The sequence below is a fragment of the Salarias fasciatus genome, chromosome 6 (assembly GCF_902148845.1).
Source record: "Salarias fasciatus chromosome 6, fSalaFa1.1, whole genome shotgun sequence".
In the NCBI taxonomy this organism is placed as follows: Eukaryota; Metazoa; Chordata; class Actinopteri; order Blenniiformes; family Blenniidae; genus Salarias; species Salarias fasciatus.
The window spans coordinates 10,527,232-10,649,127 of record NC_043750.1 but is presented as its reverse complement, the minus strand read 5'-3'; the positions used below and the strand labels follow the sequence as shown (position 1 = coordinate 10,649,127).

The following is a 121,896-nucleotide window of genomic DNA, read 5'->3' as shown; positions in this document are numbered from 1 at the left end:
GGGGGGGGGGGGGGGGGGGGGGGGTGAGAAACGCTCTTATGCTTCAGTCTACAGCGGTTTGAATAGAGTACAACAGCTGGCAAAAATAATTGCCTGAAGAGCATGAAGTCGACAAAGCACAAAGATCATGTTCCTCAAAATATTTGGTACGGATTGCGTTTTCTTGCTCACCAGATCCATGATTTTAAAAACCTTCCCTCACATTCATTTGACGGCCCCTGGTGGTGGCTTTCCATACAACTGAACCTCTTAAAAAGAAACACTGGAGAAACTTAAAGAAAAAAAAGGTTTATTTTTTTTCCCCAAAAAAGTCACAATATTCAGAATCCTTTTAACTCAACATTTGTTAATGTTTCATGCTTATAAAAGGTGGATATTGACCAGTACACAGCAGCACCAGCATACCATTCTGCAGGTCTTCGGGAGAAGGGAGCCAGACGGCAGCACTTGTCAGACTAACAGTAAAATAGAAGATTACAAATATATATCCATCTATTTCAAGGAAACAATAAGATTGTTGTACAAGATTCACACTCTCAAACTGCTGGAGTTAGCTTTAGGAACAGTACAAATGCACGAAGCGAGGACGTGACGGCCGCTCGTCAAAACCAGCATGCAGAGGTCCCCTCCGAAAAATAGATCCTTATTTCAGCCCGATGTAGGAAACTGTAAGCAGCCCTGGCGAAGCATGCTGCTCATTCAGATTTACAAAAGACAGAATCACTCCAGACAACCGCATTTTGGTTTACATCTTACATATGATACAGGCTCTTTCGTAATTAGTCTCAAATGCATAAATGTGCATATGTGCAATGTGGATAAATATCTTTGAGAACAGCGTATCTTCAAGCAGATTTTGACTTTCTGGTGTAAAATGGTGTTTTATTTAAAAACAAAAAAAAAAAAAAAAAAACAGCTACCATTCTGTGTTTTTGAACACGTTGTAGAAGCTCTTCCAGGAGTGGGCGTGTTTGTGTTTGGTCCATTGTCTTTCATTAAAAGTCAGCCCTGAAGTAACGGTCGTGAGAACACCTGCATTCAAACATGGAGAGCGGGCAGCTCGGCGGGGAAGAGGAGGAGGAAATTCCTAAAAATCAAGGCACATGTCATTCAGATAAGGCTGGTCCTTCATTTTTTTTTTTTTTTTAATCGACACATTCAAGTCTCTAAATGTAGACAAAGCAGGGCGAATGCGATGCTTTAAAAAAAAAAAAATCTGTGGGACATGTTGATCTCAGGTAGCATCTTTTCAGAAAGGAGTGTTTCAAATATGCGGGAAATACTTTGGTTTTGCAGAAGCTAGCGGACACGTCTGAAGTTTGAACTAAAAGCTTGTTAAAATAGAAAATAAAACATGAAAGTCAGTCTGCCCACCTAAAAACCCACAACTTGATTTCATACGCTTTGGCTTCTGTGTTAGTAAGCTTCAGAGGTGCTGGTAGGCAGATGTGTGTTTCATTTATTGTTTTGTTTTTTTTTTAACTCGAGGACTTGGTGGAAACAATCCCAGTTTCTGCAATAAGCCAACAGTAACTAGACGGTGTGGCAGATTTCTCTTAAATCTCTCTGGAGTAACGGTGAATACAATGTATTCCCAAAGTTTGCTGGTGAAAGTATCCAAGGTGCATGACCCTTAATCCCCCGTTGTCGGAAAGCATTGTGAAAATTCATTGTTAAAAAAAAAAAAAAAAAAAAACAGAAGAAGAAAAGAACTAATTGGTTAGAACTTCACACCCCAGTGTCGGTGAATTCAATGTGAAAATTGCGATAAAACGGCAGTTATTTTGATTCCCACAGCTGCCGGAACAAAAGCAACACGTCCAGTGTGCCGGGACGCAGCATTCACGTGCTCCAATACAAAAAGGCATCTGAAGTTTCCAGGTGTGTTTTGCTGCAGCAACTCCCGGTCAACCGCTCTGCCCAACGCCATGAAAGTGCTTTAACGATGATTCGGAGGAACTACATGGATGAAAACTGGCCTCATATCGAGGTAAACGGAGTGGGGAATGTTTTCTGAGCATTTGCTTTTTTTTTTTTCTCTAAAGAAAGGAAGAAACAACAAGAGTTTAAGTGGGAAGAAGGTTCCTGTAGTGACATCTGCTGTAAAACTGAGCCAATAAGACCTCAGGAGGAAGGAGTGATTAGTGCTCTTCCAGGAAAGACGGATTGTCTCCTCCGGGCATTTTCAACTTGATGTGGAACTGCTTGAGTGTCTCTTCCAGCTGCTGCTGGTTTCCAGCGTAGTACGCAGCGATGGCGTTGTGGAACAGGATGAGCTGGTTATGCAATACCTTCACCTGAGAGAGAGAGAGAGAGAGAGAGAGAGAGAGAGAGAGAGAGAGAGAGAGAGAGAGAGAGAGAGAGAGAGGTGAGGACACTGTGGGGGGAAGTGTGTGCGGGAGACAGCGTCTCAGAACCTGGCTCACCTTGTTCTCCTCCAGGAACTTGAGCTTGACCGACACGTCGTTCCGCATCCTCTCGTACTTCTCGCGGTGGATCTGGAACTGCTGCTGGGACAGCTCGATCTTCGGCATGGTGTTGGCGTCGCGCGGCCCCAGATTCAGCTCCTCCAAGTCCGTGCGGTACGCATCGTATTCGACCCTGAAACGGTTGGACGAGACGTACATGAGAAACACGATGGCTACTGTGACGACTCTGTAATGTCCTCAAGTGTATCGTAGAATTGACCTGCAGATTCTCAGACAGAATAAAGAGGCATCAGAGTTCGTACCTGGCTATTTCATACTGTTTGATGTTAATCATGGTGTCCTCGATTGTTTTGTCCACGAGCGTGTTCACGCTCGCGATGAAGAAGTTGATGGCTCCCAGCAGCGTCTCGCCGTTTTTGGACAGCAGCTTTTGGGTGTCAGCGTTGTAGCCGAACTCCTCCTAGAGAAAAGAGAGAAACAGCTGCCGGTGAAGTCTTGGCTCTTCCTGACCGACTTCAGTGCGTTTGAAACTCCGGACTCACGTGGAGCTCCGGTGACTTGAGGCTGAGGTCGGCGAAGGCGTCGCCGAGCTGCCTCTGCGTCTGCATGATCTGAGACAGCTGGCTGGCCAGCGTCTGCGCCAGCTTGATCACGTTCTGGTACTTCTTCTTGTTGTCGCGCAGCACGTCGATCTGGGCCTCCAGCTCCAGATCCACCGTCCTGGAGCCCCGACCCAGCTTCTCCGACAGGATCTGCCTGGTGCACTGAGAGGACCGCAGATTTATTAGAGCAGTGAAGTCTGTGAGAGTCCACTGGCTCAGTCAGATATCGTTAAAGAAACAAGCTGATGAACAAAGCAGAGCCAAAATAAAAAGTGCGACTGTGTAAGTGATCACAAATCATTTGCTTTTGTCAGCGTTCTGCCCACATCCTTATTAATTCAAGAAGATGAAGAATCGCACTGGAGGAGAGACGAACGAATCAATCGAGCACGGTGAGGATTACTTTGTAAGTGTTGATGCTCCACTTTCTCACGAGCTCCAGTTTCTCCATGGCCGGGTTCTTCAGGTCGTCGGACAGGACCACCGCTCCGCTCTGCGGCTGAGATTTCATCGAGCCTGGACAATTCAAAGTCATTCACTCAGTGACTGATCGAGCCGTTAGAATTGTGGGAAAAGAAGCTGTGATGAAAAGTTAAAGGGGTTCATTAAAAATTGATGTGATACGCTGATTTGGTGAATTAGATTGTCATTGCCAACACCAGAGACATCAAAAAAGACGAGTTCAATCAGAAAAATATTCACAGTAGAGGAGAGACGAGGGGCTCCACTTTGCGTGGATGTTGTGGGAAAACGGACAAACGTGAAGGTTTGAAACTGACAGAATGTAGAAAAACGTCATCAGACAAGTACGGCTGAATCAAGTGATGGTTACAGTTACTGAGATTTGTCCTAAATTAACCCTTTTATTTATTAATCCAAGACTGCAACTTTCTCTTATTACCACCGTCGTGAGGCAGTGAAGCCCCAGAACAGACGGTAATAACATGTGTTTGGTCAAAGTTCTTACAAATGTGGCACCATTAAAGGCAAATGATTAAAACTTTCATTTCTATTAACCAATAAGCAATGTTGCAGCAAATGAACTGAAATGTCTCTATTCTCTGTACTAAGGTCGACTTGATCTTTCAGCATGAGCAGAAGTGATTTGTGAGAACATGGAGGATATTTGAACTTTTTCATGTTTTGATCCATCAGCTGGAGGGAATCCGCTGTCAGCCATTTCTGATGTCCACATGGACTTTTTTGACAGATTTCTACCAACAACACTCAGACCCCCTATGGAAGGTATCTGTCAATCATCCTAATTCATTGACAGATTGTCCCTCTTGTCTGACCTCCACATCGTGTCAGTTTTCAGGCTCCAGGAAGAGTCTGCAGCTGCTAATTTGTGCACGGACAAAGGTTACAAGCAGGACAACCCACTGCCAAGCCAAGCAAATGTTTACTCTTCCAGGAGGTGCATTAGATCTACAAACCATAAAATCTAGATCTTTAAAAACGCTCCTAAATCTCCACCGCGAAGCAGAAAAACGCCTCGGCAAAAGTCGGGAGAGCCGACAGAGGAAAGGGGGAAAGAGGTTTGATCGTGAGCAGAGCGCAGCCTGTGGGGACGAGGCGCAGGAGAAGAAACTCCACAAAACACCAAGGATGTTAAAGAGGATTTCTGTTAATGCGGGACACAGAAGGTGATGGTTCGGCGCTGCTGGGCTCGGACGCCGCCGCCGCCGCCGCTCTGGGGTACCTTGCTCTGCCTGGCTACAGCTGGAAGAGCGCGCCAGGCGGCTAGCGACAGCCGAGCTGGGAGCTACAGGCGTCACGGGAGAGGCGGGCAGGCTTGCTGACCCTGGGAGATATTCAGAGTTATCATTCATTAGTACGTTACTGTCCTGCCGTACAAAGCAAAAAAAAAAAAAGGGGAATTTCTCATTAATGCCAACATGATATGTTCCCTTTTTTAAACATTTTTTATGACTGTGGGTCTTTGTGTGTTCAGACAACATGGAAAACAGCCATGGCAACACGGCAGCGGACTGGCTCCGACGGCTTCCTGTTCTGTGGGGCAGATTTTCATTTGCATTCTAACAAGAACACGGCGATGAAAAGGAAAAGAAGAGCAATGACCAGGAGATCAGAGCACTCATTACATTCAATGGGATTTCCACCTTTACAAATTCAAATGTCTCGCTTTTGAATATCGCATTGAAGATCTGCAGCGAAGCGCCGGGGAGGCGTGGAGTGACGGGCCATTTGTAAACACACACACACACACACAGCTGAGAACAAATTCATATAACAAGATGACAAAGACTGAAGAGTCTGACGAGCTGCTTATGAACGAAACTGAAAAGACAACGAGGAAACAATAAAAGGCGGTGAAGAGCGCTCACCTTTGTACGGTCCCGATTCAATGATGCCCTCTGTGGTTGAAGCAAAGTTGTTGGAAGTGATGCGAGGGTCCGACAGGTTCAGGGCCCCGGGGCCGGCTGGGTAAGCATCCTATGAAAAGGATGATTTTTTTTCTATTTCAAACTAAATTTATTAAACATATTCAGCATTAAATTACTCCCACGAGTGAGCGTCAGATTATCCTCCAGTTATTACAATCTACTGGATATGAACGGCCAAATTACAATCAGATAATTGAGGAAGAGACCACCTGAGGTCAGGCACTGCACCACATGACTGAAATCATCACCGTTTGATGAAGCTGAAACGACGATCCAGTCAGTAAATAGAATCATTTTACAGCGTCAACGCTTTTCTTCACGACATTTCATATGAAGCCAGTTCACTGGAAGATGCTGTACTGAGAAATGAAGGGTGCAAGCTAGATGTGTGCCATATTTTAACCAGACCCTTACCCTCTGGAACACTGACTCGGGGTTCTGATCCAGGTCTCCGTTACTGGTGACTGAGATCTCAGCAGCTGAGCTTCTAAGACCCTCCTCAGCCATGGTGCTTTCCTGCAATGAGGAGTGTGGAGTGACGTTAGGTGAGAGAAGTCTCGAGGCTCCCCTCTTGGGAGGTAACAGTAGTGGACTGCCATCTTGTGGACACTGTTGAAGTGTAAAGCTAAAGTCTGGACACTGAGATAAAAGACCAGATGAGATCTGAAACATGAGCAGGATATGAAAATGGGACAACTTTGCTTCTCACTAAACCCTGATTGAGGCCAGATTCAGTCACTTCTGCATTTCCTGTCCAGTGTAAGCGTCAGTTTTTCAGCTTTCATGCATCCAGGAAGTCATTTTCATCAGAATGTTTTGTCCGAGATAAAATCAGACAATACTCACTTTCCTCCAAACTTCTTTCATCTGACAGTGTGAAACATTTCATCAGTTTAATGACAGCTTTTTTTTTTTTTAATTTCAACCTTTACTAGGATGTTACTATGCAACAAACCCTGACGTTTGTTTCAAACACTCCCACTTTTACAACATCCTATGTCGTCTCATGTGAGTGATAAAGGTTCAGATATGCCTGAGTGTTGTATGAATACAGGGAGGGGGAGTTATCTCCTGCATGGACTGATCTCCACACAGATGCTTTCCATAGGAATTTATGGCCAAGCCAATGTCGGTGCAAAGAAGAAGAAAAAAAAAAACAAGTCTGTGCTTCACAGCGCCGTCATGCAGTCATTCCCACCATGTCAGACCCTGCAAGTCACCGTTTCTAAAGGGTTGTTTCAGAAAATGTGAACATGCATGGAAGAAACTTGAACAAACTTCAATGGGATTAAAAGCCCAGAGTGAAGAGGGACACACATGAATCGCTGCTCACTCGTGATACGTCGGCCTGTTTGGCTGAATGTTTATATGTTGGCTCGACAGCGAGCCACAGGGTGGAGACAGCAGCCCGTGGCCACGTCGGACTTACACACAGCGAGGCTGGCCCGTGCTGGAGAATGAAGGTACAGCTGTGCTCGTTCTAGTGCATTTTTCTGGCCTGATCACAGTGGACTCAGAAACTGGGACACTTAGCTAATAGCCATAGCGTCCTCAATGTGAGCCACTCCGGGAGCTACGACTGAATGCTGCTGCAGAAAAGACCAATGATGAGCCTACTTAACATCTATAAATTTAAACTTTGCATGTCTCAGCAAGATCCTCGGTATCTTATGGACCTTATCCAGTCTAAATAATGCAAATAGCTGCATGATCACCAGGTAATTCGATCTGAGAGTAGTTTAAACTGAGTGGTTTCACACAGTCAGCAAAGCAGTGAGTTCAATTTGTGGATTTATATGAGAAATGCACGTAAGATCCTGGAGCAGGCGTGCTTCCTTTGTGGGACAGATGTCCAATATGAACAGTTATGTCCATATAATGTTGATGTGCTTGGATGTGAGACCACGGTCTTATTTTTTTCCATGTGTGACAACTAAAAAGCAACGATAAAATAATCGCATAATCAAACTCAAGAAACAAATAGACTGTGACAGATTTCCTCATGGGATGTGTGACAAAGTCCAACTGTTGCATCATGTGACACACATAAATACTTAAAGGCAACAGGACACCAGCATGCAGGCAGCACAGATACACGCACTTGTCTAACCACATCGAGCTGATAAGAGCAGCTCCAGTGCGGCAGTCCGCCTCGACATCAGGTTTGTCTGGAAAAAGTATAGCTCTGATTACAACCATTTTTCATGTGCAAATATTGACCGAGTGTAACGTTCGACGACCAGCACTACTGTCAGAGCTCAGGAGTATATTAAAAAAAAAACAAATAAATCAACATATTGTGGATGACAATGTGTTTTGTTGTAAGATCTAATGGGAGAAAGACTAAATTCAGGCACAAAAAGATTATGAGATGCCTCTGAAGCGAAGTGGTCACACCCACCAGCTGCAGACACTGTAGAAGAGCTGGCTAACAGTCTCAAGCTAGTCTCAGCCCACAGTGCCTGCAAATGAACCAGGCATATAACCAGGCAAGGTATGGCAGGTCACAGTTTGCCATTCCCTATGGCTCAGTATCCTGGATACCAGCTGGCAGAACGTGGGAAGGAGGGACAGATAATGTCAACAAGCTCAGCACCCAATTAGCTGTGCGAGCTTGAGAGGAAAGAATCAGGTCTCGTCTTTCTGCTGAACAACAGGACAATAAACTGCACAGCAGTGGGTTCAAACTTCACAGCGGCTTTATGATAACTGTGCTGCTAGGTTAGGGCGTGCTGCATGAAGACGCCTGAAAAGAAGATTCTCTTACAGATGACGCTTTGACTGATGCTGGCACCGAGCCCGCTGCGGAACGTGAATCAACAGTCTGCAAAGTCGCACATTCCAGCGGCACAAGAAATGTGTGGCGGAGCGAGAATGTGCAGCCAAGAATCCAAATCTGTCTCACTTAACCAGCCATGTGACTGACACATGTAGGATTCATGTGCTGTGTGCAGCCCACACTTCCAAACAAGCGGAAACTGTAACATTGTGACATCATGCAACACTCCGACGGTGGTAGTGTCAACAATGGCAAACCTGCAGATACTAACAGGGATAAGAAGAGCAATTGTCCACTTTGTTTTATGACAGTAAACACATAACACATGCAATGAACAGCAAGGACAAATGCCTCTGTGTAATCATTCTGCAATCAGACAGAGAATAAAATAAAGCCATCACACAGCAACAAGTAACCCATGAGGAAAGCACCATCAAGAGAGCAAAAGGTCTGCCGGATAGTTTCCGAAAACTTCAGCAAAGCACCATGAAGCTACCTGCTAAGGCAAGGAAAGATGAAAGAAGAAAACCCAAACACAGTAAAACAAGATTAATTCAACTGATCATTTCAGAAGAAACTCCACAACAAAAACAACCTGATATGAAAACGATCACAGAGACAGGAAACCTTCACCATCAGCATCGAAGCAAGTCAGGCTCAAACCAGCAACAGGAGCAAGATTGCAGCGAGGAAAAACCAGAGGAGGCCGATTATTCAAAACGAAGATAAACATCACCTTTGTTTCAGGCTGAGAATCTCCGCTTTCGTCTGGTGTCTCAACACGGTGGTTTGTCTCATGTTCCCCTTTGTCTACACTGTCAGTTAGCACACTTTCCTGCTGAATATCCTTCCCATTGTCCTCCGGATCACCGGTTCTATCACTGCTTTCTGCTTTTTCCTCATCACTCTCGATATTGACGTCGTACAGCACGCCAGGCGTGTCATCTATTCCCCGGTCGTCGTCTACATTCTCCTGATTCAAGTCCTCACTCAAACTATTATCTGATTTGCCATCATCCTGACCATCCATCTGAAGGTCCTCGGCTGAGGTCTTCCCCGACTCGGCCTCAAGACTAACTTCAGACATACCTGTAAACAGACAGATGAGAGAGCATGAAAAGGTCCGACGGAGCTGGCTGGCTGCTGACAGCGCACCACTGCAGAACAACGCTATGAGAGTGAGTTAAAAACATACCAGAACCAATATCACTTCCCTTTGATCAGGGAAGAAACAGCCCAGTTTTGTTTTTTTTTTTTCTGTTTCATAAGCATTCAGGATAATTAAAATACAAATCTTCGCTGATTCTTTGAAAGGTAAGATGTGGATGTGCTTCTGAGCACATCAACACTGGCACATGTGGCAGTACAGGACACACAACCAGACACACCTACGCAAAACATTTTGTGTACAGCGCATGGTTAGAAAAAGACACAGGCATTTTGTATATTATTGGTGCAGTCATCTACATCAAGCAGTATTAGACATGAACTCTATTTACTCATTAAATTTTTCTGCAATTGTTCAAATTCGTTGAGAAACCAGCACTTGTACGTAAAAGATCTGAGCTGCTTCCCTTTTAACCTAGTCTAAAGCAAGTCAAAGGTGGTCAAACAATTCAGTACTGGTAGACTGTACAGCAGCGGTGTCAAACATAAGGCCTGTGGGCCAGAATTGGCCCGTCGCACTACGAGGCAAATTCTGAGACCTGAACTGAGACATCGGTGACGCTGCAAAGAAAGACAGCAAACTAGCACTAGCCTCAAAGCCATGCTGTCACAGTGAGTTTGAGGGAAACAAAACAAAACAAGGATAATGCAGCAGCTACAGAATAGGTTTTAGATATTTCACTGCAGTTTGCACCAGAAAGTCTCATTTAAACTGACTCCAAGTTGAGACTACAGTCATTTTCAGTAATAATTGTTTGGTTTTGTAAAAATATAGACATTTTCATCTCATATACTTTGAGCCACGACAAACAAAAACTTTAAAGTTTTAAGTTGAAGATTAATAGGGAACTACTGTACCGGCTTGACCCACTATAGATGATATTTGGCTGTGTGTGACCCCTGTTAGTAAAATGAGTTTGACACGCCTGGTGCAGAGCAAATGTCTGCTTAAAAATCACAAATGTGATGATAAAGAAATGATAGAAGGCTGATGTTGCTGACAGAGCACAACTTCATGAGCGTGTAAAGCAGGCTGGATTCTTCCTACAATCTATAAATAAACTGGAAAGGTATGTTACTTTGCAAGCACTCACTGAGCGAGTACCGACATTGAATAATTTGGCATAACATCCAATCAGGACATCAAAAGTCACTTGATTAGATAAACTGGTGAGAAAGCATCTCTCTGCAAATAAGAAGCATTCACGCGGTCATTTTTGTACCGCTTGTACTTTTAGGAATTGTATTCAAGAATTTTATCAAGGTGTCCCATTTTTAACCCAGCAGAGACACCAGATGAGCCGAAAAACATTCAGCGGGGGGCATTACCTGTTGCAGCTTTGTCACGTGACCAGCGACTGCGTCCGGATGGGATAAAATGAGCTTTTAGTGCGGGCCACAATGTGAAAATACACTTAGTGAATTCAAAATGTGTTCACATATTGACATCTGAACGCCTGTTAGCATGAAGCTGTTGACGTGCTAATGTAGCTCAACAACGTCGACAGCGAAAGTCGTGGAAAACTTTAATAAAAGTAACTTTTGAATGGGCCAGCTTACGCTTTCACTCGACAAACAACCAAATTAGCAGAAGGAAATGACGATAAAGAAAACTTTAGTGAGCATTACCTGTCCGTGGCAGAGGCTGGGGCTAACTATGTAGCTGTAAAAGGGCTAGCAGCTGGAGAGATTCAACGCTGAAGTCCCGAACGCGGCGTCGCAATGGAGCTTTTCTTTAAGGCCGCTGTACTCGATTTCAATGCAAACCCCGCATAGATAAAGTACGAATTTGTCCACGGTGGAGCTTCACCATCCACACGCAGGCTTGAATCCCGGAAAGACTGATTCAGTGCACCCAGCGGGCCATCCACTGTCATCCGGAGCCTCATGTGCTGGACGAGGGCTCCCCCTGCTGGTCAAACCTGCTTCTCGCAGCTTCACTCCAAACGTCCAATAATAATAATAATAATAATAATAATAATAATAATAATAATAATAATAATAATAATAATAATGATGATGATGATAATAATAATAATGTTACAAAAATAATTTGCATTACTATTCGTTTCTAGTTTGTCCTCAAAACAAATTCCTGAAAAGGCAAAATGGACAAAATCTGCTGGATTTTTCATACCTAGAATATTTAAAATGACAGACACGGGCAAAAATGGCTAAATAAAATGAACGCATTATGAAAAAGCCTTAAAAACGAACATTTTTTTCAGTTTATTGTTTTTTTCATTCTGCGGCTTTGACAGAATAAACTACATTTCCCATCAGCCCCCTCGCGGGGACGCAGGCTGAATCCTGGTTGAGGCCACCCAGCCAGAGGCCATATTGGAACCTGTGAAGTCGGCTTTCACTCTGATGGAACTGTGTCTCTGTCGTTTTGGGACTCTCTAAATCGCTATCCCGGATTTCTACCCGAGTGCTTCACACTAGGCATTCTGTTCGAGACTCTGCCACGTCTGGACGGCAAGTTGTCTCGCCTCTTCAGTGGGAGAAATGAGTCCAACCGATGCTAAACGGGGGGCTAAACGCAGGAAGAACAAGCGGGGCGGTGGCAGTAGCTGCAGTGCTGTCTGCAACACCAGCGGCGGCAAGGCCGGGGTCGCTTCGGCCCTGGGCTGTACGGGAGCAGCGACACCTGCCTCCGTGGTCAACTTTTTAACACCTGGCAGTGGGAATGTGGGCTCCATGGCGGGTCTGAACGGAGAGGTGAGGCTGTCAGACGGGCTCGATCTGTGTTATCAACGACACATCTGAGCTGGGCCCGATGCTGATGCGATGAAGGCTCCTAGCTAACTCAGAAACGAAACGTAGCTGGCAATTAACCGGCTTAATTACAGCTAATGGTGGCCGCTGGGCAATGAGAAGTGCCATGTCGGATTGGCGGCTGTGTAGTTTGGTGAGGAAGTGGCACTGCTGTGGTGAAACAAATGGCCGTAAACAGCAGGCTAACTTACAGAGGCTTTGAGACTACCACCCTTAGCTGGACTTAAAAGATTGTGCTTGAATCCGTCTAAACTTAGACACAGCGAAACATTATTTTGCCCCAATAAAGCCCATGGGATTACTTTCATCAAGCTGAGATTATCCGCTACTACCTATAGGTGTAGCTCTGTACGTCCCCAGATAAACATTACAGCTAGCTCATGCTAACAGGGCGCTCAACTTTAGCCTCCCGTGTGTGTGTGTGTGTGTGTGTGTCTGTGTGTATTTCTAAAACTTGACCTTCTACCGTTTCAGTTACTATTAATTAGAGCATACATCTGCCGTGTTTAGTAGAAAAACAGACAAACCAGCCGGCTGCCTTTTGGCGATCAGCGTTACCTCACTTAACCTGGTGACAGCGCTTCAAAGCTGTCCTACACCGACACCACAAGATGTTAGCTGGTTTATTTGTAGCAGGCTTATGTTTCACAGCTTAGTTGTGCATTTTGGACTTGTTAAGATAACTGGCGATTTTTGCTGTGTGTGTATATGTGTGTGTATAATGCAGGCACACGCCAACAGTCAGGTTGTTTTGCTAACAGTGCTAATTACAGATCTGTGGTGTTTGTGTGTGTAGATGATGATTTACTGTGTGCAATGTGAAGACGATCACTCTGCTTTCACATCTACTTAGATGGTTTTGAAAAGATATTGATGTCACTTATATTAATTACAGTCTAATCTATATACAGATTATTACATATGTGTACATGTTGGATTTCCGTCATATAAGTTGTACTTATTTACATTGGACATGTAATCAACAAAGCTAAACAAAAGAGGGAATTTTGACAGCTGCTTGTCCCCCCCCCCCATATCTACCTGCTTGTATTAAATAGGCCACATAAGGTGCCTCTGGTCAGGTTTTCCATGTGAAAACTGGGTTGCTTGTTTTCCACAGGTCAAAGCAAACACGACTAACAGTGTGATGCCGCAGTTTACGGAAGGACCAGTGAATGCTGACTTCTCCGGCGTCCTTCAGGTAGCTCCATGTCAGGTGTTTCACAGCTTCATTGAGCACCACGTGAAGATTTTTATCTTTAGAGCCACATCTAATTTTCCAGTGTAAATCACACTCCTGTGCCTGATGTTTGGATAGGATAAGCATAGTGATAGTTTGTGCTTTGAGGTTTATCCATGACATGGCCTTTCAGTTTGTTTGGGATTTGATCCAAATGTAGTTTCACTTTAGGCAGCTTCTCAAGACGTTTTAACAGCAGCTTGTTCTTGGCCCATATTTACAGTGATGATCATTTATCCGTGTTCATAAAACAAAAGATATTTTCTTGTAATTTTTTTTTTTTTTTTTATGGGGAACTGTTCTTAAATTGTGTTCATATCCATATGTATGTGACTCAAGTACTGTAAAATTGATATGTGGATAGATATGTCCATGATGCACATACTATAAGGTATATTCACAGTTTTGTTTGCAGATTGATCAATCAGGGACCTATTTACCTGGTGAGCAATAAAGTTTAGTCCAGACTCGCTTAAATTATGTCATTTTATCACCAAAACTCTTTGTTCAATTTACAAACAGAGGACTTTTTTTCATTGTGGTCATACATCAACATATTGATCAGTCAATTCACTGCTCTGTGGTTCAATCACTGTCAGAGTATTATGAGAAGGTTCCTATGCTTCAATGGAGAGCACTGAGCTTGTTTAAACAGCTGCTCGACCTGGAATATAATGTGTCACTAATGGTAAAACCTGGGTTGATTTATAGCAAAACACGTTCGATCGAAAAATCAGTGTTGACGATGTTAACGTATTTATCGGGCACGTTATATTTGGTTTGATCATCTTTACTGACAGTTTTCTAAATATCTTTATATTAATCTGAGAGATAACTGAAATGCACGCTGCATTTCTCGTTGTAGCAGTGATTTGATGCTAATGCTAACGTGTGTTTTGTCTTTTCCTCCTTCAACTAGACCCCGTTCACGTTCGGCCTGAACCAGCGGGCGCCCTACACAGCTGGCGATCGCTGCCTCCTGTGCCGATGTGAGCGCAAGGACATTGTTGTGCCTTCTGAGGCAAGCATTTCAGGCCAGAACGGTACGGCGCAGCCCGCCAAGACGCCCAGCGCTCTGCAGCTGCCTCTCTGGGTGTGCTCTGACTGTCGGCGCACGGTGGAGAAGGAGGACCGGCATACTACGCTGGAGCAGTCGTTAGGGGTGAGTCACCAGGATACCCGGAGGATTAAAGCTGTCCTTGACGGCCGTATTGACACTGTTGTATTTTCTCGCACTTTGTTTTTCTGTGCTGAGGCCACGTATCTGCGGCTTCGCTCGGGCAGCTGTGGTCAGTCTCTCTGTGACTGATGTGTTCACATGGCACCTCTGGTTCTTTGCCAGAACGGCCCAAACAGATGCAGCCAACATGAACAGCTGCTGTTGCTATTAAAACAATATCACCATGGAATTAAAATAAATCAATTTTACGACTCGAGTTAACTAGATAACATCTTTTAGCACCTCAGGTTCAAAGGCCCAGTTTCTGTCATGTTCCTTATCTGGAGAATGTACTGCAGACAATTTCATAATTGGACCTCAGCCACTGCTGTGAAATTATATATAGGCATTGTTTTATGAAGAAAAATAATGAGGTATTTAAATTTGAAATGATGGACTTACCCCAGCTCTAACATCTGTCTTTTAGAACTTTTGTAGTTGTTGCATTTTGCACCTCACCACAGTGAAGCATTAAATGTGAGGGTAGTGCCTTAGAGTAGCCATGCTGTGTGTGAGAGCTAACACTGTTTACATAATGAAGCTTTTCATGTCGGACAGCCCGTGAGGTCGTCTCTGTCAGGACAGTGATCATTTAGCTGTGAAAAAAACCTTGTTATCCCACACATATTTTTGAGCATAATCTATAAAAACTGTTGACTGACTCCAGACGAAATGTAATCCTGGCAGGATTTGGCATGCAGGAGTTTATTGTTAAAAACACATATAATATTGAAGATCTGACAAGTTATCTTGGGAAAGTGGACATGCGCACTCTCCTCAATTCTTAAAATTAAGATAAGTGGAGCTGTCTGGGTCTTGAAGGGGTTATTAAGTGGTGCAGAATGAAAGAAAAACCTGTTGAACTGAAGCACTAGCTGGTCAAAATGACTCTCACCTTGTGCATTTAGCCACTTTGTGAGTTTTTAATAGGTTGACGTTGTCAGGATGAATCTGCTGCACGTGGCTCATCTTTCTCTTCAATTTTAAATATCCTGAACAATTTAGAAATGGGAAAAATAAGATGATCGTATTTGAGCAGTGTAACTTGAGGTGTCGTTTCATTTCCTTTCTTTGATGCGAGCGTTGGTGTGTCTTGGCTTTGGTTGTGTTATAAATCAGTTGCATGCAGCCTGGAGGGTAAAGGCAGCTGCACTCTGTGATTTTGGCCATCTCGGGTCAAAATAAGCCATTGTGATGATATCATTCATGCTGGCTTAAAGTCTGCCGTCTGATGTTTGAGAGCTAGATGGGTGGGTGAAACGCTGAGGCCAGCGCAGCTCATATCTGGAGGATCATATCCACGTTCATGTTATCACACCAAGCTTTTTGAATACTAGCAGAGCAACTGCTCCATTATTCTAGCTTCATATATTTATTCACTCCAGGCAAACGTAGATGACGTACTGTATAACATTGCTTGGCGTATTGAAGAACATCGCAGCGCTTGAAAGTTTACATCTCGTCACATTCTTCACTCCTGTTTTTGTGCATCGTTGAGGTCAAAGCAGGTTGCTGTTAAAAGCAACTGAAACTTTCACACAGAGCATCTGGTCGTTTTTATTTATGGACATGTTTTTTTAAATTGCAAGAGAGGGATATCAGGATTGGATTTATTGTTGATCTTATTGTTGAGCTGCGAGCCAATAAAAATAAATAATGGTACAAAAAAAATTTATGGAGACCTTGAATAAAAGTCATTTGGCGTCTTGGAAAGTAGAATCTGTTTTTCAGTCAATTTGTTGTTGTTTTGAAGAGGCTACATGTGTGTGGTCAGAAAGAAGGTGATGTCCGGGGTGGGGTCCTTCATGAGACAGCTGCTCTTCTTTTGTAGTCAGTGTAAATGATTCAAGAGAGAAAGCAGTGGTCCATTTATGTAAATGAGGCGTGTCTGCTGCATTTCGTTTCTTCAGTATGGATACAGGATTAGTAAAGTGCTCATACATTATTCTGCTGGGCTGACTGCTTCCTTCTCCCGAGCTGTCATGAAATGGCTTTTTTTCTCATTATTTTCTTTTTGGATTTAGTAAAACTGTCAGGTGACCATCATAGATGATTTGCACAGGCTGCGCCCTGTTTTCTGTTATCCCAGTGTGTTCACGATTCCTTTTTTTTTTAAATGGTTGCAACGTTATTGTTGCTGATGTGTAACAGTGTCCAGACGTCCGTGACAAGCACATCTACAGAAATATTCCTCCGGGGCAACCGAAGCAAAGAATCACTTAAAATAACACGAAACGCTTCAGATAGTTCTTAAAGAAACATTGCACAGTTTGTCTGACGGAACACTCGAGACAGGCTTTATGGTTTATTACTCCAGAGATGTGTTGAAGGGCCTTGACTTGAAAGTGAAATCTCTACAAGCATAATAAACAATGTGAGGGAAAGATGCTGTGTTTGACTTCTCCTTGTGTAGCTTTTACACAAGATTTTCCTCCAGCTGGTATTCAAACCCGGCTCCTCATACACACGCGCGCGCACACACACTCAAGGTCAAAGTGTGGATTATAGGCATAATAAAAATGATGATTCAGAATTAGAATAATTTCTTGCTGAAGGCGGTATCAGGATTGCTCTGTTTTAATAACAGTTTTCTGTGTTTCTTCCAGAGTCAGGACTTTCTTTTGCACATGCCTGTGGGCAATGGAAACCTGGGCCAGGAGGCAGCCACGGGGGACAGACTCGCCACCACTGCGCCGACATTACCCATGCTCCCCGCCCCGGACCTCACTGCGCCCATGCCCGCCGACACAGTGTGCAGCTGTGAAGCCTGCAACGAGAGACGGTCAGTCCCCCGGCGTCCATCGCCTCCGCCGCCCAGTTCAGTATGTTCAGTTTTTTCCCCCCCTCCCGTGCGTTTCAATCCAATCTGCACGGATTCCCGGGAATTACAGGGCGATCTCCGCCGAGTCCGAGAGGGAGTCGCAGCAGCTGCAGAACCACTGGTCTGAGGTCCGGTATCTGGTGCGCTGCATCTACCGTCAGACGGGGACGCCGCTCGCCGACGACCACGACCAGCCTCTGGAGAGAGACAAGGAGGGCATGAAGGAGCTGGTAGACAGGTATGAAAGCAGCAGCGCCGTTTGTGAAGGATTTGCGTCCACTAGAGGTCTCTAGAGAGTTGTAAAAGCCTCTGCAGGAAGCTGAAGCAGGAAATCAGCCTGTCTAGATTCAGCGGGGAGGTATGAGGGCTTTTAAAACCAATGACGTCAACAACCGGGAACTCTAGTTGTTCCTGGTGTAAACAAACAGGTTCCAGTGTTGAAATGAAAGTTGCAGCTCTGCTTCCTTGACGTGATGTCATTTCTGTAGAAACTAAATGCTGAGTCACCGATGGAGAGATGAATTAAATGTTCTGTTTTGTGCTTTCAGGCTATGCGAGAAAGATCCCTATCAGCTCTACCAGCGACTGGAGCAGCAGGCTCGAGAGTACGTCTTAGAGATGAAGGTGCGGCTACTAAAGCACCTTTCTGCAGGTTCCAAGACCCCCGGGCCGCCGGGGTCTGTGGCCGCAGCTCAGGGTCCCCCTCAGGCCCACCAGTTCGTCTCGCTGCTGCTAGAGGAATACAGTGCCCTCTGCCAAGCTGCACGCACCATCAGCAGCTTCCTGCTCACCCTGGTGGGTCCAAGTGTGTTTCGACGCATTCATGGCGTCTTGGCTTTTGTCTCCGTTTGATTTTAAGATCTAATGGAAACATTTTTTGTACTTGCTTCAGGAGAATGAGCACCTCCAGAAGTTTCAGGTGACGTGGGAGCTACACAACAAGCACCTTTTTGAGAATCTGGTTTTCTCTGAACCAATCTTACACAGCAGTTTACCGGCACTAATTGCACAACTGAAGTAAGACCTTTTTTTGTGCTTTTTTTTGTATTTCTCAGTAGTACAGTTTATCTTATGTTTTCACCCTCGCATCATTCAACAGCTGTCCACTGTGCAGAGCCAGCAGGACTGACTCATCATCCTTTTCTCTCTCCAGACATGGCACGGCATCCCATGATTCCTACAATGAAGACATGTACAGGACCTTGTTGGAGAGCTATCAGCAGCTGCAGCAGGAAATGACCTCCGTGGCTTCTGAATGGCAGGAGTGTGAGAAGAGGATTGACGACTACGTAGATGAACAGGTACGCGGTGGAACGGAGGAAATGCTTTTTTTTTCTCTCACGTTTGAAGAGACGGCGCTTGTGCTATCGGTAAGGTGTGAATGTGAACGCCTGCTTCTCTCGCAGCTGCTTTTTAAGGTGGACGGTCAGAGTGTCACCAACCAAAGAACAGAGCCACACAAGTCCTTGATTAGCAAAAATGTAAGCATTTTAAATTCTGCCTGAAGACTTAATCACCTGATAAACCATACAGGCATGTCAGTGAGTATGCTTATATGGCTTTGCTCTTTCGAAGACTTTAAAGACCAAGCAGCGGATGCTGAAGGAGGACTGGGAGTTCTTTAAGCAGAGGAGATTCATAGAAGAACAGGTACACCTTGTTCACATCATGCCGTCGTCGCTTTAAAGTCACATTTTTATGACGATGTGTCTTGGCTTTATAGATACCGAACAATAAGAAGTCCTCAACGGGAGATAACAACTTCACGCACACGATGAGGATGCTCTCCTCTCGTCTGAGCATTCCAGACTGTCCGAACTGCAACTACAGAAGGAGGTAAATTGATATGAAGCCGTTTTACAAGATTGTGTTCTTCAAGTTTAAACTGCCAGGCATTGAGTAACATCGACGTTTTGAAACTTCTGTTATTGAAATGCATCCAGAGGATTTTAATATTGCCTCATGAAGTCAGTTTTATTGTTTTCTGCTGACTCTGACAGCATCTCTCCCGATCCTCCTCCATCAGGTGCACATGCGATGACTGCAGTCTCTCCCACATCCTCACATGTGGCATCATGGACTCTCCCATCGCGGAGGACCTCCACATCAAGCTGCCCTCCCAGGGGGAGCCGCCCCGGGACTACCTGGCCGAGGTGCACCCTCCCAGCCTCTCCTCTGGCAGTTCGGCGTCCGGCTCCAACTCCAGTTCTCCCATCACCATTCAGCAGCATCCGAGGCTCATTCTGCCCGAAGGCGATACCAACACCTTGTAAGTGTTCAGCTTCTCGACTGCTTTGTGGACTTTTTCTCCAAAGAGACACACCTGGAAGTTCAAATAAATGATGCATTGTAATGCATCTGACTACTTAACCGGCCTGAAGAATTTTTGAGCCAAAACCAGATTGTCAAAATAAATTCGAAGCAGTTCAGAGGATTAGAACCAAGAATCCGTACTTAGCTTAACACAAAAGCATCACGTCAGGGAAGATGGCGCCGTGAGGATTCCAGTAAAATCCAGACGGCGTTCAGCGTATTTTCCTTCGTCATCACCGTAACTACAGAAAATTTGAACAAAACCAGGATAAATAGGCAGCCCATTGTTTCTGGCTTTAAGGCGGGGCTGCTTTACGCAATCACAGCTGTTTGTGGAAGAACTGAGTCTTTAAAACATGGATTCCACTGCAGACGACATCAGATTTTCTCCCTGAGATATTTGATCAGTCACCGTTTTACAGTAACAATAATTGTCTTTGTCTATTGTCCCACGAAGTTTAAAGAACAGAAAAAATCCCCTTCTTTTGTTTTGTTTTCCTGTAACTGGACCGCTCATGTCTGTCCCGTCTTCAGCATCAGTGACGATGACGAAGTGCCTCCGCTGTCCAGTAAGTTCGGGGACCTCTACCCCATGAGCGGCTACGAGGACAATGGCGTCGTGACCGCGGCCGTCAACGGCCTCCATAACGACATCAACGGCGACGGCGAAGACGTGACTCTGAAGGTGGGGGTGAGTGCTCCGCCCGGAAACAAGAAGTGGCCTGAGATTACTACATCTCCGGGCTGAATTTCCCACAGCGGTTTCTGGATGATGAAACCTCGCCTCACTATGAGTGAGCCGCTGTGTGAGTGTGTGAAATATTTTGAGTAACGCTGCTCTCCCGTTTCCCGATTCCGTCTCCTTCGTTCTGCGCATTTCTGCCACAGTCCCCTCGCATTACCAGCAGCAGCAGTTCATCGGAGGGCGACGAGGAGGAAGCCAACGGCGAGGTCGGCGCCGAGCCCCCGGGGCAGCGGGAAGACCTTTCCTCAGGAAGTGCCATCAGCCCTCCGCCCTCGTACACCCACCAACAGGTACTGCCGCCCCGGCGCCCAGCCTCCTCCGCCGTTCCTTTTGAAAATCCACTGAAGCCTGACGCCGCGTGCGTACCTCCAGACAGAGCAGGTCCAGCATGCCTGCGAGTGCCACGTGTGCAACCAGGACCCCGGCTCCTCCGCCCTGGGCCCGGCCACGTGCCTGCCCCCGAGCCGGCTGCACGCCGCGCCCCCGCCCGCTGTCGGCCACCAGTTCTTCACAGACAGCAAGACCCCCCCCGCACACCCCGCCCTCCACCTCTACCCGCACATCCACGGCCACCTGCCCCTGCACAACTTCTCCCGGCCCCTGCTGCACCCCACACTCTACCCCCCCAGCCCTCCGCTCACACACAAGGTGAGGATCGTGCTTCAGCCCAGACCTCGGGAAAGCTGGAAGTTTTTAAAATAATCTGTGCTCATGTCCTCACCAGTGGGGATTTTTATTTATTTATTTATTTTTATGAGCTTCCAGGAACTGTAGTTTCACTTAGTCACTGTAATGTTTCAGTCTGCCACAAGGGGACACACTGAGCATATCAAAAGAAAACCCACAATTGACTCTGTACAAGCCCAAACTTCTACATCTGAAAATGTTGTTGTTTTCCCTTCAAGCCTATTCCCCCGAGCCCCACATCCAACCACTCGGCGGCCAAGCAGCCGGCCTTCAGCGCGTCGCTACCGGAACACGTTTACCAGAACTGCTTCGGCGGCGGCGGCGCGGGCAGCTCGGGGGACTGGAACAGCTCGCTGCAGTGTCTCTCGCTCAAGTTTGAGAATTTGTGGGACGCCGCCGTGATGAAGAGCTGGAATCCGTCTATGCTGCTGCCCGAATCCCTGCCAGGTGAGGCGGCGGGAGACAGAACTGAGAACAGACGCCACGTAACAAAAAAACAACCCAGATCTGTTATAATGATGGTTCTCTCACAGGCGACATGCTTGGACCCCCCCTCGCAGATGTCCCCCTCCCTCCAACATCATCCATCGGCCTCCAGGGGGAGTACCCCTCCCTGCCCACCCCCGTCCCCCCGTCCTCCTCGTCGTCGCTGTCCTCCTCCCTGTCGTCCTCCTCGTCGTCCTCGTGCTCCTCCTCCGAAGCCAAAGAGCAGAAGAAGACCGGCGCCAAGAAGAAGTGTCTCTACAATTTCCAGGATGCCTTCATGGAGACCAACCGGGTGGTGATGGCCACCTCGGCCTCCACGTCCTCTGTGTCCTGCACTGCCACCACTGTCCAGTCAAGTAATAACCCGCCCATCCATCTAGCATCTAAAAGACCCAACTCCTTAGGTAATCTAGGAAGTAGTGGCAACGGTTAGGTTTGTACTGATCGTGTGATGACGAACGAGAACTACAATTTAAGAGGGCCGATGTGTGATGCTCTCTGCTCTCTTTATCCCATACAGGGTCTAATTCTGTGCGTCGTTTTCTCCTCCAGACGATGTATTTCACAGTCTAGGTAAAGAGGACCACAGGCAACCCACTCCAGCGGCCCCGAGGAGCGGCTCGGCGGGACTGACGTCCCTGCCGCCGCTCTCGGGCCCCGCCCTGCCCCCGGCGTCCCCCGCACACCTCTCCACACTCGGAACGCAGCCCTTTCCAAAGATGGCCGCTCCGGCCCCCGACTTCGCCGAGTCCCACCCAGGCCTGTGCCTCCCGCCCGCGGAGCCTCCGGCCTCCTCGATGGACGGCCCCGTCAGCGCTCCGCCCAGCGTCTGCAGGTGAGTCCCGTCGCTTTGCCGGCGTTCCCCAAAATTCCAGGCGCGCGCTGATCCGGGCCGTTCCCCCCCCCTTGTCCCAGTGATCCCGACTGCGAAGGCCACCGCTGCGAAGGCAACGGAGCCTACGAGCACCAGACGTACGACGGAGAGGAGAGTCAGGACGAAGACAGCTGCTCGGAGCACAGCTCCTCCACCTCCACCTCCACCAACCAGAAAGAAGGAAAATACTGTGACTGCTGCTACTGCGAGTTCTTCGGTCACGGCGGGGTAAGACCTGAGCATCGATTCCTCCCTGATGAGTTCGTTTCAATTGGGATTTTGGATTTCGGTTGCTGATCGCAGCACTGTGGTTTCCTCTCAGCCCCCAGCTGCTCCCACCAGTCGGAACTATGCAGAGATGCGGGAGAAGCTGCGTTTACGTCTCACGAAGCGCAAAGAGGAGCAGCCGAAGCGGGAGGAGCAGCAGCCGGTGATCGAAAGGGACGGCGGGGTGGAGGACCACCGGCGGGTCGAGGACCTGCTGCAGTTCATCAACAGTGCCGACAGTAAACCCGTGTCGAGTTCCAAGGCAGCCAAGAGAGCCAGGCACAAACAAAAGAAGGTATTTGTCTCTTCTTGTCAGTTTTCAGTGCTTCTGATACCTCATCTAAATCTCTTTTCATAGTAGCTCTGCGAGTAGATCACGGAGTGTGTTTGTGTCTCAGATGGAGGAGAAGGCCCGTCTGGAGGCGGAGGCCCGGGAAAGGGAGGAGCAGCAGCTGCTGGAGGAGCAGCTGCGGCGGCAGCGGCAGGAAGAGGAGGAGGCGGCGCTTCAGAAAGAGCTGCTCCGGCTGCAGGAGCTGCAGCAGCACCGCGCCGCCAAGAAGAAAAGGAAAGAGAAAGCAAAGGAGAACGCGGCTCCTCCCCAGAACAACCCACAGCCGCTCAAACAGGCGGCTCAGAATTTCCTAGATAATCTTCACAATGGGAAGTCGCAGCTGCTTCAGTCGCTCATTCGCCTCCCCGACCAGGACGCCGCGGCCCCGCCCCGCTCTCAGCACAGCCCCCAGCCCGAGACCACCGCCCCCAGCCCCGCAGCCCCCCTACACAACGGCACTTCCGCGTCCCCAGTCGACGTCAGTAAAGTTAAGGCCGCGCCGCCTGCGAAGGCCTGCGAGGCCGCCGCGAAGAGAGCCCCGGAGCTGCCCAAGAGCTCCGAGGCGGCTCCGAAGCTGGCCAACGGCACCGCGGCCCCCGCCGCGCCGGACACCAAATCGCTGCGGGTCAGGCCTGCCGAGCCTCTGGCCGCGGTCCCGACCCCCGAGGCGCAGCAGGAGGAGCGCAGCAACAACAGGAGCGCCAGCGGCAAGAGGCAGCAGCCGCCGCCGCTGTCCCACACCAAGGAGGACAGGAGGAGTCCCCCCGTGTCCAACCCCTCCCCGTCTCCCCCGCCCGCCTCGCAGGTCGAGCAGAGCCAGCAGAACGGCACACCCCCCAGCGCAGAGTCGCCGCAGCCCAAAGGCAAGAACAAGAAGAGCAAGAAGAAGAAGGGAGACAAGATGAACAGCTCGATAGGTTGGTGTTCTCAGGATTTACAGCCTACAGTCGACCCAGGAGGTCCGGCCCCACTGTGCACGCATGAGCACCGCGCACGTTAACGTGTTCTCCCATGTTCACATGTGCTGCGTTCTGCCCCGTTTCAGATGACGTGTTCTTGCCCAAAGACATCGACCTGGACAGCACTGAGATGGATGAGACCGAGAGGGAGGTGGAGTATTTCAAAAGGTATGAATCAAATTTTGGTGAACATTTTCCGAAGCCGATTGATTCTCGCAGTGGTAATTTTCCATGCTTTTCCATTTCCGTCCCCCCCAGGTTCTGCCTGGACTCGGCCCGGCAGACCCGCCAGCGGCTCTCCATCAACTGGTCCAACTTTAGCTTGAAGAAAGCCACGTTCGCCGCGCACTGAGCGAGCGTCAGTGAGCGGCCGTCAGAACACAATCGGTACCTTAAACAGCTATACAAACCCCGTCCCTTTACCTCCAGCCCCGCTGTCCTCCCAGAACTGATGTCCCGCTGTGCCCAAATCACACCCACGCTGCCTTGCTTTGTTCTCGTCGCTGTGTGGTTCCAACACGGACCCATCTGGACCGATCCACCCGCAGATCTTAAAAAGGAAAAAAAAAAAAAAAAAAAGGAAACGACACAAAAAAGAATCACGAAATGCTACCTTACATCTGATTATTTTCCTCGCGTGCTTGTGTGCTTTTTAGTCTGAGTCGGAGCGTCTCTCCCCACCCAGGAAGCCATGGTCTGAAGATATTTTCTTATATTGGCTGATCTGGAGTCGGAGGACGCTCACCTTGTCTGGACGGTTTCCTTCTGAAAATAATGAGATAAAAAAATAAGAGGAGGGAAAGAGACAATGGAAACTATTTAAAAAAAAAAAAAAAAAAAAGAGACAAATGTAAAGAATTAAAAGCTGTATTTGAGATATTGTGGCTTACTATCCCATTGTTTCCCGATCCCAGCACGGCATTTCACCCACACGATTGACGAGGGAACGGGCTCCGTTAGCTGGTTTCCCATCACCACCCTCCCCTCCCCTCCCCTCCCCCTCCCCCCCTCCCTCTCCACCACCTCCACCCGATTTCACTGAAAGGAGGAAGGCGTAATACTTGACAATATTATTTTTTTTTGTTTTTTTTTTTTGTTTGTTTTTCAGTTCTGTTTAACAAACTGTTGAGTAAACGTGTACCAGTTACAGTTTTTTTTTGTTTTCCTTATTTTCGACCTGTAGCCAGCTTGTATCGGAATACTTTCAGAATGAAATTGAAAAAAAAGAAAAAAAGGAACAATACTCACACTATCAAATCTGTTATAGAGTGTATATTGTATTAACACTGAAGCCAAAACTGGCTACTTTTAACATATTGTTAAGTAATATTAAATCTTGTCTTTCTTTTTTGAAAGATGGAATACAGTAGTATGGCAGGATTTCGTGTCTTGTGTCAAATCTTGTTTCTTGAAAACACTTGCGCGAACCATGGAAGGAGCCAAGCGCTGTTCGATGGGGAGTGACGAAAAATCCACACTCTCATCCGTTTATGTAAGTATTTCCCAAAAAAAACAAAAAAACAATCTTTTTCCTCCTCGAACATGCAAGCATCAGTTTTCTCCACCAAGAGAATTCTTAAAATCTGCCTCCCGTCATTTGGAGCCACAGTTGAATAACAAGATACTGAAATGAGTGATTTTAATAGCTTGAGTTTTACCCCCAACATCCTCTGCTGAACTCTTCTCTCATTGTTTCTTGGTGGATCACAGTAACTTAACTGGAGCAGATTAAATCCTCCCAGCGACTGGTGGAAGGATGTTCCCTCGACCGAAACGCCTCGACGTGATGCTGTTCTTCTCGCGCTGTGGCAGGTTTTTTTTTCTTTTCTTTTCTTTTCTTTTCTTTTCTACCTTTTCGCTGTGGAGGAACAGTCATCGCGTGAGTCACCGCCTCATCTGCAAGTTCCTGATGGGAAATCCACTAATCGACAGTCATAGTCGGGGCCCCGAAGAGCTTTTCAACTGACTCAAGTAGATCCTGAAGTTAAGTTTCAATAGTGAGGTACTTTTCAAATGTATCTGCCATCTTCAGGTGTTTTACATTTCACGTACGCTCAGCCAGGGGATGTGGGAAGAAGTCTGAGGGAGTTGTGAAATCAAGTACATTCCCTGAAGGTGAAGCGAGCGCAGATTGAGGTCACTCACTCTCTGGCTTATCTGCATGCAGATGACTTCATGCATAACCATTTGTCGAGCGCTCGTGTGTTTGGTGCTTTTCCAGGAGTTTAGTTCGAATTCGGACTTCTTCTAAAAGCATGTTTTGTTTTTTCTTTGGCTTTGACAGCATTGGGGAACAAGTCAGGAGGCAGGACTTTCACTTCAGCTCGGTTAATTTCACATCTGTCAACACACCAGTGGAGAATGACGCAGGACACAGAGGAATCGGCCCTTTCAGTCAGTTCAGTGGATTCAGCGCTCCTTTAAAACATCAAACCGGAATTTTTGAAGCCGTTTTGTTAAGGGATCCAAAGTGCGCAGGAACTGAAGCTCGATGGATAAAGAGAGGAAGTGAACGACTTCATCTTGACTTTTCTCAACACTTGACTTCATTAATGGGACTTCTCGGTGAATTTCTTGAATGAGAGCGTTGTTGAGAACGTCGGCTTCAAACACGGAGTCGCAAAAAGTTCTGGTTAATGCGAGGTGCCAGATATGACTCAAAAGTGATTTCAGTTATGAATGACTGTCTGGCTGCTCTGGAGATGTGTGAGTGTGTGTGTGTGTGATCACACTCTTTCGCTGGTGATGTAAGATGGGATCTACCACACTGAGGCAAATGCCGCACAGAAGTACGCAAATGCAGATGGATCAAAATCACCTTGTTGAAAAACAGATCTGCAGATGTAGGCCGCGATCGAAACGAAAACAAAACCGTTGCAGGGCGCGTCGTGATTGAAGGCGATGAACTTCAAGATTACGTCTAAATTGTTTTTGTTGTTGTTGATGAATGACGCAGAGGCCCCGAGCAGCAGGCGGCGACGGGGTCGAGCAGCGTTGGGTTTGAAGCCTCCCGGCAGCTTGTAATCAGAACGCTGGTCTTTTCTTCGCTCGGCGCCTCGAGCGCTTCAGGATCACACACATTTCCAAGGAGGGGGAGATTCCCTCCTGGCTGGCAGCAGTCTGCAGCAGCGCCGCTTTCAGCGGCCAAAAACAACTTAACTCAGAGTGACACACACACACACACTGCAGGCAGCATTAAAGCCAATTACCCCCACACCAATAAACGGCAAATTAAGATGATCAACCCAAATCTGCAGCACTCCACTGCAAATAAACTTGTCTGCTTTTATTTTATTTATTTTTTTTCCTTTTTTTGGGAATTCCCGCACAATGACGGGAAATTCCCGTTCTTTTGGGATACGCAGAAGATTAAAGGTTGTATCTATCCAGTTTGTTTGCCTGGATGAGTGTCAGGCTGATGGCCCCCCCCTACACACACACACACACACACACACACACACACACCTCCAGTCTGGTAAAGTATACGACATCCTGTCGCTTTGATACCTGTTTCCAACAGGAAACTGCCAGACCACCATAACCTTTTTTTGAGCCTTTCTTTCTTAGAAAAAGTTCCCAGATACTCAGGTGGGGTCTTGTGACCTATTTTTTTTTTCCACTCTCAAGATTTGTGGGTAGAGCGCGTGTGGGTGTGTGGAAGTTCTGTCACATATAGACCCTGCAATGAACGCGTAAGGGTGTGTGTGTGTGTGTGTGTGTGTGTGCTGGCGGCGGGGGGGGACAATCCCCAGCAGACGGCTTGCGGCTTGCATTTGTACCAGGCCGCATGTGGCGTGCGCACGCTCAAGTTGCCCTTTTAAAGCCAGAAATTGGAAGTCGTGAGGCTTTGGGTTAATGAATTAAGAGTCGATCCACGTTATGCAAATGAAATGAATGTGTTGGAAACCGTCTCGGCAAGATATCTTCCCCGACGAGTGAATTAGCATGAGGCCGACTGAAATCCAGAGACGGGTGAACTCATCAAAATCCTCCCTGTCAGGAGGTTTTTAAGAGCTTTTTGGAAACAATACAAACAGCTGTAGACATTTAAGTTTGCTTAAAAGTGAATGCAAGAGTTCAAAAAAGTAGCGTTTGGGAGGAGTAGATTCACAGAATAATGACTTGCTGTGAAAAAATAAATAGATTGAAATGGGAAGACATGAGAAAGTTTGGAGCGTTGTTACCAAAGAAGTAGGCCTGCTCAAAAGAAGAGCAAAAAGAGAATCGACCATGATGTTTAAACTTCATGCTGAAATGGTTCTTTGAGGTAAATCGCACCAAAAGCCATAAAAAAGTCAAGATTTTGCACAGAAAAAACAAAAAACTTCTGGATTATAAATACATATTCTTGTCATTTCCAGATTCATTCTTTGCTTGAACTTCTTGAAGCTATTTCTGACATTTCAGTCACTCTTTGCTCTTTTAATTTAAATATTTTCCATATTATCAACATTTTTGTGTAAATATGATCCACCAGCATGATGAATTTCCCCAAACACGAGGCCCGAGACGCCCGTGGTTCAGATCGATTGAGGATGTGAAGCCTTCAAAAAATACCCTTCAACTTCTGCCATTTAACGTTTTTATATTTAAAATGAAGACTTCTAGTTCACTTTTTTTTTTTTTCTCCTGCTTTAATGCTCTTAACAGGTACGACCTTTGTTCACACAGAAATACCACACTGGCTGAAGTCTTCTCTGTGTTCTGCAACTGCCTACTTCCTTTTTAGAAGAGGGGATGTCCAGCTTCCTGTGCTTACTGCACCAAACCCATGACAAGTGATTCACCCAGCGCCGCTCTCCGTCCGCCTGCGTCAAACCGATACCCTGCAGCGGCTGGCTGAGCCGTCGAGGGTTCGGCCGTAACCCAAGACGCCGTCTCCGCCGGTCCTCCCCGTGTGCCCCTGCGAAGTGTTTTGCTTCGGCCGTGCAACAACAGCTGGGAATCTGGCTGTCACCGTTACAGCGTGCCCATTCAGGCACCGCTGGGAAGGGGTTTTCCACCACACGCACACGTGATGTGCGCAGGGCTTATTTAGCTCCAACATTTTTCGTGGTTAGGCTGTGATCTGTGGTTTCAGCTTGAGGCTGCAGTTTAAGAAAAAAAAAAAAAAAAAAAAAAAAACCAAAAAAACAATCATATTTGAAGAAATGCAAATCAGCATGCGATCAGAGGTGAAGTGGGTAATCAAGTCTTTTATTACAAAAATAACGTGCCGCCTCCAGGAAAACGGTACAGCTCCAAAAATAAGCACATTGTCAGTTGAGAGGTTGTTCGACGTTGTTCCTGAAGAGGACTTCAGATGTTGTCTCCTGGTTGTAATATGTGCAACATATTTGATCCCAATTTAACATATAAAACGTGTAAAAACAGTGGCTTCGCTAAAATAAGGGACGAGACATTGCACAGTTATTACAAATATTAGCCTTTTCCAGTTAGATATATAGAGAATAAATATAACAATATAGTTATATATATTTTAAATCTTATGAATATATATATATATATATACATATACATACATACAAGATAGAAAAATGAACAATAGCACCACATCAACACGATGCCTCCATCCAAAATAAGCTTATGCATCATGAGTCTCTCCTATACGATTGCTTTTTGGCTTAATGTCCACAAAGTGCAACAGGTTTAGTAATCTGACTCAATGAGGTATATGATATCTGATATATTGCATTAACATCCTCTTCCTGACGCCACAACGATCTCCCACAGTGCCACGGGAGGGCACTCACAATCTCACGCTGGAATTTTTCGTTTTTGTGTCAGTGGATCCCCGGTGAGATCACTCCTGTCGTAACATGGGAACTTTGGGTTGTACGGTTTTGCCTCACTGTGCTGGGGGAACCAAAACAAAAAAAAAAAACCCAAAGTGGTCTTAAGTCAGTTGTTTGGTTTGCAGTCACGCGTGTCCGAACTGGAATGTCCGCTCAGGTGATGCTCTGCAGTGTAGTGCCGGTCTTCAGAGTGTCGTATCCGTTCACAACCGGGCACACTCCTCGCAGTGGTTCAGGTATTCAGCGGCGTCCGTGTCGTTGAACCTGGCGAGGCACTGCGGGCACTGCAGCTCCGACAGGCCCGGGGAGTCGTTCCAGGCCGAGTTCGACATGTTGGCGGCGGACGCTGCGGGCGGCGGTGGCGGCGGCGGCTGCTGCTGCTGCTGCTTCCTCTCGGCGGCGCTCCTCAGCAGCGGCTGGGAAGTGTCTTTGCTTCGCCTTGAGGTGATCCGGTGTCCGATGTGCACGCGACACATGGGTACCAGCTCTCTGTTGTCTCTGCTCGCGCCCTGCTGAGGAGACGGACACGGTCAGGGTCGGCGGTCCCACAGACCTGGAAAACGTCCACTTTGGGAGAAGCTCCCAGCCTCACCTGTTTGCACAGCTGCTGCTTTAACTGAGAGACCTGCTCCTTCAGGTCTTCAATCTGGCTCTGTGCTCGCTCCCTGTCGGCTCGCTCCGACTTAAAGTCATCAGTATAGATGAGAACCTTGTCAAAGGAAAAAAAAAAAATCCAAAGTCAGTGTTTTTCCTCAGAGAGTCGAAGCGGAGGGCAGATGGAGAGGAAGCACCAACCTGCTGCTCCAGAGTCTGGATTCGCTCCTTGTCTTGCCTCCGGATCCCGTCCGCCTCTCTGTTCAGCCGGGCACACTCGCTTATTTTCTCGTCCAGCAAGACGTTGAGCCTGGAGATCTCCTGGCTGAGCAGCCCCGTGCTGACCGACCCGGCCAGGGGCGTCAGACCCGGCCCCGCGCTCTCCTTCAGCCTCTGGCACAGGCCTCGGATGTAGTCCTCCCTGCTGGAGTCGTACTTCTGCCACTGAGAGTTCAGACCCTGGACCTAAGAGGCAGAACGGGGACAGAAAGTTCACACCTGTTAGTAAGGAATGACTCCTGCCGGGGGTCTGAAAGTCTCAGGATTGTCGCTGCCTTGCAGGAAGACACTCACATAGGCCACACGCTGCTTCAGCTGCCGGTTCTCCTCCTCCAGCTGTCGGATCTGAGCATTCGCCGCGCTCACGTCAGCAGACTCTGATGTCTGTGGGAAATGATGGGAACCAAGTCAGAACAAATCTCTCACTGACAGTAAACACCAAGTGAACCCTGAGGCCTTGCCTTTGGCTGCTGGGCCGGGTCCTCCACCTCCGCTGCCCCCTTTTTGTCCTTCTCCAGCCTGGACAGCAGCTCCTGGCACACCCTCACGGTCGCCCCGAGCTGGCCTCGCAGCTGCTCGGCCTCCTCGGCCAGGGACGTGCACAGGACGGTCCTGGTGGCCTCCGTCCGCTCGCGCTCCTCCAGGGCGGCGCGCAGCCGCTGGATCTCTTGGTCCTTCTCGTGGTCCGGCTGGCAGCGGACGCTCTCCAGCTCCAGCTCCTTCTCTCTGAGCTGCAGGTTCAGCCTCTGGATCTCCTGGAGGGAAAAGCACAAAACACATCATGTTACAACAGCAGTCATCAGTCGTGGGATCGCTCACACCGCAGGACTAAATCCTGCACGACCGCCGTCCCCCTGCGACTGTTTACCTCCGCTTGCCTCGCGGCCTTGAACTCCACGTCGCTCTTCTTCTGCTTCAGTTTGCACAGCTCCTTCACCAGGCTCTCCACCAGCGAGCCGGACGGTCCGACCACCAAGGGGTCCCCGCCGGGGTCCCCCACCGTCATGTAGATCCTCTCGTGCCGGCCGAGCCGGGCTTTCAGGTCCGAGATGATGTTGTCCTTGACGGCGATCTGCTTGTTGAGCAGCTCGATCTCCTGCCGCGTCTCGTGGTACAAAGTATTCAGCACGCTGTAGCTCCGCATTTTGTCCGAGTTCAGGCCGACGCTGTCCATCGCGGGGCTTTCTTTCTTTTTTTTCTGAGTAGATCTCAACGGCAGACGGGTTAGTAATCCAGCATGTGACGCCTCTGCTCCGCGTCTTTAGAAACAAACCGAGGAGGTCAATTGTTTGAGAATAATATCCCCGCGCAGTCTTGGGGATTTCCTAGGGAACTTCCCCGCGGACTTTTTCGGCTTAGTCAAAACGGAGCCGAGCCTCTTTTCAAAGCTTCACTTGTCGAGCGGCCACTATGAGAAAAAAATGTTTTATAGGCTGTTGGCACAGACAGATAAACGCAGAAACATAAATCTTAGGTGAAAAGTAAAGTTTGAGCCAGGTCGCTGCAGCGGCTGAGCAAGACTTTTACTGCTGCTGCCTTCACGAGCAGTCGTAAACTCCAGCATCATAAAGCGCGATTGCTGTTTTTAAAAAAGTTTTTTATTTTGTGACATTCACTACAAATTCAGTCGTTTTATTTATCAATAAACATTAGCTAAAATACCACATCAGTTCGTAGAGGGGCTGAAACATTAATTTCCCAGCGGTAGTTTACAAAGTTTCCACACATCCACGCCCCCTGAACGTCACGTCGGGACATTTAAAGTGTCATTAGCGAATTCCCCATTCACTCCTGCTGGAGTGTCATTTTTCCTACAGCCGTGAATGCGTCCTAAACGGGGGTCTTTTTCATTATGTAATCCAGTGTTTCTGTCGAACCGCCTGGATTGCGCAGTAATGCCTCACCGCCATAAAACCGTGTCATTTTAGTCATATCAGATATACTAAAAGCACATAAAGATATATCACGTGGGGCAAAAATACTCCCTCCTGTATTCAAGTACAGTGATCACAAGAGAAAGTACCAAGTACTCTTCTCAAGTAGAAACCCACCTACTTGGTCAGCAGAGGAGTATATGACAGGTATACAACAAAGAATGACCTTCACACCTTCAGAAATGTTCAAATGTCAATTTAAACTGGGGTCATATTCAGTAGCAACTTGTGACTTTAAAAGTAGAAAACTGTCTGTTGCACGATTAAAATTACATACATGTCCCCAAAAAATATTATTCAGTAATGTATATGTAATTCTTTACATCCGCAGCTTGAATCTAAATCGTCGGACAGCAACAACAGTGAATATTTTCAGAGTAAAAATGAAACTGCTGTCTAGACAGAGGGCGTGGAGTTACAAAAGGACCTCATTCATAAAGATTCATAAATGCTACTGGCCAGTGGGGAGTCCCACTTATTTCTGGGTCAAACCTACCACTGACACATGATGGCAGTGGCTGTGAGTCATCCGGGCCACATGGCAGTCATATGATAGCTGAGAGAGTCGCATAAATCAAGGTGCATTATTGATGAAAAACCACACGGACAGGTATTTTACAACGACTCATGACTGAAACCACAGATTACTGTAGTGACCACATCCAGTCGGGATGCACCAGCGATACCACTTCCCTACGAGGGACGTCCTCAACAGGTAGTGTAAATCTGTCAACTCTCCCTCTGGTTCCACATCAACTCTCACTTTAATTCATATGATTCTCAGTGCCTCGTTTTACAGAAACCAGATGAAGTGAAAGGTCTGGGAGTTCCTATCAGTCATCGGAAGGGATGAAGGTTTGTTATCAGGTGATAAATCATCTTAAACCAGGTCCAAATGACAGTTCATGGGTATTATAAGACCCAAGTTATTGTAAATGGTACTTAAAAAAAACAACCCCAAACCATAGTCAGAAAGAGCAGATTTAAAACGATATGACCCCAGATAAGATTTTAGATTTTGGTTATGTTTGAGACCTGATATCAGCATTCTTTACACAGACAAACTGCAGCCCACGTGATGCACATTTCATTACAGAAAAATCATATTGCTTTCACTTAGGATTGAAGTTCATGCACTCATGCTTCTGTATAAAAATTCCTTCAATTATTACCTTCTGTTTATTATTGTACAGGGTTGCTTTAGTTTGGCCACCATAAAAGGCCACTCTGGAGTGTGTGTGTGTGTGTGTGTGTGTGTGTGTGTGTATGTGTGTCTCTGTGTGTGTATCAATATCAAGGAATATTTAAGCAGAAACAAATGAAATACTCAAAGTATCAAATATCAGAGTTGCAGAGGTAAATCAGCCTGTCATTAAAGATGCTCTGATGCCACCTATCTGATGCCCCGTGCACAGTCTGTCATTCACGTGCAAAAAGAAAAAAAGCACTTGATTAATGACAAGGTGAAGACGCAGGGACTAACTACCAGCGTTCACATGGTTTTGATTTACACACAGGGATTCAGCAGGCTGTTACACTAAAAAAAAAACAGACCATGGAGAGAGATGGTGTGCAATGGTAGCATCAGTCCACCAAGTGGCAGGATTCACTGAATGAGGACAAGATACTTCACAGCAGCGGTGTGATAATCAAAGCTATCTCTTGCTGAAGTTACACCTTCTGCGCAATATGAAGAGGAGCAGGGAAGGCTACAAATTCACATGTGGAGCCATTATTCACAATCCACTGATTCTGCAGAGGGAGGAGTGAGTGTCAGTAACCATAATATACAAAAAACAGTCCATCGAAACAAAGACACTCGTTGCTCAAGCATCAAAGTACGATATGTAAATAATATTGTCAGATAGTAATGAAGAGGTATGAAAGTGCAGTTGTGTTTAGATGATACACTGAAAGATGGGTGGGGGTGGGTAGGTTGGTTGGGTTTGGCTGAGCTTGTGAGAGGTACCTGCTAGATATAGTCGGGTTCACTTCCCCACACAACCTGGGTTTCTGGAACCCAGAGCCTGGACTCTCCGTTTCCCTGGCGTTGCCCGCGGTGAGAGGGGAACTCGGGCTGCTGTAGGTTTGCTCATAGCCCCACAGCTCAGCCGCCATGCGTTGGAGTTCACCCCAGTGAACGAGAGGGTCACGTCCCTGCGCCTTCGAGTCAGAGACAGGTGCCTCACGGTTGTCTCGGCCAACGGGCCGAACAGCAGTGCAAAGTACCCGGCCTTTTTTCAGTTCCTGGAAGGGGTGCTGGACAGTGCTCCGACTAGGGACTATATTTTTCTACGGGGGGACTTCAATGCCCACGTGAGCAGCAACAGGGAGACCTAGAATGGGGTGATTGGGATGCATGGCCTCCCTGAATAGTGCTCTGTTCAAGCACAGGGGGGCTCCATAAGTGCACTTGGAACCTGGACATCCTGAGCCAGAGGTCGATGATCGACTTTGTTATTGTGTCATCTGACCTCCAGCTGCGTATTTTGGACACTCGGATGAGGAGAGGAGCAGAGCTTTCGACGGATCACCACCTGGCGGCGAGTGGGATCCACTGGCAGAGGAGGAAACCGGACAGACCGGAGGCTGAGGTCTCAGAGGTGGACTCATCCATCACCCAAGCTGAAGTCAGAGGTCGTGGTGGCAAGGCAGCAGAGGCGGAGATTCGCACTGAGTACCTTAAGTCTCTGGATGTTCAGGGACTTTCTTGGCTGACACGTCTCTGGTTGGGGACAGTACCTCTCTACAGGCAGACCAGGGTGGTGGTTTACCTTTCTGAAAAGAGGGACCGAAGGCTGTGCTCCATCTACAGAAGGATCACACTCCTCAGCCTCCCCTGGAAAATCTATTCAGGGCACTATTCCAAATATAATATTTCCAATGTTTTTAAATACACAACGAATAATGGATTTGTAGAATCAAAACAACGGACATTATTAATCCAGAAGCTCTTTAAAGCGCTAATTATGATCCGTACTTACTTTGTGAGTGCATAATGTGATTGATAGGCAAAATATATTTTAAAACTATGTATTAACTTTCATATGGGTTGACTTCCAGGTGGTATTAATTATTTATTGGGACCCGTTTTTGTTGTAGTGCTTAAAAAGCTACAGCATGGATGGATGGATGCAGTTCATTCTGTCACAGCATCAAATGGTGAGAATTCACATCAGGCCCGTCCAAAGGGGGCTTAGGGATAGGGTTAACCTAACCCTAACCCTAACCCATGGGCCCATTGATGCCTATTGAAAACAATAATTACTTAGACGTCCCCTCAGTCGGTCACATGATCACATAACCATCTCTCACCGTTGGACAATTGAGACACCTCTTTATTTTTATTTCCCAGATTTATTTTTGCTTTCTAACCTCAGTAAAACCAAATGCAACCAATATTTTTGGCACAAACATGACTTCAGCATGAATTGTTTTATCCTGTATGTATAATCATGAATAGACATGTATTGTATGTTACATATTGAGTAAACTGAAAGGGAGAACATTAAAAATGAGAGAAAGTCAATAGAGGAAGGGTGTGTGAGTTTCTCGTCACAGATTTGCTCCTTAGTGCTGATTCATAACCTGCTCTTTATAAAATGTAGTGCTAATAGTGAAATTAAAAAAAACTATGAATTGGGACATTTAAATGTATTTGTGTTTTTATGCAGTGACTGTCCACTTTGTGCAAGGCAGTAAAGTTATAAAAGTTACATATTTTGTGTTGATGCATATTATATTTAGCCTATGTGTAGATATAGAAATGTTACAGACAAGTACTAATATGTTTAAATCGGTAAGATGAGAAAATCTAAATTAAATTGTTGTCATGATTAATGTTGTATTTGGCCTGTACTGTGAATATGTGTGTACACTGTATAGTTTTAGTGAAGTAACGTAAGTACTGCCTCTAGAAACAGGGAAAACGCTGCAAATCACTGGATAAGATGATCCATCTCTCTAACTTAGCCAGTGCTGACAGTAACGTCTATAAGAGTCTCAGTGGAAGCACCGCCTGTTGTCTTGCAGCATTTCACACTGGATGCATTATGTCACGTTGTCTCCAGTATTCTTACACTATTTCCTACCACAAGCATCTGCTTTGTGCTTTTTCATCACTTGAGTTCATTTCTTGTGTATTTTGAACTACTGTGACTGCTTTAGTGTAGACGGGCTAAAATGCTCCATTTCAGTCCATTTTAATGACTTTTGCTTGTTGTGGGTTTTTATTCTCTTGAATGTATTGTAACAATATTCAGAATTTTCGTTTGAAACCCATCGCAGCTTTTACTGTACTTATTGTCAGTAATATTCCTCCAAGTCACTGATCAGTCGCTGTTATGTGTGGTTGTAATACCCAGCTTTTGCCACCAGATGGCGCAATGTTAAATTTAACAATTCTCCCTTACCAGCCGCCCCTGCAAGGGAAGCTTCAAGCCACAAGGTGAAGTCAGCTGCAGAGATTCTCTGAGACTGTAGCGGAGCCGGAGTGGGGGCGAGGGGGCGGTCGCCCCAGGGCCCACAAGGTCATAGGGCCCCGTTTCATGTGATGTGTTCACATTTACTCGTAAATAAATCATTATAATAAAATGTGCAGTGTGTGCAAGAAGGTATACGGATATGATAGTGGGCTCCAATTTGCCAATTCTTACATTACGACTGTCCATGAACGCATCAGAGCTGTAAGCCAGCGTTGATTGGCTGTGAGGCATGAATGAGTTTTTTCTTTTGCACTTGATCTGAACTCTTTGGAGGAACAGTATGTTAAACACTATGCTAGCCGCTAGCGGTACTACCCAAAATCTAACATCAGAGCCACTGGTGAGTCAGTGAAACCTTCAAAAATATTATCTTTATCAGAATGCTGTGGTCCTAATATTTAAGCTGTATCAAAGATGGTCCAGATTTAGCCAGTGAGTTTTTATCTGAGCTTTCAGCACCATGGACAGCGGACGTTCTGAGATTGACACCTGTCAGGCTGCATTTGTATGTGTGTGTGTGTGTGTGTGTGTGTGTGTGTGTGTGTGTGTGTGTGTGTGTGTTCTCGTATTTCTATCCTTGTTGGGGCCAAATGTCCCCACAAGGATAGCAAAACGTGGAACGACGTGCCTTGTGGGGACCTTTTTCCGGTCCTAAGTAGGAGAAACAGTGTTTTCTTGACCATGTTGTTGTTACTGAAAAAAGTAAAAGTGCAAAAACATTTCTTTAGGGTTAGGCTTTATTGTGGTGTGGGTTAGGGTTAGGGTAAGGGTCAGGGTTAGGGGCTGGACATGAATGGGAGTCAATGGAAGGTCCCCACAAGGATAGAAATACGAGACTGTGTGTGTGTGTGTGTGTGTGTGTGTGTGTGTGTGTGTGTGTGTGTGTGTGTGTGTGTGTGTGTGTTTTTGTGTGTGTGTGTGTGCATATGTGTATTTGTTCTTCAGAACAAGTTTGTTAAACTGGTTTGTGACTTTATTCTGCTTTCTGAGGCATATAGGTTTGCTTGGCTCAATAAAAGTGAGCATAAGTGTGTTGTTTGATGGTAGCATGAGGGATTGTTTGAATGGTAAAATTACTATCATAAGGGCCTGTCGAGAATGCTCCGCCCCCTCTGGACTGAGACCCACGCTCTGCCTCTGCTCTGAGGGATTCTGAGGTCTGAGGTTTAAACCCTGCGAGAGTCACAATGCTGCATGTTGATGCATTAAGACAAAGAAAGATTGGTCCACTGCCTGGATGACACTTCCTTTTATGTATGTATGTATGTATGTATGTATGTATGTATGTATGTATGTATGTATGTATGTATGTATGTATGTATTTATTTATTTATTTATTCATTTATTTATTTATTTATTCAAATATGCTGTAATAAATAAATCAACTGCTGTGGGAAAACTCATTCATCAGTGTCTCACACACACACAATGTCACTCACGACAACACCGAGGCTCTCATTCAAATCAAACTGGCTTTATTTACTTTCTGCCAAATGAACATTTTCATACACTCACACTCATAGGTGTGGTCAAGGCTTTGTTACGTTTCAACTTGCAACCAAAGTCACCCCAGGTCAGGAATATCCAATCCATATTTACACACAATCTCAATGTCTCTCTTGCCACCCTGGCAGCTGCTCAGTCATGTATGGGAACCGCATCATGAGTAACTTTTTGAGGTTGACAAAATGTTCTAAATGTTCTATATCAGGGTGTTGTGCAGAGTGCACATTCAGCCATTTACTTACTGTGATTTTTTTTTATTATTATTACTGTGTGTTTAAACACAACCCATTTCCTATCTCCTACCTCCAACAGAGATTTGAGTTGGGCCTTTTCATTATTATTTCATAGAAATAAACCGTGAAACTTTATTTCATGCAGTGATTTTTAACCCTTCTCTCCCCCAATCAAAAAAAGAGCCTGTTTTAGTGGAGTACTGTGCTGTAGTTACATTACTGAATGAATAGACCCAGACAAGTGTTTTTTTTTTGTTTTTGTTTTTTGCTTTCTTAACAATACAATATATTTACAGAAAACACACAATCAAAATGAAAGCGTTTTTGTGAACTAAAATAAGGAGTAGGATTACAACCAGGTACATTAAACCAAAAAAACCACAAAAAAAAAAAAACCAGTAAAGAATAAAATCACTTCATGGCTTACTGCCTGAAATCTGACTAACAGCTCTCAACCTTGTTCCTAACTTTGACACTACAATGGAGTCATAATCAGGCGGGATAATTCAGGCCTGTGCCTCCTTTCTACAGGTGCAGAGCTCTAATCCACATGAAGAAACACCTCAGTGTCACCCACAGGTTGGTGTTAAGGTCCTGAATAAAAACCATGGTCTATTCAAACGACGGCAAACAGACGACGAGATGAATGAATCCAGCTGCAGAGTTTCGGTGCAGTGATTCCATGTTACATTCTTTACGAATATCTTTCGCAACAGTTCAGCCAGGTATGTCAGGTATCTGTATGGTGTTTCAATTTCGTGGTCCATGCGCCTCCTTCTAACTTTGCTAACAGCTTTGTCTTTTGCACACTAGAGGGCAGCAGAAGTCCCTTTGAAACAAGGTCTTTGTGACAGATTGAGTAAAATGAAGAGCTCTCAAACATTCATACAGTTCCAATGATAACACAACCAATAGAAGACAGTTTCTTGAAAATTGTTGTTTGAAAGGTCATTTGGGGTTGGTCACGTTTCATCCTTGAATACATTTTCATGGAAAAGTTCACATCACCAACTGCAAAGGGGTGACAGTGGTTCGCACTCGACTCTCAGCCACAAAATTCCATGTTTGATTGCTGGCTAGGAAACTTTCTGGATGAAGTTTGCATGTTGTTCTCCCTGAGTAGTTTGGCTTAATTAGTCCAGAAACACAGATTTAAAGTTAATTGCTGACTCTGAATGTCTGTGATGGACTGCTGACCTTTGACCCTCAGATGGATGAAGGGGTGGAGATGATGGATGGAAGCTATAATCGAGGGCTTTTTCCGAGTGGAGATTCCATGTTCTTCTGATGTCAGGAAAACTTGAGCAACATAAGTGTTTTTAGGCCAAATATGTGAGAAAGTCTCAAGAGGGTCACAGTAGAAATAACTTGCACAAGAATGAAGCCTTTTGTGTGATTTTTTTAATCCAATTTTTTAAATGAAATGACAGAAAATTGAAAAGTGGAGGACAGAACACACACTGACTGGATTAATTACAATAGAGTCAAACTAAATTCATAGAAAAAGGATAGTTGATGCAACACCCTGTGTGTCAACAACAACAAACTAACTGGAGAGTTACAAATGATTACATTTAAACAAATGCAACTACAACAAAATTAAAGAGTGTAAATAACATTCCACTTTGTATTCTCCCAACAGCTGCGAACCATAAAATGTTATAATGTGAAAACACCACTGTGGTTTGGGCTCCCAGTGCTGTCCCATACAATAAATTATAGAGATTCATACACAGTTTCATCTCGACAAGGACCATGTTCGACCAAACACTTCTGCCTTTCATGCAAGATCAAAATCTCCCCGACAGCTAATGACCGAGCCTTCCCATTTTCTTCAGTCTCTTTGACGTCCGGCTTTGTTTCCACCTCTGCTTACTCCTCACTTTTTCCACTGCGCTGCCACATTAGCGATTTCTGGCAGGCAGGCGGGCGGATTTGGCTCCGAGCTGGGGCATCATGGCTTCTTCTCAGTCAGACAGTGCAGGAGTGGGACTAGTTCTGCGCTGAGAGCACAGGGAATGCTGCGTTTCATTTGGGGAGTATCACATATCAGGAAATCTGCCTTAACACTGTAGAAACAAACTCTGCGATTATTAGACTGCTTGACTTCCACTGTCCTGACGCAGGTTGAGATTATTGATCTGCGTGCGTCTCTTCCATCTTTGAACACCCACCTCCAGCCCCATCCTGCCATTACTCGTTACCATGGCAACACAGAAAGATCCTGCCGGTCAAAAAATGAAGGGTTCTCGAGCATCTGTCCGTGTGTGTGGATGTGAGCGTGAAGCCGGGTACAGATGAGGACGACTGGACTGTCTGATAGCGACACGGGCCGGGTTTCCTCCACAAAATCGAAGAAAGTAGAGTAGGTTACCTCCCTCTCCACCACGTCTTCCTTTCACTTGTTCAGTTTTGGCTCAGGGAAGTCTCCAGGGAACATGAGGCAGACTCTTTTCTTTCCTCTCCCACACACACACACACACACACACACACACACACACACACACACACACACACACAAGCATTTGCAAAACCATGATAGTGATTTTTTTTCAGATATCAGAAAAGAAAGGTGACTGCAGAAACATGAACGACAATGTGGGCAACTGTCTGTGGACCAAATCTCAGTTTACAGACATAAAGCAGGATTTGATAGTTGGTTATTTATTTATTTTTTTTTTACTATTTCATGATATTTAAGGCTGAGTTTGTTGTCAAGGTGGAATCAAGGACACTCACTAGTGTCAGAGGCTTACTGGGATTGGCTCCAGTTTTTGTTCCTATTGTTCTACTTCGTAAGTGCTTAGCCCGCCTACGGGCTTCGCTCGTGGCACACCTCCAATCTCTGTCCAATCCACTGAGACTATACAAAGCTTGACGCACCAATCCCCCGCACGCGATGGCGCAGCGCCACGCCCCACACCGAGGGTACATAATCTCGGATGGCGCTAAGCAAACCCTTCTTCTTTCTCAGCATCTCCATGAGACTTAGAAGCCTCTATTCTCCGGATCAAGATTCGACTAGGATGGATTCGCCGGCCCGGGACCAGTCGCCATCGGGCGTCGGGCCGTTCTTCTGCCGCTCTTGCGGCATTCCGCTCATCGTGCAGGACTGTCACAAGCTCTGCTTCCTCTGCCTTGGCTGGCAGCATCACCGCTAGCGGACCTTCTGCCCGGCCTGCCTCGCGCTGCCGCTCGAAGAGAGCCAGCGGCGAGCAGCCTTAATGGGCGCAACCTCCCCTGCTCCTGCCGGTGAGGACGACGCCGAGGAGGCCGCCGCCGCCTACGACTGGGCCGAGATCCGCGGCAGCGTCAGCAGCAGCAGCAGCAGCACCTCGCGGGGCTCTTCACTTCAGCCGCCGAGCGCACCGGCCTCGCGCTGCCGCCGCAGCCTCCGGAGCCGGTGCAGCGTGATTTTGCACTCGGGCTGGCAACCCAGTCACGGGCTCGGTCCCGGACTGCGGTCCTATATCCCGCCGTGCCGTCGTTTAAAGCTCACGTGCAGCGGGACTGGGGTACGCCACTTGCCGCCAAGGGTACGGTGAAGGGCTACCGAGAGTATTCTTGTGTGGAGGGCTGGCCGCCGGTCTCCGGAGTGCCTGCCATTGAGGACTCCGTTCGGCTGTGCCTCCTCCCCCGATCCTCCGCCTGGCCCGGCGGAAAGCCCGTGCTGCCGTCTGATAGCGGCAACCTGACGTTCGCCCTAGCCAATAACATGACCTTCCTCCTGGGCTCTGTGGACAAGATCTGCCACGAGAAGTCCCAGCTTTCCCCCAAAGACATCGTGGAAGTCCAAAATACGGCCGAAGTCCTGATGCGCATGTGCAGAGCCATCGCCGTCAGTGGAGGCCGCGTCATGGCCAACGCACAGCTCGCCATGAGGCACCTGTGGCTTGGTCTGTCTTCTCTATCTGAGCGGGACCAGCGGGGCGTCCTGGGACTCCCCTTGTCCACCTCTTCTCTTTTGGGCCCGATATACAGGTGATCATCGAGCGCCTGGAGGCAGCAGCACGAGGCTCGCAGCAGCTCGCCCCGCACCTCCAGCCCCGCCGTGAGCCGCCGTCGCAGCGCCGCCGCTCCGCGGACCAGCGGCGTCCCGCTCCTTGGAGCACCTCGGCACCTGGACAGACCGGACCGTCTTTCCGCCGATCCTCCCGGGGCGCAGATCAGCCCAGACGGTCCCGCGCTCCCGAGACACGGAGCGCCCCGTCCGCTCGACCCGCACCTGCCAGCAAACATGCAAATAAAGGCCGTCAGGCCCGTTACATCTTCCAAAGAGCAGCAGTCCCTCCTCTCCCCCGTGTTAGCATGATCGAAAAGTGCAAAACCCGGCTGGGCCCTTCTCCCTCCCTCCTCCCGCTCCGCGATAAGGCGGCTGAGGATGGTGAGCGGAATGCGCACGGAACCGCCTCTTCACCGGCGCTTTCTTCGCGCTCTGGCCGCAATGCGGCTGCGGACGTGGGGCATAGCAGCGCGCTGGAGCCGCTAGCTTTCCCGCTGTGTGCGTCACGCAAGCGGTGCGCTGCTGATGTCTTTTCAGCGCCCCGCAAACGCTCCAGGCTGCACTCTCCACCGGCTTCGGCTCGAGTGAGCATTTCGAAACGTCAGAGCGACGGCTCCGGCCCGGCCCGGCTCCCCGCCGTGGGGTGTCCCGGCCCCGGCCGCACCCATAGCGTTCTCAGCAGCGTATGTCCGCGGACCTCCGCTCGTGTTAGCATGACGAGGCGTCAGAGCGGCGGTGCCGTGACGCCCCGGGCTGCCGACATGCAGCGCCCCAGCCCCGGCGCCACTCATGCCGCTCCCAGCGGAGTTTCTCCGCCGAGCGGCGGACTCACACCGGCCCGGGTGTCCACCGTAAAGCGCCCCGATCCCGGCCTTATTGGTGTTGCTCCCGGCAGCGCTCCCTCGGCTTTCCCGTGTGTTGTCACAGCGGAGCCTCGGAGCAGCGGAGCTCTGCCGTCCCGGGCTCCCGCTATTGAGCGTCCCGGCTCCGGCTTCAGCATCACGGCCAGCGATCCGGAAGGCTCCGACATCAGCACCGAGGACAGCGACCCGGAAAACTCCGGGATCGCGCTGCCTCTGCTCGGGTTGTCCCCAGCAAAGCGCCGGTCCGCGGCCGCCTGGCGGCCGCCCGCTCTCATTCAGGGGACGCCTGCTCCACAGCCCTTTCGCCGGGGGCCCCCGTCTCCCGAGGCCGGGAGGACGGGTGGGCCGTCCCCGCTGGCCGTGGTACAGCCACTCACGCTCCGGTTTCACACGTGGCGTGTTATGTTGGCACCGCTTTCTCCCTGGCTGTCCAGGACACTGAGAAACGGTTATGCCCTGCAGTTCGCTTGTCGTCCGCCTCTCTTCAACGGCATCCTTCGTACGCGGCTCGCATGCCCTGCGGGGACGGCCGCTCTCGAAGCAGAAGTAGCCTCACTCCTCCGCCGGGGTGCGGTCACGGAGCTGAGCGCGACAGAGGCGCACTCGGGTTTTTATTCCCCCTACTTCTTGGTCCCCAAGAAAAGCGGGGGTGTAAGACCCATTCTGGACCTGAGGGTCCTCAACACTCACATAGCCACCAGGAGGTTCCGCATGCTGACGGTCAAACACCTCCTGGAGAGCATTCGACCTGGGGACTGGATGACTTCGATCGACCTGACGGACGCCTACTTCCACATCCCCATTCTCAGAAGGCACAGAGCCTTCCTCCGCTTTGCCGTGGGGACCAGGTATTTTCAATACAACCGGCTCCCCTTCGGCTACTCTCTCGCCCCTCGCACCTTTACCAAGTGTGTCGAAGCAGCGTTGGAGCCCCTCCGTCGTCGTGGTCTGAGGATCCTCACTTACATCGACGACTGGCTCATACTGGCGTCCTCTTATCAGGAGGCTGTGCTGCACATGACCCAGGTCCTGCACCACATCGAGCTCCTGGGGTTCATGGTGAACCGACACAAGAGCGCGCTCACCCCAGCTCAGAGCATGGCTTATCTGGGGTTGGAGCTGGACTCGCTCTCTATGACTGCCCGCCTCTCCGAGGAGAGACGGACCTCCCTTCTCTCGACCCTGAGGTCTGCAGTGACCACACCCCTGGTCGGGGTTCGTCTGATCAGGACCGTCCTGGGTTTAATGGCCGCGGCCCACCCAGTGGTCCGGCTGGGCCTTCTACACATGCGCAGGCTGCAACGGTGGTTTGCACGCCTCCGCTGCGTGGGGAAGTGGGACGGATGCAAACGGTTCCCGATCCCGCCCCAAGCACGCCAGGATCTCCTTTATTGGATGGATCCTGCTCTCCTAATGCAAGGAGTTCCCCTGGGCTGCGTGTCGCATCACGTCGAAGTGTTCACCGATGCGTCTCTCGCGGGATGGGGAGGCACCCTAGACCACCACGCGGTGGGCGGTGCTTGGGATTTGACTCCCACTCACATCAATGTGCTGGAAATGACGGCGGTGCAGAGGGTCCTGCTCCATTTCCAAGCCAGGCTGAAGGACAGCCATGTGCTCATCAGGACGGACAACACTACGGTGGTCGCGTACCTGAACAGGCAGGGGGGGACCCGGTCTCCCCCTCTTCATCGCATAGCGGCGGAGATCCTCCGGTGGGCAGACCGGCACCTCGCGTCTCTCAGAGCGCGTCACGTGCCCGGAGTCCTCAACGTCGGTGCAGACAGAATGTCCCGGGGAGGCCCACTCCACGACGAGTGGGGCCTGTCCCCGTGGGTCGCAGCCCGACTCTGGCGCAGGTTCGGATGCCCAGTGGCAGACCTTTTCGCCAGTGCAGAGAACGCACAGTGCCCACTCTGGTTCTCGCTCAGGTCGTCAGACGCCCCCCCTCTAGGGGTAGACGCCTTCGCACACAGGAGCTGGCCGTCGGGCATCCTGTACACGTTCCCTCCAGTCCACCTCTTGACCCCGCTGCTGCGCAGGGTGAGGTTGCACAATCTTCACGTGATCGTGGTGGCTCCGGACACCCCGAGTGCGCGGTGGTTCCCGGACCTGGTTCAGTTGGCAGTCGGGGACCCGTGGCCGATTCCCGACGGGCCCGACGCACTGCAGCAGGCAGGAGGCGCCCTTCGGTCCCGCCCCTTCCTGGGCGGGAGGCTCCTGGCTTGGAGGCTGAGCGGGTGAGGCTGGTGGAACTAGACCTCCCCCCAGCGGTGGTGTCCACCATCCAGAGTGCCAGGGCCCCCTCTACTGTCAAGGCCTACAGGTCTCGGTGGAAGCTCTTCACGTCGTGGTGCTCGGAGAGGGGCTTGGACCCGGTCTCCTGCACCATTGGTGGAGTTTTGGAGTTCCTCCAGGCCCTGCTGGACAGCGGTCGCGCTGCATCCACCCTGGCGGTGTTTGCATCGGCCATCACAGCGGGCCACGGCGGTTTCGGCCGCTTTTCTGCACGCAGCCACCCGCTTGTGAAGCGGTTTCTGCGCGGGGCGTGTCGGTTGCGACCGCCCCCCAGGCATGTGGTCTCTCCATGGGACCTCCATGTGGTGTTGGAGGGCCTTAAGGGACCTCCTTTCGAGCCTTTGGAGCAGGCGGAGGACCGCTTTCTCTCCTTTAAGGCCGCCATCTTGTTGGCGCTAGCATCCGCCAAGAGAGTTGGGGATCTCTGCGCATTGTCAGTTCACCCATCCTGCATGGTGTTCAGCCAGGATGGGGGACTCGTGCACCTCTGGCCTAACCCGGCCTTTCATCCCAAGGTGATCACTTCGGACTTCCGGTCGCGAGTGATCCGGATCAGGACGCTTGACTCCATGCCTGGTTCGTCTGAGGACGACCCACGCCTGCGGTCACTGTGCCCGGTCAGGGCTCTGCGTCTTTATGTCCAGCGCACAGCTGGCTGTCGCACCACGGACCAGCTGTTTGTGAGGTTTGGAGCCCGGGGGCGTGGTTCCCCGCTGACCTCTCAGCGTCTCACCCACTGGGTGGGGGGCGCTATTGCAGCTGCCTACGAGGCACAGAATCTCTCGCCACCGGCAGTGATTCGTGCTCATTCCACACGACGTGTGGCTGCCTCTGCGGCCCTGTGCAGAGGGGTCACGGTGAGTGACATCTGCCAGGCTGCCTCCTGGGCCTCTGCGTCCACCTTCGTGCGTTCGTATCTGTTGGATATGTGCACTGACTCTGTGGCCATGTCGGTTTTCGGCGAGAACAGGAGTTCGGTCGTCTAACCGTTTCGGTCCTTCTGGCCTGGCTGCCGCGTCCTGGGTGGGCTCGCGGACCAGGGGTTCCCCGCCTGCCGCTCGGCTCTGCCGCGGTCTGCGGATGTTGTTTACGGTGTTGTAGGGGCAGGAGTTCTGCCGCTTGCCGTTTTTGGGTTCACTGCTGCTCCCCGTGCGTGGAACGCGGGCCAGGGGTCCTCCCCTTCACCGCCTGCTGCTGTGGTTTCCCGGCCGGCGTGTGAGTGTGTCGCTGTGGCGATGCTTTGTACGTCGTGGGCCGCACTACGTCGCTAGGTGCCCGCCTCGTCCTTCGGGAGTTCTGCGGCCATTCTGGACGTACGGTTTGTTTACTTCCGTCTTACGCACCAATCCCGTCAGCAGGCCAGCTGGGAGTACATTCATCGACCTACGGCCTTCGCCTTGGTGAGTACCACTAGCGAAGCCCGTAGGCGGGCTAAGCACTTACGAAGTAGAATTAGTGGATGTAACTCCAGTTCTACGAGTAAGTGCGTGCCCGCCTACCTGCTGGCCCAGCTGTCTGCTTCCCTTGTTTTTGCTACGTCAGAAGAAGGGTTTGCTTAGCGCCATCCGAGGTTATGTACCCTCGGTGTGGGGCGTGGCGCTGCGCCATCGCGTGCGGGGGATTGGTGCGTCAAGCTTTGTATAGTCTCAGTGGATTGGACAGAGATTGGAGGTGTGCCACTAGCGAAGCCTGTAGGCGGGCACGCACTTACTCGTAGAACTGGAGTTACATCCAGTAACTACTAATTCTTTCAAATGAGTTTTTTTCTTGCTGGCCTGTTCAGAATGACGCCATTAGTTTTGATATTTTGCAGACATGTTTCATACTTAAACAGCACGTTTTTTGAAAATACTGTATTGTTAAATACAACACAGATGAAAATGGATGGGACTCACATGTATACAGTTATAATCCAGATTACAGGGCAGGTTTAGATCAGATTTTGAATGATAATATTCTTGATCAGTGTTTTGGGAGCGCCAGAGAGCAGCTGCAGTGAGAATCTGCAGGTCAAGGGAATGCCTTTTCCCCCCCAAGCATTTTTTTCCTTTTTCATTTTTGAAGATTGAGCACGGCAAAAATAAATAATTGTCGGGTAACATACAATATTCAAACACAATTTTCAAAAATGAAATTATGGCATATTTTACACACTAATCAAATTTTGTGTTTCCTAATGTTTTGTGTCCGTTGTTGGGTTTCATTCAGTCTCTTTGAGAGGGGTCCAGCTGCAGACCTCCACTCTCAGAACCCTGAGCTCCACTCTCAGGACCCTTCCCTGCAGACAGCTCACCTCCACTCTCAGGACCGGAAGTTGATGCGAAGCCTTTCAAAATAAAAGCGAGATTATCGGAATCGTGTATTCGTACTTCCCCATGAAAATACGGTTTATTTCTTGTGGTTTTATTTTTATGTTTGTAATGTAAATATGATTTAAAAGCAAGTAAACTAACAGTCTGGTTGCAGACCTCCACTCTCAGGACCCTTCTCCGCAGACAGCTCACCTCCATTCTTAGGACCGGAAGTTGATAGAAAATCTTTCAAAAAAAAAAAGAAAAAAAAGAAAAAAAAAGCGAGACTATCGGAATCGCGTATTTTTCATTCCCCATGAGATTACGGTTTATTTTTGGTGGCTTTAATTTTATGTATGTAATGTAAGTATGATTTAAAAAGAATGTGCCAACACAGTCTGGTTGCAGACCTCCATTCTCAGGACCCTTCCCTGCAAACATCTCCCCTCCACTCTCAGGACCGGAAGTTAATTGAAATATGAAAAGGCATGACTATGATCATGAGTACTGTCATGATCCCCTTAAAACAGTATTGTTCTTTGCTGCATTAGTTTACTGCAGATAGTATTTTGATGTAATTGACTATATGGACAGCTGTTAGACTGCATTACATACTTTTTGAAACAATACATCTGTGTAAATGAAAAAAACTCTTCTACACTGAAACCTATTTGAGTTGTCTTTGCTTCAATAACATTACTGTAAATGTACAGTTTCCTGCAGTGTTGCAGCTTTTAACATTGTTTTAATTCAACTAATTTCATATAGGCATATGTTTATACGTATATATATTGTGTATAGTGTTTACAATTCTTATACCTCATAATTCATCTAATAAGTCCTCCATATTGTTGGTGCTGTTCTTACCTTGTGTTGTTGGACCACATGGATTTGCCACTGGAGGATGTGAGGACTGATTAAGTTGTGTATTCAATTCACTGGATTACTGAATATCTAGTTGCATGATCTAGATTGCCTATAATCACTGTTCAGGAGAAAACAGACACAAAACAAACTTCCAAGTTGTTTTATTTTTCTTTGCGCTCGCAGTATGCTATGTACCCTCCTTTGTCCATGATCTCTTCACAAAAGACACACATATCTCCAATGTTGTATAACAAAAACTTAAAAAGCTCCAGAATCACTTCTCTTTCCTCTTCACCAAAATCCAGGGTGGCGTGAAAGAGGTTTTCCAGCTGTTGCACAGCCTCCTCAGTGCATGATGTGTCGTCCATGCTCAGACCGTCAGGCACCTCCACCCTGGCTGCTGACAGCTGTGGGTTCATCTCCACCCATCCTGCTGCTTTCTTGCAGTGCTCCACAACTCGGGCCACCACACTGGTCTAAAGAAAATTAGAAGCGTCAAGTTTTTGTCAAGACATTAAAGGTCAACTCACAAAATGTAACAACATGGAAGTGGAGGTCAGGCCCACCTCTTCTTCAGTTGTCTCCATCCCCTGCACAACTGGAGCAGCTGTTTGTTGACAACTTTTCTTCCTTTCTTCAGCCTTAAAAGGCTGTACTGCATTAAATAAAAGCATAGCTCACAAAATCAGTTAATGAATCATGTCCAGGGATGGGAAACCTGACATAACATTGACTAAAAACAACAAATACATATTGAGACAAAAGGAATGCAGACTGACCTCTGTCATATCATCCAATTTTCCCTTCAGGCGAAAAACTGGTGGCACCTCACCTGCCAGAAGAGATTTCAACTTGAATGTAAAATGAGCAAACATCTTGCCATGGCTACAACAGTAGGTGAAACAATTAAAATTACACATGCTGCCCTGAAATTAATCAATTCTGGCAATAAGTAAGAGAATGGGAAGACAACAGGACAGATGACGACATTTCAATGTGCAAATCATCAATCATATCAGTTATATCAAATTATGACATCCTACCTTCCAAGATCAAAGTGTTCCATGAGCATGACACGCCGCCATTTTCACAGGGTTCGCTTGTTTACCTACAAAAAAATTCAGAAATATTATTCCAAATAAATCAAACAATCAATTAGGTTACTTTTCTGAATAAGCAGGTGAACAGTGTGTACAAACACACTGAAAAATATAGTATGCTTACCTTTAAATGAAATGCCACCTTTTTTATGTGATTCTATGTGGTTCTGCAACTTGAATACTTTCAGGTTTGAACTTTAGGCACAGTGGAGAGTGAAACTGCTTGCAGCAGGTCCTGCAGCGTTCGATTTCTGAGTCCACTCTGATAACTGAAATATGTATCTGTAAGAGAAATTATGTCGTGATCAGTAAAACAAAATTTAATAAAAATATATGGTGACTCAGTTTTCTTGGCTTTCTAGCAGGAAGACTGCATGATTAAGTGAGCACTACCACGTACACAAGACAACTTCGACATGTTATTAATATGCCCCGGACAGAATCATTTCTATCCAAATGCTATTTGCAAACGGCAGTGAAAGCCTTCTGATGTAAAGATAATCACATAGACAAATATAAATAATATACACAGTGCTTTTGTGCTTTCAGAGGCTAATAAAATTACCGTGGTTAGCGCTAGCCACCGTTAGCCTAACTACCATTACGCTACAAATTACGGTAAAGTGGAAACTCTATAAGTTCACGGGGCAATGTACAGTGTGCAACGTCACGTTCTACTGAATAAAGGCAATTTTTGTTTTTGTATAACGAAAAGGTGTCGCTTGATATTTACTCACCTTTCCGTCTCCACACAATGAGAAATACGTGCTTCCGGTGTTCACTTTTCCATTTTTTTAATGCTTCGTATCAACTTCCGGTCCTGAGAGTGGAGGTGAGCTGTCTGCAAGGGAGGGTCCTGAGAGTGGAGGTGTGGGTCCTGAGAGTGGAGGTCTGCAGCCAGATTGTCGTGGTCTCTTTAGAACAATCTTGTTCTTTTGAAAGACTTTGCATGTCATTTCACATTTTGCATCTTTTTATTCTCTTGACACTTGATTTCACTTATTTTTGTTTTTGCTGATGGACGTCAGTGCAGAGCACCATAAAGATTGAAGTTCAATTAATTCGTATTGCTTCATTTTTACAAGTTTGAACTTACGTTCTGAACCTGCGGAGCCATTGTTTGATCACTCACCTGAATCAAATGAATGGATATAAGTAGACTTCTGGAGCTGTTAGATATGGCAGCTGAGTCAGAGATCACTTCTCTACAACTCTAAGCAACCTGGACGAAATGAAACCCACCTGTAAATAAAGAGCCAATAAAAACAGGCGCCAGTCAAGAGGGAAGATTTTATTAATGTTTTGTGTCAGTTTGCTGAAAATGCAGGAGCATGACAGAGAGGCTGCTGAAATGCTTCATGGAAGGCACAGAAACACTGATGGTGGGAGGGAAATGACTCCTCCACTGCGTTCACACACCCCGGTCTTAAGGCCAACGCTCCTCAACGCCAAGCATGTGCTTTGAACATTATTCTTTTGTGCGCAACGTCATTGTGCTCATTTTCTTTTTTCACAGATTTATCAAACACCTATGTAACTGCTTATTGTATGTATTTACACTGATGTGCCATAACGTTATGCCTCTGACGCCACAAGACAAAAGCGGCCTTTTTTATCAGATCGAGCATTGACTTCTACAGCGATAAGACGGAACTCAGCCACACAGACCTGCATTTGTTCCCTCTGTGCATTTCTGAGCTGCAGATTCACAATTTCTTCTTTCACTGGAGCCACTTTTGACAGATATCGACCGACCGACCACTAACATCCCCTTATTGATGATTATTATGTTTCATATCGCTCAGTGACAAGGAAAGCAATATTTACAGCAGCAGCAAGTAAATGAGAAACATCCTCTCAGCGGATGTGCGTTAATGCAGTATAGTTTGAAAGAGCACAGGATAGGAGACCATGGAGCCGCCGCTCAACAGGAGGAAAGTACATATTTGAAGGTATGAGTTAAACTGTTCTGCACAAGTCCACTACACCGGTAGTCACTACAGATAGGCACAACTTATTAGAGGAATCGTCCTGACAACGGTCGGGTACACCTTGTGTGAGTGTGACTGGGAGTGAAACCAACACACTATATGCAACGATACTGAAAATCCAAACCTCCAGTAAAAAGCCCAGGAAGAACAGAAAATTACTAATAAGGAGGAAAAAAAAAGTTAAAATTCAAAAAAGGTTGTGCTTTGGTGCCAAAACTTCCACTATCCGCTTGAATTCCCACCACACATCCATTCACAACTACATGCACACACACTGGCACGCACACACACACACACACACACAGAAATGAAAAACAGCTACCTATAATTATCAATAGTTTGAAGCCTTGTGCCAGATAGTGAAGTCCAGCTGTGCTTTCTCAGTACTCCCAGAGGGTGGCGCTGTCCAGGGAGTCGGCGCTGGCCTTCAGCCCCCCGGCGTGGTCTCCCTTGAGGTACTTCCCCCCGGGAGCGCGGATGGCCACCTTGTTGAGGTCGCAGAACTCCAGCAGGAAGGGGACGGGTGAGGAGCTGCTGCAGGCGACCGCAGTGTCGTCTCCGACCATCCAGTACTTCCCCTGAGAGTCTGAAAACACACACACACACACACACACACACACACACACACACACACACACACACACACAAATCATCACTCATTGCTAATTGAACAATGTGATAATTCACACACGGCCACGTTCTTGCACAGGCAAAGGCATTCACACACCAGACGTACGATTAAGGCAGGGTTTCTCAATCCTGGCCCTCGAGCTCCAGTGTCCTGCATGTTTTAGCTCTCTCCCTGCTTCAGCACGCCTCAATCTGATGTTTAAGCCCATTAAAAAGCCCCTTGTAACTGGGATAGAGCTAAAACAAGCAGGGTGGCGGACCTGGAAGACCAGGACTGAGAAGCCCTGGATTAAGGTCCATGAAGGGAGGAGTCAGGAGACATAAGAGACAATCCAAACACAAACGAAAAACAAAGCCAGGACCATGCAAACCGCCCATTCAACCGAGAGATTAAAAACAATACGCCGCACTGATTCACTGATCAGTCCTGAGTAGCTACGCAAGCACGACTGATAAAAGGGTTCAAGTGATTTATCTATTGGCCATAATGCTATTCCCATTAGGGAGCTTAAATATTGACTTTCCCTTAAGGCCAGGGTTGTGGTGAAAGCTATTTCACAAACCGCTCCGACGAGCTTTAGCACACTTGAGGGCAAATCAGACCACAGCACAACTCACAATGGGGTCATCGTGCAAATCAAAACAAATTACGAGTTCATGTGCAGCTTCTGCTAAATTTGAGTGGAACAGTGCAAGTTTTTGACACGAAAAATGTAACTTAGGCTCCAGCTTTAGCATCATACAGGGTCTAAACTTTGTTCACAGATTCTGCTAACCTTTAAAACACTGAAGGGTTTCAGTGTGGCTGCTCATGTGAGATCGTTGGGTTTCTCTCTGTAAAAGCCTTGAGTTGATGATCTGTTCAAGGCGTGTCCCACTTTCACCCCCCGCTTAAGGTAAACGACGCCAAGACAACGTCGTCCTCCGTCTCCCAGCTGGATCGCTCACCTTTGATGGAGTAGGCGCCGTTATGGAACTCCAGTTGGAAAACATCGTAGGACGCCCGGTTGGAGTCGAGGGTGGGCATGCCGGCTTTCCGAGCGCCGATGAAGCCGTGCTCCCCGCGCAGGACGATGATGGGACGGTTGATGAGCTTCATCAGGAACTGCTCGGCCTCACCTGAGGAAGGAGGGTCAGTCTGCTTGGAGCCATTTCCAAAAAAAACACACAGGCTGTCAAAACTTCATTTGCCTTTAGACTGGAGACTTTGACGTGTTTTCATTGTGACCGACCTGCGCTGTCGACGGTCGCAGCCAGCTGACCGTTCTTCTTTGCGATCACATACTTGCCGTTCGCGGCACGAACACACACGCGGCCGTCACGCCACTCCAGCTCAAAGTAACTGTTGGTCGACCTGAAACACGTCGATACGACCGGCTCAGTCAGCAGACTAAAGGATGGGTGTGTTGCGGCACTGTGCAGTGTGTGTGTGTGTGTTTACTTGGAGGAGGCCGTGCACTGCAGTCCTCCGGTCGCCGTCAGAGTCCAGTATTTCCCGGCGGCCGTCCTGAAGGCACACTTCCTGTCCTCGCGGCTCATCTCCAACTGGAAGACCTCCTGGTCCCCTTCCTCGTCCTGATTGGCCGACAGGTCCATGCCTGGAAAAAGTGGGGCAGTCTGTCAGTTTTCATTTCGTCTCCGGAGGACTGAAGCTCTCCTCCCCTATAATTCACAGCGTTCCCCCCAGATACGCTCTTAAAGTGACAGAGTGTCACGAACTCCATGAACTCCAACTGAAGCAATTTCTGTAATATTACCGTTGAATGGGGGATGAGCACGGTGTGTTATGGAGTGGGCTTAATGGGGCTCAAAACCACAACTGGCCACATTGTAACACAAATACCCTCAAACAGACCAAAAAAAGGAACTTGGTACAATTAACACAAAGCCATGCAAAATTACGAGAGCTGCTTTTCAAAATTGACAAGAAAACACTATTTGAAAAATGGAAAGACACCATATTGAGGCGCAAAGTGACTGCATCCGTGCAGAACAGTCTCAAAGAGAACTTAAAATGATCCGAAAGACAGAAATAATAAGTTAAACAGAAATAAAACCATTATAAAGATAAATACAGTTGCCAGGTAAGCCCAAAATGACACAAACTGCATAAAGAAAGCACAACTCCAAACAAAATGATCACAAAGTGACACAAAGAGAAAACATAATCACAGACTGAGTTATAGAAACCTCTAAAACAGTCTCCAGAGAAATAAAGCCAACAAACACAAAATAACTACAGCAACAAGACTTAAAAGACAAGCAAACACAACATCAAGACACGACGACCGCAAACTGATTCAAAATGGCCACAGGAACCATCAGATGGACGTGCACTGAAAAACTGGAAATAAATCCAAAACTGACTTTATAGATATGAAATGATCACAATAAAGCAGGAAAACTATTCGAGTGTAAATCAAATGAGCACAGTGGCTCAAAATAGCTTTTCAAAGGAATAAATCACCACAAAGAGAGGATAAAAATGAGACATCGATAACAACCAGAAGAGGAACGCGACCACAGAGACAGCACTTTCATGTCTCTGCAGGGATTTGTGGATCTTTTCCCAAATATTTCCTCTACAATAATTTACACAAGATCTTACGATCAATTACAATGAACTGGTATGGAATTCAATGAAATGCTCATGAGGCTTCATAAACAGCAGCACTGGGTTAATATTCTTCAGGGAGAGAAAACTGGGATGCAACACCTTCGTGATACGTGCACGCCATCCCTCAGTGTTGCCATTGTCGTCCCAATTCAGGTCACAAGCCACCGCTCAACAGAGGACTCATTCAAACACAGACTCCTCTGTGATCTCCACTTGAATGTTTTCTTTCTTTCTTTCTTTCTTTTTTTTATCAGTCACACAAATGTAATCACACAGACGTGATGTGTTCGCCAAACATCCATTTCGGCCCCCAGAGTGTCTGTGTGATCAGGTTTACTTCACCACCAGGATCGAAGGAGGTCATACACACATCTCTACTGTACATTAATAGATATTGACTTTGTGGATTGAGCAGGATCGGTCCCATGTGCCTCACAACACAGAGTCAAACAGAGACCGAGAGCAGACAAAGGGTTGCATGTGGCACAGCAGAGATCCACATTCAAGGACTGAGTGAATCACACCTCGCTCTCTCTCTCTCTCTCTCTGGCCTCTTTCTGCTGATTCTCCTCCATTTTATTCTCTCTGTCTCCAAAGCACATCTAGGGTCTATTCTGAAAGAAAATGTGATGAATAAATGTAGGGCAGAGCTAAACCTGGACCAGCAGCCACAATGCAGGGGTAGAGTTACTGCAGAGAAATGTTGAGCCTGGCAGGGAGGGCCAGGAGGGGCGGGGAGGGACGAAGAGCGTGGTAATGAAAAACACATGTTGTGGGGAAAATGAAGTAACAGAAGTCTCCAATTCTGTGAGCGCGCACTCAAATCATGCAACAGCTGGGTTGTGCAGTGGCGCGCGGAGGGCTCTGCAGAGCCTCACCTTGCCTCGTGGAGACGTTCCTCTCGTTGCCCGCGGTCAGCACGACCTGCGCGTGGCTGCGCTCCAGGCCGAACAGCTCGTCCTTGCCCACGCGGCCGCTCCTGCCGGACTTCATGGTGCCGGTGGGCCCCCCCGGGGCCAGGTAGCGGCCGCTGGAGTCGCGGAACGCCACCTTGCCGGAGCGGAACTCCAGCATGTAGCCGGTGTCCCGGTCCGTCTGGGCGGACAGGCCGCCGTCACTGCGCAGGAAGCGGTTGTCGGACGTCTCCAGGTGGTACCGCTGGTCCCGGTACACCAGGGTCACGAGCGAGTCGACCCCCCAGGGCACGTCCCGCTCTATGGACACCTCCCCGCGCGCGCTCAGGTGGGCGAAGCGTTTGCGCGCGAAGCTGTAGAGGTTGACCTGCGGGTGCACGGCCAGGTGCACGCTCCATCTCTCCGCCGGGGAGGCGCTCTGCGCGAAGCAGGTGATGCGGTCCTCGCTGCCGCCCAGGTAGCGGCCGTGGGGCTCGGACTGCAGCGACCACCGCCCGTCCTCGTGCGCCGTGATGACGAAGCGGCAGTCCGTGCCGCGCGCCTCGCTGTCCGCGGTCACGTTGCCGTCTTTGTCCGTGGCGAGGTAGCGGCCCAGGTGGGACAGCAGGAAGACGGCGCTGCCGTCCTCCCCGGTCTGCTCCAGGGTCCAGGTCTGCTTCTTCTTCAGGCTGCTCGCCGACGCGTTGATCTTGAAGCCGAAGGTCTCCGCCGTCAGGTACTTGCCCTCGCTGTTGATGAGACCCAGAGGGATCCGCAGCAGGTCCCCGTCCGCGCCGTTCGACGACATGATGCCCGCGAGGAGACAGAGGAGATGCTGACACGCGGAGGCAGACTGTGGGTGTGTGTGAGAGGGAGAGACTGACTGATGAGGAGGAGGAGGAGGATGAAGCGGCAGAGTGTCACCCTGACTGAAGAGCCTGCCTGCCTCTGTGGAGCTGCAGGAGTTGCTGCTGGGAGGTTTCTCTCGCGTCAGTGCCAGTACACGCCCCACGTTCATGCAGAGGAGCTGCAGGGAGATGACTGCAAATTCAGCAGGCGACCCAGCCCTGGCTGCAGCGCGGAAAACTTTCAGTTATATAACAACTGACCGCGTTTCAGCCGAGCTGTCAGTCAGTCTGGAGACTACAGATGGATGCCACCTCATGTAACCCGTGGCTCCTCAGTGCCTCCAGTGACTCCCTGTAGCTTGACAAAATGCACGAGTAACTGCATGTTCTCCCTGTGCATGCATAGATTTTCTCCAGTTTCCTCCTAAAAATCTATCTGCAGTTGAGAATTCATGTAATGAGTCTAAACTTGTCAACTGGAGTCAATATCCACTCTGATTACCTTTTTTTTTTTGCCCACAATCTGACACATCCTCAGGAGGAGCCCAGTACACTTTGCTGGTCTTAAGATTCCATTTTGTTGTTCATTGTCCAGCACTGACATGAATTTTACAATAATACTCACTTCCTCCTACCTCTGAGAGAAATGTGGCCACCTCATGTCCCACACTGCAGATCTAAAACACATGGATATTGAAGGCTGTATTTCAGTGGACACTGAATAAAGCACATAAGGACATCAATATATTTCCTGGTCTGTCTGTCCACTTTTATTAAGAGTGAAGGAATGGTTCTTCTCACACAGACAAAGCCCATTCTGCTAGTTCTCCACCCCCTCCAACAGCTTGGATCCAGATACAGTTATAGCTCCCAGCCCCTCCCTGCTGTAGCCCTCTCTTTCCCTCCTATCCTGTCATCTGCTGCGATGGCCCCTGGTGACATCTTGTCATGGTAACGTATGTGCTGTAGGGTGAAGAGGTTATGTCTGTTATAACGTTCTTCTCCCCCTCCACCCGTCTGCACACTCTCTGTGTTGTAAGGATCAACATCACCACCAGTGGAAATGCAAAACTTAAAAGATTTGCATTGAAACACACATGTGCAATCCAAATGTCCAGAGCAGAGGGGAAGCATGGGTCAATCAAGGTGTTTCCTGTCACTTGTGTTCTTCATGTCCCTTGTCCTGCTCTGCCCAGCCGGCCTGTTCCGCTCTCCTCCCTCCAGCTCCGTCATGTCCCGCTCATATAACTTTCATTTATTCTGGCAAGGCATTTAACAGGCGTGTGCTTATCTTTCCCATGCACTGAATGCATAAAAAGAGGCAAGGAACTGATTCATCAGTTTAGTGCTGATTTTTTTTTCTGTTCCTGCTGAGTTTTACTGTAAAAGTTACTTTAAGACAATATGTCCTTAATGCACATTATTAAAAACACATGTCTGGGTTTTTCTAGGTTTGTCAGGCAGAGGCGAAGAGTGGGTGTCAGTCCAGAGGGGGCGGAGCATTCTCTACAGGCTCTTATGATAGTAATTTTACCATTCAAACAATCCCTCATGCTACCATCAAACAACACACTAATGCTCACTTTTATTGAGCCAAGCAAACCTATATGTCTCAGAAAGCAGAATAAAGTCACAAAACAGTTCACAAACATGTTCTGAAGAACAAATACACATATGCACACACACACACACACACACACACACACACACACATCCAAATGCAGCCTGACGGGCATCGATCTCAGAGCGTCCGCTGTCCATGGTGCTGAAAATTCAGATAAAAACTCACTGGCTAAATCTGTACCATCTTTGATAAAGCTTAAATATAAAATGAACACAGTTGGTCTAAAATTACACAATCTAGTCAGATAGATATAGACACAGCAATCTGTATCTTTTGGAATTCACGTATATTAGAAAGAAAGACTCGGTGGTCTCTTACAGTTAAGAGCAACACAAGGCACATTCAAATAAGCAGGTGTTTCAGACCACAGCGTTCTGATAAAGATAATATTTCTGAAGGTTTCACTGACTCACCAGTGGCTCCGATGTTAGGTTTTGGGTAGTACTGCTAGCGGCTAGCATAGTGTTTAGCATACTGTTTAATTTCCCTCCAAAGAGTTCAGATCAAGTGCAAAAGAGAAAACTCGTTCATGCCGCACAGCCAATCAGCGCTGGCTTACAGCTCTGATGCATTCATGGACAGTCGTAATGTAAGAATTGGCAAATTGGAGCCCACTATCATATCCGTATACCTTCTCGCACACACTGCACATTTTATTATAAGAATTTATTTACGAGTAAATGTGAACACATCACATGAAACGGGGCCCTATGACCTTGTGGGCCCTGGGGGTACGCCCCCTTGCCCCCACTCTGGCTCCGCTACAGTTGTCAGGACAGTAACAGGTTGTTCCGAGAGAATAAACACAACTGATATTTCTTTATTTACCATATTTAAAATCATTTTGTTAATCAGGTCCAGGGTGAGACTTTTTTTGCTTTTGCTAACTGCTCGGCACAACACATTGAGATGTTGCATTTACTTCCTAATCAGAGCATGAAACCTTTAAAGAGGTCCCAGGAGGGTACTGATTCAGACAGAGGTCAATGCAAGAGATTAGTATGTGAAATCATTGTGAGGATGAGGAGAAAGAAGAAGAGCAGGAGCAGAAGCTTCACTGATATAAAAATAATCTATCTAATTTCTATATATCACAAGACCAACCAAAATAAGCAATATTTTGGAGGAAAATCCTCCACTAAAGCAACTCAAAGAGAAAAATCAAGGAGACACAGAATCTAATGTCAGCAACAAGCTCCAGTGCTGCATGTTGTTAAGCTCAATGCTCTTCTTTAATTAGTAATTAGTTGAGTGGTAGCATAGCTGCTGTAGGTATTGGATGACATATGACCACTTTCTCTGCAAATCAGAAAGGATAATCATAGTTTACCTGTAAAACCGCAAAATGAAATCTGTGAGTGATCAAGAAAGTCCTCAAACTTAAGGAAAACTGTTCTGTCACCGTCTCCTGTACGTTTTTTGACTGTAGCCAAAATACATTTTAGAAACTTAAAAATCTTTCTCCTTCAGCAATATTCATAGAATTTCATGTTATGAAGACACTCATCGGTTTGATCTGTTTCAGATGCGTTATGTAATGACACTTCATTCTAAGCTGCTTTGCCTTGCATTTAGAAAAAAAAATGACAAGGTGATTTTCAGCAAGATGGTTAAAGGATGAAGACATTTGTAAGAATCACTTAATTTGAGAGGAAATATCACAATAGTCTGCTGTGACACTTTGGGATTGTGCAATTGGACAAATAAATGTGGAATTGGGGAAATTCGTCAGAAAAGGGAAGGAAGGGAGTTGATCGCTGAAACCTTGAACTCTGCTAGAGCATCTTCCTGGAATCAATCAGCGCTGTGAACTCTCTTAGGATGTTGCCTCCTTTTTTTTTATTAAATAATGATAGGAATGAATCTGAGGGCTGACACATGCGTTCACATTTATACGGTCAGTTCAGCAACATCAGTGCAGGTTTTTGGATTGTTTCAGCAAATCACTGAGTAAAAACTCAAACATGCACAAGGAGAACATGCAAACTCCACATAGAAAGGATGTATTTTCTAAATTTACTAGCCAGCCACAGTAATCTGCTTTTTGGCACCCCTTTTTCTGTCTACATTCTGTCTCAATTCCAACTATAAGACTGACTTAGCTGAAAAAATTAAAAAAACAAACAAAAAAAAAAAAACATGCTTTCAGAGTCTCTATACTTCAGATATCCAGAAATAGCTATCTCACAAAAGTATGACAGTAATTAGAGTGGGGTCAAAGCTCAGAGCTGTTTCAGTGAATGTGTCTCTGGAAAAGTAACAGCAGACCACTTTGCAAAGGATTGCATCATGTATCTGATAAGTTGTCTCAGTTTTAATGCAGAGTACAAATCAGAAAAGCCTCTTCGATGCCTGCAATGTACGTGTCTCTCTTTGTTGAAGGACATTGTTGTGTCGGTCAATAATCCGTAACGTAAACAAAACCAAACACCACTGCTTTCAGGGCACTTCATGAACCTCTGGAGTTGTTACTGCTATTGAAGCGACCATATGAGTCCTATCAACGCCATGTTTTAATCCCTCTATCCGTCCATCTTCTATACCGGTTATATAGAATTTGGGCTGTAGGAAGCTGGAGATAATCCCAGCTCTCTCTCTCTCTCTCTCTCTCTCTCTCTCTCTCTCTCTCTCTCTCTCTCTCTCTCACACACACACACACACACACACGCACACACACACACATCACCCCCTAGGGCCCATTTGTTGTGAGATGGAGTTTAAGTACCTAGAAAAGCTGAGCATATCCAGGAACAACATGCAAGCAGTTATCTGAACATCTATGAGCAAAGAAAAGATTGATTTCACAAAATTAACACATGTTCTATGTAAAGTGTGTCAATGTTGTATTTAAACTAAGACACTGCTGACACATAATCAAAAATATTGGTCTTTGTCATTAAAACAGACATGGCTCAAGTTTGAGATGGTCTGGAAAAGGTCAAAATCTTCATGATGTGTTGGGCTGCTTATGTATGAAGGAGGCACAAAATTGATCAAGTTGAGATTCAGAGTCAAAGAGAGGGAATCAAGCAGACACGAGCTGGATGAGTCCTGCTCCAGCTCACAGCTCAGAGCACATCGCCCTCATCTGGGCCTTTCAGGGTAAAGCAGCAAGACGATGGATTTCCTCAGGATGTGATGAAACACACTCTTTATAATAAATAAATAAATAAATAAATAAATAAATAAATAAATAAATAAATAAATAAATAAATAAATAAATAAATAAATAAATAAATAAATAGGTTTACCTTTAGTTAATTAAAAAAGAAAATCACCACTCACTCAGTTTGGATCAGGTCCACCTCCTCTGACTCAAAGATGGAAGAAGCGTTGTTGTACTGGATGTGGAGATGAATTTTCAGCTTGTTAATCAGCAGTGTCTGAGACCATTATCAAAACACCTGAGTCATTTCCAAGCTATGTTCTCTGCATATAGAAATACAAATGTAAGAAATGTATTTATCAAGACTCTAAAAATTGAGCATCTGGGAATTTTTCATCGACTCAAACCTTATTGTGAAATACTGTAGATTACAGCTAGATTGTCATAGTTTGACACTTGAAACAAAAAGCATAATATCACTTGTGTTCCGGAAGCCCAATAGTCTGATATTTTATTGAACTGAGTTTAAGGAGAGACTCTGCTTTCTGATGAGCGTGAAACGTTAAAAACACCCAAAAGCAACATGCCTGTGGCCCTCCAGGACCTGGAGGTCTCTGCTCCAGCCATCCATTGAAAGCAGCCACACATGTCCTGCCATGCAAAGCTTCAAATAAAAGTAATAAAAAATTCCACAACAATGGGACTGACTCCAGCCTCCATAACCCAGATAGTGATATGATAGATAAAAAGAGATCAACTTAATGTGTCAAATGGGCTTAAAGTAATCTCTTTTTGATTTCAAAACCTTGTTTAGGGTTGATTTCTATGACTTGTTAGAATGATTATACATTTGTAGGAATCACATTGATTTAATATGTGCTTGAAGCTCATTAAATTAGCGGGTGTTGCTTGTACAGTGACACAAGTGTTGGTCAAAGTGTTGTTTTCTCACTTACACAGCTGATGCAGTTGATCTGAATAAACCCTATCTTTTTAAGCGGTTTGATGGCAACTGTCGCCATATTAACTTAAAATGAAAAGCATGTTTGTTGATAAAAGTCAAACGCTGTTTTCAAGGGTGATTTTCAAAGAAGGTAAGAAGTATAAAGGTCCTAGAAAGCCACTGGTCCTCACTGTTCGTGACAAGTAAAAGTTCAGCTAAACACTAAAATAAATTATAGAATGAAATCTTAAACACATCTAGAAATGGAAGTTCACATTATTAATACAGATGACGTGCCTGGAGAGCCACAATCAGAGAGAAAACAGCAGTGGTCCAAGCATAACTGTTTATCTGTAGTAAAGATTGCATGAGATGAGCTCTTGCGATACAGTTACAATAATGTTTTTTTATTCAATAAATGATCGAGTCAGTGCTGCAACAGTAAAGTGGTCCCAACTGTTTTGCTTGCCCTGAATAAAAAGCACGCCGTTCTGCCTGCCTGTGTGGCTCTGGGGGTCCACCACCTGTAAAAACATTGTGCATGCGAATATGATACAGAAACAAGAGGCCATCGTGTTCTCGCCAGACTTTCACGTGAAGGAGAGTATGAAGAGTAATACAAAAGCAGCCGTGGAAAATGAACATGCAATTCTTAAAGTTTGGTCTTTTTTCTGTTAATACACACAACAGCCAAGAAGAACACTGTGTAGAAGTAGTCAGCACGGTCCTTGATCCTGATCTTGAGCTTCTCTGTGGAGTTTGCATTTTCTGTTTGTGCCTTTATGAGTCACGATTCACTCCTGAGTGTGAATGTGGGAGTGGGTGATTGTCTCTCTGGGTTTGCCTTGTGATTTGTCCAGAATGTATTCTAATTTCCTTTTGACTGTGTTGTTTTCTGTGTAGAGCTATGTTCCAACAGCTGTCTCCATTTCTATTCCATAGTCAATTTGGAATAAGTTCAGTCATTTATGATCTTAAAGGTGCATTAAGGAATTTTACAACCTTAAAAATACTTATTTTCCACCATAAATATGTTACACATTTTTAATGATGTGTACAATGTGCCCTGACATATTCATTACAAGTACCTCTAACAGCGCTAAATTGTCACTTGAAAGTTGCAGTGCCGGTCCGGCGCCACAATTTTTTGGGGGAGAATTTGAAAGGAATGACGTAATGCGGCTGGCCTGATTGAGTTAAGTTTCGTTTTGTCCGCCATTACTCCGCCAGATGCTTAGTGAGCAACAACTGAGCAGGATCTTCCAGAAAGTAAGAAAAGACTGGCTTCTAGCACTGCCACAGCTCCAGCACAGACTCCACCAGGTAAAAGAAACTTACATTTTACCTGAGTGCTACTAAACGAGCGAGGAAGGAGTTCCTCTCCTCCGTGCACGCGAGCCACACGAGTTTTTCACTAAGCTGGTTTACGCCCAAGGCCTGCAGGGGGCGCTGTTTTGCATAAAACGTGCAAACTCCTTAATGCACCTTTAAACTGGATAAGATAAGATAAGATAAGATAAGATAAGATAAGATAAGACTTTATTGATCCCACGATGGGGAAATTTCACTGTTACAGCAGCCCAAAGAAGAAGTACCACAGTCGCAAATAAATATCAATAAATAGAAAAACAAGAACACAAAGTGCAAAAAAGTTTGCAGGCAAGCATTTCACACATTTTGCAGGCAACCACGTGCACATCCTTAGCACCAGAAACAGGAGGATGGGGCATGCGCCACTGCCCATAAATAGATGGTTGAGTATGCAGACCGGAGGAGGCAAAAGCACATCAAAAACACCACACAGGGGAATTTATACAGCAGCATTGAAGAGTCGGACAGACGCTGGAATAAACGACCTGCGAAAACGCTCCTTCTTACACCTAGGGTGCACCAGTCTGTTGCTGAAGGAGCTTTTTAACGAGTTCACAGTTTGGTGCAGAGGGTGGGAGGAGTTTTCCAAGATGGACAGTAGTTTGGCCAGAGCCCTCCTCTCTTCCATGGAGTCCAGGGGGCAGCCACAGACTGAGCTGGATCTTTTAATCAGTCTGTTGAGTCTGTGGATGAAGAGTTATAGATGACTACAAGTGGAGGGCCAACAAGTTCAGGAACTCAAATCATCAGATGGAGTGAGGGAAAAACCCTAAACAAAGTGCTAAACAGAACATTTCAAAATGGACACGTGACACCAGAGCACCGTGGAAGGACACAAAATGACAGCTGAAAGAGTATATGGTAAATGGCATGTAAAATAATAATTTTGTAGTCAAAAACATGGACGCGGGAATATATCTTCAGCAAAATTGCATTGCTTGACAGCTTACATACCTGGAATAAACAGAATTCTACTGCTAAATTTGAAACTTTTATGGAAAATACAACACCATAACACACTGGCTGTACAGAAGTCAGCATCGTTGCAACAACTGATCACAAGGCCGGCCACAAAAAGGAACGCAGAAGCAGAATATATACTAAGTAATACAAACTCTAATATCCTTTAATGCACACAAAGTATGGCAACAACATAACCACAAAATTCACAACACAACAGCAAAAAAAACAAAAGGCATCTGTAAAATTCACAAGGGAAGCACACAGTGGTCAGAAGAAAGAGTTTTGTTTCCAGAGGACAGTATTTTCTGATGGAACCAAACGATGGACGGCAGAGCACATCACATCCATAACATTGTGATCATTTCAACACACACTGCTCATTCCTGAAAACACACAGTGACATTAATCACAGTCATTGAACAGCGGCGTTTTATTGATGTTTCAATAAACTGCGAAAATCTAAATGTCCGTCAGAAAATACTGTCCCCTGGAAACAAAGCCTATAGCCTGTTGTTAACTTTAAGTGTCCTCACAACATGCCAGAGGTGGGTTTTAATAAATTAAAAAAGATATCCAATATTTATAATTTAACTTACCACCTTATATGGTATTCTATCTATGTAAAATAAGCAAAACTTGTAAAAATAATAGATTCTGACCATTGCATGTTAGTTGCATTATCGACGGATTTTTGCAGATCCATTATTTGTTCCAATTGCAGACTTCTTTTGAGCCAAAGCTGGGCTTGTGCTTGTGTGATTTGTCTATAATTACAGCAGGGGCAAATGTCTCTCTATAATTAGCATCAATTTACTTATATTACAAGCAGAAATTGCTTTAAAGTATTATTACACAGAAAGCTGCTGAGATTTGTGTGTAACATGTTACAACTTTAAGTCCAAATGCATTTTGCTGTGGTCACCATAGAAAACAATCTTGTGTGTGTGTATGGTGGTCAGTGGTCACACCATGCAGGAGGTCTCCTACTTTCCCCTTCACCTGTTTCCCTGCACGTTATTGGACAGAAATCCTTCAAAACTCCTCCTTTTAGACCCCAAGCCAGGAAACATGAACGATGAGAGACAGAAAGTACCAGCACTCTGAGTCCTGACCTGGATGTATGGGTCTGTGAAGCTTAACCAAGCTGAACATTCAGATTAATTTTTGCTTTTTAGTGAGTTGTTTTTTTTAAATTATCGTTTATTGTGAACACTCTTTTTTTGACTGCGTGATGCGTTCAGGTGCCCTCGGACTTTTCTCCGTGTGTTTGCCTGCGCTCAGTAACAGCTGCCTGGTTGCCAGACGACTCTTAACTGCAACACCGACGTGAAGAAAACAGTAACCATCTCCCGGACAAGCCACGGCGTTTCCAGCGGCTCCCAGGAAGCAATGCTTATCCGTTTATATCACCGCACCGACGTCCCGTTACCTGGAAACATCTGCTGTGTTGTGGACGAGCGAGTTGTTGTAGCATAGCTAGCACCTCCTTCCCTGCCTCATGTTTTTACTATTAGCAATCCGGAACAAGCCGAAGTGGAGCTTTTCTGGATGCAGGGGATGAAAATGAGAGGATTACACGCGGGAAAAGTCGAGTTTTTCAACTTAACGTAAGGCTTTTCTGGCTCGGTATGTTCAGTTCCAGTGCTAAGATGTCCCTGGAGGGGAGCGACGTCCAGACGGATGAAGACTGTGAGGAGCTGGTGAGTCCGAAACACTCCAGCATTCAGGGGTTAAATGGTGCATTTTGCTCAACAGTGATTTCTTATTTAAAGCCTTCAAAGTTGGGCTAGTTGCCCATTGCCACAGTCTTATATATTAGGTACATAATGCTGTTCCCAGCAGGGGCGGATTCAGTATTTCTGGGGTTCCAGGGGCTGAACCTGGGGGGGGGGGGGGCATCCTAAAGCCAAATTAAATGGTGTCCTTTTAATGCATGAATAGACTCCTGATAAAATAAACCTTTTAATTGTTCATTTAGCATATTTATTTCTTTGTCTGGTTTTCATTATGTTTGTAAATCCTTCATGTGACTCCTTTATTTTGAGTTCTATTGATTATTGTTCTCTTTTAACTCAGTGAGAAGACAAGGTTACTCAAAAAGTCCCTCACAGAAGCAACCCTATTTCTGCATTGCATCTTTTATTTATTTCATTGTTAAACAGTAACCGGGTAAAGAAACTCATGAGAGAGTCCAGAGTTGGGTGTTTCTCTTAATTCCATTCTTCTGTGCTTATACCAGCCACCTATTCGTACATCAATACATAAATTCCAATGCAGGCTAAAATGACTTTAGAAAAAAGTTGGTGGGTAAACCAGAGTTAAAAAAAGAAAAAGGTAATTCTGGGGCCATATGGCAGCTCTGGATGGGAACCATGGATTATATAAAGCAGTTGTTTGTTTTATTGCTGATTCATGCTCTCTCTTAACCTTTCTGATCCGTCCGCTGCAAACTGTGTGACTTCTCCTGTCTTTCTCCCAGGTGGAGGATGGCTTTTCTCTCCCTGCTGATATTTCAGAAAAGGTAAGTAAAACTAGCAGGTCAGAGCTTCCATCTCAACAATCACATATGTACTTTTAATTTTTTTGGGGGGGGTTATGGTAACGCTTCATTTCCCAATAGAACTTTTTTAAATGAGTGTGCCGTTGCTGCCTTAACGCCTTGTATTTGTCCCTTGTCAGAGAACCAGGAGGAAGAAATCCTCTGGAAAATCCACTGCTTCTCAGAGTAAGGCCCGCTCAGCTGCTCTGTGGGAAATATTTGCACGCGTTGCAACAAAGCCCATGTGTGCAAGTCCCGTATTTGTTTATGTGCAGAGTCTCCGTACCTCTCCAGCCTGAACGTGAACCCAAGGAGAGCAGCAGTGGGAGCCTGGAGACTGCCGAAGCCGTCCCTGGGGGACAGCAGGGGGGACACACCTGGAGAAACTGGCTCTGCTCGCCTCTCTTCCCTTCTCAGCAACGGCCATGGTAGGCACCGCGAGAACGCGAGCGGGGAGGGCGGGGGGTTTATTTGTTTCAGAACAGCTGCTTCCTGCTGGAGGCAGGGCATTTTATGGTGTTCTGTACAACTAATGCCACATTTTGAGTGTTTTTGAACAGAAAGGTTGTAACACAACATTATAGATTATAAAAAGAGTATGAATGTGTTCCCTGAAGCTGTTCTGACTCCAGAAGGAAAAATATTACATCATCTTTCATTTATAAGAACAATATAACTCACTAACAGGCAACACTGTGGTAGAGCTCTAATTATGAATCATTGAAATGGATTGTAAAAGCTATAAACAACACAGAAACTGTGTTTATAACAAGTCACGCTTCACAGAATCATACTGAAAACTCAACTTACTCCTTTGTTTCAACCTGGAATATGGCTGTATTCAGAGTTCTGAGGACAAATGGGAAACACCGCAAGACCAAATACTCAATTTGGCTGAAAAACACAGTTTGCAAGAGAACTGTAACTTAATTTCATCTCAGCTTAAATACAATATGCATGTCGGCCAATAACTGAAACTCTGAACAGAAAGTTAATAAATCAATTTGATAGATTATTTCTTTCTTTCAGTAATCGATCAAGCTTTCATAGGTGGAGCGCACACACTCAACTCTGCTGCTGAGAATCAGGATACATGCAGTCATGAGAGGGTTAAAGCGATTACTCTGCAGTGAAGTCTGTATCCTGCACATGAGTTGTAGTTGAGTTTGGTGATTCAGACCTGAAAAACACTTCCTTTCTGAATTAAACTCATGTGGGCCGTCTGACTGTTCACAGATGTGACCCAGAGATCGGAGTGTGAGGTGACCCCGGAGCTCCTCAGACAGACCCTGAGCATGAAGAAGTACAGACATCTGCACTCTGCGTCCAACGGTGAGAATCTGCAACAGCGAGGGAGGCGGCAGCAGACAGATGGGAGGGAGTGTGTGTGTCTGTGTGTGTGTATGAATGTCAGCGGATTCAGCTCTGTGTCGGTTTGTCTAACTGTGTCCTGCCTCCGTGTGCTCGTGTCCTTGTGCTTTGCAGGTTTTACATTGGGTGCATGTGACTACAGAGAGAAAGAGGACATGTATGATGAAATCATTCGTCTGAAGAAGGTAAAGAGGACCCTGATTAGGGTCGTCTTTTGAGTTTGTTTGTAGAGAGAGAAAACATTTATCGATGCGTCATTCATCAATATGTTGTGTTTATTGTTCAGTGGCATCAGTTTTATCAGTTCATGAAAAAAAATCATCTACTTTCCTACAATTCCTCAAACACAAGTTAGAGGTATTATATTTTGATCAGTGGTGTGTTAAAATAGCAAATCTTCACTTTCTTTATTATATTTGATTCCCGTTTTCATTTTTCTCTTGCCTTCAGTTTTTTCCACACATTACATGAAGTTTTTTTCTTTTCATTAAATATTTTTTTCTCCAGAGTCTCCAGGCACAGAAGTCTGACAACCATCAAATGAAGGCCAAACTACGGCGCCTGGAAGAAGATAATGCGAAGCGAGAGAAACAGATCGAAGAGTTACTGGATCCTACGAAGGTAAATAAAAAAATGCTTTAGGAGTTAATTTGAAAAATATAAACAAAACACTGTGGGATGCTTTTCTCCAGGGATCTGAATACACTCGCAGTCTGGTGGACAAGAAAAAAGAAGGCAGTGTGGTGAGTCTGTTTAAGGTGTTGGTGAAATCACTTCAGGATTTATATTGAACCGACTGTTAGACCGACGTTTCCCTCTAAAGGTTCTGAATGGGCTGAAGCAGAGGATCCTGAAGCTGGAGCAGCAGTGCAGAGAGAAGGAAAACGCTCTGAGGTACTGCAGTCCGCCACCTTTCTGTCCGTTCGTCAGGTTTATAGGTGAGGCATCTTCAAGATCTGCTTTCTCCTTTTGTTTCAGTAAACTGCAAAGTGAGCTGAGAACCACCAACCTGGAGGAGCTCCAGATCACAGTGGAAACCTATTATCAAGAGGTAACGTCTCTGCTTCCACACCGGATCCACAGAGTCCGAAATTTAACCCGTTGTAGCTGGAAAGACCCACAACTAATGAGAGAAGAAGGTTTACTCAGATCTATCCAGGAGTGATGTGAGACAGTGCGGTCGTTCTCCTTCAGTTTTCCTCACATCTGCTGCAAGTGTTGTTTATTTTCTGCATCTCGTGTTTCAGATCCAGAGACTCAGGATCCTCCTGGAAGCTGCAGAGAAAAGGTGAGCCAGCCGAAAGACCTAAGCGGTGTTGTGCAGTTCACTCATAACTTATCGGTGATCACTCATCAGTTACTTCAAAAGTGAGCAGGTTTCTTTTCTATCCAACCTCCCATCCGTCCATTTTCTGTTGTGCTTTGTGCAGTAGACTAGAGGCTCTGTGTGAAGGCAGTGTGCAAGGCCACTTGTCCATCACTGAGCAAATACAAAGAGTAGAACATGCAAACTCCACACAGAAAGACCCACAACTGGCCTTGAACTGGGGAAATTCTTCCTGTTAGTTAATGCAAATAAAGTGAAGATGGTTCCATCTTTCTGTCGTTGCGTTCTTGCTGTGATGTTAGTTGTGGGTCAGTTTGACGGCTGTTTCACTCATCACGTTCAGGTGACGTTACGGTGGTTACTGAGAGAAAGATGCTGTAAAATCTGGATCCTATTGCTTTGCAAAAAGTAATAGACTTAGTGCGACAAAGAAGCAACAGTACCGTTGTACCGTTAAAGCTTTTAATGAAACCCTTGTTTTCTGGCTGCAGACTGATGTTAACATTACTTACAATCAAGTAAGTGAATTTTTCTTTTATAGAGTGCTTTTAACAGATAAAAATATCAAAGCGCTCCACAGTAGTACATAATTAAACACATTACACCACAATATAACGCAATAAAAGAAGAACATAATGTAAAAGATTAGTGTAATTAAACAAGTCTCTGTGTAAAAAAGCCTTTAGCTGCTTCAGAGTCGATGCAGACGGGGAGAGAAGTCCAAATTAACAGCAGCCTGTGACCTGTTGAAGTCGGTTTACCTCAGGATAGTATGGTTTCAGCCCGTCAGAGGTTTATTGAGAAGCTGGATCATGGAGGACCAGACAAGCTAAGACTGAACTTTTTAAAATCAATCCTGATAATAATGTCGAGAAGTCAAAAGTTGAGACTTTCTTGTGGTGCCACTCAAGAGCCCTCCTGCTATATTTTTTATAGTGTGAAAACAGTCCGAAGCCGATTTTTGTTATAACTCTAAAACTGTAACTGGATTACAAATTTTAGGACATTAACTAATCGTTGACACACCGCTGCCAAATATAATGGAGTTACTATAACGTGAGGTGGTTTTTTTTTTCATATCAACATTAACAAAACTTCCACAAAACCTGTTAAACTTCCAGAAATTTACAGTGTTGCTGAATTTAGGGTGAATATTGCTGCATTTATTCCTTCTCTCTGTCTCTTGCTGTGTGTCTGCAGCAGTCGAGCGGAGAGTAAATGTTCCCAGAGGCAGCAGAAAGCTTTGAGCTCCACCGTCCGCCGTCTGTCGGAGAACCTGAAGCAGCTCCAGCAGGAGAACGCAGCACTGAGGGAGGAGCTGAACACCGACAGTCCTGCTGGAGGGGTTAAAGGTCTTTCCTTCAGCTCATTTAACATTTTCTGAAGTTGAAGCAAGTCCTTTTCCCTGTGATAGAACTGGAAAAATAATGAGAAAAATCGAATATATAATTACTGCAAAAGAGACGTGGACATTGAGATGAGGAAGAGACTGGAACCAGAGAGTGAAAATCAAATAATGATTATAATATCTTCCCACCAACCAAAAAAATGGATGAAATATACGGTTGAGCTTTTATTATATTTCAATATTTTAAGGAATCATAATGAGTGATGTCTAGGAGCTTTAAAAACTGAAATTGTGTGATTTTTCACTCCCAGGTTACAGAGAGTGGAGCAAACAGCGGCTGTTGAGAAGGCTGCTGGAGCTGGAGAAGGTGAGAGGAAGCTGTGACCACACGGGCGAGCAGCGGTCCGTTCAGCAGCTTCGTCACAGACGGACCTCTCTCTCCTCCTATCAGAGGCTGGAGGACAGCAGGAGACACGCCCCGCCAGCGCAGAGCCGCAGCCGATTGGATCAGGCCGTCCAGGCCACGCCGCTGGAGAGCCCAGGCTCTACCATGGCAACAGAGGCAGTGGTCTCCGTGGGAACCGTCACCGAGGAGTGGGAGGGGGAGGCCTCCGATCTGAGGGAGCGTCTCGGCCAATCGGAGAAGGAAAAGGAGGAGCTCCGCGAGACGCTGTGGAGGAGAGAGTGAGTGAACAGCAGCATGCAGCGTGTCTGTCCTCCCAGCCATCGCTAATGTCCGTCTCCTCAATGGACGCTTCAAACCCGGCAGAACCGTTTCTAGTGGTCTGCTGGACTGTTCCCTCTTGATGCAGTAGTTTCTTCCTCTCACTAACAGCATCTGTCCACACAAAGCCCCTCTGTTTCCATGAACCTTGAGTCTTTGTGTTTTCCAGCGATGAATTAAAACACTTGAGGACAGAAAAAGAAGAGCTGGAGAGAGAGACGGAGCGACGGGAAGCCGAGCAGAAAAAACTCTGTGATGAAGAGAGACAGCAACATCAGTGGGTTTTACTTTTTAAATTTTAAGAATAAGAATGGAAGCCACAACAGACAGGTTTCAGGCTGGACTGGTAAAACAGTGCCATAATAACATTTAACTTTAAACTTGAAAGATTTATGCATGATGAAAATGTCTGTTTTTATAAAACCGAACAGTTCTGACCTCAAATGACGACAATCTCAACATGAAGCTAAAGATGCCCTCTGGCGCAAAATACAGTGAAAAGTCCAAAAATGTTCTCCTGTAGCCGCTGTGTTATGCATGTTTTTACAAACTCACCCTGACAGCATGGCTGTGAGGCAGCTAGCTTTCATTTTGGATCATCAATTTCTCAGCGTCAGAAATTGGTTGAAACATTCAGGGTCAAGTGTTTAATTTTTTCCAATTTTCTCGGTGGTTTGGCGTGCCGTATTAGAACCTCTTGTCTCATGCTTTGACCTTTGAGCCTGTTGTTTGACACCCTGATGTAGAGTCACTTTAAATTCTCGCCACTCTCTGAAATATCTCTTTTATATATATGTCCCTTGTATATATCCTCTAAACTTATGTGTTCCTGTTTTGAAAAAAAAAAAAAAATCCACGATTGATCCAGTCTGGATTATTGGAATGAATAAGTGTGGATGGATGTCTAGTGAGTATGACTGTGTCTGTGTGCTTCCCAGACAGGAGTTGGAGCAGTTGCGGGCGAGGATTCAAACTCTGGAGGACGTCGGAGGCGAGCCTCAGATCTCCTCCGTCTCTCCGACGACGGTGCAGAGTCGTGAGGTCTCCGAGGGCGGAGCGGGTCTGGAGGAGGGAGAGGAGACGGGCGACGGATGCAAGGAGGAGGAGGAGGAGGCGGGGGGAGGTGGAGAGCGAGGCGCCGACGCACGAAGAGAGAATGCAGCACTGGTCATTCAGACCCACTGGAGGGAGCACAGAAATAGGGTATGCAACATAACTCTCTCGCTTATGTAAAGGCAGCTATAGATGTGGGGGAGAGAGGTGTTATATAAATGAGTCCAGAGTCGCCTTGTGCTCTGTCTGCAGGACGTTGTGATGCTGCAGTCGGCTTTAAGAGGCCATCTTCTCAGACAGGCACAGCTCAAGGACCTGCTGAAATCTGCACAGAATAAGGTTCTGCACATAAAACACACTCACCATGTGATCAATACATTTATCCACCTTCAATTTTGACTGAGGACGGTGTGTCAAAATAAGCCATGTAGTTGTATTTCCTTCACTGGTTGGAAATGTTTCATGTCAAAGCATAAAACCAAAGCCAGTATTTTGTATGTACAAACCCATTTCTCACTATGTCTCAAGGGAAAATTAGTTTTTTTTTTGTCTTATTCCTGTTATCATTCATATTACATAGTGGCTGTTGTAAGGAGAAAAAACTCCAAGCATCACTTCAATTTCTGACCTGCCATCTTCATCTTCTATCTGTTAATCCATTTTCAGTTTTTTTTATAGTGTCTTTCCTGCAGGTTGACATAATTCAAGAGTATTTAACTGATGATTGACACTGCGATAACGCAAAGCTTATACGGACGAGAACACATTCAATACAAGAAAAAGATCAAATCAAGAAAGCTCTGAAACCTGAGGATGATTATTCAAGTTTACTCACTACATAAAATGTCAAGATGTGAAACTGATGTCAATCAGACATAGACATACAGACGGAACAGAGGTGAAATACACATGTAAAATCAAAGGAATCGGATATGATAACCAGTAAAACCAGTATTTTTTGGTTTTTATCAGCTTCCGTTGCCCTCATGTCCTCAGGCAGGTCTGTGCAGAGGTGCGATATTCAGTCTTGGTATCATTTCCACTCTTTGTAAAGGTTTCACATTTACTTTATTATCATTGATGCAGATTAAGATGTAATATGAACTGAACTTCCTGATATTTTTTACATTTAAGATATTTCTATTAATGACTTCTGTTTTTTTTTCTTTGTAATTTTCTTGATAGAGTTTACATTTTTTTTAATTTTTTCACGTCAGTACATGAATTCAGCTCTAAATATGTGTTTTAGTAAGAAAAACTGTTGCATCTATTTCTTATCTGAAACATAATAAACTGGATTTGAATATGATGTTCTCTTTACAGCCACTAAAGCAGAAAGTAGAGAATTTTCTAAATGGATCAATAATAAATTGGCCACAGTGTCAAAAGGTCAAACTACGGTATTGACTGCTATCTGTCTGTACATCTGTCTTTTGAGTTGAGCACAATGTGCTTTTAATTCCCTCCACATGTGTTTCTGCAGATCGTAATGAGTTAATCAGGGAAATGATGGCGGAACAAATTAAAGCAGAAACGGCTTTTGTTGCCTTCTGTGTGCCTCCGGCGGCGGTTCAGTGGATCATTATGTCCCGTTATGTGTCATGACGAGCTGTAACCACTAGATGGCTCTGAAAAGCTTTCTTTGCGTTTTATTGTTTCTCCTCCTCTCCCTCTGAACTCCTCTCCGCTCCTCACCTGCTGTTTTCAGGCTGCAGCCTCTTCCCCGGCTTCCCCCGCTGGAGAGATGGATGCGGTCGCCTTGACGATGATCCAGTCTGCATTCAGGGGACATCTGGCCCGTTGTAGCCTTGCAGTGGAGAGGTGACTCAATAAAACATACGATCTGGGAGCAAAAAACTACAGATGGATTAGGAATGCAGCAGGATCACGTGTGTGTGTGTGTGTGTTCTCGCTTCAGCTCAGGGGTCTCGGCGTCTTCTCCACTGGATTACAAGTCGCCAAAGGAGGCTTCAAGGAAAACACACTCGACGCACGCACCCGAAGCAGGTGAGGGTCGCACATTTCCTGCCGAGTGAATAAGCTGGTTCCCACAGTTCTCCGCTGACTCCCTCATGAGTTTAAACTTCGACCTGAACGACCCTTTAACGCTCCCCTGCCTCCCTCCCCGCTCGGCCCAGCAGACTTTTCAGCAGGTCAATGGTAGACGAGTGCACAGAGCAGAACCGCGGTGTCAGCTGTTTTTTTTTCCCCCTCTGCATACTTACAAGACTTTCCTCTGAATTTGGAGTGCAGTGGGCTTTACTGAGAAATTCTGGAATGCGCCATCTTAGATGGAACCTGAGAAAAGACTGTAAGGGTATTTGCTTTTGGTGTTGTGCAATAAAATGTTATTAATCGTGACCAGGCACTCAAATTCAATCCTGGGCTTTTATTTTTTGAGTGTAAACTGTGTGACAGATTCCTGTGTTGTGTTTTCAAGGTGCTGCATCCAGGAGGAATGATGGTGAAGAGGGGGCCACTCACGAAAACCTCGACATGATCTCCAGCACTTACGACTCTGCGACGGCGCCCACAAAAGGTGAGACAAAGGAGGACATGTCAGTGCTAAAAGCTGAAATCATATTCAAATGTTTCTTCTTTTTGTATTAAATTCTCCTAAATGTCGGACTTTCTGACCAAGCAGAATTTTGCGTGTTTTTCATTTCGCCTGCAGGCCAGACGGAGCGCCGCTGCACAGCCGAGTTCGGCGAAGCCGCCGCCGCAGATTCAGACGATTCGGATGACATCATCGTGTCTCCGTCACGTCCTCTCAGAAGCAGAGAGGTCTTCATCTTATAGACTAGATGTGTGCGTACTGCGGCTAGTACGTCTCGTACGCATCTTTCTGAACCTCAGATGGACTTCTGGGATTGTTGTTTTTTTTTTTTTTTTTTTCCCTGAAACGCCGTGCGATCCCAGTATGCTCTGATCCAGAGTCGACACGATGCAATAAGTTTCTGTTTCACAGTGAGGCGGACAGCAGCCTGCAATACAAAATGAAACATCGCCCTGTAGTTTAATCCGTCCGTCTTGAGCCAGGTAGCCTTGTTTAATTAGCCAGATTTATCCTCAGCGGTTGTTGTCCTCTGCCAAAGTGCCTGCTGCACAGGGATTCAAATGAAACTCGACACTCATAAAGGCATTAATCCCTGTCCACCCGACCGGCCCGTTCAGCCACTTCACTGTAAATCCCTCCTGACTTCACTGATGTAACTGATAAATTCTGTCTCGACGTGGCCGACCGGCACCAAGCACACGTCGGTGCACTGATGTATAATGTAAACTTCACAAATCATGGCTGATAATGAGGTGATTTTTTTTCTTTTTTTTGTAACTGATGCACTATTGAGCCAAACTGTGAATAAATTATAGATTAGTTTGCTGCAATACTACACAATCAGTGCGGCGGAGGATACGCAGGGAGTATGTCCAGCATCAACGCCTCTGCTTTCAATGAATAAAAACCTGTAAGGAGTTCAACTTCCTTCATATCATGTGCATAACTTAATTTGTATTCAATAAAATGTTTGTTTTATCATAAATGTTCCAATTTCTGAACTGGTTCTTGTTTGGAAATGGTGTACTGAAGTCTAGTGGCTTCCCAGCTTTATTTAATTTTTTTTCTTGTGGGTTTGATGCTTTATACTGGATCACATCCTTGTATACATCTCGGTTCATGTTCTACACAATGGGGTCAATCCCAGCTCACAACAGACTGTTGGGTCCAATTCACACACACAGGAAGTTCACAGCCATATACTGACATCTGTGGGCAATGTAGGGTTCCCAAGTATGAGGCGTGTGTTTGGATTGTGAGAGGAAACTGGAGTAACCGGAGAAAACGTGGTCCTCTCACTCTGAGGAACAGCGCTAACCACTTCTGGCTTTGCTCAATTGTGGAACTTCTTCAGTTTGGCTGTATCTTCAGTCTGTGTCTGTTAAAAGGAAGCTGCTGGATCGAGGACTCTGTAATGGACCTAATGCCAGCCATAGTCAACAAGATGGATGATAGTTTTTTTAGAATAACAAGTAAGTCTTTGAGAATTCCTAACCTCTATAGAACCGGGGCTTGAATCCCTTCCTTATATACCTGTCTGTCTGTCATCACCTTTTCTCTCCTATCCCCTCACTACAATCAGAACAGCAGAAAATCTCCACCTCTGAGCCTGGTTCTGCAGGTCTCTTCCTGTTAAAAAAAATGGATTTTATTTTCAACATTGCTTATACTTGCTCATGTGAATTTTTTGGGCTTTCCACTGTGAAAGGAATTAGTGGAAATTTTATAGTTTAAACTGTAGGCTAGACATTTCTTTGTGTATATATTAATTATTTGACTACGAACCATGCAATGAATCCTGGTTAAAAAATTAATGATAAAAAAAAAATCTGTTTTAGCTTTTTTTTTGTTGTTGTGCTTTTTTACTTTTACAAACGAAAGAAGCAACAACAAATTTTGAACGTGTATTTTTTAGACTGAGGTAAAACTGTCAGACTTTAGGATGCTGCAGGTGATACGGCGCACGAGAACAAGTAATACCTGCAATTTACCGACAGGGGGAGACATTTTTGCGCATTTGGTGTCTAACACACACACACACACACACACACACACACACACACACACACACACACACACACACACACACACACACACACACACACACACACAGAGACGGAGCAGGAGCTGCCGCAAAGCCCCGTCCTGCGGGGCTTTTAAAACACTGTGTTTTCTTCACGCTCCAACAATATCGTCCAATTGAAGCTGCGCGCGCCGAGAGCAGCGAGCCGGAGCTCCGCCGCCATCGTGGGAGACGCAGGCGGGGAGACGACGACGGACCGCGCCGTCAAACTGGAACAGAAAATAGATACTGGGTTGCGGGTCAGAGAGTTTAACCCCTAATGTGCCGAATGAAGGCGGCGGAAGCGGGGAAGGGCGTCCCGGCGGAGATGTGAGCGGAGTCGGACCGGCTCGGTGCTTCTCTCTCCCCTCGATGCGGTTGGCGGTGCACCCGGACCCGCCGCGTTGATGCCGCAGCGCTCGGCTTGTCGAGCTCCAAGCCGCCGCCGGATCTGGGAAGACAAAAGGTGAAGGAGACGCCGGGTCTGGACCGCGCCGAACGAAGAGTCCGCATCCCGCTTGGGCTTCACTAGGTAAGGGGCTGCTCGGTTCCTCTCCGGTGCCCGCCGACACCGCGCTCCGTCCCCCGCCTTTCTGTCCTCCCGGTTGCCTTGACGACTCCCCGGGACGAGACTGCGGTAGTTTCTAACGGACAAAGCGGGATGAAGCCCGCTAATCCGGGCTGCCGCCGAACATTTTCTCGACCTACATGTGTCGGTACAGTAAACGGAGCCGCTATATCAGAATGTAACGGCAGCTCGGCGGTGCTCTTTGGGCGTAAAAAGCCTGCTGCTGTCAGTCTTGCTATTGTTAAGACACGATTCATTTATTTAGGTTTGAATCCTCCTCTTAAAAAAAAAAAAAGAAAAACACTCACATGGGTAAACAATAGCCCATTTACACCCAGTGCTTTCACTGTTGCGTGATGCCATTAATGATCATAATGAGGCTGCAGGGTCTTTTTTCACCCGCAGTCCAGCACAGGGACGCAGCTTCTGGATCACAAAACCATCCAAGCTGACCACTTCATGTTGAATGGCTTTCACCGAAATTCTGTCATATTGCAGTGTTTTTGCCTTTGTTGACTACACACACACACACACACACACACACACACACACACACACACACACACTACCATGGACAGGTGTGTCAGTAAAGCATTTTTTTTCCATCCATGAAAAGCTGATTGAATGCTATATTTTATGCAAGGCTGTTTGCATGAGCGTCCAATATAATGGGATGTTGATTGGCATGTTTGTGCTACCACTTAGTGGTCATTGATCAGAAGAGTTTTTTTAGAACATGTTCATCAATGGATGTGTCTGTGATGGTTAGAAAAAATAAATAAATCACTGCACAGTGTAGGCCATGATCGTCTGGTGTGTTTTGTTGAAATGACATGCTTTCCAGCCATGATAGCGATGAATTTCTCCACAGCGTCCGTGTGAGGAGTCTGGGGTTGGGGAACGAGACGACAGCCGGCAGGCAGCCTGCATCAGGATGGCGGCCGTCGTGAATTACTCTCCGCCCTGGTGGGTGAATCTGCTCCACCGGTTGCCTCATTTCAACATTGAATTTCAACTCGTGAGCAGCGACTTCAGGCCGGAGGACTCCGAATACCAGAAGGTGAGACAAGTGAAGGGAGAGGAATAATTGCCTCCCACTCGGCATTCATCATCCCCTTCATCATCACCGTGCAGCGTCACCTTATCATCCTACCTCCTGCCACCTGCCCACACTGTAATTTCACAGCAGAGTGGCCAAGTGGTGACTGAGGCTGCCCCGTAGCCACAGAGTTGTGAGTTCCCTCACTGCATCGATCAATTCTCTTTCTCTGTGTGTGTGTGTGTGTGTGTGTGTGTGTGAGAGAGAGAGATGTCCTTAAATCAAGAATATGAGCCTGCTCCTGCTCCAGCGCTGCTCTGGGTGATTAAAAAGTGAAGCAACTACTACAACTCTTTGCTTGAGATATTAACAATCCTACCATTTCAGGAAGAGTTCAAATGAAACTCCTGGTGCTACCTGCTGGCAGTCCACACTTTTATGGAATTTTTGGTGTGGGGTAGTGAGTAGGCAGTGGTTTGTGTGGCTCTTCAGTCTCAGTCAGAAGTGTTGCTATCAGAATTTAACCAGCACATTTTTTTTCTATTTCACTGTCACCCCTGAGTCATTAAAATAGGAAATCGGGCATTTATTACAATGGCAATACTATTAAAGAGACATAATTACTACAGTCAGTCAGACAGATTCCCTCACAATAAAACAAACACCAAAACACACTGCGCATTGGTTGTGTTGGAATGTTCAGTGGTTCGAATCCCACTGCTGCCAGGTTACTGCTATATGGCTCTTGACCAAGGCTCTTGACCTCTAGGGCCAAGGTCGCTGCACCGTGGCAGACCACTACTAGTATCTGTAATCAGGGTTAACTTTGAATCGGTTAGATGCAGAGAAGTCATTTCCCCACAGGGATCAATAAAGTTTGTTTTCTGTCTCTATCCGGTTTTCCCTTTGGTGAGCAGTGCTGGTCAACATGGCTTGAAGGAAACAAATAATCAACCAGGAAGCAAAACACACGTTTCCTATGAACCACCGAGTGTGTTCCTTCTCTGTGAGGATAAACTCTATGGTTTTACGCACGTCTTGGAGTGTTTGTTGGACTTTCAAACTTTCATTCACTAGTTTTTCACCACTAAAGTTGCATTCAGCTCTGATTTTGAATGAAGCCGTATTCCATGTAACTCTCTCGGTAGACTCTTTTTTTAAAGTCGCTTTGTGACATCCATGAAATAAATGCTGATTCACACATTTTTGAGATATAAAAAAAAAATACCACTTCTGCATCTAGAGGATGCCCTGTGAGTCTTTGGTGTGGCTGGGAATCACTGCTCTAGAGTATAAAAAAGAAACACATGCTATAATTTATCAACATTTGATCTACTGGTGAGATAAATTATCCAAAGGTTTTGTTATTTCACCATGTGTTGCTTATATATTTCATATCGTTGGCCTCATGGTATCATTTCGTAAGTCGTTTTCCTCAGTATCAGAATACTTGTTTGAGTCCAGAGCCACTTTAGTGTTCCCTTTGACTTTGACGTTTTTGTCACTGTGTTTTCTTGCTTTCTTTGCCGTGTCGTTTGTCAGTAATGAAAGGATTTGGTCATTTGTGTTCAAATGATATAATAATTGAGTTCCAGGTGGTAAAAGCGTTGAATTTTCTTTTTGCCTGGTACTTTAAAGTAGATATCTTTATTCCCTGAAGGATTGTTATAATAATAATAAAGTAATCATGGAAAAAAAAAGAGTCATTAGTATTAGTTAAAAGTCACAGTAATTGCAGTAATTCTTTGATTAAACACAGACTAAGTTGGCAGAACTGCCTCAGAGAGCAGCTCCAGCTCAAAAAAAATCAGCTCTGGCCCACTTTTCTACTGCATTTCATTAGACTCCTCAAACAAGGTGACTTCCAGGTTTTTCTGCACCACGAGACGCGAAAAGCCTCGCGAGCTCGCACAAAGCCCGAGACGCATCATTTAGAACGTTGCATTTCATGCACCGCAGTCTCCCCTCAATGTAGTTTGCTGACATGTATGGTGGTGGTGGTGGTGGTGGGGGGGGGGGGGGGGGGGGGTGTGCGCAAGTTCAAGAGCTGAGCGTGGGAAGGCACCCACGGCCATGAAACAAGGGAGGGAGATGAGAACTGAAGAGGGAAGCAAAGAGAGGGAGGGGGGGGGTGAGAAAGATAAAAAAGAGGCTGATTGGAGGCGAGAGAGGAGAGAGAAGGCTCCATGAGCCATGGGAGGTGCTTCTAAATTGCCAAATAGCCACTTCCTGCGAGCTATTCAGTGTTTAACTAAGGGCCTTTGTGCATGTGTGTGTCAGTGTGTGTGCCCACTGGAATTTTAAGGACCCCCTTTTTTAGACTAATTACATCCTGACATATTTCAGCAGATGAGGCTGTTTCTATGTCAGTGAGCATTCTGCCCTGCGATCAGATGCGTGTTTGAACACTCAGACCATCGCGCAGTTGCAGTCGTTCCGTGTGCTGCATGTACAGTATGGCTGCTTTCTGTGTCAGCGCCTATTTAGTGCTTGGTGTTGTTTGTTGAGGTGAGGTCACAAATCTCCCTCGGGTGTGTGTGGTGTGGTGGTGGTGGTGGTGGTGGGGGGGTTGTGTGTGTTATTGTGTATGTGTCAGTGAATATAGGGGTTCTATTCAGGGTGAAATCGTTAATTCTGGCTAGACGAGGGGGGGCGAAGGGTGAGAAGAGCATGAAGGAGGAGGCTGAATTGGACTGGAGGGAGGGAAGGAGAGGGGGGCGGAGGGGCTGTAGACTGTTGTGAAAGAATGCTCTCTTTCTTTCTTCCTTTCTTTTCTTCTTTCACTGAAGCCCGTCTTTAGATTGGCTCACACTATATCTGTCTCAAAGGCTTTCATGCATCCACTCATCCAGCTGAGAAACACACACACACACACACACACACACACACACACACACACACACACACACACATACAGACAAGGTCCCACACAGTGTCCTTCAGTGCACCGGGTCCGTCATCGCAAGATCTTACACACACACACACACACACACACACACACACACACGAGAGAGAGAGATTCTTCTGTGCAGTGTTTTTCTTTCTGATGTGATTTGGCTCGGATTCATCTTGAGCTCTGAAGCTGCTCTAAACTTTTTTTTTCACTCTCACTCACTCACTCACTCACTCACTCACTCACTCACTCACTCACTCAGATGACTTTGATTTTATTGGGGATGCTGACTCTGTGGCTTTTTCGCCCCTTTTATTTATTTCTTTTCCTGGAGGGTTGAAATGGGAGCTCCTATTCCGGCCGAGGTTTTGCAAAGCATTCGAATAGTGTGCGTGCGTGTGTGTGTGTGTGTGTATGTGTGTGCGTGCGCGCGATGATAGAATCGCAGTGTCAGCTACCAGCCAGAGTGAAACAGCTGCAGAACATTACAGAAGAGTCATGTGACCTGTAATAACACTTACATGCATATTCCCAGCTGTGGAAAGTGGAGTCAGTAATGGGTATTTTGGACCGTTTGCTACAGTTTGCACAATGGAAGACATTATCTCATAGCATGCAAGAAGGGGATCAAAGTAGCGCTGTGTAAGATTTAAAACTCACAAAGGACTCTAAAGGGTTTTTTTTTTTCTGCTGTTGTTGCTGCGGTTGACCTTTGACCCAGTGGTGCAGGTGAATTCTGGCAGACCAAACACAAGGTCAGCCGCTGCCCCGGGACAGCAGCGGACTCTGCAGTGACACACAGGCAGGGAGAGTGCAAGGACAGCTCGCCCAACTGGAAGTGATTGATCCTGTCAGCTAAAACACACGTGCACGCATTTGTGGGCGTGCACACTCACACACACAGACACGCTCCTCAACAGACAGATTGAAAGTAGATCAGTGTGCCTGGGTGTTTAGCGTTTAGCCCCTCCTCCAGCCTGCAAGCTGATCTCCAGTAGGGTAGATGTGCACACACACACACATGCACACACTCACACACACACACACACACACACACACACACACACTCACACACACACACACACACACAGCCAAGCTCACCACGGTTATTAGTAGCTAATTGATCCACGCTTAATCTGCTGTGATGGTTTGTCAGCTTGACAGTTAATCTAGCGGGCATCATACACACCAGGAGGAGGGTGAGGTGGCTGTGGAGAGCTGATGAGTTTAAAATTAAGCCGGCGCACCAAATATCAGGAGTCCCGGGTCGGCTGGGTCGGTTTTCAACTGGCAACTCATTCGATCTTCCATCAGGCAAAATGCTCATCTCCTCCATTTGTGCATAAAAAAAATATTTCTTTACTATCGTATTGCATCGTTTGCTTGCCTAAGGCATGGGTAGGGAATTCGTTTTCCCAGAGGCCCTCAGGCAGTGCCATAAGTTGACTTCTGTTCTGCATAATCTCAGTGGAGAGCAGCTTGTTACACGGTTGTTTTAAGCTATTGTTCTGCATCATGATTTAAATTGTGACCTTTGACCACAGTGATCCGTTCTTCAGAAAATAAATGCACGTCTTGACATTTGAGTTCTCTAAATAGACACTTAGATTTTCATGTTTCTGTAAAAAAAAAAAAAAAAACTCAATAATTTGTGTTCCTTTCTTACTATCAGCCAGCATGTTTATCTGGTTGCGACTGTTTGCTCTGGTGGAGAGAGCAACCGGCAGGCACAGAGCTTTATTGCATGCGTCATCTACACTAATATTTATTCATTATATCTTATTGACCTCCGCCCATGGACGGGTCATGACAGGACAGAGTCTGGCTCGAGGTGATGCTTGACAGGCGTCTTTATTCTTGCAGTGGACATGTTTGTTACTGCACAGCGTATCCTGTGTGGTCGCTGTTGTGATGAACCGATCACTGCTTCTTCTAGTAAACAGTTTAGTCTGAGTGAGGCTGGGACCGCAAGCAGCTCTGGTGTTGTTCTGTGTAGGATTGAGTTGATCGTGGTTGAGTGTGGCTGCAGTGGAGTCAAACAGTTCGTCTTAATAACTGAAGGAAACAGTGTGTGCTGTCCTAAAATGTGTACAGCAAAAGTTAATTGTGCTCCTGCTTTACCGGTCCGGCCCACTCGAGGTCAGATGAATGTGGCCCAGGGACTAAAGTGAATTTTTATCCTTTATTTAACCTTTATTTATACAGGTGAGTCTCATTGAGACCCAGGGTCTCATTTTCAAGAGCGACCTGAATGTGACTCCCCCTGGTTTAATCGACCCTGACCGACCCCACAGCCCCACCGGCTTTACGTAACGAACGTTCAAATACTCCAATGTCCAACCAGTTTGTTTTAACACTGTCACATTTTACTACTACTTATAAAAGAGAGACGATTATACACATTTCCACTGTTTTCTCTGATTCTGGAGCTTCACAGCTGCTGCTTTTTAATGCTTCTCAGTCCTTGTTCCGTCTTTTATGCAGCACTTCTTATCTTCTATCTGAAACAAGCAGGTTTCCTGAAATGAGCTTTTCAAATGACGCTGGCACCAGACACGCTGCATCAAGGGGCTGTAATTTGACAGCAGCCTCATCATCTTTGCTGCTGTGTCAGAGGCAGATAGCATCAATACTATTGATAATAGCTTCATCTCGATTCGCATCCTTTTCCTCTGATCATGGAAGAAGCACTGTGGTGAGTTATTGCCATTGAACATTCATAGCCACAGTTTCTGAATCACTAAAACAGAAATTAGTATCCTTCTTCAACACTTTGATCATATTGTAAGAGAAAAATCTTGCAGTATCTCATGTTTTTTTTTGGCGGCCTCTGTTTTCCTCACCACTGTATTGTTTTGATTGTTGTTGTCGAAGCGTGAACATTGACGGACGGCGTGACAGTGTGAGGATTGACGAAGCTTAATGCATTTTATTCCATGTGGTATTAATCCCTGTTGTCGGTTGTAAAGGCACAAGAGAGTTTACTGTGCATTAGCGGTGCACGTTGGGGCTTTACAACAGCACAACTTCTCCAGCGCTAAGCACGTGGATAATAATGCAGGATAATACCAGAGGCCAGGAATCTGCCCAGCTTATCTCCCCCTCCTCTTCCTCCTCCTGCCCTCCACTCCTCGTCTTCGACCTGTTACAGAGAAGCAATCAGCTGTTTTCCCTTGAGAATATAATCAAGGTGGAAGCAACAGCCGTGGCACAGACATTAGTGCGCCGTCGTGTCCTGATGGCTGGAAACCTTGTGACTTTCAGTGCATCTCATACTGAGATCACAAACGCCAGGGAGAGCTCAGACAATGGAAGTGCAGCGGGCATCAGGCCTGTGGTTTAAAGTGCCGTTTGATTATCTCCCCGCAGTAGGTCACATCTTAGTTGCGCTCATATTAAATCGATTGCAGCGTTCCGGTGACCCCGTGGCCTGGTTCGACGGGGCCCTCCAGAGTCTGGTGCTGTGCCTCGCAGGTCTGTCACAGTTCAGACCGTGGTCGTTGTTTTAAACGGCGTGATGTGTGACAGGGGATCTCAGAGGTTAACGCATAGATAGATAATCCTGTAATGTTGCTGTTCAATGTGAGTGACTGTCGAAGATAAGTTTCAGGTTGAGGATGTCGATCAGAGTGATTTTTAATAATCATCAATCGTAGTTTCTGTGGAGCAGTAATCAGCCAGATTGAAAAAACTATCAGTAGGGGTGTTGGGCTCTTCCGCTCTTAATTTGAAAGAATAAGTAAGTTTTAATATGTAGTCTGCAACTGCCAAAACTGTTCCACTGATTTTATTAATCCTATTTTCTTCTCACACACTTACATAACATAAATTCCTGTGATGAACTGTGATGAACGGTGTAATCTGCCTTTACAGAGTTAACTGGGATTAGCTGCAGTGCCCGAGTCGTGAACTGGATGAAGCAGTATGGCTGGATGGATGGATGGATGGATGGGTGAAGGAAATGTTCGGCATTTACATTTTACTCACCTGATTCATACGTTTACCCTCCTTTTGTTTGTTTTTCTTATAGTGATTTCTTCTGAAATATTAAAACGAAACATCGCCCAGCACACAGACTAATCAGGACAGCAGTTTGATCAGAAATCAGCTTAAAGCAGAATAGAAATTCATTCAAGTTTCTATCTGGCCTTGAGAAAAGGTTGAGGTCAGCACATAAAGCAGCAGTTTAGAATATTTAAAAGCTTTCTCGTCTGTGTGCAGGTAGACAATGTTATGGAGGATCCCTCGATTTCTTCTGTTTCTGTCTCTGAATGGACACGTCTTCTGCACTAAATACATTAGCAGGTGGAGATTTTGGTTTTCTTCCAGGAACGTGCCTTTGTCTCCGAATGGCCCCGCAGCACAATGACTTCTCCAGACAGCCCTGGAGGGGAAAGAAAAGCCAGCCTCTCAGCATGTGTGATGAAAAAAAAAAAAAAAACAGATTTCATCAGCTCTTGCCAAATTGCTGCAACAGCCCTCATCTCTGTCTTTAGCCACTTCTCTATTTTTTGTCAGTGTTTAGTTCAGACATTGCCTTTCACATCTTCTTTCCAGTGTCTCTCCAGCATCCCCCCCCCCTCCACTCCTCTTTCTGTCTACCCCCACTAACTCTTCCTTCGTTTACACTTCAAAGCTTTTTAGAGGGTGTGTGATCTTTGTGGTGGGTCTCTAGCGAACACCGCTCCCCGACAGCAGTGCTTCCGCTCACTCAGTGGAGGTGTGTGTGTGTGTGTGTGTGTGTGAGCGTGTGTTTGTGTGTTTGATTGGTGTGCAAATACAATACAGTGCTAATTATTTTTTTATCCGTCAAACTCCATTTTACAGCCAATGTTCTCTGGCCTTAAATAGCTGGAGAAAGACAGACAGGCAGTGCATGCGTGTGCGTCTGTCTGCTGAATCATGTGCTTTGTGTGTGTGTGTGTGTGTGTGTGTGTGTGTGTGTGTGTGTGTGTGTGTGTCTGTATGGCTTCTGCTCATATCAGCTAATTTGCTTCCTGTATCCTGAGCTGGCATCCTAAATCGCCCGCTTCCCCGCGATAAGAGCAGCTCTCAAACATGATACATTTGTGCACCAATGAAGCTCAAAGTTTTTCCTTTCACCCCCCCCCCCAAAACCTGAGAAAGCTTGATAAAAATCACGAGCGTCTGGTTGTTAACCGTTTTCATTCCCTCTCATTTCCCCCCCTGCAGTCTGTGCTGCTCCTGGGCTCCGTGGCCTTGTTGTGCTTGGCTCTGGATCTCCTCTTCCTCCTCTTCTACTCCTTCTGGCTGTGCTGCCGGAGACGCAAGAGCGACGACTCCTCGCACTCCCATACGCACTCCCAGCAGCCGAGCGCCGACTGCTGCTGCACCGCCTGGTGCGTCATCATCGCCACACTCGTCTGCAGGTGAGAGCGTTTCCCATCAGCGGCAGTGCTTCTGCTCACCAAAATAACGTCGGATGTGTTGAGCTCCTCTTCCTTTGTGATCGCTCCTCCGATTGTTGGACGTGTTTTGCGGTTTTTTGGAGTTTCGTTTGAGGATGGTTGAGCAGTGATTTGCTTGCTCAGCATTATTGTTTAGAATAGGAGGTTTTACTCTCATGGAGACCCCTTATTAAGAATATAACTATATTTGCTGAGGCTTCCTCTGCACCCTGTAAAGCAGGGGTGTCAAACATGAGGCCTGTGGGCCAAAACCGGCTCACAAGTGACCCCAAACCACCAAGCACATTGTCAAAATTTGAAAGAAAACTTGATTTTCTTCAAGCAATTTTCTTAAGAATCGCAGAAACTCCACAAAACTGAGAGACTGGTGATGTTACCATGAAAGATGGCTTCCTCACTGCTACCAGACAGTCCTGAAAGCCATGCCGTCAGGGTGAGTTTCTTGAAACATGCAAAAAGAAACAGGTATCAGAGATGTTTTTTGGACATTTGACATGGGATTGCTGTTGTTTTCTATTGCAATTGTTTAGTTTTGTGAAAATATAGACATTTTCATCAAATACACTCTGCGTTATAACAAGGAAAAACAATAAAGTTTAAATTGAAAGGTTATTATGCCACCATTATGCTGATCTGGCCTGATGTGTTTGACACTCCCAAGACGTTTTGAGACCAGATATGTAAAACCAGCAGACGGTGGAGTTTTGCTGATTGACTGTCTTGAGTGAACCATAACACACAGTTTTAGTTTTGTGATCCACAATCACCGCTAATCAGCGTGAAAGCTTGTCTGAACCTTGATTTTGTGCAGCCCCTCTCTGCCACAGCGGGACGCCGGCTCTTTTCAGAGCACCGCTGCTCTTTTACAAGTCTGCCGCATTTTTGTCGTGCCCACATTTCCAGCCCGAGTTCACTTGTGCATGCAGAGAACGCACGGCTGCAATCACCGGCTACCGCGGTGAAATTATTGTTCAGAAAAGCCTTTGCAAACCTTTTGTCACTAATTTTGTGGCAGGGAAGACACATGCAGGCACACAGAAATACAAATGAGGCACAGGGAAGACGTGGAAATTGCTGTCCAGCACAACCTGTCTGTATCAGTAAATACACTCACCACTTCATCATCACTTCATCTTCACATAATGTGAAAACACAGACTGTTTCCTAACCTTGGAAGAGGCTGTTTTTGGTCACAGTTGCCATAGCAACCCCATGTCCTTAGCTGTACTGTGTTGTAAAAAGCGACGAAGTAAAAGTCATTTTGGAGGTAGAAAGAAGGTTTATTCCTCTCCATAATTCGGCATTTTGTATAAATATGACGCTTTGTGATTATTGAAAGGGTTTAAAATCGACACACAACAAGCAATAAAAAGCAAAACAAATAGTGCTGTATCCCTTTGAAACCCCAAAGAGCGTGCTGCATCCCTGCACACACATCAGAGCGCTGTGTGTCCGTAGGGAGGAATCAGGATCCTCGGGGAGGTTGTCGTCCCCGGATATGAAAGAAAAAAACATTCGTTTCATAGTTTAAAATGTTTCAAGCTCCTCAGAAAGTATCAAACTGCAGTCTCTCATCTTCAGCCCCTTTTGAATACATATCTCACAGTAAATTTCTATTAAAAAGGTGATTTAATTAAATATTAAGATAGATGAGAAGGACTGAATACATGGGAGTAAATGTGGAGCATTGTACTGAAAGCACATGTTTATCTAGTGAGCAGAAAACAAGGCTGTGTTTCTCGCAGCGGCTGCGTTCGGCTCTGTAGCATTATTCACTCAGCCTCGTTTGAAGCCCGAAGCCCATGTTGTGGAGCTGGGAGCCGGCCAGGTGGTTACACTCCACAGTTTGTGTTTATCTGCCTCTCTCTGCAGGCTGTGTGTACACTACAAGGTCTTTCACCCCAGCGACCCGGCGGTTGAGTGGGCTGCGGTCTGACCGCACACTCCGGAGCTGTGTGGACTCTGCTCTCTATGCCTCACAAATGCACGATCCGGCGTGTCTGTCGGCTAATAGGAGTACAAACCACTGCGTTTCCTTTCTCCCGCTCCGACTTCACGTCCCGTCTCTCCCCGTTTCTCCAACCCGGTCCGTCTCCCCCTCTCCTTTATTTATCGTTTCTCTCTGCTCGGCCTTCTCCCTGGCCTAGAAAGGTTGCCATGGAGACAGAAGCAGATTTGATGCAGAGACGAGAAATGAATTATACAGTCAGGGCGACGCTGTGTGTTTGTGTGTGTGTGTGTGTGTGTGTGTGTGTGCGCGTGTGTGCGCGTGTGTGTGCGTGTGTGTGCGTGTGTGTGTGTGTGTGTGTGCGTGTGCGAGTGTGTGCTTTCGCGTGACTCAGGCCCGAGGAGTGCGTGTGTTTTTTTTTTTTGCACGTTTCAATATTTCATGATTAGCTCTGATATTTCTTTGATGCGGTTTTGAATGCGCGAGCTAGCAGTCGTGTGTGTGTGTGTATGTGTGTGTGTTTTTGGCCTGCTAAAGATGACATCATGTCATATTTTTGGCCCTGCGCCGACACGGGGGCTTCCTCCATTTCTGTGCTTGTGCGCTGTGTTCAGACAGAAGAACCGGTTTTCACAGCTGCATTAAACGACCAGCAGCAACACAAACTCATCAGCATTGATTATTGAAAAGTCTCTGATGATCTTTGCTTGATATTTAATGTCTATCAATCGGCTGAATTTTTTTTTTTGTTATTCTTGTGGTTGTAATGATCAACATCGGAATCACTGGTATTGTCTTCAGAACCTCGTTTCTGGATCGGGCCGGATGTGTTCTGTCAGCTAATGTTTCTTTTTCAATTTCTCTTTTAAAATGACAAAATGTCGACCAGCCGTTTGATTTGCCCACGCAGTCTACAAAATTAAAATTTTAGAATTGCACATGACAAAAAACAATAAAAAAATCTAAATGATGAAGCTGCAATCAGAAAATGAAAGCACTAATTCAAACAATATGACTCCGAGCGGTGAATAATTGAAGTGTGCGTGATTAAATCTTCAAATCCCATCGACTTATTGTTGCAGCTGATAAAGCTCAGGACTGAATAGCGAGGAGAGCATCTCCACCTCTCGGAGAGGTAACTCGAGGCCAGGGATGCTGCTGCATCCAGGCAGTCTGTCTGAATGAAGGTAACTGGCAGCTCTCATATTGAATTTGATTGTTTCACAGATAAAGGAGCTATTTAAAGCAGCAGGAACCAGAGGGAAACATTTTCTGGTTTCCTTTTTTTCATTCTCACTGAATGGAAATGAACAGGATAAAAAGAAAGCGTGATCCAGCATTTGTTTTGTTTTTTTGAAAGGCTGGAGCTAAACTCGCCACCATGGAAACCAAAGAGATGTAGGAGTGTTGTGTGTGTTTATTTGAAACTCTATAATATGTCAGAAAGAAGTGACACAGCAGAGCAGATCGGCCAGACACTTAAAGTTACTGCTGGCGGGTTTTTTTAGTGCAGCAGCCAAGGTGTCACATGCCTGTTGTTCGCTGTGCAAGTCAACCTCATGCTAACCTATCGGATCTAACAAAACAATAAAAGAAGCATTTCTTCCTAATGCTGCACATTTGGTTCATTCAAGAGTTTTTCCACATTTTTACACAGAAAATCAAGACGCAAGACACATCTAGGATTTATCAACCTGCAGGAGCAGGCGGAGTGTTGTTGGTTTGTTGTTTGCTTGGAATTGCACTCGTCATCCTCATCCTCACCCACTTCTGACTCAATGTTACATCTGTCCAACCCGAGAGCGTTTTATTGCGCTCGCTTAACTCCAGCAAAGCAGTTTCAGCTCGTCACGTCAGTTCATTTCAGCTCGAAATGGATTTAAGACGAGACTAAAACGGACCCCGTCTCCGTCTCCGTCTCCCTGAGCGAGCATCATTCACTGCAGCTTCCTGTTCCTCAAAGGCAAATGATGTCTCAGTGGTGTGTGTGTTTAAATGTGTGTGTGTGCGTGTGGGTTTATTTTAATCCAAACTGCCCAGTGTTTGCTTGTCACTGTGTGTTTTCTGAACTTTGACCTCACTTCTGTAGATCCCCCATTGAACGCTGTTGGCTCATAAAGTCATGAAATCCCCCCCGACTGGAGCAGCAGGTATTAAAACCAGCTAGATAAATATCACGGGGAGAGAAAAGGAGGGATGAGAGGAGCTGCAGAGATAAAGGAGTGTCGGTGGATGAGCTGAAGTAAACAGCAGTCGAGGAAGACGTTGTAGCGTTTCAGGATGGAGGATGCAGTGAGGGAGGGGTGGGAGGTGGGGACGGGCGGAGAAGTCAAAAGATGAGAGGAACAATGTGGACATCTACATACAAAGCACCATCAGTGCCTCAAACTGTGTGTGCATTCGCCTCTGTTCTGCTTCCCTTCTGTGTTTGTTGTTTTATGTTACATCCACATTGTAAAGATCCGCACACACACAAACACACACTCACACACACATCCTCACCATCCTGTGAGCCCTGTTGTAACGCGGGGCTACTCAAGATCTAATGGGCTTCAATGAATTGCCTTAACAATAGCCATAAATTTCCCTCTACAAATCTGTCGAGTGCGAGCGTGCAGACGGAGACCGCGTCAATACAGAGCATAGTCATACACGCACGGAGGGGGCAGAGAGGGCACAAAGGCTTTTACAGGCGGGGAGGCAAGGGGGGAGGGGGGGGGGGGGTGGTAAAAGCAGAAGGGAGGGAGGATGTGGGTGAAAAGGAGGTTAGATGAGATATAAACACCAGAGAGTGAGAACTGGACCGCTGCACCGGCGCTCCGGGTCGTGCGAGGGTTTAGCTGTGGTGTGAACACGATTATGGGCTACTTTGGGTTTGGAAGGAGGATTGTTGGGGCCGCGAACCCCGAATATAGGAGCGTGTGCGATGTGTGAACGTGGGTTCAGAGCTGCAGAAGGATCGTATTATTTGCGGTCTGGTGACCCAATTATTGCACTACGCTGTCTCTCTCTGAGAGAGAGAGAGAGAGAGAGAGAGAGAAAACCATTCCTGTTAGTCCTACCCCTTGCTTGCCTGAGGCTTTAGGGTGACACCATAACATACATGGACTCAGTGCTGCCTCTTTCCGGCCAGTGGTGGTACTGCACACATCTGCGTTCCTGTATGAGTGTGTTGCTGAAGATGCTGCTGCTGCTGATCAGGGCATCATGGAGGGATGCATAAAAGATTAGAACCATTTCAATGATGCTTTGTTAAAAGTGTAGAAATCATGACCATAAACCCGCTGAAGAATGATGTGTTATGGCTCTGAGTGTGTGTGTGGAGCAACTAGTCATTGAATTAGTCATTGTGCTAACATTTGGCTCTCTACTTTCTGCCTCCCAGCGCTGGCATCGCTGTAGGATTCTATGGAAACGGGGAGTCGAGCGATGGAGCCACTCGCTTGGCGTACTCCCTCCGTCATGCCAATCGCACTGTGTCCGGGGTGGAGAAACTGGTGAGTTATCTCCTGAATGCACCCCCCCCCAGCCACCCTCCTTTTTTTTCCTCCTCTTAAAAATATAAACAAAACTGTCTTCCCCTCGTCTGAACCGCTCTGTTTCTGTCTAGGTGTCAGACAGCGCCCTCGCCTTAAACCAGACCGTGGAGGAAAGCTTAGTCCAGTTAGAGACGGCCTTCCAGGATCAGACGGACTACGTGTCCATCGTCCAAAAGCTGCAGGGACAGCTGGACGAGCTGGTGAGGCTGATGGTCGACGTCCCCTTCTGGTCCAATAGTGAAGTCTCTCTGGAGGACTTGGCCCGTAAGACGGAAGCCTTTGACTTTTACAGGTCAGTAGTTACAGGAAGATAAACCCACTGTTCAACTCTTGTCTTGATGTTTTATCCAGAAATCAAATTGCCTTTGGATTTGAATCAGGCGTGTATGGATCAGTGCGTATTGTAATCATGTTTTGGGCAATCACAGGTGGTTGGGATACCTCGGCCTGCTGCTGTTCGACGTCCTCATTTGTCTTCTGGTGCTTTTTGGACTGATCCGGAACTCCCGAGGCACTCTGATTGGGTACGCTTCCTCACACCTCGGTCCAAAAATCTGCTTGATTGCTTTGTACGAATCAAACCAAAAGACGCGTCTTCGTCTCCTTCAGAGTGTGTCTGCTGGGCGTCCTGACTCTCATCATCAGCTGGGGGTCTCTTGGCCTGGAACTGGCTGTCGCTGCTGTAAGTGTAACCATGGCAACATCTCTGAGCTCGGCGGCTCCGCAGTGATGTAATCTCTCAGCCCACTCGCTCCGGCGAGCGCGCTGAGCGTGGATGCTACTGTAGCCTGATGTGTCATGTGTGCTCTCCCTCTTACAGTCGGCCAGCGACTTCTGCGTCTCTCCAGATACTTACATCACCCGGGTAACCAAGGAAAACGCCGTCATCAACCAAGGTACGCGGCCTGGATCGAAGACGAGGCTGCACACTGCGTCCTGACATGAAGCTCACATACATTAGCGGATGAGCTGGTGACTGCCGGGGTTACGGTCAAACGAGCTCCTGCACGCGCAGAAACATCTACAACACTTGAATCTCATCCCGCTCCTATTTTAAGAAAGAAGTGTGTGCGTTTATATGATTGCGAGCGTGTATCCAATGGGATTGCGTTTGATTGACACCCTGGTATCTTAAAGCCCCACACTCGTCTCTCTCGCTCCGTCCTCCTTCTCCCTTGCAGACTGCGATGCATCAACAACCCTCCCGTCCTCCGTTCCTCCCGCCTGTCCCACATGCCAAATAACTAATATACTCCCCTGAAACTTTCAAGCTAATTTCTGACACTTAATTTAGGATAACTTTGTGATTTGTCCGCTCTCCATTGTTTTTCCATCTCTCCCCGGCTCTCTCTTTTTTTTTTTTTTTTTTTGCTCCCTTTCTTCCTCTGGCTCTCATCGCGTCCCTCTTTTCACTCATCTAATGAGTTCTGCTGCCTGTCAGTTGTTTCCGCTCTATCTGCCTGCTGTGGAGAGCACAGATGTTGCCTCCGAAACACATAAAAACACACGCACGCGCACGCACACACACACACACACACACACACACACACACACACACACACACACACACACACACACACACACACACACACTCAATTAAGCCTGAGTCATACTGGCAGTGTGCCTCAATAGAGACAATCTGCAGCTTTCAGCTTGGTCTAATTCACCATTGTAATGCGCATGCGTGCGCCGTTGTTTTGATCTGTGTTTATTGGCGCCTTCACAGATATCCTGCAGTACTACCTGAGATGCAACACTGGACAAATCAACCCCTTCCAGCAGGTGACTTCAGTGTCTCGCTGTAGGCTGTAGCTTTGATATTTGTGTCGTTTGAGGCTATATTTTTTGTTTGTGGTGCATCTCCGTGTTTTACAGCGACTGTCAGGGAGTCACAAAGCACTGGTGGAGATGCAGGATGATGTGGCAGAGCTACTGAGGTCAGCGACGCGCGACTACGCCAACACCAAGGTGTGTGTGTGTGTGTGTGTTTGGTGGTGTGTTGCATGCATAGATTTAGGAGCACACGTATAACTTGTGCGTTTGTGTTCGCAGGGGAGCCTCGAGCAAATCCAGTCTGTGCTGAATTCCACCGAGGTCGGCCTCCACCAGCTGACGGCTCTGGTCGACTGCCGCAGCCTCCACATGGTGACTCATGCTTGTTGAGTTGTGGTCGAGGCGTCACTTCCTGTTTGACTAATACACATCGTTCATTATGGGATGTGCTGGTTTGATTGGGACGTTCTCGCGTTGCGTTCGAGGTTAACTGCTATTTGTAAATATTCTGTCGCTGCAAATGTGTGTGTTGTTGATTGTCGGTGTGTGTGTGTGTGTGAACTCACCGCCCCCTCCTCTCCTCGCAGGACTACGTCCAGGCTCTGACCGGCCTGTGCTACGACGGGGTGGAGGGCCTCATCTACCTGGTTCTCTTCTCATTTGTCACTGCTCTGATGTTCTCTTCTATTGTGTGCAGTGTGCCACACACCTGGCCTGGCAAGAGGTAACACACACACACACACACATGCACGCACAGTGTGTCCCATTAATGTAGATGAGCTACACATCCATAAATGTCTGTGCACTAACCGACATGTTACCAGCTCTAACTGCTTCCTGAACTAATTCAGCTGCTGGACTTGAGAACAGTGGAAAGACCCTTAGAGCCGATCAGCTCGGCGTCCATGCATGTCATTCTTCTCATTGTATTTGCCTCCCAAACGGCCGTATACGTCCTCCTACCTGTCTCTGCATCCATCCAGCCAGTTTCTTTTATCGTTCGCCGTTAGCACTGCCAGTCTGGCTGACTGTTTGTTGCTGTGTTTGTACATATCTCTCACTTTCTTTTTCCTCCCCACGGACTCGGAGCTCCAGTGTTATGTTGGACTGTATATCACCACCATATTTTTATTTTCTTTTCATCAGTGCCCCACTTCCTCCTTCTGTTCCTTCCCTCGCTCCTCTCTCCCTGTCCTGATTTGGAAATGCTTTGGGCTTCAGCGAATGACGGTGGATACTGAGGAGACCGATCAACCCCACACATAGCCACTGGACTGACCAGTGAACGTAGTTTAAAAATCCTGGATTGCACACGCAGTGACGGTGCTGAATTGAAACACAGCTATGCCAGAAATGGTGTTATAATGCTTGTTCTGTTTTGTGTTTTTTTTTTTTTTGACCCAGCAGATAGTAAACAGTAGCTACTGCCCTTCAATTGAAAATATCTTTATTCGACTGACAGTCCTGCAACTGCTGGATCTGTTGTTGATGGGTTGCTCAGTTTAACTCCATTTTGGTTGAATATGAGTGAACAATCGCCTCCTGGTGGCCAGTCAGGGTAGTGACATCTGCTTGAGTCCTTTTGTCTGTTAAATCGGGGCCAGGATGGAATGCTCCCCGTCTGCAGCTCTCCCCTCCCGTGTCTATTTGAAGCGTTTCCACTCCGATGTGGTGTTGTTAGCATGTGGACAGCCGATGTCTCCTGGCAGAAAGTCCCAAAAGTGAAATCACCTCCAGGCCTCAAAAGGTCCACGTGCGCGGTCGTGCACATGAGCTCTGAGCTCTGCTGACTGACGGTTGCATCCAGTACATTTCTGTGGCCAGAGATCCAACTTCCAAATCAGCACATAAATTATTTGATGCCTCATTCTTTTACGTTGCTGGCAGTTTTTTTTTTTTTCTTTTCACATTTTGGACCATTTTATGTCTAAAAATGGTTTTAAATCAGCCACATTATCTCTTTTTTTTCCCCCCGGTGTTTTTTTTTTTTCCTTTAGTTTTCATGGAGCACACAGAGATGCATGAACGATATCAGACCGCAAGGTCCGACTAATCTGACACGAAGAGAGAAAGCGACGAGCGAATCCCGCGAGGATGACTGCATGAGGGAAATTACTGCATGTTTCTATCCTGTTCAATTGCTTCGAGTGTATCAGAGGGTTTAGGTTAATGATAGTATGAAATGACGGAGAGCCAGTGGGAAAACCGCTTCATGTGTCCATGATGTAGATGAATGCTGCCCTTGAACTTCTTCTTCTTGTTCAGCTGCTTTTGGGGGCTGGACGCATGGCCTGACCCAGTCTCATGTCTCTTTGGGGGGGGTGGAGGGGGACGCCTGATAGTACAAGCACACCTTCCCTCCTCCTAACCTCCTCTTCAACCACTTGTTTACACTCTTGTTGTCTCTCTTGGATCTCCCTCCCCTCTACCTTCCCCCACCCCCACCCCCTCCCTGTCCAATGTGCCCTCTCGTGCCCTGCCCTCCCCCACCCTGACCAATTGAAGGACGGATGAGGAAGACGGAGAGGACGAGTCGGGCGCGTCGCGCGGCGGCGTGCACGATAACCTGTACCGCGTTCACATGCCCAGTCTCTACAGCTGTGGCTCCAGCTACGGTAGCGAAGCTAGCCTGCCCGCGACAGCCCACACTGTCAGCAATGCCCCCGTCACTGAATACATGTGAGTTAGCACCCACCGCTGGCCCCGGGCTAGCAGGATCGATACACTGCCTGCCGTACTGTAGGTAGCTGATGCTTGCCCCCCCCTTGTGACCCAGACTAGCAGCCTAGAAGTGCTCACTGCCTGCTATACGATCAGTTAGAACAGCTTTCAGATATATATGTGTGGCTCGCATGTCCGCTGTGACGAAGTGTCAGCTGAGTTTATTGCCCAGTTAGTTAGAAAGCCGTCAGTAGGTTCCCCGCTTGCCTGTTCCAGCCCACAATGTAAAGAGAAATATGATTCAGAAATCATGTTTGCACTCGTATAGGTTAAGTAAATCCCCTCACTCTGCTTGCTACATGGTATTGCTTGACACAGAATAGCAAAGCCAGATAAGTCGAAATATATTTTTCACTGCTGCTTGCTGCACTTTTAACAAATCAAGTGTATGAAAACGGCTTAAATCAGAAAGTGATTCTTTGTGTGGCTAAAGTTTTGGAATAAGTATGTCTATATTGTTTAAATCATTAAGGGTAAGTTTGATCGTCGTCCTTTATGAAAGCCTGTATGTTATTATGTAGCACGTATTACAAAGCAGCCCATTGGTTTTGCTCCTTTATCTAAACTAAAGTTGATTTTCTTTATTGATGTTAAGAAGTTTGACACAACCTGGAAGCTCTCGAACATCATGATACCAAAACACACTGAAAACCTTGATATAGTGTGACGCTCAGCAAAGATCCGCAACAGGTGTTTTCGCACACATGAACAGAAGGAACACTGTTTCTCTTTTTTTATGAGACATTTATTGCACCATTTTCACGTTTGCAGGTGATAAAATAAAAGCTTTAATGAGAATAGCTGTTATAGCGGCTTCATGTACTCACAATGAATATGTGGAGCTTAATCTATGAATATTTGATGTTTAGTGCCAACTTCTAATGACTTAATGATTCAGATGTTGCCCTACAAAGGATCCACGTACAGTTCTTTGATAATGTCGGCCAGTTCACTGAGTCAGTGTCCCACTGCAGGGTTGATATTCTCTTGTAGAAGTGTTGGACCCAGAGGTGTTTAACTCCCGGCTCACATGCCGCATGGTTTTGTGAGAGAGTCATTGTGTTGTGACGATGAGCATCAACACGCCAGGAGCTCAGTGGCAGGGAGGTGACCACATTCAGTAACCTCTTATTCTATAACGCAGGAGCCAGAACGCAAACTTTCAGAACCCTCGGTGTGAGAACACCCCCCTGATTGGCAGGGAGTCCCCTCCACCCTCTGTAAGTGCACACTTTCTAGAACACACTCTCCCTCAGCTACCTTCCAATACCCACATGCAACTTGGAGATATTTGGAAACCCAGACAGACGTTTTTCTTTTTCATTAGAATCAAGGAAAAAGTGACATAGATGACTCTCCTGTCTCTGCTGGAGCGATATGTGGATATTGGAAGGTAGCCCCCCCCCCCCTGTCCTTACACCACTGCAAGTGTCCTCTGTGCTCAAATTAGAGCGTGATCATGGATCGCCGTCATGAAGGTCATTTTGGCAGCCTGGGATAACTGGAAGCTTGAAAAGAAGTCTGCTGTTCAGTTGGATTTGCACCAAAATAGCGGATCCGAGAGTTTCGCCGGGTCTCGATGGACACAAAGTTGTCCTCTATTTCTGATGTAAAGACGTCTGGTTGGTTTCGCCATGGCTGTCAGTGCTGTGAGAGGAGAACTTGCAGACCACATCATTTATTTCTTTTTTTGCCGCTGACCAGCATGTTGAAGATGAACATCTTTTTTATTTACCAAAAAAATAAAACGACAACAACCACAAAACCCCAACAACACACAGATTGTGGACCGCCGTCTGATGGGTCTGTAGTCCTGGACGTGGTTCCATGCAGTGTTCAACTGTTGAGTTACGACATTTAATCAACAAATCGAGGATGCATTCCTTGCTCCACGCCACCCGACTGAGCCCCACGGTCAAGCAGCAGTTCTGCTCCCCTCCGGCAAAAAAACAAAAAAACAAAAACCTCCAGCCCAAGCCTGTACGGTTCCTGCCCCCCCCCCCCCCCCCCCCCTCTCCCCCCCTCTGTCCCCACACTGTGTCTTATGTGTGCATTCTCTGGTCGAGGTGTATGTGTCCTCTGTTTCTGTGCCCCCTCCTCACCCTTCACCATTGACCGGCCACAGGAGCACTCCCCCACCGCCCCCACCCCCCCCCCCGCCTCCACTGCTAAACACCGGCCGCCAGCCGTGGCCTCCGCCCCTCGCTCTTAAGACAGGACCGACGACGGGGGCCGTCGTCCTGCGGAAAGCAGAGACCTCCCGACTGTAACTGGCTTAGACGCTGTCAGGAGACCACTAACTCATGCCAGGCTAACCTACTACATCAGAAGTAGAGCACTAACTACCAACGGAGCACATCTGCTAATTTACAATAACATCATCCAGACAATGAGTGACTGTTGTGATCAAACCCCGGCTGTCCAAATGACTAGTCTCATTATCTCTGCTGTACCTGTGTGTGTTTGTGTCTGCCTTTCATGAAACCAACTCTCTATCTATCTATCTATCTATCTATCTATCTATCTATCTATCTATCTATCTATCCTGATGTACAAACCTGTGTTCAAAAGAAGGTGAGATGCTGAGTTATACTAATATAAGATCAGAATTAAATTATTGCAATTTGATACCTTGAAATTTCATAGTTCCATTGTTCTTCCATGCATGTAATTGCTGTGTACTCAGGATTTTCTCAGTGTTCGTCCCTCCGCAGACCGTTTTTGTTGACATTTTTATTTGTTGACTGGAATTACGAGGCGCTGGAATCTCTCCCAGCTGACGCCGAGCCAAAGGTGGCATTCAAATCTGAGCCCAGTGATTCACAAGCACAGCGCTGAGAGACAGTTTCCCACACAACACACACACACACACAAACACACACACATTGAGCTGTATTCAGTTAGCTGAACGTGCGTATGCATCTCAGGGACTCCGTGACACTCAGACCCTCAGGCCGCTGTGAAACAACAGGCCAGGAAAGCTTCTAAAAACCATGATCGATGAATTATGTTCATACAAATAGAGCAGAATGCGGCGATGCAGCGTTCCCTCCCGCCCTCAGCTCAGTTTAGAAAGACGTAGGCGAGGTCGAGAAGTGTCCTGGGTTACGACGGAAGATATATTTCAAATTTCAGTTGTCTTGATTTCTTGATACTAGCAGTATTTATTGTGTAAATGACAGAATAAACTGGAATAAATTCATGTCAGTGTATTTGGCCAATCAGACGAAGCCTCGATCGACAACAGATCGGTTTCGATACTCTGAAGCATCTCGCCTCTTTTGGAGACAGGACTCTGCCGATCAGCATCCCTGACTGAGTGTGTGTAATGCGTCCATGAGACGAGTTCTGCAGTTTGAAGAAAGCGTTAATCGGAGTCCTTCTATTCGCCCCTTCACCCTGTTTCCACGTCTCTCTCCCCGTTTCTCGCTGTTCCCCACCCGTGACCTCCGCCCCCTGCAGTACACCTCCAGTATGAGAGCCAAGTACCTGGCCACCAACCGACCGGACCAGAACCGACGCTCCGTTCCCAACGACCAACTGGACCCCGCCAGCCGGCCCCACCCCACCGCCCGCCCCCAGTCCTCCGTCCACTAGAGGGCGCCTGCACCCAGCACTGCCTGAATCCAGTTCTCACAGCCGACAGGAAGACCCCCACGCCGCGCTCACACCAGCGCCGAGTGCTGCCAGGCACCAACGGGACCTCCCAACCCCCCCATCCCCCCCCGCCGCATGTGGAGGTCCGCCGAACTTCAACCACACCGACCGGTTCATCAGAACAGCCAGAAGTCACAGCCAGCACACCCCGGGGCCACGCCCACCTCGGGGCCACGCCCACCCCGGGGCCACGCCCACCTTCATCTGCAGTTATCCTGCCATGTCCAAGATCTCCACCCCTACGTCTTCATCCCAGCTGCTCGCTCCACCACGCCGTCGTGATGGAGCAGCCACACACACACACACACACACACACACACACACACACACACACACACACACACACACAGACTGACACACACACACTGACGTGACACACACTCATCACTCAGCAACAAAACCGCCACTAGATCTGTACACTGCCCTCTAGTGGAGGCTTATACACACACACACACACACACACACACACACACACTGTATAGAGCTGTAAATAGTGAACATGTGCTTCATTCTGATTCCATGAACAGTAGACTGTTGAATCCTAACTGGTTATGTGGCGTGCTGTGTGTGTTTATCATGGAAGTTTTTTGCTGTATCCCTCATGCAACACACTCCTCCTCCCCCCCCCCCACACACACACACACACCCACGCCCACACACACACACAGACACACATTACAAGTAGGCTGATAGTCGTGACTAAACCCTCATCTGTATAAATAATGAGCCAGTGAATCAGAAAGCCATGTTTCAGTAGAAAAGCCCTCGTTCTGCTTAACATGAAAGACTTGAAGCCTGAGCGCAAAGGAAGCATCCGTGTCTCTTTCCCTCCGCCTCCATCAGTCATGCATTTTTATGAAACACTCGTCTTGAAATGAGCCAGGTCCTGCTGTGGGGCTCTGGCTTTTGGGGATTGAGAGAGACGGCGGACACGAGAAGGCTCAACCTGTGCCAAAAAACTGAATCATAACATGAAGGGATGCCTGATTGTGTCCTCGTCCCGCACTGCCTCCCGAGGGGGACGAACCCCCGACACCCCCCCCATCTGTTTCCAGCACCAGGAAGGACACTTGAACAAGGGAAGCAACGGACTGGTGATTGCGACCGCACATTTTCCAGGTGCTCTGCGAAGCAGCCGAGGTCCTCGAGGACGGTCGGGACCGAGGAGACACACGTTCTGTTCCATTAATCCTTTTCTTTTTCGAATCAGGGTTGTGATCAAGATTATGAGAAGCAGTGAAAATATCAAAACCTGACAGAAATAATGCTACGCGACAGCGTTTTAAAGGACAGTGGGTGTTTTTATTAATCATTCAGGATGTGATACTGTGACCAACTGTAGTTTTCTTTTATTGCAGTTTGTTCTTTTTTTTTTTTTGTTGTTGTTATCTAGTGACCTCGGATCGGATCTCTTCTTGTTTTTTTTTATTTTTATTATTATTATTTTTTTAAACCCACAAGCACAAATTTCTCTTGAAGGTGTCTGTGTGAGCTGGGGAAGTCACACTCACTGCCAGTGGCTTTTCCTCTCAGTGTACAGTGTGTAGACGAGACGGTGTGGTGATCCAGTGTGTGTGACGTCTCTGCGTCGAGCTGTCGCTTCCGCCTCGGTGTCGCTCAGTGTGACGACAGCCATCGATGTGACTGACCGACCGAGCGAGGGCCGGCACATCCAGCCCCCGTCATTTGTACAGTGACGATGCCCACACACACACAGACACACACACACACACACATACAAGCGTGACACTTCTACACACACACACACACACAGCATCATACAAACCTGATTCCTCCCCTCCCCATTGTCCCGTTTCCATCCACATCTAGAGCTGTAGCGACTGCACGCCCTCCTCCGCCTCTCATGCCCATTTGCATCATGGGTGACGTAGTAGGTTGTATTTTGAGAGAAAACCCCAGAATCTCGTAGTTCGCCGAGTGCGCAGAGCCCCGACTCCATCCCAGCACCATTCCTGTACAGCATTTTAATATTGTATTATTAATCAATGACCACTTCTCGTATTAGCGAGACAATCTTACATGTGTGATTTTACTAGAAAGGAAAACGTCCATGTTATGGTAACAATGCTACCTATGGTCTAGTACTTTACAGTGTTGTTTCTTTTTGCACCATCGATGCAAACAGTGTTAAGATCTGTGGGACTAGTCACTGATTAATGGCCTTTCATAATGTTTTTAAAGTCTTACAACACTCTTCATATCACAACATGTTTTTTTTTTTTATTTTACTCTGTCTTGTAAAAGAAAAAAAAAAAGAATCAGACTTTAAAGAGAAAATAATAGCTAGCTGTTTTGTAGGAGAATAAAGGCAAGAGCAGCGTTTTTCCTCTCTTATTAATGGTGAATGACTCTCTGTCTTGCAATGTTTTAATAAGACTATTCCAGTGTGGCGTGCATGTCTGACCCCAGGCTGGATCTGGAGTCCGACTGACCCGCCGAGGTCATGACCTGTCCGAGGAAGGAGAAGCAAGCAAACAGACAAACGAACAAAAGAGCCAAGCTCCAGTTGAAAGTGTCGGTGTGTGTTCGCATGGTATGTACAGGACTTCAGATCCAGCTGCGTCCAGATGTGACAGGCCAAAACAATGTTTTTTATGGCTGTTTTTATTTTCTGATGGTTTAACTAAGATATTAATGAAATACATGTCAAAACTGTGGTAATGATATCATTCAGCCTGGAATAAATGTTTTAAAAAAAAAAAAGAAATTAAAGCAACTTTAACGTATCGATCAAGGCTCTGGCTTCTTTTTGGCTTCAATGAAACAAGTCGAACATCTGGCCTTGGGACAGGAAGTGAGGCTGTGACTTCCTGTCAGGAGGACCAGTGAAGCAGCTTTTTCCTCTTTAATGAGTATTTCTTAGATATTTCATACTGGTTTGGATCAACTAAATATTCTAATAAAGCAACATTGATTACATCAAAAATAAAATGAAGGAAAGACCTTGAGTGTGTGCAGTGTCTGGGATATAGTGCCATCTAGTGGTGAATTCTCTTAATGCCTCAAACTGGACATACTCCTTCATTTAATAGCAAAGAACAGAAAGACAGTGAAACCAATAAAAGGTTTTATTTGACACGTTTTGTCTTGTCCTTCCAGGGATCCTCTGGAGAATTTCCCATCTTATTGATCAATCCAACCTTTATCCTGCTTCATCCGACCGAGGCCTGCTCGGTGCTGGAGCTGAGTGAAGGCTGGTTATCGCCTTGAAGGTCATCAGAACATCATCAGACATGTTTGAAAGAAAAAAACCCAAAACAAAACAAAAAACAACCAACAAAGGCCCTCAGAGGCAGGAGAAGGACGATCATGTCCCGGACCAGATGCTTTGGGCTCATTTCAGGCAATTCAAAACCTGACAAACACAATCAGGCATCAACGTTAAAGCTGCTTAAATTCCTCTAATGAGAATAAATGGACTCCACTTCAGACAGTCTGGGGAATGACACACACTTAAAAACCATGAAATGTTTAGAATGTGGTTATAGAGTCATTAGAGCAGACAAAATAAAGACATCTCCTGTCTCTTGTTTGTTCTACTCTGAGTCATTCAGTTCCAGCTCGTCGGTCCACAGCAGGCCTCTGCAAACCTTGATGACCAGAACAGATGTTCTGAAGAAATGTGTCTGCAAAATATGCTGATTATCTGAAATGAAGGAAAAAGAAACATCTAAAAAAAGTATGGTGTACATGCAAAACCTGAAAGACTGTCATAGATACAGTTTAGATATATTCTATTACATTTGTAGCTTTTGTGGCCAGGGCTTCACACTTTCAAAGGTTTTTTTATTTATTTATTTATTTCAGTAACGATGTTATTTGAATGTTCAGAAAGCTGTTCCCAGAAGGGTTTGATCACTGGGCAACTCCAGAAAATATGGTGTCCAGTTTGGTGGTGTGTGACCAGTCAGAGCTATCAGAAATGTTATTTCGATGAGCCGCATGTGGCTGCAGACCCCTGCTCTGTAGTTTGGCTTTAGTTCTTCACTGCTGATACAGATTCAGGGTGGACGGTTGGTCACAATGCTGCTTCTTGTTTCAGGCTGCTTGTCTTTACCTGCTCCTGTCTGATTGCTGCCCTGATGTGTTTCACCTGTCCCTGAGTGTGTGATTGTCGTCACCTGGTGGCTGCACTATAAGTCGGGCTTCGGTGCGGTGCCTCGGTTTTCCCTCTGACTCTCTATGTGGTTTTCTGTTCTTGCATTTACCTGTTACCTAAGAAAAGGACTGTTCATCGCTCGGTGCGCTGTGTCTGGCTTTTGAAGGTTGAACTGAACTCTGTTCAACATTAAAACATAGCATTTTGAAAGTCTGTTACCTTATGTTGAAAAGCTGAGGTGTTTCCTCTCTGCATCAGTCACTGTATGTGTCCAACCACTCAAATATCAATGCAGCCGTCTGAGGGAAGCTTCCTGTGCTTTCAACCCTCCGTTGTTCTCCTGGTGCACCGTGAGTCAGCAGACAAAGCCCGTCACAGATGTCTGTGAAGCTATTTCTGGTGGAGCTAACCTACTTCTGAAAGCCAGAATCAACACAATGAAAAGAAAAGAGCAGACAGAAATGTATGTTCTTTGATGATTTTCGTTAATATCATCCAGGATTCAACTGTTTGATTCATGAGTTCGGACTCATGGAATCACCAGTTTCTTAGATTGTTTTCAAAATGGAACCAATCCGGCATGAAAAAGTCTTGGATTTAGTTGTTCTTTTGTGAATACTCTTTACACCAAAACCACACCCATTTAGATCATTTGGAGCGTCATCTTAAGTGAATAAAAAACTTCAAAATTTAATTCTGGAATTTAGTGTAGAATCACAAAACTGCACCTCGAGTTTGAGAGGGAAACAAACACTTTAGGGTTTAGCCTAACCTTTAAAAAAAAAACTTCTGACTTTTCAGATATGTCAAACATTCTACAGACAATTAAAAACTCTAACGGGAGATTTCATTGATCTGAAAAAGCATTCGATACTATAAATCCTGGCATACTAATCAATAACCTGGAGAAGTTTGGAGTCAGAGGAGTTGTTCTGAAATGGGGTAGAAGTTATTTGGAGAACAAGGAACAATTTGTGAAGTTGGGATGCTGTCTCTCTGAACATCTGGATATTGTGTGTCTGGTTAAAGCCCTGGATATACTGGACCAGAAATCTCTCTTCATTATTTACAGCTCACTGATTTTTTTTTTTTTATACCATATTTAACTTACTGTGTGGAATTATGGGGAAACACTTTCACTAAAAAGACTTGTTATTCCGCAGAAAGAATTCTTCACAAAGTCTTCTTTCATTAACATACTGATCCATTATTCCTACATACAAAATCTTTAAAAAATTATGGATCTTGTGGAGTTTAAAACTACTCGGATGATAAACAAAGCAAAGAATTGTTCTGTGAAAGAAAGAAAAGTTACCATCTGAGGGGAGAATTTCATAAAATCCGAACCACTCTGAAGACGTTCTGAGGAAGAGGAGTAAAATAATGGAACAAATTATCAGTGGAAACTAGATAAGTCTCAAATGCAACTGAATTTAAAACGACATACACAGAATTACAGAACTGATTTTGACAAGATTGAGATGCAGGATTCTGTGATGAGAGGGTTATTTTGTTCACGGTGCTGCATGGAGTGACCGGTGTAGTTTGACTGCAGACATTTGGTTCATTGATGCACTGAAATTGTTGAATTGACTAAGATGGAATGGGGGTAGGATTCAATAACCTTTTGATTTCTTCCTACTCCATTCCGGACATGTATAACAAGACTTATCACACATTTGGATGTTCTTTTGTGTGTTTATTTTATCTCCTTTAATATTCATTGTTAATTTGTGTTTACATGTTCAAAATAAAGTCTAAAGTCTAAAAAGTCTACATGAGGAACTGTGATCACAGTACAGTGATTTTATTGTCAGCTCTAATAATATGAATGAAAGCTCTGAATTGCCAGTCTCAAAATAAAAACGGATTTGTTTCAGGTTATAAAGTGAAATATTATCTTGTCATAATGCTAAAATGAAAAAAAAAAACTGATTCATCTGTCTTGTTTGTGTTGCGTCTCCACACACTTGTCCTCCCTGTCTTCCCTCCATCTGTGCTTCTGAATGAGCGGATTCTGTTGCACCTGTCTCCTCGTTTGCCTGTATGTGGAAGCCTTCTTATCTCCCCTGATGTTCTTGTGCTGATCATAATTATTCCTTCGCATCTCTGACGTCCAACATCTCCTGTGTGCTTTTGTGTTTCTGCCCTTCTGGAGTTTTGGGATCTGCTTGTGTTTTCACCCTTTGGATATTCTGATTTCTTTGGACAATTTGTTTCAATTCGTGTTTTTCTTCCCAAACACTTCTTTACCAAGCATGACTATTCTGCTGAGTTTCATCTGGGAGAAAAAGATACCAAGAACACGTAAACAGTTTTTACAGAGTTACTTGGACTCATGGCTCTACCAAAGATAAGATTTTTTATTGGGCTGTCAATCTTAGAATCGTACAGTTCTGGATCCAGCTAGATTCTCTTCATCCACGTCCCCTCTGGATAAAGATGGAGGCTGCTTTACGTCGTCCAGTATCGCTCTTGGCCTTGGCCCGTTCTCCTATTAATTTCTCATTTTCTAATTATACAAGCAATGCAGTTGTTAAACTTTCACTGAGGATTTAGAATCAGTTCAGGAGTTTTTTGGTCCGCAAACATTTTTTATCTTCTCCATTAACATCAGACAGATGGGGCTTTACTGTCTGGTCCAATCGGGGCATCAGAATCTTTTAATATCTATACATCGGGACGAGCTTTTGCAGTTAGCACATAAAGTTAAGATACCCAAACAGCACTTATTTCAATTTTTACAGATACAGAGCTTTGTTAGTAAGAAACTCCATCAATTTCCCAATTTACCCCCGACTCTCCACGAGACACATTTCTCAAGCCACTGCCCAGTCTCAAAGGGACGATCTGACATATTTATCATCAGATCTATTCCATTTGATCACATTCCTTAGACTCTATCAGAATTCTCTGGGAGGAGAGCTTGGGAAGGAAGTCTGAAGGGATGCTTTCAGTCATGTACACAGATCATCCATTTGTGCAAAACATGGAATCATTCAGTGCAAAATTATACAGCAGGCTCACTTAACAAAACTCAGGGTTGCCAAGATTTCTAAAGAAGAAGACCCAGTCTGTGACGGATATTCTGGTCATGGTCTACCTTGCAGTCTTACTGGGCAGATATTTTTACACCTGTAACTAAAGTAACTGGGGTACAGATTGACCCTAAAGCACCAAAAGGACTATTTGGCAGAATCTCCCCTTCCTGCTCTTCATCTCCTCACAGTGCTGCTCTCAATCGATAGGTGACTTTGCTGGCAAGACGTGTATAGTAATACTGACAAAGTAGAAATCTCCAATGCCACCTTCACCCTTCTTGTGGATAGATGAAATTCTACAGTTTGTTAAATTAAAAAAGATCAGATCCATACTGACAGGCTCCCTCAGAAAATTTCATAAAGCGTGGGATCTTGTCTATGAATATGTACGAGGGCTTGATGTGCCAGATCTCTCTGAATAGTTAATGACGCCTACCTGGCTCACCCCACCCGGCCAAGTTTTTTGAGGACTGTTTGAATTAATATCGTTAATTCTATCTATCTAATCAAAACCGGTATTACTTGCACTGTAGGAATAGTTTGTAGCAGCTGATTTATTTTGTGTTCTAGTGTCAAAAATAAAATTGCATTATTTTGTTTTTTGTTGGATGCATATATGTTAGTAATAAACAACAAGAATTATCCGCCTACCGTTTGGATCTGAGAGGCCAATGTCAACTGTTTTAGCACATTTTAAATTGAGGTTTTTGGTGAACTAAACTGCTTTACAGTACAATGTAAATGATGTTTAATAACATTACCATTAAAAACGACTCCTGCAGATCTATTACTACCATAGGAAAACCATACATTTTCCCCCAATGACTCCAAAATGGTTCATCTGATTCCGAAGCATAACTTTCTTCAACAAAATAAAAATCTGCACCTTTTTTGTGGCAATATAGAATTCACGTTTTCTTTCTAACTGGTTTGTGGTACGCCTGACATTTACAGAAAGACTAGAGATTGAGATTAAAAACACATGCAATCCAAAGAATACTTTTTAACTAAAGAGTTTAAAAGACAATAGTTTGATATCATGCAGCTCTATAAAACTGAAAAGATGCAAGTAAATTATTTCGTAATTTAAAAGTTAAAATAATGATAATGTTGACTCATGTAAAAACAATGTATTAATGCTCACCAAATATCTCTATATTTTGTACAGTTAAATAAAAAAGAACCACGTGAGCCAACACAAATGGCCTGCAAAACGCTTCAGTCTTAAGAATCAGTGTCACTGAAAGTTCACACCGCTATCCAGGAAGGATGATCTCTCACTCCCAGTGTAGAAAGTCTTCTTCCCAAACAGCCTGTGCCTTCTCAAATTTAAACTACAACTTCTGTCTTTTTTCCTGGTCTCCGTCAGATAAATCTTCCTGAAATTAGAGTCAGCCATTCTTTCAGGTAAGAAGAGCTCCCACTCTCTCAAGCTTGTCAATAAGGTCACATATTTTGCTGTCAATGGTGTCAAATCTGCTGTTTATCAGCTTCATCAGGTTGGAAAGCTGCAAATTAATGTCACTGACTAGAGTAGAATGAAAGGTCTTAGAAGCCTTCTCCTTCCTTTGTGGAGACTTGGATGGTGATGTTGACAAATCTGGGGATTTGTACTCAGAAAAGCTGAGTTCTTCAGCCACCGATCACAAATATTTATGTCCACTGCTGAGCATTACTCTTGCTGAGTCAGTCTCTGCTCCTTGATTACGTTTTCTGCCCATTACAGCAGAAAAAGTTTGTTCAAAGGCTACAGAAAAACATTTGTCAAGAACTTGGACACACTCACTGTAATTCAGAGACAGGTATTCCACCGGCCACTTTTTTTCAGGAATTATAAAAAGTTTGGTACAAAGAATTTTCAGGCCGTCATCTTGGAAGCTTCCCTAACTTTAAGTATTTTGCATGGCTTTCTTTTACATGCAAAGGCAACAGTGGAAGTGCTCACTGGGCAGTGGTTAAAAGAACATTCTTTGTTGTCAAGGGACAATATTTCCTGAAGGGACCAAAGCAGAATCAAACTATTGTCTACAGAACACATACATAACTTAATGACAGTTTCAACAGGATGACAAACATTGCTGAATTTTGAAAACGCACAGCGGCATTCATCACAATCAATGAGCAAAAATGTTTCACTGACGTTTCATTAAATTCGACAAAAATCAAAATAGTCCGTCAGAAAATACTGTCCCCTGTAAGCAAAGCCTGTACTTCTGACCACGACTACTCATGCGTCTTCTCAGAAGTTTTATTTTCTTTCTTTCTCTTTAATGTATAGGCCTTTGTTTCCCATTTTTGCACTGTTTTTGTTTACGTACTATGCATGGTTTTCTTTCATAAGCGAAGGCCACAACGGAAAGGTACAGCAGTCGAAAGAACAGGCATTGTTTCTGGGGGACAATAATTCGTGACGGAAACAAAGCGGAACCAAACTGTGGACAGCAAGGCACAAACATGACAGTTTCAACAAGGTGACCAACATTACTGATTTCTGCAAAAGCACAACCAATACTAATACTTACTTCCAATAATTAAGTTTTACATGAGTTTCATTAAATTCTCCCATAATCAAAATAGTCCGTCAGAAAATATTGTCCCCCGGAAACGTCTACACCCTCCTGTTTTGGCCTTTGCGTTTCTCTGTTCTTTTTAATTTTTTTTTTTTTTTACACGTTGCGCATTTAGCAAATACATTACATGTCAGTCTTCAGTCGTTTTCAGCCTTGTTATTTTTGCGGGCACTGGGCATTTGCATTTGTGTTGTGGCCTTTTGCTGTTGCTTTGTGGCGTTTCCCCTTCTGGATCACCAATACTGTTGACATTCTCTATAAAGTAGTTCAAAACAGAATCTAATGTACAGGGAAGTCGTGTTTTTTCTGATGCGCAGATGAAGAGACAACAAAAAGTAATAAAAACATGAAGAAATGTATCCAGCAGATGTCGCTGTTCACCAAGCAGCCTAAAAAAACAAGAGGAATGAAGATTTCTCTGCTGTGGAAAGAGCCTCTGTGAGAAATTCAGTCTGATTCAGTGTTCAGTGGGAGACACACACACACACACACACACACACACACACACACACACACACACACACACACACACACACACACACACACACACACACACACACACACACACACACTCTAATCTCTTCCCTTCATCTCAGCAGGCCCTCCTTCATAGCTCAATCAGATGTGATTACTGCTGGTGTCCCAGTGTGTGTGTGCGTTAAAAATTCATGAGGTATCTCCAGACTGGAGTCCACACACTCCTCTGCAGAGGCAGGAGGTCAGAGCCGTGTCCATTGTGCTGCGACCCCCCCCCCTCTGCAGTCCTCTGGTGTGATGAAGCACAAAAAAACTCCCAACGCATCTGACTGAAAACAGTTTTTATTTCACCGTAACGTCGACATACAGTCCAGATACTGGAGAGAGCATCAGAAGAAACGGTTCATCACATACATTCACCTAAAGAGGGACAGCATCGAACCAATCGGCCTTCATTAACTTGCAGCATAACAGCAAAGGAACTGCTTACAGGAAGGTAGAAGACGACTCAACGTGAGTCATTTCTCAATAAAGCCTCAAAGTAGATACCATTATTTTTATACTGCTACATTTACATAAACTTCTGATCACAGTCTGTCCATTTACATACATTAAAACAGAAATACCCTCCATTTGTTGGAGGATGACTTGTGTCAGAAACGTCAGTTTATGAGTTTAAAGGGGCACGAAAGATTATGTGACATTTTGGGAAATCTGCCGTTATGTTTCACAAAGTATTGAACAACTCCTCTTATGTCCTTTTATCAGATGAAATTGAGAAGTAGTAAAACAAAAAGCCAAAGTGGAAAAAGTGCTGAGTCATGATATATACTTCATAGAGAGGTTAACACTGAATACTGAGTTTTTTTTTGTGCGTCAAGATGCTCGAAAGTCACTGATCCTTCCTTCTGAGTCCGACTGATGTGAACAGTGTTGTGTGCCGAGTCTGTGGCGTGTAGCGAAGTGAAGCAGCTGAACAGCTGTGAGACACTGGGAATGTACAAGCAGGACAGGCTGCGATAGAAACACTTGAGGCTGTTTCGGCAGGAACAATGTTGGAATTGTTCACTTTGCCAAAACCTTTCAGTAACATTTTGTATTTCTATCACGGTGCCACCAATGTGACAGAAATAAAGAGGTTGTTACCTGTTTCTCTGTTAATGCAAAAGCACATGACTAACATTTCCACCCATATTTTGTTGGTATTTGAGTGTGTAGCATGAAGGAATAAATCTGCATTTAAATCATCTTTCACCATGGTACAAAAAAATCTCCTGATTTCTCCTCCTGTGGATTCAACACTTCAAATAAAAAAGATGCTACAACTGCACTGCCAAGGAACTGACACATTTTCTCATGATTTACTGGAATGAAACATGCTGATTTACCAGCGGAATGACAACATTGTACTCACCAACCTGAGAGTAAAGATCTGCACGTCCTGCACTTTCTCCCCACATTGACTCAACTTGTCTGTGCTGGTTTATACTGGTGAAGGTTTGAAGTAGGAATTCTTTATCAAACAGCCTGTGAAAACTTACTAATGTTAAATAGAGTCTGATGATTAATTTCAGACAGAAAACAGCACAGCAGGACGCCAAAGATGTTCCCACTTTAGTTATTTACCACTGTTTTACAGCTATCCTGCATGGCATAATCTGCATTGAATTAAAAAAAAAAAAAATCAGAAACAATCAAGTCAAGCCACAGTAAAAAAAAAAAAAAAAGGTTTTCAACACCATGTTTTTAAAGCAGGGATGTCAAACATAAGGCCCGCTGGTCAAAAACTGGCCCACAAGTGGCTCCAATAGGCCAATTTTTCAGGCCAATCAGGTTTTTTTAAATAAGTAAAACATGTTTTATATACTTACTTAGTAATGTAAACCTGCCTTAATGAATGACAGATCTGCTCTTGACAATGCACTGAAGTGCACTTTAAAAGTGAGTAATATTTTAAGAGTTTGTTCCAGATAACAGCACTGATTCTTACTACAGAGTACACTTCAAGCAACGTCAGCATGTAGCCTGGAAGCCAGAAGGAACAGATCAGTGGCCTTCCAGCACGCTGAAATCTAGATGATTGTTGGTGAGTACAATGCTGATAAACTGTTAGAAGTTTTGGGGCTTTTTAGTGGCGAGCACCAGCTCAGCTGATGAGAATATTCCTCCCCTCAGACTCGGTCTGCTGTGCAGCATGAGGGAGTCATTTAGACGGAGCCTCTGCAGCCATTCCCTCCTCTTCTCCGGCCGTGTGCGTCTCACCCCCTCCTCCCGCCTTTGTCTCTGGAGGGGTGTCAAAGCCGCCGGGGGCTGGGGCACCACGGGGTGTCTGGGTACAGCAGACAATGGACAGACCTGAATCTGCGAAGGAGAGGGAAACCGCTGTCACAATGCCTGGAAGCTGCCAGCTGCGCATTGCAAAATAAGACTCCTACAATACAAGCGGCGGCGGCGGCGGCGGCGGCAGCGGCGCACACACACAGGCGAACACACGCAGGCGCACACAATGAACAAAGCCAGGAAACTGGTCGTAGTAGCAAAACTCTCTTACATAAAGCGTGATTGTAGTACACAATGTTTTTAAGCTCAATGTTTTCATGATGAATAGAAATATATTAAAAAAATAAAAAAGAAGAAACAAGCAGCAGCTTATCTCAGTACTTCCCCATTTTCTTTAAATTCCATGAAACAACACAATAAACAATTACCTGAAGGCAATACACTAAACACAACAATACTTCCAGCAAGGGAATGAGAAATGGAGATAACAGGCTGAGAACCATAAATCCTCTTCTGCTCAAGGCTACCTCAGATGGGACCATTTGAGTGAACTCATTAATATGGAAGGCTTTACGGTCCCTGCAGAGACGGCATTTTGTCTTTCACACCTGTGCATCATGGAAATGCTGAACTGGAATTCACCTTTTGGTCTACATGAGACGGATCTCATGTGCTTTGGGGCAAATGCATCGAAATCCACTAATAAATTCAAGGATATCATTTGGATTGTGTAGAACAGTATGTTACTGTACCGCTTAATCCCTTTAAGGCACCAGAACTCCGGTAAACAGATTGAGGACGCTTCCTTGGAGAAACAAGGTTGTAGCTGTCCAGTTTATCACAACATTGCAAATCAGACAGAGAGGATGCGGCCAATAAAGCTGCTCTTATACTCACTGGCACAAAACAGATGAAAATATTATGCCACATCGTATTTAACTTCGTACGGAGGAGACACAGCAGAGCTGTATGAGTCACTGAGACGAGGAAAAAACAAATGTTTATCTCGCAAAGCAGCATTGTCTGATGCTTTAAATTAAAACTGAACAAACCGTACTACAGACCTGCTTCTGTGTGTTTTTACAGTGAATGATGGGATTTCTGTCTGTTATTACATTAGTTACCAGATTCATATTGTGTTCACTAATCCTCCTTCTTTGCGCCTTTTGTGGTTGATGTGTGATTTTAACAGTCTTAATGGTTTATTACAACCTGTACTTGAAAACACAGACATTAAACTACTTGAGTGAGACGTTGAGTTTAAAGAAAGTGGCGAATGACGCAGCTTAACACAGGTACCCCACTGGTTCAAATACAACCATTCCCAACATTCCCACACTGTCAATCAATCATCCTGCCCTCCACATATTGTCTGCTATCGTAATTTTCATCATTACAGGTAAAACACACCGGTGCTGGTGGATATTTTACCTGGTGGGATCTTCTTTAACTGAGAATGGTCCTTTCACATTCACAGTGTTCCTGCTGTTCTCCATGGTGCCGTAGCTGAGAGTGACCTGACGGGAAGACGACAGAGGTTCATTCGGAAGGTTGGGAGTTCCCAGTGGTCATTTTAACGGTAGCAAAACAACTTCTTATGTATGTGTGTGTGTGTGTGTGTGTGTGTGAGAGAGAGAGTGTGGACCTGCTTGTTGATGTCAGACACCAGTGCCAGATTCTCCAGGTGGGAGTGGAACAGCGGGCAGCGGGTGAGGCTGGCCCCGAGCAGAGCCTCCACGATGTATCCCACCGTGCAGTCGTCAGGCAGGCGAATGTGTTCGGCCGTGGTCATGAAGGCGCCGTCACTGGAGACACGGAAAACACACACAGACACACACACGCACAATGAGTAAAAAGAGGACTTGTAGCTGAAACAATGTGGGAGATCAAAATGAGCGCTCACCTCGCCCACGGCTTCATCTTGAGAGCGACGCCGCGGCTCAGACAGAAGCCCGCTCCTCCTGTGGCGAACCAGAAACGCGCCTGTTTCTGCACAAAAAAACAAACAGATTGGGGGTGGGAATGTAGAATGATGGTATCAGACCGTTAGATTCATCTTTATATACTGACGACACAGGGCTTTACTATTAGTTCCTTCTTGATATAAGCTTTCCTTCAACTGACAGTGACGACACAGGACAGAGTCAGAGACAATCACACTCATATTCACACATTCGGGCAATTTAGGGTCTATAACTAACCTCAAAAATGTTTCTGAACAGTGGAAGAAAACCAGAGACAACATGCAAAACTCCACAATAGAAAGACCTGAGAAGGACTTGAATCAGACTTGACTTTGGATTTCCACTGATGTATGAAAGCATAGTTTAATGAATATGAAGTGATACATTAGGCTCCACTGTCCACGTTGATTTGGCTCATTTGGCTTCTATTGCTTCAATATACATGCAGCATTTCAGTTTCAGAGAGGATTCATAACACTTTTCTACAACGTCAAGCACGCACATGGCATTTCTAATGACAGACTTTCATGTTAAATTTCACCAAATATGCATTGAAATGAATAAATGCATGTTAATGATGAAAAGAAAACCATTCAGTCTGATCGCTTGAGATCATTTCCACTATTCATTCTGACTTCTTCAGCCACAGCAGCAACAGCTGCAGATAAGAGGACGACTCTGCTCTGAAATTACAGGGATGTGAAGCTGCATGTTGCCGGATCATAAAAAAATGAGGTTTTTCCAGAGCATTGCGCCTTAAAGAGACAGAAGTTCAATGGCGATGATTCAGAAGACCAACAGGGTTGTTGGAAAGGAAAGGAAATAACAAAACAAAACTTTTCTTCTGTTATTTAATAAAACACGCCTGTCTGAGGATACATCTAAATCGAGGACCAGGGTTCCCTTCAGTTTCCCTGAAGCTGTTCGCTGGATGAAATTACCATTTCAGTGGTGTGGAGCTTCTCCGTGGCCTCGATGGGTCGTTCCAGGCTGGGCCGGCCGATGTACACGTCCTGAGAGTGGCTGTACCGAGACAGCAGCTCCAGCAGGGGACCGACGTTCAGGTAGTTGTCATCGTCAACGTGACAGAACCACCTGCGGCACAGGGCGAGGAGGAGCGTCAGCGAGCAGCTCCGTCCGCACGTCTGAGTGTTCGCTGGGGAGTGTGTCTTACTTCTTCCCAGAGTTGATGAAAGCGTCATACTCCAGAGCCATTTTACAGGACAGGGCTTGACGGTTGTGCGCTGCAGAGCAGTTGGTGTTGATCAGGTGAGAGCCTGAAGGACCAGAACCAGAGACACCACAGCAATCGTATTATGAAACACAGTAACACAGAGGAAGGGAAGCCGCTTGAGAAAACCCAGACAAGCACACTAATTTCACACCGAGTCACATAAAGAAGGTGTGTGATGATGAGAAGAATAGCTCATTGAAAGCAGAACAATATTCTGCGAGTAAAAGGAGGAAAAGGTCTGTTGATTAGAACGAAGTGACTTCCTGGACTCGGTGGAAAACACGCCGCTCAGTCAGCAGCCTGGTTCCTGCTTTCCTGCCTGTCAACCTGCAGATAACGCTGCAGCGACTCAGCAAAAGCACGCCGTGTGTGTGTGTGTGTGTGTGTGTGTGTGTGTGTGTGTGTGTGTGTGTGTGTGTGTGTGTGTATTAACACACATTCAAAGAATAAGTCACTCATTAGTCCCCTTAACAGCGGTAATCACAGCTCCAGCTGCAGATGCGAGGTTAGAATGAGGTGAGGGTGAAGTTAAGGTGAAGTGATGAAATGCTGATTGTGTATGTGTGTGTGTGTGTGTGTGTGTGTGCATAAATTCACATTTACTACAGTTGTAGGCAGCTACACTTACCATGGAGTTTTTTTCTCCCAATGAAATCAAAGTGTTTTTACGAGTAAGATGTCATTTAAGGTTAGAGTCAGGTAAACTGAGGTTAACTGAGTGTCCAGATGTTCTGCTACGTAAAGTCAGGAGTTTGGGTCAGGCGACAGCATGGCCACCTTCACCTTCAGAACAATGGCCCCCTCCCCCATCCTACATACGGTAAGGATCCCTGCAGGATCCAAAATGTTCATTCCTGAAAGTAAATTCTGATAAAATCAGGTTGCCAGTGTGGAGTTGAGCATAATGTGCTTTAAGCTCTATGAAAGGAGGGACTCATGAGGTTCATGTCACTGAGATGTCTGATAATTAAGAACATTTATATTGTTATATGAATCCAGGCTTTAAGGTCAGAATAAACTAATGATTAGGTGGAGTTAAGGTCAGTCAGTAGACTTAGAGATCAGGAAAACTATATAAATCATCTAATGTTCCCCAAAAACTATGAACACAGTGTGTGTATGTGTGTGTTTGTGTGTCTCACCCATCCTTCTCCTCAGCCCCTCGTCCTCTCCATCAGTGAACACGTACGTCTGTCACAGAATAAAACAACAGACCATCACGTGTTATTCCAGCAGCGGTCATTGTTCTCGGGTCAGTGTTTGTGATTTCAGGTGAGGCTCTGCCTCTTTCCACGCGGCGGCGGCGGCGTGCTGTGGCGTGCTGTGGCGTGCGGCAGCGTGCGGAGCGCAGGCCGGGCCGAAGGTAAAGCCTCCTGTCCGTCAGCGGCGCAGCAGCTGCTCGCAGCCGTGGAGCTGTGTGTGTTTATGTGATGAGTGACGAGGTTGAGGGTCAGCGCACACTCAGGAAGCCGAGCAGGCCCCATGACTTTCCACAGGAAGCCGACACACACCCTGGGGTGCACACACACACACACACACACACACACACACACACACACACACACACACACACACACACACACAGCCCTCCATAAACACACTCTGGGTTCAGTTCTGTTTTCCAGGACAATGGAATCGAAATGAAACAATGACAGCAAGGACAGCGTGGCAACTCTCCGGGTTATTCTGACCTTATTCACAGACACGGTGGCTGAGACTTTTCTCAGAGGCTGTGAGCATTAACAATGGCGAGGAGACGGACGTTCATACGGACAGACGGCGAAGTTGGATTGTTATTCTTGGTGACTCAACTATAAAACTTAAGAGTCCCAGGAGAAACTGGAGAAAAGCGCTGTTGATACTGTCCGTTTGCTCACACATGAGCAGAGGAACTGTTTACTACGGCCGCGGTGCGCATGAGCAGTAACGGTGCTTCAGAAAAGTCAAGTTTTCCCTGTTTCCATGGAGACGGAGTCAAAAAGTTCCACCTTGGGAGCAGATTTCAAAAGCTGCTTTTTCATTGTCTCCGAACACCGTCGTCCACGAACGACCAAAACACAGCTGCAGTTTTTTTCTTTCTCACTTGAAAACAGGGCCTCAGGTTCCATCTGAAAAGGAACCAATCCATCAACTTTAGGTTGGCTGAATATGAATTAGAATTAGAGTCAAAAAACAATAATGGAACCTGGAGTCCTCTGTTGGATTCATGACCAACTTCATGATATTCAGGTTCTTCTACAGATTTAAATCACGTCTGTTGAAGAAGATGCTGAAGGGCTGAAACTCCTGAAGATCAAAAACTGTTAAAAAGGACCTGGAAACTGACTTGTCTACAGAGTCTTCTTTTAGTTCACATTCACTCCTTAAACAATGTTTTTTCCAGTTTCTATGCAGACAGATATCTATCCCCAAATGATCACTTATGAGTTGACAGAAACATATTCCTTCATCCACCAGGGAACATTATGTCTTCCTGTTAGTTTTCCCTGATAGCTGTTTGCTGTGCCTGCCTTTGGATTTAAGTATATTCGACTAGATGACACAAAACTTTCCATTTTGTTGGTATGTGTGCAGTAAAAGTAAAAAAAAAATAAATAAATAAAAAGGCAGTTCTCACACTTGTAGTGCAGTCAGGAAACACAGGGTTGTGTGTGAACGTGACAATTTCTAACATGGAGCCTAAATAAAAGGATGACTGGACTGTTTCTCCAGACTTTATGCATCATCACTGCCACAACAATGCTGGTTTGCTGATCTAAATGCACTCTTGGTTGCTGCGGCTACATTTTTACAAGCTGGGATCCCAGAGAGAGTTTAGAGAGGGGTTTCTGCAACATGAGCAATTCCTCCGTTGCACAACCAACAAGACAGTTATGACATTTGTCACATTCACTTTGGGTTGTTTGAATTTCTTTTGTCCATGCCGAGTTTTTACTGCAGCCCAACTGGCCTCATGACCACGAATCTGGACCACATGCGGAGACACATTCTATTTCTTGCAAAGAACCAAATGCTGAGTGAACATATGTAGCAAAATTTTGAAGACATTTAATGGTTTTACTCTTCATTCGTGATTTTTGCTGAGAAAAGGCGTCCCCCTGATCCCCAGACTCTTTTCTGCTGATGTATAAATATCCTTTCACGCCACCGTGCACACTGCCCCAGTTAAAAGCCCGGGATCGCAGGCATTGCACTTTGCAACCCCGCTGCCATGAAGCACACATTTAATAATAAATCTGTGGTTAAAAGTACCGTGTGATCACATCCCTGCCTGCGGTGGAGCAAGGAAAAAAAATAGAAGAAGAAGAAGAAGAAGAAGAGAGGGAGCGAGCAGCGCCAGCTGTGAGTGTGTGTCAGACTTTTCTTCCCCTACAAATCTCTTAAGCTCCGCAAGAAACTGTCTTGAGAAGACTCGGCTTCTGCATCAGTACAAGTGTGAGAGTGTGTCTCAGTCAGTGTGTTCCTCAGCCACCAAGGCCGGGGGACGGGGGGGGACGGGGGGGGGGGGGGGGGAATGGGGGGGGGGGGGAATGGGGGGGGGGGGGGGGGGGCGACCAGGAGTTGAACTTTACAACACAGGAAACAACAGCAACCACTGAGACAAGTGATGTGTGTGCACGTGTGTGTGTGTGTGTGTGTGTGTGTGCGTGCGCGCTCTTGTGATCAGACACATTTTTCACTTCCCATGAGAAAACGCAGTGCGTTCCCAGGGCACTTGTGTGTTTGGGAAGCTCACGCAGACAATGTGTGTTTGTGTGTTGTTGTGTTTCCATTACTCAGCAGTCTTGGAGGTGTGTCTGGGAAACAGGTAGAGTTACAAGCACCTGACCGTGAGAGCAGATGCAGGAATGCATCACACACACACAGACACACACAGACACACAGACACACAGACACACACACACACACACACACACACACACACACACACACACACACACACACACACACACACACACACACACACACACACACACACACACACACACACACACTCCAGCTGATCCACACATCCTTGTGTTGACATGTCAACAGTGCGGGACGCAGCGTGACTGTCTCTCCGGAGCACCGGGGGGTTTTGGGCAGGAACCAGACGCAGCGCCGAAGCGTCCGCAGTCACGTCTGCGTCTCATTAGCCTCTTTGAAGCCGCTGGGCGCCGCTCGCCACGCAGCTACACATTCATCTTTGACTCACTCACCACCGAGGCGCAGACCGAAAAGCTGCCAAGTCCATCTCCCGTTTGATCTCAGATATTTATCCGCAAGAAGCTGCAGAAGCACGCCCCCCCATCCCCATCCCCCCACCCCCCAACACCACCCGCCG

At 46.1% G+C, this 121,896-nt stretch overlaps 7 protein-coding genes across 13 annotated transcripts in view; 3 read left to right on the top strand and 4 right to left on the bottom strand.

The window, feature by feature from the left end:
• Positions 1-782: 782 nt before the first annotated feature.
• Positions 783-11,255, bottom strand: arfip1 (ADP-ribosylation factor interacting protein 1 (arfaptin 1)). 3 transcript variants are annotated; one of them, XM_030093182.1, is made up of 10 exons: positions 11,015-11,255; positions 8,955-9,307; positions 5,854-5,955; positions 5,380-5,488; positions 4,734-4,835; positions 3,435-3,547; positions 2,972-3,193; positions 2,732-2,889; positions 2,427-2,601; positions 783-2,297 (listed from the first exon to the last, which is right to left on the bottom strand). In XM_030093182.1, the coding sequence occupies exons 2-10, from the start codon at positions 9,303-9,305 to the stop codon at positions 2,142-2,144; spliced, it is 1,488 nt and encodes a 495-aa protein (XP_029949042.1). In that variant the 5' UTR covers positions 9,306-9,307; positions 11,015-11,255; the 3' UTR covers positions 783-2,141. The 3 variants fall into 3 exon arrangements, with proteins under 3 accessions (XP_029949042.1, XP_029949043.1, XP_029949044.1); XM_030093183.1 differs by lacking the exon at positions 4,734-4,835; XM_030093184.1 differs by lacking the exon at positions 8,955-9,307.
• Positions 11,256-11,726: 471 nt separating this feature from the next.
• On the top strand, positions 11,727-25,343 carry fam193a (family with sequence similarity 193 member A). Of its 2 annotated transcripts, none has more exons than XM_030093181.1 (23): positions 11,727-12,106; positions 13,284-13,364; positions 14,323-14,565; positions 17,229-17,404; positions 17,514-17,681; positions 17,992-18,238; positions 18,336-18,460; positions 18,597-18,744; positions 18,850-18,924; positions 19,019-19,093; positions 19,167-19,279; positions 19,470-19,712; positions 20,291-20,447; positions 20,645-20,791; positions 20,874-21,149; positions 21,407-21,635; positions 21,722-22,030; positions 22,227-22,509; positions 22,590-22,776; positions 22,871-23,110; positions 23,214-24,063; positions 24,192-24,273; positions 24,364-25,343. In XM_030093181.1, exons 1-23 carry the CDS (start codon positions 11,894-11,896, stop codon positions 24,455-24,457), a joined length of 4,761 nt encoding a protein of 1,586 aa, XP_029949041.1. In that variant the 5' UTR covers positions 11,727-11,893; the 3' UTR covers positions 24,458-25,343. The 2 variants fall into 2 exon arrangements, with proteins under 2 accessions (XP_029949041.1, XP_029949040.1); XM_030093180.1 differs by having other exon boundaries at positions 21,722-22,078.
• Positions 25,344-29,267: 3,924 nt separating this feature from the next.
• tnip2 (TNFAIP3 interacting protein 2) lies at positions 29,268-32,299 on the bottom strand. Of its 2 annotated transcripts, none has more exons than XM_030094131.1 (6): positions 31,642-32,299; positions 31,235-31,528; positions 31,068-31,157; positions 30,696-30,959; positions 30,493-30,609; positions 29,268-30,412 (listed from the first exon to the last, which is right to left on the bottom strand). In XM_030094131.1, the coding sequence occupies exons 1-6, from the start codon at positions 31,945-31,947 to the stop codon at positions 30,104-30,106; spliced, it is 1,380 nt and encodes a 459-aa protein (XP_029949991.1). In that variant the 5' UTR covers positions 31,948-32,299; the 3' UTR covers positions 29,268-30,103. The 2 variants fall into 2 exon arrangements, with proteins under 2 accessions (XP_029949991.1, XP_029949992.1); XM_030094132.1 differs by having other exon boundaries at positions 29,268-30,409.
• A 3,662-nt stretch (positions 32,300-35,961) lies between these two features.
• On the bottom strand, positions 35,962-57,340 carry LOC115389587 (fascin-like). The gene is made up of 6 exons (XM_030093020.1): positions 56,469-57,340; positions 54,415-54,571; positions 54,206-54,327; positions 53,922-54,092; positions 52,639-52,929; positions 35,962-35,974 (listed from the first exon to the last, which is right to left on the bottom strand). Exons 1-5 carry the CDS (start codon positions 57,289-57,291, stop codon positions 52,724-52,726), a joined length of 1,479 nt encoding a protein of 492 aa, XP_029948880.1. The 5' UTR covers positions 57,292-57,340; the 3' UTR covers positions 35,962-35,974; positions 52,639-52,723.
• Positions 57,341-66,566: 9,226 nt separating this feature from the next.
• iqce (IQ motif containing E) lies at positions 66,567-87,564 on the top strand. Of its 2 annotated transcripts, XM_030093017.1 has the most exons (22): positions 66,567-67,038; positions 67,818-67,859; positions 68,018-68,063; positions 68,153-68,305; positions 69,114-69,209; positions 69,363-69,433; positions 69,756-69,869; positions 69,941-69,991; positions 70,072-70,142; positions 70,227-70,299; positions 70,496-70,536; positions 71,776-71,927; positions 72,235-72,290; positions 72,375-72,607; positions 72,817-72,924; positions 73,586-73,850; positions 73,953-74,039; positions 75,409-75,521; positions 75,619-75,707; positions 76,141-76,239; positions 76,375-76,501; positions 80,154-80,189. In XM_030093017.1, the coding sequence occupies exons 1-21, from the start codon at positions 66,967-66,969 to the stop codon at positions 76,497-76,499; spliced, it is 2,157 nt and encodes a 718-aa protein (XP_029948877.1). In that variant the 5' UTR covers positions 66,567-66,966; the 3' UTR covers positions 76,500-76,501; positions 80,154-80,189. The 2 variants fall into 2 exon arrangements, 1 of the variants encoding a protein (XP_029948877.1); XR_003931604.1 differs by lacking the exons at positions 75,619-75,707; positions 76,141-76,239; positions 76,375-76,501; positions 80,154-80,189 and adding an exon at positions 87,540-87,564 and having other exon boundaries at positions 75,409-75,605.
• On the top strand, positions 79,759-102,161 carry LOC115389586 (protein tweety homolog 3-like). The gene is made up of 14 exons (XM_030093018.1): positions 79,759-79,947; positions 88,013-88,209; positions 93,582-93,693; positions 93,807-94,027; positions 94,164-94,259; positions 94,345-94,417; positions 94,556-94,631; positions 95,462-95,517; positions 95,611-95,703; positions 95,788-95,880; positions 96,096-96,232; positions 98,014-98,187; positions 99,374-99,449; positions 101,692-102,161. The coding sequence occupies exons 1-14, from the start codon at positions 79,822-79,824 to the stop codon at positions 101,824-101,826; spliced, it is 1,665 nt and encodes a 554-aa protein (XP_029948878.1). The 5' UTR covers positions 79,759-79,821; the 3' UTR covers positions 101,827-102,161.
• Positions 102,162-112,426: 10,265 nt separating this feature from the next.
• Positions 112,427-121,896, bottom strand: part of LOC115390666 (beta-1,3-N-acetylglucosaminyltransferase lunatic fringe-like) — an 11,561-nt gene continuing 2,091 nt past the window's right edge. Inside the window, exons 2-8 of one of the 2 annotated variants that reach the window (XM_030094603.1) lie at positions 118,715-118,763; positions 117,513-117,615; positions 117,280-117,433; positions 116,278-116,363; positions 116,020-116,179; positions 115,806-115,891; positions 112,427-114,455 (exon numbers count right to left, since the gene is read on the bottom strand). In XM_030094603.1, the coding sequence (XP_029950463.1) occupies positions 114,389-114,455; positions 115,806-115,891; positions 116,020-116,179; positions 116,278-116,363; positions 117,280-117,433; positions 117,513-117,615; positions 118,715-118,763 (705 nt within the window). In that variant the 3' untranslated portion in view covers positions 112,427-114,388. The other variant, XM_030094604.1, reaches the window with a different exon arrangement.

Excerpts from the sequence above, each read along its gene's own strand:
- iqce (XM_030093017.1), top strand. The coding sequence starts at position 66,967 with ATGTTCAGTTCCAGTGCTAAGATGTCCCTGGAGGGGAGCGACGTCCAG. Across the intron at positions 69,434-69,755 it reads AAATCATTCGTCTGAAGAAG|AGTCTCCAGGCACAGAAGTC; the intron begins GTAAAGAGGACC and ends TTTTTTCTCCAG. Across the intron at positions 69,870-69,940 it reads AGTTACTGGATCCTACGAAG|GGATCTGAATACACTCGCAG; the intron begins GTAAATAAAAAA and ends GCTTTTCTCCAG.
- fam193a (XM_030093180.1), top strand. The coding sequence starts at position 11,894 with ATGAGTCCAACCGATGCTAAACGGGGGGCTAAACGCAGGAAGAACAAG. Across the intron at positions 14,566-17,228 it reads CGCTGGAGCAGTCGTTAGGG|AGTCAGGACTTTCTTTTGCA; the intron begins GTGAGTCACCAG and ends TGTTTCTTCCAG. Across the intron at positions 19,094-19,166 it reads GGAGATTCATAGAAGAACAG|ATACCGAACAATAAGAAGTC; the intron begins GTACACCTTGTT and ends TTGGCTTTATAG.
- LOC115389586 (XM_030093018.1), top strand. The coding sequence starts at position 79,822 with ATGGCGGCCGTCGTGAATTACTCTCCGCCCTGGTGGGTGAATCTGCTC. Across the intron at positions 95,518-95,610 it reads AAATCAACCCCTTCCAGCAG|CGACTGTCAGGGAGTCACAA; the intron begins GTGACTTCAGTG and ends CGTGTTTTACAG. Across the intron at positions 99,450-101,691 it reads GGGAGTCCCCTCCACCCTCT|TACACCTCCAGTATGAGAGC; the intron begins GTAAGTGCACAC and ends CGCCCCCTGCAG.
- tnip2 (XM_030094131.1), bottom strand. The coding sequence starts at position 31,947 with ATGGACAGCGTCGGCCTGAACTCGGACAAAATGCGGAGCTACAGCGTG. Across the intron at positions 30,960-31,067 it reads TGAAGCAGCGTGTGGCCTAT|GTCCAGGGTCTGAACTCTCA; the intron begins GTGAGTGTCTTC and ends TCTGCCTCTTAG. Across the intron at positions 30,413-30,492 it reads AGCAGCAGCTGTGCAAACAG|CAGGGCGCGAGCAGAGACAA; the intron begins GTGAGGCTGGGA and ends CCGTCTCCTCAG.
- arfip1 (XM_030093182.1), bottom strand. The coding sequence starts at position 9,305 with ATGTCTGAAGTTAGTCTTGAGGCCGAGTCGGGGAAGACCTCAGCCGAG. Across the intron at positions 3,194-3,434 it reads GGAGCATCAACACTTACAAA|TGCACCAGGCAGATCCTGTC; the intron begins GTAATCCTCACC and ends CGGTCCTCTCAG. Across the intron at positions 2,298-2,426 it reads AGTTCCTGGAGGAGAACAAG|GTGAAGGTATTGCATAACCA; the intron begins GTGAGCCAGGTT and ends TCTCTCTCTCAG.
- LOC115389587 (XM_030093020.1), bottom strand. The coding sequence starts at position 57,291 with ATGTCGTCGAACGGCGCGGACGGGGACCTGCTGCGGATCCCTCTGGGT. Across the intron at positions 54,572-56,468 it reads GAACGTCTCCACGAGGCAAG|GCATGGACCTGTCGGCCAAT; the intron begins GTGAGGCTCTGC and ends CACTTTTTCCAG. Across the intron at positions 52,930-53,921 it reads CGGCGCCTACTCCATCAAAG|ACTCTCAGGGGAAGTACTGG; the intron begins GTGAGCGATCCA and ends GTGTGTTTTCAG.